This window comes from Anabas testudineus, chromosome 8 (genome assembly GCF_900324465.2).
Source record: "Anabas testudineus chromosome 8, fAnaTes1.2, whole genome shotgun sequence".
NCBI lineage: Eukaryota > Metazoa > Chordata > Actinopteri > Anabantiformes > Anabantidae > Anabas > Anabas testudineus.
In genome coordinates, this window is record NC_046617.1 from 12,618,803 (window position 1) to 12,741,038 (window position 122,236).

Here is a 122,236-nt window from a genome sequence, read left to right on the forward strand (position 1 = left end):
AATCCCAAATATTCCCAGATCTGAAAAACATGTATCATTGTCAGGTGTTCCAGGTGAGCAATAATGCTAGTAGCTCCTGGGAATTAATATGTGGGAATAAAAAGCATCTAGACAATGACTCTGTCTATACTTAGCCCACAATCCAAAGGCTCTTTCTGCGTCTGTAGATGTGGGTGGGAGGCACAGACTGTCAGTCATCAATGCTTCAGTGATCAAGGACAATCCTCGTCGTAAAACTGGACTTTTTTTTTTTTTAAGAAATCACCACCCTGCATTCATTATCACGTTGTCTGTAATGTGGGAGCGCGTGTGCGTACGCTGGTATTAGTGTGCGCGCAGCTAAAGCATCTCTTTGATTGTTTCACGTTGCGTGCGCTCACTTGAGAAGAGGCCACAAGGAAATGAAATTCCAACACCTTCTTCAAAAATAGGCTACAAGTTAGCATTCAGGCAAAGCAGGCGACCTTTTGTAAAGATTCACACGGGGTAGCAGTGTCAGCTGTGGCAAAGGACATGGTCAGACTGGAGGGACGTGGAAATCCATGAATCCATCCAGCTCGACGTCCATCTAACAAAACAGAAAAACTCCAAAAGATTTGTTTTTAACGTTTTCTTTTACATATATATTTATATATAAACCCATGTTAACTCTGTTGGCTTGCTGCAAATCCTTCAGACTGGATTCATCTACCCAAAAATAAATCCATAGTAATGAATAATTAATCAATATTTAGTATTTTTGATTATAGAAATCGTACGTGAGTTGAGGGGTTACTAAAACGCACAATAATGTGGTGACCATTTAATTTTATGGCATAAATATTGACCTGTATTTGTAGTTCTTTTGTGTATTTTACATTTTTTCCCTGTGAGCTCTCACTTAGATTAAATAGATAAGCTGCCTATAATTTAAAAACAAACAAATAAATGCTCTCCTATTTTCAACTGTGTGGAGAAATTTGAAAAAATCATTAAAAGGAAATAAAGGCACTTTTTTTTATTATTATTCTCACGAAGCAGGCAAAAAAAAAAAAAATGGAATAAGAAACGCTTTGTATATCAGAAAGTGGCAGCTATTTATTCGCCATCATAATAGGTTACAATCAGGCGGTTTCCCAAAAAGTCTTTTCAGGAAAACATTCGGTGGGAAAATGTGCTGTTAATGGCTGTGATGGGATGAATCGGCTCCACTGTAGCTACAAACATGCACCCAAGTATTAGTTAAAAAAAAAAATCAAATGACTAATATTTTTTTTGGCTGCGCGCATTCGCGATGGTCTCTACGTGGTCCTCATGCACCCATCGACTATCTCGCCTGGCTCCGTGCAACTATTTACACCCTAATCTAAATGTAGCGATTAAAGCCAGACCACAGCTATCCAAACAGCATGCCGAGCCATCCGATTAACTCATTGTCAAAAAATTTACTCCACACTAATTGCGCTGTTTCTTTTCACTAACTGCGCTACGACAAACCTCATGCAGCCGCGCTTTAAAAACGGTTGAAGAGGGCTCCTTTGCAGGGGTTTTTTTTTCTCTCTCTCTCTCTCTCCATTAAAGCGCATTTCGGCAGGAGGATCCACAACAACCGGAGCCGTTTTCTCTCCGTTCGCCCCCTTTTTTCTTTTTACGCGCAGCCTGGAACGACCCGGATCGTTTCGAGGCTCGTTTCACTTGTTTTCACAACTTTTCCTAATCATCGGGCACCGCTGGTCCGCATTTATCCAAAAACTAACCTCGATTATTTTAAAGATACAACATATAATTTCCCCCTCTCTGCAGTATTTCCCTTTGATTCACGCTTGACTCATGTGGCTTCAGGGCCAATAGGGGTCCGCCTTTGGGGCGCCTCGAAACCGCCTCTTCTTATCCCCTTTCATCATCTAACCCGGGACGCCTTGAAACCGCAGGGCCAGTTATTGCCATTTCTTTTTTTTTTTTCAGACAGCCCAATGCGGACTGGCCAACAGCCAATCAGAGACGTGTTTACACTCTGTGACTGACAATGCGCTGGCGCCGCGCCAGCCAATCAAAAGCGCGCATACAACGGTGGGCTTCATTTGTAAACATTTAGCATAATGTAGTAACCCGAGTCCATAGTAATAGAGAGAGAGAGAGAGAGTGTGTGTGTGTGTGTGTGTGTAGGGGGGGGGGGGGGGGGGTATTGGAATTACTGTCTTGTCTGTATGATTCAGTACAGAGTTTAAAGAAAGTGGCTTTGAAGCCGTTTGTCAAAAATCCTCCATCCGCTGCAAAGATTTAAAAACATATCAACGCAGGAATATTTCATGTGTGTGAGTGCCCTAAATTCACATTTTATTCTAAGAGGGTTACAGCCTGCATACACTTTTAGTTTAGATATATTTAAGTTTCTTACCTTTTCTAAAGTCTGTGCTACTGTGCATTTTTTTTTTTTTTTTTTTTCAGCTGTGTGGGTGGTATGTGCACATTTTTATATTGAAATGCGTTTGGAGTATTATCCAACTAATGTAAATCAGTCTGGGTTTAGTAGGCTATATAAACTGTAAACATTCAATCAATCCACCTTTTTTTTTATTTTTTTTTTACAGTATTTACTTTGTCGTGCACCCCACACCTGTCTTATCTACTGAGCATTCAGGCTGAGGCTTCACTGAGCTCCATTGTCAGTGATTTACATCACGTCCTGTTTTAAATCTGGCGCTTCTCGCTCTGTTTAGCTGTGCCAGTCACCGCGCCATTGGCCTGTGCTGCCGGCCAATCAGGGCCGCCCGTATCTCCGGGCGGGCGGCACAAGCTCATTACCATGCAGGTATCCGACCAATGGGAGGTCGTGTTTACCCTGCCCCGAGACGCGAGGTACGCAGTTGCACCGGGAGAGAAACCGCTGCTCGGAGATCCGAGCCGCGATCCAGCCAGGCCGGAAGCCCCAGTCCCACTGCTTCCATAGACTGAACCAGCAGGCTACTGCACAGCCTCACATGGAAATACTGTAGGATTTCACTCTAACCACATGGTTTATTTAAGATTTCGATTTTAAATGGGCGTCGCACTTGGCCTTGTACCTGCCCTCTCTGTGTTTTGTGATTTTATCATTTATTGTTATGCAAGGATTTAACATACCAGTAAGTAGTCATTTTATATACTACTTGAATTTATTTTATTGAATAAAACCTCTTAGGGCCCGTTTTCTCGCTTTCAAAGGGCAGAAGCAGTATTTAGTCCAGAAATGCTTTGTGACATGTTGTCTATTATAAACATTCAGTGCTGTAATTTTTAAAATAACAAAACTAAATGTGTCTTATTTAACCTGGGTGGAATAAATCGATATAAGCGTAATTAAATCTAATGAGCTAAAAATATAGTATTTTGAATTAGGTTGTTATTATTATTAATAATATTAATATTACAGTTGTGTTATAATTTTACTTTAAGGGCATTTAATTCTAATTAGATCAAATTAATGTTGGACGACTCATTTGCAAACGTTTTGTTTTTACCTATTTGCAGAAATGTGACAGGCTACGTATTTTTCTCATGTCCAAGATTTTAAAGGCGTTAATAAATTGTAGAAATATACATTACTGTTAACTTGGTTGGTAGGACGTAGACTCTTGCTGTGGTCCGGCTGTAAATGCCTAAACTCCAAGCGGAGAGCTGTCTCCAGTCGCCCCGGCCGAGGTGCACTCCCTGCCGGCCAGCTCAGCCACAGAGAGCCGCCTGTGTCGTCGCGCTGCATAATTTGATTTATTACGCGCGTTTCTGCTTTCGATTGGATTTTCTAAATGAAATTGACAGCTATTTAATGAATCTCATTAGCGTATCGCATCATCACAGCTATTTTTTTTAATTATGGCGAATATATTGGGGAGTAAATTCTCTTATTTAAGGGCAAAGTGGAAGAAAACAACCGTGGATAAACACGCTGCTGCAAATATATTCCTGTGAAGGTAGATTTCAACATTTTCACTTGCCACACTCATACATTGCGAATAATTTCATTTTAGTGATGTTAGTGGACATTTAGAGTCGGCTAAACACAACAGCATGGCGAGGGGAAGGTAATGGCTGACTGCAAAGCATTTTCTCAGTGTGGAGACAAAGGCAGTCCTCCTGACGGGCGGCCATTCACCTTGGATCTACATGCAGTCCCCAAACTGAATCCTATGCTATCATGCATGCTAATGCAGGGCTTCTTTTTTTTTTAACGTTTCAACATTAAGGGTCCACATTCATGCAAATATTAGCTCAAGAAGCCTCAGCTAAAAAAAATAAAAAATAAAAAAAACAGTCCCAGGGACCTCCTTATGGAAGGATTTTATTGTTGTTGATGAAGCACTGAATTGTAGGCTGGGCTGTGAGTGGCTAAACGGAGAGATGATATTGGGTGTTAAACAGCCTATATCACAGGTACATGCCTGCTTATTGTTAAATACTGCACTACTCATATTTTTATAATAATTAAATTTAGGTTAAAAATATGCTTTTATGTCGATGGGGACCTCTTGCATTCATTTCCAGAAAGCTTGTGGGATCCTCTAATTGAGAATTTCTGTTATAGAGACAGACCTGTACAGGATTGTGTCAATCAGTCATGTAGCATTTATTTATTTACAATTTCAAATGATAAAATCATGCAGCCTTCTGCTTTGCTTCATGTTTTAATTACCTCCAGCCATCAACGACGCACACAAATGGGCTGTTAACGTTTAGGTGATTGTTGTAAAGACAAAGAGGAATATATATATATATATATTTTGTGTGTTTGTTTTGTTTTTACAGTTAAATCACATTGTATTTTAATTTAGGGAAATGGTTTTATTTCATCTCGACCGAATAAGGATGTGTTTTTGTGGCACGACAGAGAAGGTAGCCAATAATGTATTTACTACTCCATTTGATTACCTGACCTGAAATAGGTCAAGGCAGATGAAGACAGTGAGAGTGCAGTTATTCACACGCACGAACGCACGCGCTCGCTCGCGGATGCGCGCGCACTTGCAGGCACACACACACACACACACACACACACACACACATACACACTCAAAAGGGGGAGGGGGTGTTCATGTTTGCAGGAGCTGATGCATCTCTTTAATGGAGCCCTGTTTTAATGATATTCTCACATTTTTAAATATCAGAGCTGCTGCTTTATGATTTCTCTCCAAACTTTACGCACGGACACTAGGCTGTGACTGAAGCTTCACTGTTTAGTCGATGCATGATGCATTTCTCAATTATTCATTTTATTATAAACTGGGTTATTGTGTCCAGATTATACAAAATAATAATAATAATAATATGTTTGGTGTTTATGCCATTTAATATCCTTTATATAAAATAAACCACTGTGGTGCAATATGTAAAAATAGTCTGAGGTGTAATGAGAGCTGGTTGGAGGTGATAGAGGGAGAGAAACGCCTGTATCAATCCGAGACAATAGGACGAGCAGGAGAAGGCATGCAGCGTCGTTCACCTTGAGATGCAGGCTGAAGACACTTCCTTCATATTAACACAACCAAACAGGACAACACTGTTCCTGCGAGGAAGAGCAACTCATGAGCTGTTTGGATTGTTGCAGAAATCACGTTTCAGTAATAGATGTATAGTCTATATGTCATGTTAATGCATGTTTTTTTTTGGGGTGGGGGGGGTAGGGGGGGGGTGACAGCTGCTGACGCGATACTTGAATTACTTGTTTGAATAAAACATCGTGTGAACAATATTAAAGAGAAAAGAATGCAGGCCTATGGGCACCAGTAGGCTGTGTGTCAGTCGTGTCCGTGCCTGTGGAATATGAAGTGCTTTTCTCCATATGATGCATATTAGGCCTATATCCCAGGCTGATCAATAGAGCTGAAGTTGAGCCTGGCTCAGTGGGCTTTTGGACGCCTTGCTGCTCGTTTGGATCTGCAGTGACTTGTTTTGCACCATCGGTTTTAGGTCGAAAACGGTGATTTCATCTTTATGGATAAGAAATCTTGGTATGACAGAAAGGTATTAGAGCCAAATCCAGTGGAGCGCTAGTAATGAATAGTTTTGCTCTCACAATTCTCTGGTAGCACTCTGCAATGTCAGTATTTAGCACAATGCAATTCTTAACCTTGCAAAAATACTCCGTGTTAATAATAAAACGTGCTCAGATTTATTTATTTAATTGTTTATTTTTCTTCTTTTGACAGAAAAGATGATCGGGGGCTACGTTTTTGGCTGGAGAAGCCTGCGCTCGACTGAATGCAACACATAGATCTAAAGGAAAGGATTATTATATGGGTTGCATTTGATTTTCCTGACCTGCCCTATCCGGATTTCGGATTACTAAACATTCTTCGGAATGGAAGGACGGGATTTCGCTGCTCCGGCGCACCTCCTATCAGAGCGGGGCGCCCTGGTGCACCGAGCCGCTTCGCGGATCGCTCCTTCGGGCCACAGCTCTGTACAGCACGCCGGTCACTTCCCGCCGGGGAAGTACTACCCCTCGCACATACCAATGGCTCCCCACTCAGGTTAGTCAAACATTTACGTGGGATTTGTCACACAACAAGGGCAACAACTGAAATGTTTCTGTGTTTTTTTTTTTTGCGCCTGTCCCAGCGCTGCTTGTTGTTGCTGCTGCCTGTGCGTTCAGCAGCGTGAAGAACAGGCTGTGGCCTCCGTCGTGCAAAGCTGATTATTTATTTTTTTGCACAGAACAGACGGCATATTCGGTTTTAAATAAACAGTTGCTCAGGTGTGGCTGTTGACAGAGTTTCACTATTCAAATATCAGCTAATAAATCAGATGAAACTCGATTTGCACAAGGCCTACAGTCGGGAATTTTGATTAAGCTGAATCAACATTTATAGCTTAAATATCTCAAAGGTAATAAAGGCATCTTAGTTAAACAAATAGCCATCTGATAAGTTAGGCAAATGCCATGGTATTTAAAATGGCATTTAAGATCTGTTTTAGTCTGCACGTAGGAAGTTAGACAGAGCGCACTGGCACTGGTCCCCCCCCCCCCCCCACTGGCTCTGGAGCTGAATCTGAAATGAGATGTTGTCACTTCACGTTAAATTTCACGTTAAATAAGTGTCACACCAATGCCATCACTTAGCCAAAAACCCAGGGCCGCAGCATGGAGCCCACCGAGCAGGATTGCACGGGTTACAGTGTGGAGGTTGCACGAAGCAGAACAATGCTGGAAAAAAAAAATAATCCTGCTATATTGGTCTTCCAAGTGTCGGGGTGCAAATGTGTTCACAGTGCATGCATCAGGTTTAACAAGGGACTTGAGTGTCTCCTGTGCTTCAAACGTGCTGGTTTACAAACACAAGTGCAAAGATTTGTGTCCAAAATGTGACAATTCGACATAAAGACAGCTGAACAGAACAATCTAGGCTGTAACAGTTGACACTATGAAAAGAAATACAACTCAGTCAAATGCAACCTGTCATAAAAAAATAACTTGTCTCTTAGTTTTATTATTTTACATTCTACTTTATGCGGCCGTTGAATTGATGAATTGATTTAATTAAATGTCTTCCTGTTAATATATTCAAAAACAGACTCGTGGACAGAATAACAGCGAGGACAGTGACCTGTATTGTGATGCTGTTCATTACAACATTTGTGCATTCAAATAAAGCAAAACACAGTCCCATCAGTGACATATTGATTGCACCGAAGCTTGTGATATTTTTTTCTTTTGAAAACATGTTAATGTGTCTTCTGAAGCCACACGTTTAGGTCACTGGACGTCAAGGGCTATTCAAGTTATTTTATGGATCCTACATGAGATAACACTCACCTATCTAATTCAGTGCTCACAGTGTAGGTAGCTGGATACAGTATTGGTGCTTTTTCCTCTCCGTCATTGCCTTTTATTCTCTTAATTGTTTGATTTTAAATGATCCTGTTGAACTGATCGAATCTATGCAGTATTGTGTTAGTCTAATCAAAGAGCCTCATGTGGTGTTTACAGAGATTCAGAATTTATTTGCAAAATCATGCTAAACACGAGGTATATTCAGTGATTCGGGAGGATTCAGGGACACCATTCACCATTCATCGCTCACCATTCATGTTTGCTTCTGGCAGCACACACACACACACACACACACAGTGCCTGCATCCATATGTTTTTTTTTTTCTTCTTCCTCTTCTTCTTCTTCTTCTTCCTTGAGATGTATTGTTGAGAGCATGAAGGCTAATGCTTGCTACAGGCACAGGTGCACCCCCCCCCATCCACCCACCACCACCCCCAAAACCAGATTTGGTGTTTCTTTTGTAGCCTTGTGCTGCACCAACACGAAGCGCTACTCTCTGAATGTCATCACTGTTCAATGAGCAGCACAGGTGGTTTATTGTTCTCCCCACTCTCCTCGGTGGGTGTGACTGGAGATAAGTCTATCTAATATTCTCGAGATTTGGGAAAATGAGTTATATTTCAGGTATTTGATTGAATTAACATGGAAATAATTTGACACAAATTCCCATAATTTCTAAATCCTCTCTAGGGTCTGTTAGTAATATTTTTGTTATTGCACTCTGCTGATGAACAATCTTTGATATATTATTCCAATAATGTTTGAAAATGTCGGGCATGTCATAATGCAAACAGATGGATGAAACATGAAGCATAATTCACCATTATTCGTGACATATATTTAAGATGATGATCCGTCAAAGCAGTAGATAATGCAAATTTGTAATCCATGTGACACGAGGATCTTTTTTTTTTTTATACCCTTTGAAAGCCATTTTCATTTATTAGGTTCACATTTAATAAAAGCAAAAAATTATAGATCCACTTGTTTTGCAATGTATTTATTTTTACATATTAATTTTTTTTTATTATCCAGATGAATACGGGCCAGTAGTGCTACGTAAGAGCAGACAAATGCTTGTAATGTGTCTGACCAAAAAGGCCCCAGACTGTTCATCATGACAGGGCAGGTCATTAGTGTCCCTTCAAGTGTCCTGTGTGCTAGCAGCATTAGCACAACCGAGCATGTTGTTTGCTGAGTGTGTTGGATCCCCTCCGTTTCTCTGTACTTTCCCCCCCAGAGACTAACTTGCACACTGGTTCACATGAATACTTTACAAAGAGCATGAATATTTCAGGGTTGATGTAAAAATGCATTCTGAGGCAGGTTTCTGATGTGGCTTCTTGAAAGGACTCCTCTGACTTTGCAGAGGTATTTATTGAGTGCTCCCCTCACCCTCACTGTTGAAAAGAGTGATGGCAGTTGCAACACCCTCTTTTGGCATTGTTCCTTGCTGCTTTGTACAATTTCAACACATTTCGGGAGGAAATTTCTATTTCTATTTCTTTTTTTTTTCTTTTTTCTCTTTTGCACAGATTGGTGAGTTTGGTTGCAATCAGGCAACAACAGATGTAAACACACACTCCTACCTTCATGTCCACTGAACCATGTTACTCAGCACTGGTAGAAATCCTGTCAATGTACATTTGCTTCTGTCCATCTTCACCTACTACAAGCCAGTCATTTGTAATGCATGTCAGGTGGTGGATTTATAGTTTGCACTTGCACTGTGTTCCGGGAATGTGACATTGGAGCAACTTGTCTCTCTGTGTGCTTGCTGTAACCGTGAGACACAGACCTGTAAACTCATCTAATGCGGTTTAATTCAGCCAGTTCATTTACGGGCACTTTGAAATAGTAATTTTATCTTTGCTGGCTCCGACATAAGCTTGGAGACAGTCTTCGCTTGGCTGCGAGGCCCGGATTCAGATGTTGGATGGTGTCAGAGCAGGAGACACAGTGGAGCTGTCTTTACTGCTGGCATTTATGGCTGTGGGCTCATCTTTCAGCCATATTGTTCTGATCAGCGTGCTCTGGCTGAGGTGTGGCTGTGTGAAAAGCAACAGGGGGTTCAGAGGCTGTCCGTGGTTTAACCGTGCTCTAAACACCCCATGTAACCAAAGGTCATATTTGTGTCATTTTGCTCACTAAGCCTCCCCTTCCTTTACATCTCCTCTGCCTCCCTTTCCATAAGCTGTCCCCTCTCTATCCTCTCCCATTTCTCAGTCTCTTTTCTTTCCAGCAGGAAGACCCTTGTGTCTGGGAAGCAGTGGTCTTCCTGCCACTTCTGTTTTAGCCACCCTCCCCTGCCCTGGGCCATTGTTGCAGACCCCAGCTTTGTGTGTGTTTTATGGCTGCTGTTAGAGATAAAAAACAGTCCCTTCCACCCCCTTTATTGTTTTCTGGTAGGATGTCCCTGTCATTCCCTTGGTTTTTATGTCCTAGCTGGATATCCAAGCAGCTTCCCCCTTCAAAGGTTAGCTGTTCTGTCTGCCTTCTCCCATTTTTTTTCCCAAAGGGGAATAAATAACTTTACTGAGACTTTTATTGAACGTCTCATTGCTGTAATATCCCATGGGTCTGTGGTTGTTGGGAAGACACTTCAAAGACAAACACAGGTGTTTGGTGGAGTTAGCAATGGGCTGGTTACAACCAGGGTCTTAGGAATAAACTTCAGTGGGTGGGTGAGGGTTGTTTAAAAGGAAGGTTTCTCCTTCTTGGCCTTGTAGCTCTTGTGTTCCATGTTTCGCATGCTCAAAGTCATTATTTAACTTTACACCACCTAGTCCCACAGGTGAAAGCCTATGCTGGTTCTTTCTCTCTAAATCAAACAATTTAGGGGTTTTAGCGAAAGAAATTCAAGCGGTGAGTCTGACCTGAGGGAAAGAAAACTGACATCTTGAATAGTATATATTAAATATTACATTACAGGGCTACTTGTATCTGGGAGCCGCTGTGGTGCAAATACAGTGACAGGACGTGGGTTTTAGGCCAAGTTCCACTTGAGTGCTGCCTTGTGTGCGCTCCCTCCCTCTTTTGCTGCGGCTCAGCAAAACAGAGCGAGAACTTTGGCCTGTTGTCGTGCTCGTTTGTGGGTTGTTGTGAGATGACACGGCTCGGGTGCGATGTCACAGGAGTCCCCCTGAATAGTAGAGGTGTTGCTTGGCATCATACACCTGGCTGAAATAGCACCTTGCCCGGTGCTGCCACCATCTGTCACCTTCCCCTGACACTCCCACTAGAAACCCATATGACTGGCAAGGGCAGTCAGCTGTGTTACACAGGTCTGATTACAAAGGTAACATGAGGTAACTTAAGGACAGATTTGATAGCAGAGTTTTAATCAGTGCTATTTATTGCATTTCTTGGACCATCAGCCATAACTCTTAGGGTGAGTGTGGCGAAAAAAAGCATTGTCCGGCTTTCCAAGAGGATTTTGTCTAGCAAGTGGCCAAGCTGCCACAGAAACGGGCTCTTCAAACACACCGCCACCCACACTACACCGTGTGGCATGGTGCCACTGAGCACTCGCCTGGAGCATGGGGCGTGTACACAGGCCAAACACAAAGGAGACCCACGGGTGAGAGCGATGGGTAGGGTAATACCTTCCTGTATCGGATTTCAGGGCATTGGATTTCAAAACCTTCCTGTCTATTTTTACATTCAACACCATGAAGTGAGAAGTTGCATTAAGAATTCAATAAGGGTTTGAAAGTTTGCTTCCCATGATGAGAATGCACACACCAAAAAATAAACAAAATAAAATAAATGAACAAAAAAAAAAACTGACGGACTGATATAAATTTGGATCTCTCCTTCCACCTCTCTCTGTCTTTCTCCCTCCTCCTCCCTTCTTTGTCTCAGTGTCAGGCTGATTCTCATAAGGCAGCCCCAGGCCCACCTCAGTGCATGGCCGTATTGCATGTGACAGCTGTTAGACATTATTAACGGCTCAAGCAGACAGTCCAGATCATCATTATTATTAATTTGTTCTATTTCAGTTTTATCATTGTAATTGTTTAGTGAAAAGAAAAAAACAGGGTTGTTGCCCTATTGTTAATAGCAGATTTGTTGTCAGTGACAATAATGCAAGCACGAGTGTGTGTGTGATTGTGTGTGTTCTGTTTGGGTGCATGTCAGAGTTTTTTTTTTTGTTTTTTTTTTCGTCCATGCAAGTGTGTGTCACGGGCTAAGTTCTTCAGACACCCCTCCCCATTAGAGCTGAGGCACCCTGTGGTTGGCTGTGAGGCCTAAACAGGTGCATTGTTAACCCTCTAACGTCTGAGTCTGTCCCTGCCCCGATCTGTTGCTAGTGCTCCTGGCAAGATTTCATGCTCATGATGCAGCTTGTTCAGCGCTCCCGCTTTGTTTCTGCATTCACTGCAACATGTGAACTAATGCTGTGTTCTTTCTCTGCACGTAAGAGGAGTTTTGTTTAAACTCTTCATCGCTTAGTCTCATTTAGACTTTAGTGCACAGGATGATGAGTTTCTGCCACAACACTAACGAGTTAATGTATGGAATTCGCTTTAAAAGGGGAAACAGTTCTGCAGTTGTTGCTGTGTGGCGCTTCCTTTCTGTTCCTGTCTGTTGAATATTATTGCATATTTTCTGTATTCAGAGCTTCCCTCTTTCAATTGGCAGACTGTGATGCACAAACGTAGATGTATTTGGTGGAGGGACAAGCCTAAGAGCAGATAAACTCAAATAATGGGCCACGATTTGGTGACTGTCAGCAGGAAACAGCGGGCGGTGGTGACACACAGTACCAAACAATGAGGTGTGCTGCTAAATATATGCAGAGATTTGCCATTAAATATACATGCAGTATGCCTCTCAAGGATGTGTCAGCCCTTTTGTGAGAAAACAAAGATTAGCATCAGGAATTCCATTTTAATAAGTCTCTTGGGACCATCCAACCAGCTGCCTAGTACTCAATCCAAAGGGGACTTGTTGCTGTCTCTCTCTTTTTGTCATTTTTCTTCTTCCCTTGCTCTCTCTCTCTCTCTCTCTCTCTCTCTCTATCTCTCTCGCTCTCTCACACTTAGATTTCCCATGCTCCTTCTGACATTGATTAGAACAAAAAATCAGTTGTTGCTTTTTTTTTTTTTTTTGGTCTAATAATCTGTTTTACACCACAAATTTTTTCATGTCTACATGGTTTTTCATGTCCGTGCGGTGTCTGCTCCTCCCTTCACCTCCTCCTTTTCTTGTACATTCATTGTACCCTGCGTTTCTCTCTTTGGCCCCCGCCTTATTTTGCTTTTTTTTTTTTTGTACCCTCTGTCTAGTGTGACCACTAGGCTACACTGCCTCCTCTTTCTGATATAGTGTGTGCCCTGAGGATCTGGGGCAAATGACTGGCTCCTCAGCAACAGATCTGTGTTTGTCTGCCGGTGCTGCATGCATTAGCTCTATGTGTTTGCCATGCACGGCCACTGACCTACCCTCTGGTGAACGGTGGGGGAGGGGACCGAGTGACTTTGTGTGTTTGCGCGACAAAGAGAGAAACAGACAGAGAGACAATGGGAAAGAGAACAGAGCGACAGCACGACTAGATGCACGCTGTCACATGCTGTCATGCACTCACTGGTGCATTGCATGCGGATGCGTATAAAGGCACGTGCACGTGCAGATACACAAACATTTCCACGTCATACACACACTCACACATCTAGCTTCCCAGGAGGCCATGGGGCCAGTGGGACAGAGCAAGCTTGAGAGTCTGGTTCGCCTGTTTATATCTAATTATAGAACCTGGACTATTTCTGCAACCACTGCTCCAGCATTTTTATAGTCTTACGAGGGGGAGAGAGAGACAGACAGAGAGAGAGCGGGAGAGGAGGGTGGTGGAGGGGTGGGGGGGTGAGAGTGCGGGAAAGAAACAAAGCTTTGACAGCCTTTTCTCACAATGGTGAACAGTTATCTCATCCCTTCAGCACTGCTACAGTCTGCAGGCTCTCAGTAAAGTACAGCAGGAGACAGAGGGGGAGGGGGAGCGTCTTATGTCGTAAGCCCTCTCATCCTCATGTAACATGAATGTGCAAATTTATGAGAAGCAAGCAATGACAAACAAGGCAATTTATTTTTCCCATTAGCTTCACTGAAACACTCGTGTGACAATAGCCCCAGTAAAAAGAGAAGCATTTCTTCACCCTTGCCCTTTTGGGGGGGGGGGAGGCTCTCACTTCTATGTGACAGATAGTGCTGTCCATCACAACAGTCAAAACAAACGTGAAGGTTGGGCTTAGCCTTGTGTAAAATGTATCTACTTTTAAAGTGAAAGGGCCAGTTCAGTAGTTAATCCTCAAGCTCGGTGGCTGCTATCCAGCTGAGTAGCTGCTGTTAGCCAGGGGAGCCTGGAGGGGGGCAAGCTGTCAGGGAGACACTTGGCTGCCTTTTGGCCTGCCTGGGGATGCCAGGTGAGAGTCAGATCAGAGCAGGGTTGGGCCTGTGGGTACCGGCCAGACAGGTTGCAGCCTCTTGCAGGTGCTTTCATAAAGAGCCCCCAAGGCCCAGTGCACAGCCTAGTGGATGAAACCTGAGCCAGGTGCTCCCCATCCCCCACCTCCGTACATAAGCCACTATTTAACAGAAATGTGTGATTACATAAACCCTACCAGCACCACCACCTACTCCAACTCCTTTTATTCTGAGACATGGCAAGTAAATTAATTGCCTGTGAGTATGTAACTTATATACCGAGATAAAGTTGCACTGTCTGGTTGAGGCGTAGCGTGACGGCTGCAATGATAGCTCCATTGTGTTGATGTTGAGGGGGGTAGTTAGCGGCACAGCCAGCGGGCCCTTGCTGGAGGGCTGGAGAGCCTCTGATTAATAGTAGGGAATGCTTTGAAGTGACACCCAAGTGCACGGGCTCACAGGCTAATAGCAATACCATCAGTAGAGGAGCGCTCTCTCTTCCTCAGTCTTCATTAGCTAACATTTTCCCAGCACTATCTCGGCACCCTCCCTTTGCACACCTTGCTTCATCTACAGGAACCTTTTCAGATGCTGCTCCGTTTTTCACGACTTCACTGTTAATTCTCTCATGGGATTTAAATTTTTTTTCTTAAAGGACAGGTGAAGTGTGGCATGGGATTGATGTGGGACGCAGTTAAGGGCTATTCTCAGGATGCATTTTGATCTCCCGTACTGACACACAGGCTACAACTGTGGGTGTGTCTTGCGTTTAGGACGACGAGGCAGGCAGGCAGGGTTGGGTCTGTCAGCTGTTGGAGTAAAGTAAACTATTAGCGGTGGGAGAAGGCAGTTTTTCCAGTGAAGAATTAGAAGCACTTCTAATTGCAGTGAGGTTGGGCTATGATTACATGCTGGCTAATGCACTGACAGACCTCTCACTTGGCTGGCTCTCAGAATGCTGCTGAAATGGCTGAATGCCTTTTGGTTATACAGCATAATGGGAGGGAGTGTGTGTGTGTGTGTATGTGTATGTTTGCTATGTGTGGGTGGCTGCCTGTGTGTATCTGTGATTAAACTTGCTTTTAAGAGTTGTTTTCTGTGCTTTTTGCATATTTAGTTTTTCGGTTACGCATTTTACTTGCATACGTGTGTGGGTTTGTGTGTGTTTTCTGTGTGATAACTGTGTTCCGCTTGTTTCTTGAGTGCCTGTCATTATTTGTAGTGGAGGCAACTTTTCTTTCCAAATCAAAACTCAGCTGGCGCAACTGTCTCCGAACAGTACGGAAGAAGTGTGCTTTTGTGTTTGTGTTGTGTTTGTGTGTCTGTGTGTGTGTGTGTGTGTGTGTGTGTGTGTGTGTGTGTGTGTGTATGCCCACGGGAAAGAGCAATCAAAGGAGCTGTGTGGTGAAGAGATTGTATAAAAGGAGTGAGAGAGGAAACAGAGTGGCAGGCAGCTGAGAGGGCAGCATGTGGGGGTGTACGGGGGGCTGATGCAGGTGCCTAATGCTACCTCAGCCCTGGGCGTTTTATATTCCATCCATCTCTCGATTCTCCACTTCTGCACGAGGCTGCTGGGGGATGTAGTAAATCCACCTGCTTCACTTACAACACTGATTAACCAGTATATCTGTGGCACTATTTAGAATAACAACACGTGCAGATGGATTAATTTGATCCTTAAACCTGTTGCATAAATAATAAGTTAGTTTTAAGAAGCTATATTCATTTTTTTTAATCTTTTATCTTATTCTTTTTTAATATTAAACTAACTTTTTTTCTTGTTGTTGGGTGTTCTGACACCCCCATTTGTGAGACGTTGTGGTTTACTGTTTTCCAGGCAAATGCTGTAAATCATATTGCATTCCCAACATATGAGATATGTCAGTTATGGGAGTGTATTTGCTGTTTCTTCATCAGGCTATTAGGTCCATCTCATCTGTCGTGGAACTAGATAGAAGGAATACAGACCCCATTGTGGTTTCTCAACGGGTCAGGAGGTCAGCGGGAAATTTCAGTACATTATCAGGATTTTTGTTGTGTTACATCTCTGATTACTTCCTGGGTTAGTAATGGGTCACAGATAAGCTGGCGTGTTTCAAATACTTCTCAAGGGACTACATTTGAGACCTACAGGAGGCACTTCCATTCCGAAGGTCAACTTGGGACCATCGCCTCTAAGAGATCATAAATGGACCTGAGCGTGCACGCAGGGATTTCTGAGTTGTTAGGAAGCAAAACAGGACTTGTTATTGGCTATGTTGGTGATGTGGAAAGTCTACTTTCCTGGCTAATGGGTGACAAGGCAGTAAAATATGAGGAGAGAAGTGGTCATCCTTGGTAACAGAACATTACCAGACCAGAGTCATCTGCACACATGGAAACTGGATGGATCAGTCTTTCTGGTATGATGGTAAATGGTGGTAAACTATGCAGCTGTGTGGGTAGGAGAAGATGTTTGGGCATTCTGGAACAAGTGATGGTGCTGTGGATGTCTGTTTTAAGCCATGAGCTTTATTTAAATCTATGAAGTTCGCAATGTACTTAAGCTGTTTTTTTTTTTGTTTTTTTTTTTTTGCTGTGTGTGCAAATGTGTGTATCCCCATTTGACAGATCTGCTTTCAGAAAGTGGAGCTGCCTTGAGGATCAATACTGACACACTGTCTGCACAAGCGCACACGCACGCGCACACACGCGCACACACACACACACACACACACACACTTACGTTCAGTGTCTCATCTGTCAGCTGACAGAGTTTTCTCCAGCTCCGTGGGTTTTCTTTCCAGCCAACCAGATGGTGAACATTCAGAATGAAAGCAGATCCTAAGTCCTTTTGGAGCTCCATCAATCCACCAGTCTCTGGGACTGTCCTGCGCGGAGCTCAAGTTTCTCAGCACTGACGGAGTCCTCTCAGCTCTCCAACCAGGCCACAATTGCTGCATTTGCTCCACAGCACACATGTCCAGTCTAACACAAATGATGTACACATACACAAACACAAACAAATTAGAGCTGTAAAAGGGTTTTTGACAGTTGTTCCCAGTGCTCACTCCTTTCGCTTCCCTCTAACTCAGCAGATAGGCTACTTCCAAACCCAGCAGGGTGCCTCTGTGCTCTGCTCTTCGACATCCTCGGCCTGTGTGTGGCACCCGACTGTGTGCATATAGCAAAGAGCTCATATCCCTCGTCTTCCTTCATCTGTCCGTCTCGCTTACCTGTAGTAGCAACTGTACCACCCGGCTCTCCTCTGCAAGTCTCCATCCTGTGTGTTTTTATGTGACAGAATGAGCAGGAGTTATTTCAGCACGCGTACTCGGACCCTTTAACAGCGCTGAATTTGAAGGCTGGCTTTGAAGACTGTGCCGCTCCTAGCTGTAAGTGATTTTATGAGACGTGCCGCTTTGCAGACCGCTGCGCCACAACCAGATTGGTTGAGGAGCAGTGAAGATGCCATTCCAGCACACACACACACACCATCTGGGAGAAAAAGGACAGGGGAAAGTGCACATTCTTGTGTACGTGTGCATGCACATATGTCGTATGTGTCGCACACGTGTGAAAGGAGAGGGCTGGTTTGTGCTGGTTGTGGAAAAAAAAAAGTTTGGCTTTTTGAGGGAGGGCTCATATTGCCTCTGCCTGGGTCTACTGATTTACGCGCTTGTGAAGGAAATCTCTCATTTGTCACTTTTCATCTCTTTTCTCTCTCTCTCTCTCGCTCTCAATGAAATTCAGATTTTGCCCAAATCTTGTTTCCAGAGAAGTAAACAAGAAGAGAGAATAGGGAACGAGAAAAGAAAAGCAGCAACAAGAAAGCCAGTTGATTTCAGTGACTGGTCAAAACACGTTAAACTAACAGCTTGTCAAAGTGGATATGTTGTATTAAATATTCATTGGTGTTGACGTGGCAGCATAATGCATTTTGTTTGTAGTAAGGATACATGTCATCAGGCAGTGTATACTTTCTGTCTGTGAATAATTCAAAAGAATTTACGTTATGGTCTCATTTCTGCTGGACTGTGGTTCGAAGTTTATTGTGGAAATAGAAGAAACAGCATCGGGTCCCAATCGTCTCTGCAACGCTGTCTGAACATTTCTGGCCATAGGGACACATGCACACAGGTTTACTGCTAATACCTGCTACCCAGTACACTACCACGCTGAGGTCACAGTCAGGTCAATTGCAGTCTGCAGCCTGAGTCTGTGCACAAGTGAACGTGCACTCATTGAGTGTTATTGTGTGCTACTGTGCACCTTACTCACTGAGGTGCTAGTTATAAATCTGCCTCACCCTTTCTGGGACCACTCAAAAGAGAAAGAGTGGCTGCAACTTCAACCTTTTTTTTCAAAGTAGGGGGAGGAGAGAGGACAGGAAGAGGGTAAAGGGTTAGAAAGAAAGAGAGATAAATGAGGGAGGGGACTTAATGAGAGCCTTGGCTCACATGATTATGGGACTGGCTGATAGAAATCAGGATCTTTCTCAAAGAAGTCAATTAACCCCCTCCCCATTCCCTAATTATGCATGCATTGCTCCACTGGCTCTTCACTGATAGGGCTGCCCAGCTCAGCTCAATCTGAAGACACATGCTGCTGAGTCTACAAGGGATTGTGCATGTGTTGTAAAGCATTTAGCCAACTTTTTTTCAGATCTTTTGACACTAAACTCACCGATCTCTTTTGCCACCTGACAAATTGGTACCTGGCAGAGCCAGAAGGGGGCTCCACCCATAGGAGCCCCGCGGTTATTACCGCATTATTGGCTACATAATGCCTGAACTATGTGGTCAGAGTAAATAAGCAGTGTTGTAGAATGTCAACACAACCAGGCGGCTCCTTCACAGCACTCGGTGTTGACATAACTGCTCTCTTATCCGAGGAGAGCAAAGCCCAGCCCCACAATGGAACACGGTGCCAGAACAAATACAATAAGGAGATAAAAACCACACTTTACAATACAAATACACACATACATTAACTGGGAGGGTCTGTGTCACTACACGTCAATGTTTATGCTATATCACACAAACAATGTATAACTGAGAATGCAGAATTATAAAGCAGTAGTGAAACCAATATGTGGCCCCAGCAAAATGGGGTGTTAAGGCCCTCAGTAATCTGGCTGAGGGGACATAGACTGTACAAGGCATACTGCTCAACCTAGCAGGGAATGAACCCGATCATCAGGTATCAAGCGCTGAATGAATGAGCAAGCGAATCAGCGGAGGTTGCAGCTGCAATTATCATTTGTGTTAGTTTGCTTCACAACAAGCAGAGGAAAAAAAGTAAAAGACCAGTGAGAGAGGGCACAGAAAGAAAGATGGCTGAGGGTTTTGCTTTTCCACTATTCCAACCTTTGTTTAAGTACCTGTGTCACATTTGCTATTTTTCTGTGTCAAAACATTTCACTAAGCCTTCTTCCCCTCATTGCCTCATATCACCCTAATAACTCTTCTTTATTTCCCTTCCTTGTCTCTCCCTGTCCCCCTCTGCCTCCTCCTTTCTCTCCATTATGGCCTTTGCCAGATCTAGACTCCAGCTTGGCTCACGCTGCTCTTGCGATAACCTGCTGAAATCTGTAGCTTCCCCGTTACGAGGACACCCAGTTGCGGTTTCTCTGAGCTTCTTCTCTTTTACTGTACAACACAGACAGATTTCCAAAATCATTGCACTGGTCTGGTTTGTCATATCGCTGACATGTTTTACGGCCAGCACAGCTAAACGTATATTAAAGAAAAATAGGAAAAGCCAACATGTGTACTCACAGGGACACTGTTCCTAGTTGGCTTAATGGTTATTCTGGGATGTAAGGTTTTTATGTGAGACCCCAAACACTGCCAGTAGAGCTATTAGGGATGTCCAGTTGGAAAATATATGGTTTTAATTTTGCTATGCTAACGTGTGTGTGTGTGTGTGTGTGTGTGCGCATATAGTGGTATTTTGGTGCATGTGTGTGTTTTAGGATATGTTATGATAAACAAAACAAGCAGCTGCAACACATCTGTTGCTGCAAGTCCCCCCAAACCCCCCCCCCCCCCCCCCCCCCCCCCCCCCCCACGCCTCTCTCTTCTTTTCTGCTGTTTTTTAATATGACCTGCAGAGAAATACAGTGTGCTGGGGGAGGGGATAACATGTGACTGTTTGCCAAACCCACCTGTCCAGAATCAAGATGATATCCCCTCCTCCATTTTCCTGGCTTGATTTTTGAATTGGGCCTTTTCTACATGGAGCTAACCAGCTGGAGTAAGGGAAGTAGGGAAGAGGCTTTTTTTTATGGCTGCCCTGCCCTGTGTTACACTTCATCTTCTCATGTTTGGGTGAAGATGACCTTCTCTCCTCTGTACAGATTGCAGGAAATGCTCCTGATTTTACTCATCTCTGCTCCGTGTGTGTGGCTGCAGATGTTAAGCAGGCCCAGGCAGCGGCATTCCATGAATGACCAGTGTCAGTGGTCGGGAGACATAATTCAACTTTAAAACTCGGTGGGTCGGATACATTTCAGAACTGAATTTACTGTGTCATTTGGCTGACCTTTTACGTTCTTGAAAATATAAGCTGCTACAGTGGGAAAAAAAAGTGATTATCTACATGGCCCAAGTTGACTGCTGTCCTTATGGCTAAGAGGGTTTGCAACAATAGAACTAAAAGAGACACACACATCTATTATACAGTGTGTTCTTTACAAGGTGATACTGTATATTGTTTGGCCTTGGCTACCAGGTGCTCCCCCCCTCTTGTCTGTAGGTTATCAGAACAAAATGCTTGCATTTGTCTTGGCCAGTGCTACAAGAATTAAACATTTCTCCTTTGTTCCCCTTGTGATCCAGTGGGAAATTATATTCAGGGTTGCAGAAAGACCCTGGACTGGTTGGCTAGCGTGGCCGCTCTCAACTCCGTTATCTGCACTGTTCTGTCTCTGTGCCTTTGACAGGCAACATCAGACGGAGAGAAGCCAGAGCAGGGAGCTGCCTTCTGTTTCTCTCATATACATCATTCCAGCATTTTATCATATTACAGGCCAATCTAAGAGAACTCAGAGAACAGCAGCAAAGCACTCTCTTACATCAAGCCCCTCATGTCCAGCATCACTCTCCATAACCTAAAGGAGGCGCAGGGTCACAGATGGAAGGCAGGAGAAAGGATGGGTGTACAGGGCAACAGGACATTTCAACAAGCCCTGGTTGCTAGTTGAATGTTGGGATGCTGATTTGTGTGCATTTTAGATGGAGGGAGGGGTGAATTTGTGACATTGTATAAAAAAAAACCTAGTCTTAAAAATGATGAACAAAAGAAAGTGTGAGGGAAATGTTGTTTTTGTTTTTTTTTAAATAAAAAATCAAGTCCCAAGGATGGCGGCAACTGAGAGAAGGGAGGACAGAAATATGGAGCTGAGCAGCAGGGGAAGAAAGAGAGAAAGTGATGGAGGGATGATGGAGAGGGTGTGAGGACGGAAAGGGAAAACTGAGAAGGGGTATGAGTGATGGGTCTTCAAGGAGCAAAGGGAGAAGAGGAGATGAAAGTACAAAAAAGGGGAAAAGACAGCAGGCAAAATCTGGCCCAATGAATCTGGCTGCTTGCAGATTTATGTGGTGTTGTGAGTATCATTATACATCAACAAGAGGAGATGGAGCGACTCAAGCAATGTGATGCCTCTGGGGTTGTGTGTGTTTATCTGTGTATGTATTGCACCATACTTTTATTCTCTCTCCTCGCACTGTTTCTCCAAAGCAAACTGAGTTCGATAGAACACACTCGCCTGTGGTGAGGTAACATCCACCCACATCCACACTGCTTTTTTTACGAAGCCTATCTATCCAGCACCGCTGGTTGAGAGAAGAGAGGTTTAGACCACCCAGGACTGAGTAGTCAAAAGAGCCGCTTTGATGTGGCACAAGCATATGTGCAGTGCACGGGTACAATCTCTGCTAAAACATACTCGCAAAACACAGTTTTTACTGCCTCCTGTGCGGCATCATTTCTCCTCGTCACTGGAGCGGTGGGATGCTCAAAAGGAGAGAGAGAGAGAGAGAAGGAGAGAAAGCGAAAGAGAGGCAGCGAAAGAGAGGCAGCCACCTCCTGTGCCAGGCAGTGCCAAGCTGAAATACTGGAGCCGTCTGGTCACCCTCAGGGAGGGGAAACCTGCCCGGTCTAACCACATCTCAATTAACCAATTAAGTTCAAAAGTTAACAGGGGACTAATTAAAGAGAATAATGCTGAGCACTTGCGTTAAGCTGCCTTTTTCCCACTACTAGTCATGTCTGTGTCCGTGACCTGGCTCGCTGAGCTTTGACTGCGTCGGCTGAAACACGGCACGCAAGCTGGCGTTAGTCACCCATCCATCCCCATGGCCAGAACATAAAACCAATGGATTTAGACAGATCAGTCATCAGCTGTAAAACAAACCAGATCCCGAACATTCCATGTGATGTTTCCAGTGGAACGGGAGAACCATGAAAATCCCATTTCGGGATCTGGAGATTGAGAGACCTGTGAGAGAATGTTCAAAAGTGCAGGGTAGTTTTTAGTCATATCTAATATGGCTATTTCCTGTTCGCCCACTTGTCTGTGGTCCTGCAGATGGGTTTTAATGGATACCAAATGGGAGGTTTAGTGTCTTGCTATTGGCCTGTTGGAGTTTCTTTTTAACACCATCATATCAAATGACTTGTGTTTGGGACTCAAGGCTACACTGCGCTCCTCTCGTTTACAATATGCCTTGGGCAGAAAGTGTTTGTAACTTAGCACTAAAAGTACAAATTTTATCCCTGTGTTCGGGGAAGGGGGGGTCTAGCTGCTACACTGGCTGCTGCCACCAATAAAAGATATGTGGGTTTATGACACAATTGTAGTGGGGCTGCTTTGAGCCCGGAGCCAAATGCAGTGTGTTCAGAATCAGGCTGACAGCAAGAGAGAGACACAGAGAGGTGAGAAATCTCTCTTTGACTCTGCTTGTTTTCCATTGGGGGTATCTTTGTGCTCTGATTTTTTTTTTTTTTTTTTTGGGGGGGGGGGGGGGGGGGGGGCTTTGTTTGAAGGCTGTGACAATTTGGGTTCCTGCATGGCTGATTAGCTGTGTGTCTGTGTTCCGGCATGTATGTGTGTCAATGAGGAAGAGGGTGAGAAAAATTTTGGATGTCAGGATGCAGTTTGAGGGGTGAAGGTCTCCCCTGTTATATGTGAGGCCCTGGGGGATTCCTCCTCCTTCCTCTCTTCCTCCTCCTCCCTTATTCAAACCCCCGTACACTCATCTCTTACTCTGTGCGATCCACAATGCTGGGAAGAAATGTGTCATTAACAGGGGAGACCAAAATAATGTTTATGGGCTCAAGCAGCACTGAAATCATTTTCCATATCAGTGCAACTGCATGGGTCCTGTGGGGGAGTAAATCTGATTTTCTCCTCCCTGTGCCAATGGGAAACATCATGGGAAAGAAAACAGATTGGATTGTAAGAGAGATGGCCTGACGCAGCTGTGGGCGGCTCTTTTTGTGTTTGTGTGTGTTGCTGTGTGTGTGTGTGTGTGTGTGTGTGTGTGTGTGTACAGTATATCATAACACAGAGACAACTGGAGAGAGGAAAAAAACAGAAAGCAAAATAAAAATGCAGATAGTTAGCATGCATGCGTGAATGAGAAAATGAGATGGATGAGCTCCACTATGGTAATCTCAATTTTATGCCTCAGGAATAAAGAGCTGAAATGCAAGAAATGGCCCTGAAACACTCTAATGTAACAATGGGTCAGTTAACAAGCACACTCACCAAAGTTTTGACAGATAACAAATGGTTCTCCTTGAGGAGTGTGTAGCTGCCCTGTATACAAAGAACAAAGTGCTTCTGGCCCTGCAAGCTCTCAGCAAAATGTCAAGCCATTATTGGCCATTCCATGAGAAACACTTGCATTTCATCTGAACAAAGAGACAAAAAGTGATTGCTTTAAGAGATAGTTTGGAGGGGATTTAATAAAGTAAAATGCTGATGGAAACAACAATGTGGTGCTTAGAGAGAAAACACTCAGTAATGACAAACCATGTCCAAGGAAAACTGCAAAAGCTCTGGAGTAATATGCACTTCCTGTTACATCACGGACATTTCGGTTCTCAGAGAAATTACAGAATGAACACAGTTTAGTGCTTTTGTTGTTGTGACACTGCTTTTCTTGTGTGTGCTATTAAGTCTTTTAATACTTTACTTTGTGTGTGCTATTAAATCGGTGTAGTGGGAGTAGGGAATGTGAATGTGCATGTGTGGGTGGGTGTAAAAGGAAGGTAATGGGCCTTGAGCTCATTTGTCCTGGCTTGGTCCTGCTGCTCTTTCAAATCTGTCCTCCCACCTCCCGGTTCCAGCCTGGAATTTCAGTTTGTTCTCCACAGATGAGGCCAGTGTCTCCCCAACACTACCGGACCTTCACACAGATCACAGCGTCCACGCCTGTACACGGGTTCGAGTTACAAGCCCAAAGTCCCAGCGACCACGTCTAGTTTTCTTTCAAGCTGATCAGCGGCTTGAATCCTCGTAGCCTCGTCCTCTACTGCTCAACCTTTTCACTCTTGCCAGAGTTTTGTCTTCCTCTGTAGCCTTCACCCAGACTGCTCAACCTGTCAGCCAGCTCTCAGTTTGACGGTCAGAGGTCTTATTGTGTCTTTAACAACACGTCCCGGCCCTGCCTCGACAAATAGCTGCACCTGTGCTATGTGTCCGGCTCTTTATTTACTGTGCCCAATAAAACGCTTTTTCAGCAGGAACTCGTGCAGACATTGCTATCTCTTCCCATCAGTCACCCCATGCACCGCTGCTGGCGCAGGATTGATGGGATTAGAGGTGAAGGCCCCCTTTGACAATGATAACCTTCTCTGAAAAAGGAGGCTTAATGAATGATTAATTGCAGTAAAACTGTGGTGGAACACCTCTTGAGGAAGCTTGCCAGCTGGTGGCACGCGCGATCGCTGCTCGGCCGGGTCAGGGGAGCTGATGTTTGGAGCTTGCTGCTTGAAATCAAGTGAGAAAAACGCATGAAGGGAAACATGGATGTATATTGGTTTGATATGTGTACATTTGTAGACATCACTCTACCATATCTAGAACAAAATATCCCTCAGATGCATTTTCTCATATCTGTTCTCTCTGCAGCATCACACCCCGTTTGGATCCATTGTTGTTTTCGGGCTTTCTGCCAAACTGGGACGAGCCAGTTGCACTAATTTGTTTAGGATTAGAATCTCTTATCCCTATCATGTTAACTTGTATGTTTTATAAACAGCTGGTTGAAGTGGGTGGGGTGCTCGATTTGCATAGCACTTCTGCAAAAAAAAAAAATTCCCAGAATCTCTTTCACCCTGCCATCACTTCAATCGCAAGCGAGTGGCTGACCACAAAGCCACTCTGCAAACACAGGCTGTCAGCTTCAGCGAGACGACCACCATACGCGCGCACAATCGCACGCGCGGAGGCCAACATATGCTCGGCAACACACACACACACACACACACACACACACACACACACCCACACGCTCTCTGCTGATCATTCGCCCTCAGAGTTTCTCACAGTTCCTGACACCCTTATCTACACTTCCAGTCTAAACTCTTGCCCCTCACCCCTCCTCTGGATGTCGCTCTGTAGTGCAGACAATCTTTTTCACTCTCTCCCTCCATCCATTCTTTCAATTGCTTTCTCCTGCTCCCTTCCCACTTCTCCCACCCCCGCACTGACCACATCCACTAAACTCACTCCACAGGCACGCAGTATGGAGAGTGTCGGAGGCGTGCGCTGCTGGCACATTCCCCCACCCCTGCACTCGGCCCGGCTCCAGGACTGAACCGCCTGCTTGCTCTCTCTCTCTCTCTCTCTCACTCACTCACTTCAGTGTGCTTTTGATCAGGCCAGCCTCCTACTGAAGTTGTAGAGTGGGCCCACTCTGTCAGCCCCACCATCCAGCCACCCACAAAACCAGCCCAAACAGATAAAGTCAGAGAGGGAGTTTGCACAGGGACAGGCAATCAAAATAAAAACAAACAAACAAACACACACACAAAAAAAAAAACGTCTTGCTACAGTTGTTTCTGAAGTGAGGAGGAATTTGGCTACCAGTTGCCTTAATGTTTTCAAGATGACTTTGACTGTTTGAAGGAAATCCCCCCACTTTAGTAGCCATTTGAAATTCCTTCTGTGTTTTATTGTGAGGAAGTAGGCGCTGGGTTAGTCAGCGGCCCTCCAGGGTAGTGTGTGCAGTCTGTCTGGGGCTGCTGATGTGTTCAGTTGCCCAATCCGGTCCCGTTTCCCCATGTTACCGGAGAGGGTCAAAAAACGCAGTTGTGTGTTTATGAGTGAATATGTCTGTGGAAAGTCTAGCTGACTTCTTCTTGGGTGTCTGAATTCCTGGGCAGAACATTGAATTGCATCGGTAGGAAAGTCTGATGAGAAAGACACTGAACGGGGAGTGGAAGTCTCTCACCAACAGACATCTTGTTCAATATGTTTTTACTTGGTAAGTAAACATTCAAATGTCTTTGCCGTTTCTGTCTTGAGCCTCTGCTCCTCCTATTTTAATATTATCCAAGTATTAAAGAGTCAGATCATTAAAGACTCACATAAACACCAAAACATTCTTAATGACTTGAATGGGAAAACTAGTCTTGTACTGCTGTGTCAATAGAAGGAACTACAACTAGCTATTGGTTTTAAAGCAGTCATTGGAATAAAAGGACAAAAAGGAAGAAGTGAATGTTTTATCAGAAGAGTATCAGAGCTGGAATCCTTCACGGTGCTCTGTGAAGAGCCACAGAGGCTGTCCGCCACATGGCACTGACCGCTGACTTAGCAAGCTCAACTGCCTTGTGTTGCCCTCTGTGATAGGACGTCTTATAAGGTAGTGGCAGTATGTGTGTGTTTCTTTCTGCTCACATTTCTTCTTCTTCTTCTTCTTCTTCTTCTTCTTCTTCTTCTTCTTCTTCTTCTTCTTCCTTCCCCTCCTCTCTGGTGCTCGCAGATCAGCGAGCTGTGGAGAACAGGTTGATGCAGTCACACCTGCAATTTTCTCTCTGTCTCTCTTCTCCTCTTGTCACCATCACTCTCATCTCTCGCTGTCTGTCTGGTGTCCTTGTCTAGACGACACGTCCATCCGTCCCTTCGGGCTGCCGTCTGCAGATAAGACGGAGAGCTGAAGACTACCTTGGCTCATTTTTCAAGAGCTGACGGGGAAATATGATGCACACTGAAATAACTGTACTTTATCTTCTCTTAGACAATAGGCATAGTTGTAGATGTACACTTGAAGGTGTGTGTGTGTCCTCAAGTACACCATGCGTGTGTATAGGTGTGTATTTCTCCAGGAGGAAATTTTGATCTGATTCCCAGCATCCAAAAGAACAACATGTTGTGGGTGGGTGCTTGTTGTCTTCTCAGCTTTTTTTTTTTTTTTTCTCATTGCTTGGCCCACACTTAGATAAATCCCTTTACATACTATTATTGTATAATTCCTTCTTAAGACACTAAACAACAACTTATCCTCGAGTTGGATTAATGAGTAGGGGTGCTCATCGGAGCAGATTAGTGACCCAAACGAGGCAAAGATAATGACACCTCTCGCTCTGGGTTTAACGAAGGTGTCTGTGTGTGTGTGTGTTTACAAGCTGAACAGTGATGGGTGGGTTTCAAGGTAGGTTGGTAGGGAAGTTGTTGCTCAGCAGCGCACTGACCAATTGCATCTGCACACTGCTGTTGTAATGGCTAGCATTCAGCCTCCTTGCCTTGAGTGCTGTTTCTCTTTTGTTCCCATGACAACTGGGCCTTCATTCTTCCTGCTCCGCCTCTCCGCCTGCTGCTCACTCCGTGCCGTCCACCGGGGGCCTCTGCTTGGGCCCACATTGCTGTATGTTCATGCATTTGTGTTGCTGTTGTTGTGCACATGCTGGACTTCTTCACCCCAACACCCCCACGCTGAAGCGAAACAGTAGCGCTGGCTAACGCCTCCAGAGGTTCTGCAATATTTGTGTGTGTGTTCGTTTGAACCCATTCGAACACAACTGTTTGAGTGAGGATGTCAGGGCGGGATGTTTAGTTGTCACAGAGGGAGGTGGGTTTCCCCATCCTAGTGCTCCCCTCTCCTTTAATTCTCTAATAGGATTAATCTCCATTGCTGTCAGGGATCGGCGCCAATTAGGATGCACATGACCCGATTTTTCCTAAGAGCCCATACAAGTGCACTGCTGGCACCGCTTAAGAACCAGAGAAATAAATAAACAATGTTTTTTTTTTTTGTTTTTTTCATAAAACACAGACTGAGAAAACACACAACTTTTCACAAGGAGTTGCCATAGCAGGGCAGGCTCCCTGGATCCATGTTACCATTTAATAAGCTGCTAAATAAACAGCAATGGTGAGTCCAACATTGATGCTGTCATGCCTCAGACCTTCACTTGTTGGGCATTGCTTTGATTGGCACCCTAGCTAAAACTGCCCCAGTGCCAGGGGAGACTTGCAGTACCTACTTTTATAACTTGCGTACTTTCTCACAGACACCTCGGATACATTAAGCTTTAAATGGGCTCAGAGATGGCATCATTTTGACACGGTGTGAATGTAGCTCATGTCCTTAGATTCAACAGCACTATGACAATACTCCAGCAAGTTGCCAGAGGAAAACTGAAATTTGTACAGTATCATGTACAGTATGTTTCTCAGCATGAGGCAAGTGGTAGACACAACACAGAGGGATGCTTCATTTACCATGAATGACAGGCTGTGGAATCAGCACACAACCAATTTTTACAGAGGTGTAGGCTGCTGCATTATTATTCTGCACAGTTCAGATTGGACCAGTGGTCAATGCCTCTCCCAGCTTAAACTTCAAAGATCCCCGTGCCAGCCATCGAGACATCCCCTTCTTGATGTATTGTCCCTCTCCTCTCCTTGTCTTTCTGGCAGAGGCTCTCTCCACTCTTGTTGTGTGAAGAGGGGCTTTGCAGCTTCTCTCTGTCACACTCTATGTCTCTCTCACTCTTTCTCCCTCTCTGGGGCGAGGCTGTTAATAATGCAGGAGGATTAGCTGATTTATGTGAGCCAGAGGCACTGAGGAAAGCTGGGGTTCCTGGAGGCGACAGGCAGAAAGAAGGGGCTGATGAGTGTGCAGTGTGGAGGGCGGTGCCATACAGGAGCCCTGGGTGTCTGGAGAATGGGGGCTAGATGTGTGCCTGGTGAGCACACTGGCCATAATCCACCTCAACTGCCCTCAACACCCACCCTGCACTCCACAGAGCTGTGCCAGCAGGGCTCTGCAGGGACAGGGGGGATAAGAAGGTGGAAGCAGAGAAAAAAAGAGTGGGGGTCAAAATTCTTCATGCTATTTCGAGTTGCAGTATTAAACGTGATCGTTAAAGGTTGCAGTTATTGTTTCTGCAGACACACACACACACACACACACAGAAAAATAGATGCAGAGTTGGTTTTTAGGTTGTTTTGGAGGTAGGGCTCTCTAAGGTTAGGGATTGTGGGGGATTTCCACCTGTCTGGGGATGTGGTATAAAGTGGCAGAGGTGTGTGTGTGTGTGTGTGTGTGTGTGTGTAAGAAAGCATATCGGCACCTATTTCTATATGTGTGTGTGTATGGCCTCCTTTGCATGCTTATGTGCTCTGACCTAAGTGCCATAGGCTAGAGCAGACTGATTGGTTTATCCCTGCTGTCTGCCCAGAGGACGTGCTCACTTAATGCATGGCTGATTAAAACTTCCACGCAATTGTGCTCAGACTCCCAGAGACGCGTTGATTCATGTTTGCTGATTCATGCTTAAAGGAAATTAAATCACACGGCGTTCCTTGTTTGATCAGCTTGTCATGAGGGACTGATAATGAATTTTTACGACGTCGCTCTCCCCTACATTTTCACTGCTAGCTCCATGTGCACAGTGTACGCCAATGTGTTTGTGCAAGTATGTGTGCTCTCATACAGGCATCTTCATACATATGCATGAAACTTCATGGTAGTGTGACTAGAGGGATATGAATGTGCAAAGAGCCGGGCACCCGGGCCCCTCACTCAAGTGCACTGGCGGGCGCATAATGGCAATGCAATTTAAGCAGTGGTTAATCAGTGTGTTTTCTCCAGCTTGCCCAGCAATGCATAATAGACAATCAGCCTCCAGTCACATGGGCGTTGCTACAAATGGTCAATTACTCATCACAGTCTTGTTAAACACACAGTTCAGCCAGCCAGGGACAGATTGCTCTGCTGGTGTCATCATTATGGTAAAGAACAAAGCAAAGTAATGCTAGGTGTCGGGAAGAGGGAGAAAAAGGGAGAGAGGAAGGGAAAGAGAAGATGATAATGGTTGGGACAAGCAATGCATATAGTGTATGTATGCTAGGCAGGATGGGACAGAGGAGAGAGAAAGAAGAAAGGAAAGGTCCACTGTGACAAAACAGAGGGAGAAAGGCAAAGAAATAAAATGCCAGAATGGAACCAAAGGAGAGTACAGGATTGTTGGAGTCATGTGGGGAGAAAGCAACAATGAAAGAAAGAGAGATGAAGAAGAGGTGAAATGGAGCAGAGCAATGAGAGCGATTGAGGGCATGAAAGTGAGAGATGGAGAGCATAAGATAATGGAGGGAGGGAGAGAAATTGAGAAAGGGACGCTGGGGAGCAGGAGCAAAAGTGTGTGAGAGCGAGAGGGAGAGAGCCTGAGAAAGTGTGTACTCAGCTGTGAGATGAGACCTCTGTGTGCCCATGGGGAGAGGCGGTGTGAGGGGAGAGAAGACAAGAGGAGAGGACTCTGCTGTCAGTGAGGGGGAGGAGAGTCTCACACTCTCTTCTTTCTCTCTCTCACTCACACACACACACACACACACACAAACACACACACTTGCACTCTCACTCACTCACCATCTTCCCAGGGTAGCATCAAACCGGCCCAGCTTAATGATTCCATCTAGAGGTCTTTTTCAGGCTAGGATGGGCTTCTATCCTCTTACAGCTACGTTTAAATATGATGCAGTGTTTCGGTCGTACTCATGACCAAAGTTTCCGCGCACTCATCTAATTCTAACCATGTTTTCTCTCCTTACCTTTCTTCCTTTGGGATTGCAGGCAGTGGACTGATGGGCAATTCCTCCGCCTCCTTCATGGGGACCTTTCTGGCCAGTAGTCTGGGTTCCCCTCCTTCCCACCCACCTCATCCCTCCCGGCCGTCCTCCTCGCCCTCCTCACCCTCCTTCCGGGGTGGACCCCATTCCAGCGCCTCGCAAATCTGGTTTCCCCATTCGCATGAAGGTATCTTAAATAACACATGTACACAAACACGCACATTCTCATGCCCCAATCGACCGCAACGTCTGGATGAGGCGACATTCATGTCTTGACAGGATTTGAGGACTGAGAACTTTGCAGGGTGTATTGTTTCCCCGATATTGTATATTTTTGGGCCGTTTTAAGTTTCCACCAAAGCACAACTTGTAATTGTGTAGCAAGAAGCAGGCTCCCACCCTTTTATTTGTGCACCAAAATAGTCCCAGGCCCAGCACGTTTGGGAGAGAGCACTGTGCCATGGTTTCTGGATGAGGACACAGGATCAAAAGTTCAGCCAAGGAATCTTGCGGTATTCCATTCATGTCAGCAGGCATGTCACTCAAAGCGCTCTGAAGCAGCACATGCAAAAATGGGCCTGTTTAAAAAAAGATAAATAAATAAATACATTTAAAAAAAGTTGCAGCAATTGCTTTCCGCTGGTGTTTCCATCACTGCTTAATTGGGTAGTTCCCACCCAAGCCTCAGCTTTACAAAACCCCGGCTGCACACATGTGCAGGCAATATAAACACACACCTCACATTTATATTTGGATTTAGCCACAAGGTCTGACAAGAATAAAAAAGGAGTTTAATCTGCTTGAGTATTTTGGGAAATCAAGTGCTAGATAAATGTCGGACCTATCCGGTACCACCAGCAGATATATTAATGCAAGGTCTGCTGTGACTTCACTTCTGTCACTTTCAGATTTACTTGCTCATGATCTTTTGCTAATTACAAGATGAACCTGAGTCTGTGAAGTTGACAGACTCTTGTTATTTCAGCCCTTTTCATATTTATTTATTTAATTTCTAACAATAGCCCAGCTGTTAGTCCATGGGGGGATGCTGAAGGAGGCTGTTTATTTGTGGTCACTGATCAGCGGTGCCCCCCAGTTGTGTGATGTGTCGCTGGGGCTGATTCTGTGCATTGCAGCTGAGATGCTGTCTGTTTGCCCGAGTGTGTTAAGCCATTGGATGCCTCCCAGCCACTTTTTTCCCCTCCCCCTCCGCACTCTCATGTCTTGACCACCAGGGAAGTCAGGGTACAGCTGCTACAGCGGGGAGAGTAGGTGAAACTCTGCACTTCTTCAAATAAACATGGAGAACAGATGAGGTATCAGCTCGAGCATCAGTCCAGTCACACACACGTTCCCTGTAAACTAATTTTGTGAGCATCATTGTTTCTTTCACCATTTAGTTTCAGGGTTTCATTGTCAAAGATTTTCTTCTCGTGGAAAAGTAGAATAATATTAATAAGAGTGATGATGATAATGCCAAACCTAATAAAAGTAATGGAGGTGATTATGACTGGGATTATTACTCAGTTGCCAATGGAGGCCATTATCTCTATTGCAGTTTAATTGCATATAACGCACTAAGAGCATGATTGAATCCAGACTGTTCATCAACCACATTCAGCTGTTCCCTCCTCAAGATAATTGTATATTGTCTTTTTCCTGTTTTGCATAAAAAGCAAGTCATCAAAATGAGCGGCACAATTACCCAGAGTCTCGCCTCCTCTCTCCGGGTGTCAGCAGAACCCCACCAGCAGCAGAGCAGGATCTGACTTCTGCATGTGCGTGTGGGTGCATTAGTGTGTCACTTGTAACCTTTAAGATATTCAATGGAGTATTTTGTGTATGTGTGTGTGTGTGTGTGTTTGTGTGTGTATCTGTTTTTTTAAGTGGTTGCTTGCCTGCAAATCCTAGTGCAAAAACTCAAATCTGTATTCAAAGGTTATGATCTTCATGTCTCAGGTATATAGCTGTCACAGGGAAGAATTTTTTTATTTTTTATTATTCATTTTCCACAGATCGCAGACCTAAAGTCTACAATGCAATAAGCAGCAGATAGTAATGATCTAATTAGTCACTTGCTTACCAGTCACTTAGTGAGGAAAAACTCTGACTGTGAGTGTGTGGAGTGGGATATATATAAAAGCACATTTACCACCTGCTTTTTAATTTCATCTTATTCTATTTTTCATTTTCTATTAGATATGTCAATTAAGAACAAATTCTTCTTTTTTTATATACAGTAACCATTACATTTTTTAAAAAGCATTATAGACAATTCTGAGTGTTTGTAGACAAAGGTTAAAATGTGGCACAAATAAGAAATGTCTGGATGTGTAGACTGAATTTGCACCACAACTAACTTAGTTTATACAATCTGAAATGTAGCCTATTGTGAGACCTTTGTGATGCTCCGTTAGAGAGAAACAAACCGAAAACTGTAAAACTCCTTCATAGAGATGATGTAATAAAATATTTGGCAAAGAGGTTTGTTTGCTCGGTTAGCTTTGTTCCCATTGTTGACTGTAACGTCATGAAAATGCCATTTGATTGGCGTAAATGTCTCTATTGCAGACACTCTTGAACAAATTGTCATTTTATGCTCATGCAGTTCGTTTTTTAACAGGACCTTAAAATGTCTATGGCCGCACATGTATTGTTTGACTGGCTGCAATAAAACCCCTATGAATGGAAAGCTAGTCATGCATACAAACCACATATCTAGCACATACAAGAACATGTTAAGAAAACCAATAAATACCATTAACACAGAACAGAGGGAGCCTGTGAATGTAGTATGGAAAAGTATTATGTTGACTTTTACTTAAAGATTTATTGTGTTTGGAAACCCTTGTACAGTATACTGTATTACACATGCAGAAATATCTTTATGAGGTGACAGTACCAATAACTTAACTATTATTATTCATGAGTTGTGGAGGTTGCCTGGATTAAAAGTGTTTTTCTTTTTTGTTTGGTTGATTGGCAAATACAGTAGCGGCCATTGTGTGAAACCACACATGGGATTGTCTGTTGTTGTAGACTCAAGACATAGAAATAAAGAGAGAAGAGTGGAAGTCGATGTTAAAAAAACCAAACAGATGCAGTGTAGTGACTGTTTTAATAAATGTAATGATGACAGATGTTTTTCACTACACCTGGTACAATAGATTAGGCCCACAGAACTTTTGAAAGATTTATTTTTCCGCACCGTTCCAAACTGTATGAATAAACCAAACTGAATCAACTGCTGTAAAAAATTATGGACCAAAAAATAAAATAAAAATCTGCGGGCTTCTCGCAGGCCTCGGGCCAGCTGGCTCAGCTCCAAATGACTTCTTACATTATGCCAAAAACAATCACACTCTCATATCTCTGTCCACACATATAAACGCACATGCATGCGCACACACACAATTGCCTGCGCACACCTGTCTAATCCACTTCTGTTTGATACGCCTTTCCAAGCCTATCTTCAGTTGTCCATCTTTCCTTCTGTGAGCAGTTGCTAGCTTTTCCTTTTGTGGGATTTAAGCTGCATCCCCCCACCTCTCCTCTCTTCCATACTCACGCCTCTTTCATTTTCTCTCTCGTGCCAGCCTGCATCCCTTCCTTTCAATTAGTCAAACCTGAAGAGATCTACCACAGTCCTGCCCCTCCTCCGGCAAACATTTCTTGTCTCCTCTCCTCTTCTCCACCCTTTCTGTGTCTTGATGGTTCTGTCACTTTTTCTCAATTAGTGGACCTGACAGGCTACTCAGCCTGCTCCTCCTCTTCTCTTGGTCTTCCTCTGCCATGCTCTCTCTGTCCTTCTATTTCTCTATCTCTGAAATTGCAGCTATTTCCCTGGAGACAATATACAATTCACCCATTATGTTATTTTCCCTTTTAGCAAAAGTGAAGAAACCCTTATCCATAATTGTATGGGCTAGTGTCTTCAGAGGACTGGATAGGAGTGGAGTAGATTGGTAATGAAACACTGTCGCCTCCCTCTAAAGGCCAATTTATGCTTCCGTGTTAAATTTATGCCATAGGTATGCTGTGGTCTGACGGGTAACTCGCCAGAAATGCAGCCTGCAACAACTGTTATTGGTGCATTTGGTAGCATTGCATTTCCTCCTCCGTATTTCATACATACCATCCACTCCGACGTCTCTCTTTCTAATTGCTGTTCAACATCTATTAGTTCCTGCCATTGTTTAAAGTACACCAACTCAACAGAGTGGCACATAAACCCCACTACCATCTAGGTGGTGTAATTTCCGAGTGACGCAGGCACACCAGTGCACAAATCGTCAATGGCCACAAGATACAATGCAGAAGCGTAAATCTATCTTAATTCGTCAAGCTTAATTCTCATCTGCCTGTAGGTGCTGTTCTATATCCAGCCCCTCCTTCTTTGTCCACCCTGTCAGCCTGCTTCTCTCAACCCACCGTGCTGTGAGAAATACCCTCAGAACTTCTGGAAATCCCTCCCTGGGATGCAAATCTGTTTGTTCTGCCTCTCGCCCCTGCTCCGCGCGTGGAAAGGAGGGCATACGCTGTGAACTCCCCTCTGTCATTCACTTGCCGATGCTGACTTGTTTATGTGTGTGCGAGTGTGCGGAGGGAGCAAAAGAGAGCAAGGCTGCTGTGCAGTCAGCAGACTGCACTAAGACCTTGCTCACATCGCCTGCAGCAGCAGCAGAAGCAGCAGCTTCCCTTGTCCTGGCCAGATTAATGGCTGAATGGGCTCTGCCGTGCCCAGCAGTCCCCCTCTTGCCGCCCCAGTGGAGTGCATGCTGAAACTGAGCGGGCTGGCATTATCGGGCACAGCCAGACCACGCTGTGAAAAGGGATTACGACGTCAGTCGTCACACTCACAAACAACATGCTGCCACAAAAAAAAAAAAAAAAAAAAATCCCTCTCCCAGCTTGGATAAAGACTGCCAAAAATCAGAGGAAAATGTCTTGCTTAAACAAAGAATCCCTCTCCTTCCTGTGTAGATGAATTGGCATAAATGTGTGTGCTTATTAATCATGACAGCAAAGAACGAAAGAGAGACAATGGAGGAAAGAGGGGAAAGAGAGGTAGAAAAATTGGAAAAAGACAGAAACAGAAAGAAAAAGTGAGGGTATGTAATTATCACCCCATTGCCCTCCCCAGAAAGCAGCACCTCCTGTGTTATTGCAGGCTGTTTGCCCTCTCTGTGCATTTCATTAATTAAAATGGGAGGATGCGGAGGCCGCTCTGAGACGAGGTCATTAAGCCCACCACAACACTCCTCCCTCCCCAGAGCCAGCTCACAGCACCGGCCCATTGTTCCACCGGCAGAAAGTGAGACATTTAACACTCTGAGCTGCTGTAAAAACTACGGTGCTGCGCGCACACACACACACACACACACACACGGCCAATGAACTAATGAACTGCATCTGCGCTTTCCGGGATCAGGTCGCATGCTTGCCAACACAAATACGTCTGTCTTTCATTTAGCTTGTAGAGCCATGTTTTCCTCTCCCCCCCCACCCTCCTTCACTCCATCTGTGAATTGTGTTTGAAAGTCAGACTGGAAAGTAAGACAGGTGCAAAAGCAGGGAAAAAGTAGACGTGAAGCACCTGGACTTCTGCAGATGACTTGGGGGTCACTGAGGTGCTTGTACTGTATGTACAGCTGATGGACAGGAGATAACCTGTCTGTCCTGATCACATGGATTAGAAAAGAGACACACACACACACAAAATCAAGCTAGATGTGTTCTGGTTGTTCTCTCCCTTTTTTCTTCCTCTATCTAGCTCCTTTACTCCCTGAAACTTACAGTTATGGTTTTCTTTTTCCATGGGGATGGCACAGGTTTATTCACAGCCATGGTTGTTTCTTTCATTCTCCCATTACATAATATGCTCAGCAGAGTGTTTTCACTGTACATGTACAGCACTACTGTTGGTGAAGAATTTCATCATACGTCTTTTTCTGTTTTTTTTTTAATCAAGTCTCCTTGCAGTAACTTAAAAAAACACAATACAGGTATAATGATACTTAGGTTAATTCAATTCACATTGATTTGTTTAGATGTCATAGTTACACAATTGCGTGTGGGTTGTCATAGTGATGCTGTTTCTTTGTCCTTATTGAGATGGGCTTTCATCTCCATCCATGTTTTCTCTCTCTTCTACCTTCAAAGTCCTTTGTGCTTTTGAATGTCCCAATGCAAAATTAGTTTTTTGTTTTGGTTGTGGCGTGAATTTCCTCCAGAAAGGCCTGATGCAATAAGCCCAGGTGTACTGGCTTACAGGCCCAACATCCAAGTAACCTTTTACCCCTGATGTAGGTCAGTGAAAATCAGCTACCCAGCACTTGCTTCACTGTAAACAGAAGCTTAAAATCCATCCTTATCACTCCATTCAGATGGCTAGAGGTGCCACTGCCAGTTCCGAGAGAGATAAATAAAGAGCCATATGTTTCAAAAACTAATTCCAAATATTACAGCAATCCCCAAGCTTGTCTTGTATTGTTTGTATTCTAAACTCAGGCGGGAAAGGCAAACATGACAGGCACAGCCAGTACTTATTTGCGTATGAACACCACCAGCTGCATTGGACCTGAAGGATTATAGTGGGTTAGTCTGGATAACGGCATCTTGGTGTTTATTGCCCTGTCTTATCAATTCTCTCCTTCTCTGTCTCTGCTATCCATCCCAGCAGCTCCAGGGTATCCTCGATTCTCAGGGAGTCTGGCCCACACTTTCCTTCCCATGAGCCACTTAGATCACCATGCCAACAGCGGAGTTCTCTACGGGCAGCACCGTTTCTATGACACCCAAAAAGGTGAGGCATGAGATGATTAAAATTTAATCAGACAGAATAAGACATTTAAATCCAATTTAAACAACATAGTATGGTGTAATGTGATGTGGGATACTGATATAAGGATGCCTAGGGACACTATCATGAGCGCTGAATAATCTAATTCTGTCATTGCCTTTTCCTTTCTTGACTAATGCATTTGTCCTTACCGGCCTACCTTCCTTCCTTTCTTAGAGAACTTCTATCTTCGAGGTCTCCCATCCCAGCCTCCTCTAATCTCAGCTAATCACAGTCTGCCGCCGATGTCCAGGGCAGGTTCAGGCCACTCTCAGGTTTCCTGCAGCAGAGACAGAGATGCAGGAGTAGGGACAGGTCTACATAAAGGTCTTAAAGAGGGTTCTGTTGAAAGGGGAGTGGTACCTGTCAAGGACAAAGAGAGATCCAGTAGCAAACAGGAGGCAAAGGAGAGGCAGCAACAGCACCACAGTCACCAGCCAACCCAGCCCACACACCACCACCATTCCCACCCCCATCAGCAGCACCCTCACTATTCACAACACCCACAGCCCCTGGAGGAGGTTAACAGTCGGGCCCTGGAGAGGCACAAGGCATCTCTCACGATGGAGTATAGCAAGGAACATCCTCAGAGTATGGGCAAGTCCCTCAGTGCCTGCTTGCACAATGGCAAGATGCAAAATGGAGATGCAGGAGCAGGAGCAGGGGCTAAGGCATCCCTGTCCAGCTGTGGGGGGGAAGGAACAGCCCTCGGGGCTATAGTGGGTGGGAGCAGCCAGGGTAGGCATATTGGGTCCAGCGGCAGTAGTCGCTGCACAAAAGAGGGGGTAAGTGGGGAGATGAGGATCAGTGAACAACCTTCTGACTGCCTGGAAAGGGGTCAGGCACCACTGCACCACTCTCTGCCATACTCTGTGCCACCACCCTTACATATGGGCTCTGCTGGTGGAGGGGCACACCCCCACCCACATCCTCATGCTCACCCCCATCCACATCCTCATCCAGGGGGCTTCACTTGTCTTCAACTTCATCCCAGCCATCCACACCACCCACATCATTCCCATCATACACACCACCACCCAGATTTCTTCTGCCCGCCCCCTTCTGCTCCTCTAGGAAACCCAGCCTCACATGACAGGGTGCCAGCCAATGTGGGACGAGAACCTAAAGTCACAGGGCCCACGTTTGTGCCATCTGTGGCAGACCTGGGGGACAAATCTAGTGGCCCATTCCAGCCTGGCAACCCTGACTGCCAAGGTGTGGGCAGTGGAGGGGGAGGCAGTAATGCTAAGGACAAGGTATTAGAAAAGAATGAAGGCAGTGTGCACCATGGTAATTGGCACAGAAAACAACAACAACAACAACAACAACAGCAACAGCAGCATGCATACAGAAAGACAGAGAAGGCTCCAGACTGGATGCAGTCCCACCACACACACCTTCAGCCTTCACAGCTCCCTCCACCTCCCCAACAGCAACAGCCTCAGCCTCAACATCCCCAACAACAACACCAGGTTGTACAATCACGCAGTGCTGAGTGTATCAACAGTGCTGTGGACATGGATGTGTTCAGAGCCTCACTACCCCAGGGGCCCAAGACCAGTCACTCTGTCCCTCATTCTGTCAATAGCTCTCCTTACAGAGACTGTTCCCATTCAGGGCCCCCACCTAACTCCTCTCCACTTGGAAGTAAAAGCATGGGTCAACATAGTGGTCCTGGAGGTAGCTGCTCCTTACAGCGAGATGGCCAAAAAGTAGCCAGGATACGCCACCAGCAACATGGCCGACCTGGCCCAGATGCTCCTTCACCTGCTGAGTTGAACCAGGGAACTAGCCAGGAACTGAAAAGAAAAATGGACATGTCTCCTTATGGTTACAACAACAGCAGTGGGCAACACCACCACCAGCAGCCCTCTGTGCCACCCTGGGCTATGAGGCCTCCCCACCACATGTCACAACCTGAAGAGGAGCAGAGGAAGTCCTACATGGAGTTGGGCAGCACTGGTGGGCAACACTCCCAGCAGCAGCAACAGCAACCGCCGGGAATGAGCCTACCTCCTCAACAGCCTCCTCCTGTCCCTCCCCTTAGTCAGCAGCAGCCACAACAGCAACTTGAGCCCCAGGGTCCAACTCAAGGAGAGAGCAGTGCCATGAAAAGCTTACTGAAGTACAGCAACCAGCAACAGCCACTGCTCCTCTCCCAGAAAAGCCCTTTTGGGGGGCTGGGAAACCTCAAATCTGGTCCTGCTGGCGGGAGTTGTGCCCTGCAGGGCAACAAACAGACTCTACCTTCCAGGAAAGGCCCAGCCAATGACAATGAGCGCCCTGATTACAGTGGGCGAAGCCGAGATATGGGGGAAACGGGTCATGGGGAAAGTGAGGTGCGGCAGCCGCCAGTGGGAATTGCAGTGGCAGTAGCCAGACAAAGGGAGCCACCTTGTCGTTCAGCAGACAGTCATCCCAACAACCGGCAGGGCAGAGTGCATCCTTCTGTTAAAGGTAAGCAATCTAGGTCACTGCCTTATGAGTGAGATGCAGAAAGACAGAGAGACTTTTTTTTTCTGCTGTGACCTTTCAAAAAACAAAAGAACAAAACAAAAAAAAGTCAAAAACAAAATTACACCACACATCGTCTTTTTGTTTGACTTAAAGAAAAGTTTGGAAAATTCACATTATTTCTTGAATTCGGAGATGTACATTTAGAGTAAATGACAAAAATAGCAAATAATAGCAATAGCAATTTACATTAAGTCAAAATGAGTTTTGCTTTTTTATTGTTTTATTATTATAGCAGTCTTCATCTGTCATCACCTATATGTATGTTTTAATATCGTCTTGGAAGTTTTGCTGCATTTATGTTAAATATAACAACCTGTTTAATCTGCAACATTTACATTTCTTGTTGTCCATGTCCTCATTTGTCATGAATTTTGAAAACAGAGAAAAGCAGTGATGATATGCACTTTTGATTTGGTGCCATCAAAATCTACTTTGTGGTATCTGAACTGAAAGTCCTAGAGACTGATTTAATTTTTGGAGAACAAATAAAGGTATGACTATAGAAAGGTATATGAGATGATATATATCACTATCACTATATGACACATAATATGTAGAGTGGAGCATACTAATAACAGCATAGTCAGTGGTTTAAATCTCTTGTGATTCCTAATAGTGTTTGAGAAATGGTGAGAGACTTGGGACTATGTCCTTGCCGGGAGACAATGATGAAAACTAATGGTTATGGTAATGTTTGTCTCATAGGGACACCCCGCCCCATGTATTCTTCAGATCCCACAACCGATGATGAGAGGAAGAGGATGAGTGGGGAGCAGATAGGTCTGACCTGCTTGGACAGGGAGAGAGATGCATATATCAGGTCAGTAACTGCGTGATGATATACAGTGATATACAATACGTATTGCTAGAAACCTTCAGGACAGTGGCCTTCATTCGTCATCACTTATTTTTGTGTCAACTGGATGTCAGGGATAATAAGGAAAGGGTGGAGTTCGCAAGGATCCACCCCTCCAACAGCTGTCATGGAGACCTCGCCTCTCATCTCATGGTTCCAGGTGGGACTTCGCTCCAGTCTGGTCAGTTAGGAAATCCTACTGCTCATTCTGCTCACCATCACTGGATGCCAAGAACTGGAAGCCCATCTCTCTGGATGACAGGACACTCCTATGGTAAAAGAATAATAATCATTCACTTGGTTTTTTTTGTTATAATAGTGCCGCAAACATTGAGTTTCCTTTCATGCCTCTGTGAATAAGCATCGTCTTGGATATATTATTATGGTGAAGTCAGATTTCAGCGCTAGGTCTGCTAGGAACTGATTTTACAATTTAGTGATTATGATCAGTTGGGCTGGTATATTTTGTTGCCGTTTCTTTTTTACATAGGCTATCACAGCTACTGTTTCTAAAGCAATATCCTCTCTATAAAGCAGGTATAGGCCATACAGCCCTGCACCAGAATCTGCCCCCAGGTTTTTCTGCAGCCATGCCAGGTCCTTTGCAACCAGTCTTGCCTCTGCCTCAGGACCCATCTGCCCAGCTGGTGGTCCTGCCCACTGAGCCTCCTGCCACCCATCACCTGGGTACGTATGGGGTCAGGACAGTCACAAAATATCAATATTCATATAAACACAGGCTAACATTAAAAGAGCTGTTGGTAATCATAATGATCCTGTGAAAACTGTTCACAAACTTCCCTTTATTCACACCCAAACACCAAAACTGAAACATTTCCTGCACCACCACCTGCTCTACCCAGTAGGAATACTGCTGCGACCCACAACACACACACACACACGTACATGTGTACCACGAGATGAACTGGGAACGTGAGAGAAAGATCTGATCTTAAAAGTCATTGTAGACACATATTCAGTGAACAGGCTGTGAAAGTTAATTAGCTCACCATCTCCAATAGTATGTTTCCTTCTGTGCTCTACAGGAGTTTTTAGCTGAGAAAGGAAGTGCATCCCCAAAAGCTTTCCCACAGGAAACATATGCGTATCCAAGTTTATGTCTCTGAACAAGGATTTCTGATGTCTAAGCAAATGGGGGTGGAGGGAGCGTCAATGTGGACATAACTGTTCATAAATTCAGTATTTTAGTTCCTATAGTTTGGGCTTACTGCTTCCCAAGCAGGACTACTATTCCTAGCACATCACTGATATCATGTTGTACATGCTGTCCACCCAGAAACATGGGAACTAAGCATCCTGCTGGGCTCTATCACGGACCCCCTTCTGTGGTTTGTCCGGGCAGGTGGGCGGAAAGGCCACATTGAAAGCTCCAGTGAGACAAACACGCATTTCCAGTCCAGTTGTTTGACCTCTAATCAACCTATGACCACCGTCATCTGTTCATGTTTCATTATTGTCATGACTTTTTTTTTTTTTTTTTACAGCATTCCAGCAAATTCTCAAGGCAGTTCTTAAAAGACAGCTTTTCTGTTCAGAGCAGGGGAGAGTGTGGGATTATTGGTGCCTGGGGAGATGTTGTTCTGTGAAGTCAAAAATCTATTTTTTATTTTTATTTTTTTAAGATTTGGCTATGTTGTTGCAGTAAAATGTGAATACAGTGAATTTTAAATGATTTATAATGGTTTTGTGTTTTGAAATTGTTGCGTGGGAAGTAGATAATGAGAGATATAGATAAAACAGTGTGTAACACACTGAAACACAGCAAAGTCTTCTGCCGTATGAATCCAAAGAAAAAGGCTGTTCAAGTATGGATGTGTGTGCACACATCTTTTTGTTCTGAGATAGCCCCTTTGTCACACTCCTCCTCCATTTTCTCATTAGATGTGATGGAGCAGCAAGGGCTATGGCCCCCTGTGTATGGCGGCCGGGGCCCACCCTCCCACATGCAACATCCTGCTGTGTACTCTCGTTCCCAGTTTCTACGGCAACAGGAGCTATACGCTCTCCAGCAGCATCAACAGCTTCAGCATCAACATCAGCACCAGAGCTACCAGTCACAACAGCCACAACCACAGTCTCAACCTCAGCAGGAGCAACAGCAGCAGCAGCAGCAGCAGCATCATAGAGCCACGCATGGCATAGACATGCAACATCAAGCCACTCACAATGCGCAGGTGATTATAAGTCGAAATATGCTAGAAATTTTTATTTTAAGATTTTAAGGTGAAGACAGTTCAACACATATTGGCATACAGTATGTCATACAAAAAAAGTCTCAAGCAGAGTAAGTGAGTCATGAGTCAGCTGAAATCCTCACCTGACCTGGCATCCGCTGCTGTTCTCACTGGGATGGAGTGAATCTCTGAATATAAGCTGTGAAGCAAGCAGCTATTTCTGTCGGTGCTAGATTGCGAAAAAAAATTGGTTATTACATTGCTAACATACAAATTAACTTAGTTGAGATTTTCAGGATTTGTTATAAATGCCAGTAAATGCAAAATGAAAATAATGTGGATGTATTTTTATGCTATAGATGCAGAAGAGGCCAAATGAGCCCTCAGTTGAACTCGAGGAACTCATTACAGAACCCAGAACGTCTAAACCTGCCAAGCCCTACTCTTACCACCCACCTCACAGGAACACCTCTCCGCCTGGGGCATGCGCTGCTCACCTGTCTCCTTGTTGCCAGTCACCCTCACTGCGGCCACTTCCCAAAAGCACTCCTTCAACACCCTGCCCTGCCCCCAGCCCGGCTGCAGCAGCCCCTCACTCACCTGCAATCAGCCCTTCCTCACCTCAGATGCCCAAGGGGGCTGAATCCCAGGACAAGAGGGTGGAGGGACAGCCCCCACAGGATTACCCAGAGTCTCTGGAGCCTGGTAAGCATAAGCAAAAACATCCATATGCAGACAAATGTATAGATATGCACATCAGTGTCCTCTGCTTGGCTCAAGTACGAGAGAATCGCTAAGGTCAGATGAAAAACTGATGGCAAACAGCAATCAGGCTAATATGCTGCTGGTTAAAGATGTGAAGGACACTGAATTCTAGGATGAAGTAGCACCTTGAAGACTATACTCAGTGGTTACTGGGTCTAATTAATAGCCACTATTGGTAATGGTTCTCTTTTCTTTTAGTGTTGTGGTAATACGGTACGTGTGGGTGGTTGTGTTGGCAAGCCCTTGACGGACTGAACAGCTCAAAACTGCAGAAAATGGCTGCTGGCTGAGCTGGGGCTTTCCAGACCCGTTACCTCAGTAATGACTGAGAAACACCTCAATAGCAGCCCTCGCCTCTCCTCCATCCCTACAGGCACTGCACTCTTTTCATCATCATTAATGTCTAACTAATGGCCGCCACACGCCAGAGGAATTGTGTCAGGCGTTCAGATAAACCAAAAACGCGGCCCACTTCATATAACACACTCGTACAAGCTTGCTGATCCTCTGCTCTTCTTACTGCCTGGCCATTAACACACAGTTTCACTTTATTTCCTTTTTCCAGTTTTTCATCCCCTGTGACCGCAACAGTCGTGAGGCAGTTAGGTTTAGAGTGGGCCTTATGTATCAAGATTTTAGATTTGAAATAAAATTTCTAAATGTCTTTCCTCGAGAAATAAATGGGTTGTATATCATAAAATGTCACAAAATTACATAATAAAACATTTTTATGAGAGTTTTATTCAATTCTGTTTAGTAAAGATTGACAATTGATGATTCTATTATGTGCATTTCTTTCTCTCTGCAGACTTGCCTCCTGGATACACCTACCCTGCTATTACCATAGGCTACAGGAGTGGCCCCTCCCCCCAGGATGTGCAGCTGGCAGAACCAGCTGACCTGGAAGCAGTACAAGTAGAGCCTGCTCCACAGTCTCTTTCCAGCCTGGGGGAGGAGCTAGACTGCCAAGCAATGGTCAGGCCCCTCCCAGAGTCAATCTCACCCGAGGAAGTGGAGCAGGAAGGGGAAGTAGTGGCTGACAGAGTTCTTGAACACAGGGAGGAGGTGGAAGTTTCAGTAGTAACAGCTGCCAACTATGTGCCTGGAGAGGAAGAGGTGGAAGAGCAGGGGCCCGCTGAGGAAGAGGTGCTGGTTTGCCCCCCAGCCGAGAGCCCAGTGTGTGAGGCTGCTTCCTGTCCGGTCCCTATTTCCACAGAGAAGCCTGAAAGGCCAAATGCTGTCATCACCTTGGAAGAGGATGATGAGGTGGTGGGTGAGGCGAGCCAGGTGGAGCCTGCTCAAAAGGTCAACATGACTGGAGAGCAGAAGGCAGCGCTGCCAACCATCATCGAGCTTGACCCTGCTTCCCCTGGAGCCCCTGAGCCACAGTCCACAGACCCTGAGGGAGCAAAGGACAGTGATCAGCAGCAGATCACTACCGATGATGCTTCGGTGGATTTTGTATGTCTTTCCCCTGGCTCAGCCTCCACCCCCAGCTCAAGCCAGACAACTGTTGCTGTGTCCCAAAAACCTCTCGTGCCCTGCTACTGGAGCCTGGAGCTGCTGATTGCTGCTGCTTTCTGCACAGATGTACCGCCATTTCCCCTGTTCCCTTTTAGCAACCCACCAGTTTCCCCATCCCCACCCAACTCCCTCCAGGGTATGGAGCTTCTGAGTGAGCTGGCAGATCTGGAGCTTCAACAGCAAACGCGCACCTGTGGGAAAAACCAGGGTGAGGGACACTGGGTCCTCCATTACTCATACACATTAACATACACACATAACACACACTCATATCTGCAGAATGCACTTCTGCCTCATAGTTTACCCTCTTTTTCCTCTGCGTCCACCGAGGAAAAACTCCCACTCCCCCCTCAGGCCTAGCCTCCGTCAGTCCGTGTTCCCTCCCAGATACACCTCTCTTCCTGCTGGTCTCAAGAGCCTCTGGTGGATTCTAACACATCCCCAGAGAAGCTGTCTGCATGCCTGCTTGCTGTTCCTCTTCTTTGGTGTGTTAAAGGCACTTTTATTTCCTAAAAGGCTGTTCTAACGATGCAGAAGCCTCAGGAGAGGGAGACGAAGCAGGAGGACAGGGCTGAACTACTAGATAGAAGTGTATACCTCCCTCTTCCACTCCGTCTCTCTCTCCCTCTCTCCCTACCAGCTTTCCTTAGGGAGCTGTCTCTCCATCCTGCTGCTGATTGATCCACATGTGTGCACAAACTCTCTCTCTCTCTCTCTCTCTCACACACACACACACACACACAATTGCAAATACAGTACGCTTTAACAAAAAGTGGAAAAAAAAGACACACCAATTGGCTTCCGTTTCTCCCAAACATAACATGATACTGAAAGTTGGTGTGTGTGTGTGTAATCACAAAAGCAGTCGATGTTTTCAGCACCCTGGAGCATTGCCTGGCTAATTAGACCCCATTGTTTTAAAGTGCCTTTAAAAGCTTCCTTGTTTTTCAAAGCGCCATGTGTTTTTGTTTTTTTTATTCATGCAAAAGGATGTTTTGTGTTTACCACAACATCCTAATGCATTTAACTGCTCCCAAAAGATGCTTCTATAAAAAGGGTATCGTCAACTGATTTCAGAGTCAGTGATGTTGTCTCTGTGATACAATACTGTTGACAGCTCAGGGAAGTGACACATGTCGTTTCAGAGTCACAACAATAGTCTTTACCAAAACAAGTGCTACAAAAAGTGAGAAGAATCTGTTTTTTTGTTTTTTTTTAATTCATGCAAAGGCATAACACAAAATGTCACACTTCTTGGTCTACGCGACCAGCTTGCAGCCCATCCTATTCGGCCTGTAGCTCTGTCCTTTAATGAAAGGTAGACCAGTCAATGCCATAGGCCGACAGTGCTATAGAGGAAACTTTGGCCCAGATGGCCATGACATAGCATCTGCTTAGTGCACTTTCATATGACCTCTAAACATGTTTGTACTTTCTCATACTATCCTCAAGTGACCAATATCTTTAATCCTCACAATGTATGTGCTACGTCATTAGAATTCTGCTGAAATTAAAAAAAATAACATGTGCAAGTCCACCAAGAATGGTCATAAATGAATGAAAATTTTTGTCTTTTGTTTGCCAACAGATGAGGAGTTCTTAATGTTTGGCCTCCATAGCCTTGCTACCCTGGCCACAGCCCGAGCACTGGAAATGGGCTCTGAGGAAGGCAGAAGTGTCGGTTCAGGGAGACACCTTCCAGCTCGCAAGGTCCTCAATCTACGTAGGAAATGCAGCTGGACACCACGCAATGAACCAGTATGTCTACAATTGGTGTGCCTGAGTTAGCACTTCCTAAAGGTCCCAAAAAATGCGTTTCTCTTGAATTGTCTAAGGTTGTTATTCATTTAAAAAATAACCGCTAATGCTGTATACTTCAGGTGTGCCCAGCCAAAGGTAGCATGGAAACCATGGATGGTCCTGAACTTGCAATGCGTGTGAAATTGGCTGAGCTACAGCGTCGCTACAAAGAGAAGCAAAAGGAGCTGGCCAAACTTCAGAGGAAACACGATAATCAGTGAGTATGACCTCATCACCTTTTACTTGAAGCTCATCTCCTCTTAGTAAAAAATTTGACATGTTGCTTCGGAGTGTGTTCCTTTCTCCGTCCTGCTACAGCCTTGGTGTAGGATCTTAAGAGTTCCTCTCTGTCTGCTTGTGTGTTTACATCTGCGTGTGCAAACAGGAAGGAGGAAACACCTCGCAGCCCAGCACGACGAGGGCCAGGACGGCCAAGAAAGCGTAAACCCACCCTAACCACAGGTCCAGTGTCCTCATTTGATGGCCAAAGAAAAGTCAAGTGAGTAACACTCAGCCCATCTCCGCTCAGTGGCGCTGGTCCAGTCTTGCCTGATAAGCCCCTCAGTATCACTAGCATACAGGGACTGCCTCTCATTGGCATAAACAGGAAATGGGAGAACACAGCTGAACCATTCAAGGAAGTTCACTTGAACCCTATCTAATCAACACTGGCGTTAATTGTGTAAAAGCAAAAATGGTGTCAGTTGTATGTGTTTGCAGGGCCAGAACATTTTATATGTGGACTACACATACCTACAAAACTGCACATAGCTCTCATTAGGTTTCAGACCAGCTAATCTTAAACCTCAAAGGTATTATTGTAGTGCATGTTGAGCCTAGCTGGGCCGGGTTCAGGGGAGCTGGTGGCTGACTGGAAGGGGATGACAGGCAGAGGATGTAATTAGAGTACTGTGAATTCTCCTGTAATCTGTCCCAGAAGCAGGAATGTGACACACCACTGCCATTACAGCCCCACAGGGTGACCAGGGGTCAAAAGGATAACATGACGGTCAGACAGTCCAGGCAATCAGAGATAAGCTGACATTTAGAGCTTTTCATGCAGCATTTGAGTATATGAAAAAAGAGCAACAGATAAAAAAATTGAGAGGTTATGAATGAAGGAAGGAAATTGAAGGATATGCAAAAAAACAAGGACCCTACTTTGTTTGGTGGTGAGGAAATTGATAAACCAAAAGGGCCTAGGGGAGAAAGGTTCGCTGTTAGGCTTCAATTAGCTTTTTCCTCAGGATTGGGGTCTTGAAGCACTAAATGTCACCTCACAGCATTGGTCTCCATACTCTTTTTCCATCTTTTCTCACTGCGGTTTCTGGGCAACGGTCCACGTTTCCAGCAGCCCCTCTGCAATGTCACCTCCACTCTCCTTCCACCCGTGTTCCCTTGCCCCCTCACCAGGCCAGCACTGATCGGAGTGTGGATGCTGATGCTGGATGACAGTGACAACCAAATGAAAGGGTAAAGGGCCAGGGCCCTGCAGGGTAGTGTAGTGCTGGGAGGGTGGGGGCCAACAATGGGCTGGTTTGGTGTTGTATATGCCACAGCACAGTAAACTGAAGCCTGTCTCCAAGCACCCAGAGTGTACTTCCTTTTGTTTCTATGGATGTCTGTGTACAATGTACCAGGGGATGACGTGATACTTCTGATAAGGGAATAGCCAAGCTGTTTGTGGTGTGTTTAGACCCATTTTATATTACATGGCAGGTTGTAGTGTTTGTAGTGTTTGAGAGAAACATTGAAGTCTCACTGCCAGTGCATTAGGTATCTATACAATTCGGTAAGCATGCACATATCTGCTTATGAGCGTTTATGCATAAATAGTCTGTGCCTGTTATTTAGATAACGCACTGGAATCCTTTGTGGTGCAGCTCTGATTGGGTGGAAAGTCTGGAGAGAACTACTATAACCAGCAAACGCTGCTAATCAATTCTGTTTAATTAGTCACTGTATGCTGAGCCCCCCACAGAGGGGAGGGACTCTGTCAAATTGTGTTTGTCAGCAGTGGAAGGCAAGCTGGGGTGGGATCTGCCTCACAGGGACAACTCGCACTTCACTGCCACCTCTGTCACTCGTCTTTCAGGCAGTGGGCAGACAGTCCATCTTCCTGACAATCACCTTCATTCTTCTCAGGTTCTGTTGTAGATTCACACTGACACACTCTGATTATAAGATATGCAAACAATTAAAACCTACACACAGTACATCGTTTGTATTCAGGTGCCGTGTTCCTATGTTGAATACACAAACAAAAATAACACATTTGATTGCAAACCGTGTGTTTTTACAGAGCTGCATGCGGTACAGCATTCAAACAAAGAACTACCATGATTTATGAATATTCTTTTTTTTTTTTTTATCTATGTCACATTTAACATTGCTCATTCTGTAAATTTCCTGGGCTGCATGCACACTAGAAGAGGGGAAGTTGATCTTTTGTTTGAGCATGGGCTGGCTCATGTCGGTGTGGTCTATGGGCAGGCGTCCAGAGGGAAATTCAAGGGCATTTGGAGTGGCTGGCCTATGATGCTGCTCAGTGTAGGGGAAAGAGTGTGTCACAGTAATATGACAATGCAGGTGGAGAGCTATGATATTCACTGAGAACAATAGCGCTGCATACAAATGCAACACCGTCTAACCATTCACTGTAACCTTTCAAAGCTATACAGTGCTTCAGAGGCTGCAAAGACACTCCCTAGACAAAGTGTTAAGGTTTCTTATGGTACACTGCCCTAAAACAATCCCTGATTCAATATTTCAAATATGTGGTTCAGACACTGGGCTCGCCTTGTCCTTTTTTGTCATCCTGTTCATCAGAACAGAAAGGAGAGTTATTAGATCCCACAGAGAGGTGACTCAGCTCTGTTTTCCCCCATGATGTCCTACCCCCTCTTTTTTTGTTCAAACCACCATTCTTTTCTAATGAATGCTTCTCTCTTGTTTGACTGGCAGGTCGATGGGGGCGGGGCTTGCCTTGTCGCCTGAGGACCTAGGAGGGGGCGGAGACAGCCAGAGAAGGAAGAAGAGGCTGTCCAGCCGAAGCTTTGAGCAACTCAGCAGCACACAGGTCAGGGTCCCCTTGTTCTCTTCCCTTTTGTCCTCTATGCAACTAAAAATGAAAGAGGCCACTCTTTGTTTCTTTGCCTTTGATATATTCCTTTGTTGCACACTATTTATAATTAGGTACTACCCCCTGGAGTCAAATCCTCTGCTCTCCATATTAATATATTATTCTTTGGGGCTTCTATGATTTCTTTTTCTTCTCTGTGTGAGAGTCCTTTTCCTCTGACATTCTAATGCTTTTATAGCTGCTGTGAACTAGTACTGTAACTGGCTCTCACTGGCCTCCACATCTCTCTCTTCTGTAGCAAATAAAAGTGCAGGGCTGCAGGAAAAGCAGTTTTCACAACACCATCAGCTCCAAACTGACTGCTGACGTGGCTCGGTTCAAGCTGAAGACACAGGCTAAAAAGAATCTCTCCATGACCAGCTCCAGAGACAAGGATGTTTCACCCTGCAACTCCAACCCAAAGCACAGATATAAAAATCAGGTCACAAGCAAGGTTGAATCCCGGCGAGAGTCTGGGGGACAAAGTGACACAGGTAGATACTGGCGGTCACAGTACTGATTGTGCCTCGTGTTGCTTGTTTCAATTAGCACAGTGTTTAAACTACTTTCACAAACTTTCTTAGGAGCCAGCGTGGACAGTTGGACTGGATTGTTGCGACATGGACATAAAAAGGAATCTACCACACTGGCACAGAGTTCCTCCTGTTCAAGCCAGCCCAGAGCAAGAGTTCCTCGTGGCCGGAGAGGGGAAATAATGGAGGAGGGAGAGAGCTCCCCTGCCGACAGTTACTCTTCTGATCAAGGTCAGGCATTGAATACCAAGAGTTCATTATAAGAAATACGTGCAAGGTAATGGGTAATAAAAAGTAGTAAACATTCCTGGCCTTAACACTTCAACCTGCTCTGTATGATTTTTTTTTGTTGATGCTGTTACCTTCTGGCATCTCTCCTTTAGGCTGTATTCACAAAGACGTTTGTCTGAACGTTAAAATTATGCAAGGGGCTGGTTTGGTGGAGATGCGTAGTTTCATGTACCATTAAGACAGTGAAATACAATCTGGGAAATCCAGTTGGAGACAGATTTATGTTTTTTAAAAAAAAGCCCATTAGATGTCAGAACCCAACACAGTGGTTTGTAATATTAACAGACAAGGTTGTGCAACTCTTTATTATTATGCCAGTGGCAGCTTTTTAGCAATATTGAGGTAAACATTGCTAGTGTGGCATGTCCATTACACAGTATTTCACCTCAAATGCATGTTGGCCAACACAGAACCTTGCTGAATGATGTCACATTTTGTCATAGAAAAAGTTTAACTAGATCCAACAATGTTATGCAGTACTGGCGGACCAGTGGTGCCAGTCTGTAAACACACTTCTCCATTAAAATGAATGAGAAAGGCTGTTTAAACATGGCCTTAATGCCACAAGAACATACAAGTGAGGGGAATTGGGGTTTTCTAATTGGCTAGCTATTAAAGTGTGTTGCCTGAATGATGGAACACCACCTGTCAAAGAGGTCTTTGTGGCTGTTGCTTGCTTAACATACACACAATTACATGATTAATCAGTGAAGTGCATGAAGCATATTTAAATTTTTCTTTACCTCTAAACAGAAAACCTTTTAATCAGGTATCCTCCTAGAAGGTTTGATACCACCTTAAGTAGTTTTTTTTGGTTAATTTGTGATCAAGTTACAATAACAAATAAGGTTAATGAAAAAATGTTGATGAATGTCTTTGACCAAACACGGGTGTGCTTGCACATTTGACACTATGTGGATTGACCTTGTTAGCTGGTCTGGGCTAGATGTGCAGTCACAGCTGTGGACACTTGCCTGTGAGTGACTTTGACATAACCAGAGACTAGCAGACTGGGCCAAAGAGCTGCTTGAGAAAATGCAGTGACAAATACACACAAACTCACTCCGGCATGCCCCAGCACACTAACTCTGTAGCATGTGTGTTCACACCAGGAAATACCACTGAGGCAAAGCACTTCATACATCATTTCTATGAACAGTTAAACTATTTACTTCAATGCTAATGAAGTGCCTGTGAAATGATGAAGAGGAACTTAGAGAACTTCACTGGTTAGTAATAACTTAAAAAGATGGATGTGATGAGCCAAGCGAGTTCATAAAACCCACCTAATAGTAGCATCTTTATTGTCTGTTCTTCTCTTAGAAGAAGAAGAGGAAGGCAGTTATGACACTGATGAAGGTCAAAATTACAGAGTCCAACGCCTCAGAGACACCACTTCTAGCTCCTCCCTGACAGGTCCAAGTCCATCATCTGTTGTAAAACTCGAGGCCAATCAGAAAGCCAGGAACAAAAAACAGAGACAGGAACTGTATGGTAAGGCCCTTTGAAATTGATTCATATGGTTAACAAAGCTGCAACGTATCTTCCTGGCATATCTCCTGACCCATTAGTCTCAGTATGTTTCTCTAATTGAACCACACAGGCACCCAGAATCTGTCTGGAGCAGAGGGAGAGGTCAAAATAAGAAAGAAACCTCCCTCTCGGATGAGCTTGGCCACTTCAGCTAAAAACCACCGGGAAAATCACTGGCCTCAAGCGGTTAGACAGCCATGTGCATCACGGTCTAAGGAGCCTCGATGGGGTAGCCTTGGGACCAGAGGTAGCCGCTACCGGAGGAGCATGGGACTGGCTACCTTCCCAACGACCAGTGAAAGGCTAAACAAGGCGACCCGCAAGAGCACCGTGTTGAGAGGATCGATCAATAAGGTTGGAAGAAACTATCTGTATAGAAATGTTGGCATACTGACTAAAAAAACACAAACGCAGTAATCTTGCTTACATTTTCTAGAGTATGGATATGATACTACAACTGGCAATACAAAAATTATTTATAAAACAAATATTGGGTTTGTAGATAAAAATAAATAAATAAATAAAAAAGACATCAATTATTAATGCATTAATATTTTTTGATCCATTGTATGCAACGACTTTCCAACTATGCCTGCATCCCACTTCACTTGCTGGGACTATAGCCAGAAAGTGCTTCTAAAGATATGTCACACTCTCACATTTCATCTCCATCTTGGCAACTTTTACAGAGGAGAAGCTGTTGGTCAGGTGGGACCCCATCTTCACAAAGCATAGAGGGCAGCAGAGGCCGAAGGAACAAGGAACAGCAGGTACCAGAACTCAAAAAGCACTCAAATCATCACTTATGGAACTGCTAAACACGCATCCAATCTTACAAAATGTCAGTTTTCATACATTATATTAACAATTTGGCAATGTGTTACTTCTCACCCTGAGGACAGTTACTGTAGAATTATTAAAAGTATTTAGCACATTGCATATATAGACCAACCTGCTGAGTAATCTTAGGGGAGAGGATGAGATGTGGGAGTGGGGAATGGCTCACACCTTCTGCTGTGACACAGTGAAAAAGAATTTAGTAAAATGGCTACTGATAGGAGGCAGGGGCACTGTGAAGTGCTTACTGGCTACATTGAGTAGCAAGCTAAACCACCTCTTATTTCTTATATCACACGTGCTATCTCCATGTTTATTTTTAATGCAAGCACTTCGTCCATTAATTTTTCTGGCCAATCCTGCTACATTCTACAGCCAAAGGGACGAGCAGTGAGCCGGCTGTTAGAGAGCTTTGCAGCTGATGAGGGCTTTCAGATGGATGGTAGCAGCTTTTCAGAAGAAGAGGAGGACAGCAGCTGTTCATACAACAACAAATGCCCCGAACGTAAGAGATAACACTGGATTCCCTATGACACCATCTCAAGCAGTAGATTGTTGAAATATTAATTATGACATTTGCATTTCCTTTTGCAGTTCCCAAATGTGTGCTGACCAAAGAACTTTTAACTGATGGATTGAAGGTGCTGATCTCCAAGGAGGATGAGCTGCTCTATGCTGCCAGGGTCCATACTCTGGAGCTCCCAGACATGTAAGCATAATATGCAATGGTTCAAATAATCAGTCAAGAAAAAAAAAGAAAGGGGGGGTTATCACTAATATCAACATTTTGCTCATGTTTCATGTTCTTCTTTAGATAACAAACCTCACATTACCCCATTCAATAGCTCTGTCAATACAACTCCTCTGGCTCAAGCAGCAAAGAGATGCTAGAATAAAGCAAAGTGGGAATAACCTATGACATGGGAGCCAGGCACACATCTGAAAATAGCCTAATCCTTTTCTCTCTCTGCTGTGCTTTTCGCCTAGCTTTAGCATTGTTATCGACGGTGAAAGAGGAAACCGCCCAAGAATCTATTCCCTGGAACAACTGTTACAGGAAGCTGTAAGTTCACCCCACTGTACTAAAACACTCTGTTAATGGAAACGCTATCACTCATTAGGTCTTCTGGCTCACTCGACGTTTCTATTTTTCTTAAATGTTTGCACTCTCTTTGCATTCCTCCATTGCCTTCCAGCCTTTTCTGCTGTCCCGCCAGTCCCTTCACTTTCTTTATTTCAACCCCCCTTGACTGTCTCTCAGGGTCTCTGAGGCTCTCTAAACCTCTTGAATATGAACAGATGGGAGACACGATCTTTATGTTTATGCGTGAGTGTCTGTAAATGTCTGTTGAACCCAGCTCTGTGTGTGGGTGGGATAATCCCACTAACACCTGGATCCATTCATGTTTTTGAGTTTAAATGGGAGAGGACGTTAATGTTCCATTCCTGCTGCTGCCAAAGTAACATAGTTGTTTAAAGGCTCAGATGGACAAAGACAGCATATGAAGAGATGTTGGCTAGTGTAAGCCTGTGGGGCTTCCAGCTGTTATAACACATACAGCATCTATTTCACAATGAAATAGTTCCCCGTCCCTCTTTTGTTTTTAATGTATCCGAGGTGGTTGATTTCATTCCTAGACCCAAAGATTATTAGGATTTGTAATTCTCACTCATGTTTCATGTTAACATACAATTACACTTTACCCAAGTCATTCATATAATTAGACATAATTATACATTATAGAAACCTTAGCACATTCTTGGCTGTTATTCATTTGCATTTAGGTAACCTATACTTTGAATTCAGAATCATGTGTTGGTGTTTACTCCAGAAGGTGATTTTTGCCTAGTTTTTTTTGACTGAGATGAAATTGGTCTTTATACTTTATATACTTTATACATTATTAACAATTGGATCACCTAATGCAAAACTGTCATAACAATGTCTCCTCCAATGTTGGAAATAAGTTAACACTATTGCCAAACAGCAATTATTTGCGCACTGTCCAAAGATCACTATCCTGAAGGAACGGGGCAGAGTTAAACTGGCATGATTGCAAAAAATGCAAGGGATAGAGCTGTTGTTATGTTTTAGGTGTCGCTGGGGAGAAATGCTGATCCCCCACATTACCTGGTCTGCTTTCATGCTAGTAATTTGCTTTGTTACAAGCATATGGTAAATGTAAATGCTAACAGAAAATGCAATTTCTTAATGAACAGTTGCGTTAAGCTCAAACAGTTCAACATGATTGTTGTTGGTTGTTCTGTGTTCATAAACTTGTGTGGACCATGTTTGGGGCCCAACTCTGCCAGTGGTTCTTCACTGAGCACTTCTGCCAATTATAGAGTTATTTGAAAAGATAGCAGATGGTTCTATTTATACTTTGTGGTGGAAGTATGGAATTATATTTCTTGCCTTTTAAATTTGTTCATAAGTAATTTATTTGACTCCTGATAACAATGCTTTAATTTTCACCAAGCCCGTTCTCCCTTACCCATGCACACAACCACCCACCCACCCACATCTACACCTCATCAGTCAAAGGGTCTCTCTCCATGGCAACAGTAAATGAAAGCAACCTGAAAGAGACCCCAGTGAGTGGCGGATGCTGGGGGTGCCTGCATTGTTGGAGGGAGGATCTGGCAACCTGCAGTCACAAGCCCTCTATTCAGGCCCTCTTTAGTATTACTCAGCAAGTCAGGATTTACTGCATCATGGCTTCCGTTCTTTTCAGCCCTGACTGGCACATTGGCATGAGATAAGTGCCGCTTGGAAACGTGGCACAGTGGCTGCTCATGCACAATGCCCCATTGCTCACACACTGTATGTGTGTGAGTGTGTGTCATGCATGCATGATTGTATGTGTGTATGTGCCTGTGTTTAGCCTGTAATCAATCTTAATTATATTTTGATCTGGCTTTGAGGTCCTGGATATACGTCCTGAGTCGGAGGCTATGCTCAGTGAAGGAACAAGGGTGTGTGCTTACTGGAGCGAGCGCTCGCGCTGTTTATACCCAGGCTATGTGCACAGAGGTGAGGCATCAATGTTTCCCTTTCCTTTTTGCTGTGTATCTAATATATTCAACTATATAGATATAACTTTATACGCATAATTACTTTTTAGCAGACCTAAAGAAATAAGGAAGTAAAATTTTGGCTCTTGCAGGTGGTTCATCTGATGAAGGAAAGCAAGGAGGAGTCATGGTAGAATTTGATGATGGAGACCGAGGGAAGATTTCCCTCCCAAACATCCGCCTCCTGCCTCCAGGATACCAGGTTCACTGTGGGTGTCTCCTCCTTGTGTAGCTGGGAATGTGTCCTTTCATATTGCAGTGTGTTGTTTACGTGTAACCAAATGCTAATAATATTTAACCCCCTGTCCTTCAGGTAGGGAGCCATCGCCTGCCCTGCTGGTACCCAGCGGGACAACAGCCAAGAGAAACTCCTGTCTGGAGCAGCCCCCCATAAGTGAGAGACTCCCTGACAGGCTCAACACTACTAATACTGTGGCCAATAGCCAAACTCTAATGATTCACAAAAGAAGACCAGGTAATATTTATTCCCTGAAAATCATGTATTTATTTTCACCTTAAATTATTTTGAAGCTTTACATTACAAATGAATATATATATATATATATAAAGAAAGCTGCACAGTATCAGATATTTTGCCTGCTGGTTTGAACAAACTATGTAACACTATTATATGAGTTGAGCTGAGTTGAGTCAACGCACACACTGTCATTACTGAGCAGCAGCAGATTTACAACAGGAAATTGTGGGGACACTGTGTTGAACTGTTGAAGCTGTGCCTTAGATTGCTCAGTGTATGGCATGTACAAGTGAAATACAATTATACTTCATTTATTGAGTATTCTAAAACATTTTACACATGTTCTCATCATTCTAGGGAGACCAAAAGGCTCTGGGAAAAATCAAAAGCAGCAGCAGCAGCAACAGGCTGCCAAAAATCCTTCATCTTTACTAGATTGGCCTACACTAGCCAACACCAGGAAGAGGACGTCTGACAATCTATTTCAGCCCAATGGGGCATCAAGGAAGGTCTTGAGAGGGAAGGAGGATAACCTGTTCCCCTTACCTCAGACCCAACTACTGGCCTCCATCCCAGCCAAGGGCCTTTTCAGCAGCAGCTCATTTGAGGTGGACTCCTTCAGCAGCATTGCAAATGGCTATTCCTCTTTCTGTACTCAGTCTACAGGGCCTGGGCCAGGTTTATCTCTAGGCTCAAGAAGTGGACTGTATAGCCAAAAACACAGGCCAGAGGAGCTGGTTGTGCCAAGAAGCAGGAAGTCTGGACAAGAGTTCTTGGTTAAGTTAGATCATGAAGGAGTTACTTCACCTAAAACAAAGAACAGCAAGGCTCTGCTGTTGAGAGGTGGCTGTTCCAGTGTGAGTGGTATCCCCAGGACAGAGCCTTACTCTCACCCAGTCCTGCTGGTTAAAGACAACAAAAAGGGCAATGCATCTAGGGTAGAACTTCTCCCGAAAGGCAACGCATCTGAACGAAAGTCGTCCCCTTCTCTTCATCTGGGAGAATATGGTGACTTGGGCTTTAGTTCCCATCGAGAGTGTCACAGCTCCTACTCTGATTTGGATGATGAAGAGGCAGAAGAGGAGGAAGAGAGGAGAAGAGCTGTATTGAGTGCAGCCTCAGGAGGACTAAGGACAGCTGGCAGCTTCCTCTCTCAACTCTCTGTGTCTTCCTCCTCTTCTGGTTCTTCCAGCTCCTCATCCTCAGGCTCTCTCTCCAGTTCCAGCCTGTGTTCCTCTGACAATGAATCATCGTACAGCTCAGAGGATGAGGACACATCAACGCTAATGCTGCAGAGTTGTCTGTCTTCCCACAGGGGGCTCCTGCAACCCTCTGAACCCTCCACTTCGTCAAGGCCACACCAGCACACTTTCATGGGCAAAGCTGTTGCTGTGTCCAGTGCAAAAGGAGGTCCCCCAAACCAGGTCTCCAACAACAAGTCTTTAAAAAGGAAAGAATGCACCAGCTCCACCTCTAAGCCATCTAAGGAATTAACGAAGAAACCTAGGATGGTTCCAGATGACACCTCATTTATTCCAAGACCCAAGATGTCGACATTCCTTGCAGGACGACAATGGAGATGGTCAGGAAACCCTACACAGGTAAGTCCATATGAATTGCACCTTAATGTAGTAAAGTCTCCTGTTCTCAATATCAGTTTAGTTAATGCAGAAAATTATTTTACTAGATGTCAAGAAGCTAATAATAATCATCAGCATTATCTGGTTTTCCACAGAGGCGAGGTCTAAAGGGCAAGGCCAAGAAGCTTTTCTATAAAGCCATTGTACGAGGAAAGGACACAGTAAGAGTGGGAGATTGTGCTGTGTTCCTCTCAGCTGGACGCCCTAACCTTCCATACGTAGGTCGAATTGAGAACTTCTGGGAATCCTGGACCTGCAGCATGGTGGTGAAAGTCAAGTGGTTCTACCACCCTGAGGAGACCAAGCTAGGCAAGAGGCATCGCGATGGCAAGGTAAATCATGACGTAATTGTTTGTTGTAGCATATAGAATTTGTGAAATAACTCGTTATAATTTTTTGTTAGTTTATAAATGATTGTGCAACTAACCCTGTTGCTTTCCCCTTTATCCAGCATGCCTTATACCAGTCGTGTCATGAGGATGAGAATGATGTCCAGACAATCTCTCATAAGTGTCAGGTGGTGAGCAGGGAGGAGTATGAGTGTCTGACTCGTAATCAGAAGCCAAACAGTACCTCCTCAGACCTCTATTACCTGGCTGGGACCTATGATCCCACCACTGGTCAGCTGGTCACCACTGAAGGAGTTTCCATCTTGTGCTGAACTTCCATGGAGGACACTACTGAAAGGACTCCTGTGGAAGAAGGATAGAAGTCCATGAATTTACCTACAAAACCATCCAGCCTTGGAAGACAAGTGTTCCCTGTGTATCCCTTAAGGACCTATGGACTAAAAGTGAGCACCAAAGCAGGGATGTCTGAGGTTGCACTGGAGTCTATTGGCATCCAACCTGCAAAAGTGAAGGATGACGTCCATAACTGGTTGATGCTCTTAAGACTAACGGTAGAAAATCTGGGTCTAGTTGGGCATCACAAAATTCAATCAGTGGCATTTTGATCAACTAACTAATATTTTGTGAGTGTGTTTTTTTTTTTATAGATTCCATGTGATTAATACATTCATAACTGGTTTTAGGCCTCATGCGTCCAGCTCCTATCATATCCCACCAAAGGAGAGCTGAGAGTGCATTGGACTGTGCAAAGTACCATGAGGCTGAATAGTCTCTGGGGACCAATTCTATAAAGGTAGCCTTACCTGAGGGAATGAAAATGAAAGTTAGGGGCACTCCCTATACCTTTTCATTCCAGGGAAGTTGAAACATGTAAACAATGTAAAGTTGATGTCTGTAAATATTTTGAATTTTTCCCAATCAAGCCATACACTTCAGTACCTCTCACCTGTCTTAACCTTTCAGGTGTACATTGTACAGTTCAATTATTGTATTGCTGTCTGTTGTCTATATGTATATAAAAGCTATTTTATATAGGAGTTTATTGTATATATGAGACGTATCTTTCCATGTTTGCAATTGATTTATTTTTATATGGCTGTAGAATACATTACGTCCCTTTTCCTTTGCTTTGGGAAGTCAAGATGGAGATTAGTTAGTGTTGCACTGCATATGCCCTGCTGACACAGACAGAGACAGACAGAGCACAGACAAAGGTAGAAGGATTTAGTCTATAACAGGAACAGACTCACTTTCTGAGAGAGAGGAGAATTCCTGTTTTAAAAGAAATGGTCAAGTGGCTTTTTGTACTAGTGTTCTCTTACTTTGCATTTTTGTTTAGTCTAGTTCTTTTAACTTTATTTATGTATTTCTAAGTTGGTCATCATCACAATGCAGATCTCACCGGACTGCAATCACGGGTCAAATATGATTTAAGAGTAATGATATAACATTATGACACAATATTTGTGTGTGATGAGTGTTCTGGCATCACTATAATAATGTCCACACAAATCAATTAAAAACAAGACTGGGTCTTTAATTAAAATGTGTTAAGTGTGCATTGCACTCATTAATGCATGGTTTAGCACATTATGGCCTACAAAATACCAAAGTGTCTTTAATATCTTTATTTTCTTTATTTAAATTTAACACATGTCAAGCACCTGTATTGAATTCAAATCAGAAATCACTGGTAACTTATAGATTGCTTGTCCTCCACAATGTGCATATGTTTGGTTTTGCATTGTGACAATGGTTTTTTTGCACATGTACCTGCGGTTTTCTTTAGTGCAAACATATGCAGCACAAGGCCACCTACGAGTGTGTGAAGGTCAAGGTACTGACAAAGTAAGATGTTGAGTACTGACAATTTGTTGGAATTAGTCTATTTCAGTTTCATCAGCCATCTGTGTCTATTTTGTACAGTACACGCACATACTCAATGCTAACTGTGAAGGACAATCAGATTCACAAAAGCAATGGACATAGAGTAGGTTCACTCAATCTGAAAATTACTTAAGTTTATTTAATTTGTGCCAAGTACATTTTGTCTATTTTTGTCTTGTTTGATATGCAATTCTGAGTATTCTTTGTTCACAAAGTTTTATTTTGTTCGCCAACATTTTATTTATTGTCAATGTTACTGTTTGTTCATGCCAAGAGCGCTTTATGAAAATGTGACATTGTTTTTCCTGGTATGATGTCACATTTGCATTTCTTAAATAAAATTGGTCTTGTAGGGGCCATCTAGTGAAAAGAAATAAAGCAACACTGGATTCTTCTCATCTGCAAACTTCTGTGAATTAATTCTGTTTTTGGCTGTGTTCCCTTCATCTTACTAGACCTGCCATTCTACCGCACTTGCCATTTCCCATCAACGCATTTATGCAACATCTATTTTACACTTCAGAGATTCCCCTTGGAATCTGGAGTAGATAGAATAGCGTTATAACGATAATGATAAAGATGCTGCCTTTAAAAAAAATGACATTTTGTCAGCCACATTTTAAGCATAATCCAATCCAACTGCATTTGATAGGTCGAATAGATTTAATACATTTTTGATTTTGCTTAAGAAAATGAAATAATGTGCATAAGTTCACCCAGTAATACAAATGGAGGCAAATAGTTTAGACAGAGCACTTCAGTTGTACGTGTTATCAGATGAGCGCTATCATTTGATCACCAGAAGTCAGGTTAACAAGTCAGTAAGGAATCCTTATGACTAGCTCACACTCCACTGGTTAAACTACCTATACCATGGCAGCTCTTGCCTTGTTGTGCATACTGTATATCACACTTTTCATGTTTTCCCCTTTAAATTTTAAGGCTACTTGAATTTTTGTGCACCATCAAGCGGAAAGCTCTTGTTCTGCCAAATTCTTTTATTTGTTAGAGTAAATTCTTTGATGTAAGATTCTCTGGCTGAACAAAGTTTATGTGAGCTTTGAGTTGCTTAGTAAATAGAGATAGATCTGTCATAGCATCAGATAAAGCCTACTGGGTTTAACTGGAAAGCTCTGTAAATATAATGTTGACTGATTCGAAGATAGATGTGAATTTCCATGAAAAGTACATTTGCCTATTTTCTTTTAAAATAAATTGGTAGTTTGGTGATGTATCTGTGGGATGGTAGGAAACCATAAGACAGGTGCAAATCTAAATTACCATTTTGTCTAACGCTAATAAATCATAAATCTGTCAGCAATGAGTGTGATAAAGGTTTCCGAGATTCTGTAGATGTGCAATTTCTCTATCTATCCTGGGATTTTTACACTTAATTTGTTGCATAACATCAAGATTTTTATAGAGCATATATAAATAAATATCATAAAACTGTAGGAATTCATTCAACTTAAATGTCTGCTGATCAAAATAAAAGCATTTATATATACAGTTTTCAAATCTCCTGAATGAAAGATAGATGTAAAGGTTGGCGCTCTCTAGTGGAACACAAAGCATGCTACATCATGCAAATAAATTTGCAGACTCATTTTTTTTTTTCTAATTTTCACTCAAAGTGAAAAGAATGTAATATTTAATGACTTATAGTAATGCACAAAATGCCAGCAGCAATATGTGCCCTTCTCCTTTCAGTGCCTGGGGCAGCAGGTATATTCCTCTGCCCAACCACAACATCCATAATCTGCAATACATTAGAATACATGTTCATCAAATGTGACAAAGCCAGCCTCTGTAATTTGAATCAGTGAAAAAAACCACTGGCGAAGCTTGAAGGAGACACAATATGGGTCAGAGACCTTTCTCGGTAGACCCAGGGGTCTTTTTGTCGTGCATGGTGCCAGCCGGGAAACCCTCCCCCTAATAACCAGACAGGGTCTAATGGGCACATCAGTCATCTCCAACGTCAGCCCAGTGAACACAAACAGTCCTGTTTACTGCCGCAATCTTTTGTGTTGACTAGGACCACTGCCCCATGTCCGAGCTGTGGCCCTTCCTGCATCAGCAGCATGGGGGCAGGAGGGCCTCTCCTCACCGCTGGAGCTGAGAACAGGGTTAAGAGTGGGTCTGTGGGGGCGTTTAAGTTATTATGTGTTGTGGGGGGGGGTTTTGCTTCATTACCCCTATATGCTTAGAGATACAGAATCAAGATAAGACTCACTTGGGATCTAATAAGGACAATTTAGTCTGCAGTTCAGATATTTTTGACAAATTAAACACTCTTAATGAAGCCCTCCAAACATAATGTATCTGTGGGAAAGACAAGGTGAAAAGCAAGTCAATGCACCGGTACTGTCCACTGCTTTTCTCACATGGGCCAGATTTTATAGGCTATAACTTGGCTTATCTCTGTTACTTCTTAAGTCTGCCTGCTTTACATTTCAGTGCCAGTCTGGTTCAGCTCGCTCAGCATCCAGACTGTGTTACTCAGTGTCAACAGAGGAATGCTTTCCTGCACAAATATCTACACCTCATAAATGTCTCGCCCTCTGCTTGACCCTGTCTGGCCTCTGACTGTGAAGAGGTTGAACAGGGGACAGAGAGACTGGTGTGTGATTGGATCTGTGTGTGTAGCAGAAGGGTTGAGGTGAGGTTTTGGGTCTTAACAAGGTGCCGGCAGAAGAGAACAGTACAAACATATCACTGAGACGTTGACTGCTCCTTCTTTAAGGGCACTAAAACCCTGATCATTTCTTCCTGAGTGTATCAATTATAGAACAGTTGCAGCTGCTTTAGAATAACTCTAATCCAACTGAATGCAGCAATAACACAGAAGCTTTTAAGCAATTCCGTACTCCTTTACAGAGTAAAGTAAAAAGTGCAGCATCAGCATGAAAAACATAGAATGCCTTTGATGTCCAAATATGTATTTTTACAAATACTGAAGAGGAGGACCTTCAGACTAGAGAAACATGTGCAGTTTAGATTAAAAAATTTTAATGCAAGAAGAAAAAAAAAAATTAGTGGTAAACAGAATCAAAACTGAGTCTTTAGACACATTTAACTCCATGAAATGTCCAAAAGTGAAAAGTGTGCACATTCTAGCATGCATACTGGCAGGCTTTCAGAGGAGCACTGGATGCTCAACCACTTGCTGTTTTTCATATACCTACATTTCTTCAAAGGGATATGCTGGACTAATGTAAACTCCAGCAGACACAAGTCAACACACAGTTGACTAACTACAGTATGCTGTGTGTTGTTTGCCGTGGCCCAGATCCAGCCATGCCACCCCTAATCCATTTCTCTGTTGCTCATTATTAGTGGCTTGTTAAGATTCTGTATCAGATATGCTAAAAGAGCTTTTCACAGTATTACGTGGGATTACTGTTGCTCCTCGCTGCATATGTTGCTCACAAACTCTATAATATCGCCACCCTGTTTACATGGCATTGACTAAATAGCAAATGGTTGTCTCATTATTAAGGTTTTCCCTCTTTTTGTTTGCACCATAAATTGTCCTTTCCTTCTATATCTAAGAATCATTCCTCTGCAACTCTTTACATTTCTTCATCTATTCTGTGATACGGGAAAATGAAGCAACAACAGGCCAAGAAAGGAAAAACCTGCATGATTCCAAACTATTTCCAAAACACTGCTCACTCATATTATATTTACCCAGCTTTGTAGTAAAATGCTACATAATCAGGTGGTGCTATTCGTAAACATTTATCTGAATTCAAAGGGGCTCTTTTTTTCTAGTGCACATGATCTAACTGTGCAAAAACAAAAGATGAGGATATTTAGAAGGGTCAGAAAAGTTGTCATGAAAGGAGGTTCGGCACCAATTTGTACTATCCCATTTGTTGTTGCAGAACAGCTAGGAACTCAGTGATAGTTGTAGTAGAAGTAGCTGCAGCTGAAATTAAATCAAATTAAACATGCAATTGATAATTAACCCCCTAGCATTCAGGATACCAACCTGATTGGTATCTGATTGGTATCCAGTATAATTCTTATGTTGACTGTTGGAAGTCATCCCATCATAATAACAATATATAGGTCAGGTATTGTATGGGAACTAAGGCTGGAATAGAGCATTACTGTTTTGTTCTTTCACAATATGCCCCTACCCCCCTTTCCACATCTCTCTGTGTAGTGCTGTTTGTGCAATCCTGTGTCGACAACCCCTCTGTCTAGTTCTCTGGGGTGTTTACCGCCTTTCACGGTAGCAGGGAATCAGCTCCCACCATCCCATCTCTGTTTACATTGCTCTTCTCCTCTATTTACTCTGCGCTCCAGCACCCTGGCGCAAAGCACTCCAAACAGCTGTTCCATTATGGAGAGAGCAGGAGCTCCAACCACACAGCTCTGTCACACAGCTCTCTCTCACAGCCCTCCACGGTCACTGCTATGATGACTGCCTAGCGCTGCTGGCACGTCTGCCATTGTTGCCATAAAGCTCAGTCTACTTCAACGCCAGTGAGACTTCTGGGCACAGAGTCAGAGCAGGGCAACTGTCAGAGATTGTCTTCAAACCACAAGACAAATTTGCCAAGTTCAGCTTTTGATTAAGTGTTTACACATGGGCTGCAGTTCTGTGGTGATTTAAACGACCAGCAATCATATCCAGATGATCTAGATCTCAACTGGCACAAATATCTTTACAATTCAAGAGGGCTTTTATAGTGTGTCATTACAAAACATACTGCATTTTCATCATTTAGTCACATTCTCTGTTAGTACCCTATATATCCTGCTCCCATATGACATCAGCCATAGGGACAGTTATCCACAGAGCAGGATGATCCTTCCTCTGAGACAATTTTCCTGGCTTGCTGTCGGGTAAAAGGAAGACTATTGTCTAACTGACTGCCTTAGGGTGATACTATACAATGAATCTGCAGTGAATTATTTTTACTCTTCGTATGTTCTTTTTCCTGCCTGTGTGCACAGCTGGTGCTGAGTCAGGAGACAGAAAACTTGGGAGAAAGGCCACCAAGCATCCCCAGGTTCCCTGTAGACCACTGCAGGGCCTCGTGGCTTCAGAGACGAGAGACACTCCATTTATCACAGTACAATAGCTACTGCCCAGGGCCAATGGAATTAGGTTTGCCTGGGTCTACATAGGCCTTCACATATATATTGCTACTATGTGAATTAGTGTAAATGTCTCTTCATTTCATTTTGTGATAATGTATGCACATGACATACAAGTCCTGCTCAATATTTAATGATTGATGTCAGCAATATAGTGAGCTGAATATTTAAAGTACAAATACAACACAATAACATACAGTATACAGAGATTCTGACTTCAATGACGACCAAATGACCATTTCATGCTGCTATAGTAGCAAATCCACAAACACCATAAAAACCAGTGCACCACTGATCAAAGGTCCGCTGCCTCTCACCACATGTACTTTTGATTTAATTTGTATGCTTTTGATCAAATGATGCGGGTTACATATTTCTAAAATAATCACATCAACATCCTTCACTCCTGCTTCCCTTCAAGTTTTTGAATGCACACCAACGCTGATATTTGAGCAGAATCCTTTTTCTGGGATACCAAATAAGAGAATAAAATTGTTGTAAATTTGGTTAACAGGTTCTATTGTATGTGCGACGGAAAAAAAAAAAAAACTAAGACGAGAAATTAGAAAATAACAGAAAAACCCCCACTATCATGGGATGCAGGTGGTCAGAACAACTGATTTATTGTTGCACATTCACTGCAGACCTCTTGGGGTGTTGAAGAAGACACATGCGTGCAGCAGTTTATGATGCTGCACACAAAGGACCCTCTTCCCTTACCTAGCGGTAGCTCTGTAGTAGCCTCAGTCATGATGAAAATGGATATCAGCATGTATAAGGGTAATGAGTGGTGAGCCTGTTAAAGAGCGAGACGCACAGAAAGCGCAAGAGAGACAGAGCAGAAACTCATCCGTGTATGCTTGTGTGTATGCGTATAAAAGTGCCAGTCATAGGAGGATATAAAAGAATTTTTCCCAGCTGCCAGACCCCCAGTGCTGTTTGCCAGAGCCCTTAAACATATCCACGTCCTTCACTGGATGGCTCTCGTCTCCTCGTTTATATCTAGCACTTTAAAAATATACAATCTGCTTAGATACAAGGCAGTCATAAGCTCCGTGACTGACACTTGGACATCTTATCAACATGAGTTGAAACCCCTGGGCAACTAAACCAGGCTTTGATCAGACATTTTGGAGACATCTCTCATTTTCTTCAAACAAATCCATTGGGGTTGGTGTGCTAAATTTGAAACTAACTCAAAGCACCAAATGTACCTTGTGATGCAGGAAACAGAGGCAACAGTCACATGCAGTCTGCTTAATAAAGAGGTGCTTAAAAAAAAAAAAAAAAAAAAGAGGAGAAAATCTGCATGTGTGAGCAAGGAACAGAAGAAAAGTCAAAGAGAGGTAAGGACAAAAAAGGTGAAATAAAATGTTGTCATAGAGAGGGAAGAGCACAGCGTGCACGGGCCACGCTATGAGATCAACTGACAAACATCTCTTCAACCTTGACAGAGGCAAATCAGCATCCATCCCCCGACTGGCCTGCGACAGTTGTTATGTATGGAGACCCAATTTCACATTATATCTTCTCTTGAATTTTAGCCCGCTTACTTGTCGGTGGGAGAGAAACAGAAAGTGAGTGAATGAAAGGAAGAGATAGAAAAGTCGGGCTCGCGGCCTGCTGCTGAACAGCAGGGGACAAAGTGAAAGAAAAGGAGAAAGAAAAAGATGTAGACAAGAAAGAAAATGAAACCTAAATGGACCAATTCAGCTGGCAGAGCCACACAGAGAATTCACCTGAGGGCAGTCTCATGCCCTGTTTGTGTCTCCATGGAGACAGGCCACCTGAGTGTGCGCTTCTGTAAAGACTGACAGTCGTCCAGCGAGCTGGTCCTGCTATTGATTTCAACACTATTTTTTGACCAGATCACAAAAGCTGGCCTGTGGTCAGGTCCTCTGCTGCGAACCATGCCGGTGTGGATGACTGCACAGAACTACTCCGTCTTCGTGTCGATGTTTGCATTTAATACTTTATTTTTCAGTTGATCATTGATATTTTGGGAATAAAGGGACATTTCATATGCAATTTATTCCTTTATTGAATATATACTGTATGTATATATTTTAAAGACCTCAGCCAACTTTGGTAAGAGCTTGATAAAATCTTGTAGTCAGGTGATTTGAGATATAAATACATCCACAGCACGATGCATATCCGTTTTGTATCCTGCATCGTTTCAACTATGAGGCAGTTGTCCTTAATGACAAGGCTTTTCTATCATCTGTCCCACTCAGCTCCACTTCCCTTTTCTATCTTGACCATAGGAACCAGATTAGAGGCTCAAGACGGCCTTTATCTAAGGTCTATTGGACACTGTCAGCTAATAGGCACCACTCTTGCACACAGCACATTATGAAGGTTTTGGTGATCAGTGCAGCTGTTGCTGGCACATCTTTGATTTACTGCAGCTAAAAGAGGTCTTAATGACTATAGAGGCAGGCAGCTCTTAACTCTTTGATGTGCACTGGATAATGTAATATGATCAGGTAGCCCCCTGAGAAAGTTGCATGTACATTCATGCACTAGCATTTGCAGTCACAGTACACCTTCTAAAAGCCCCTTAATAAGAGAGCCAAGCTCTTACTGCTGTATAGTAGACTTAAAACAACATATGGGTTTGACTTGTGCCAGTAGTCATGGTTCTTGACATGCTTGTAAGGTCTATGCATGAACATACAAACACACACGCAAACACGCATCCACACACAGTTGCTTGCTGACAGGTGGTGCAAGCTCAAGGAAATACAAGCTTACCCAGCACAAACAGCCCCAGTAGGCTTAGCACTTCAGCAAAGACCAATTGGAGTACTTATGCAGGAGCTAGCACTATTCGGACCATGCAACATCCATCTCCAGGGTCAAAGGGCACAAAATTCTGTTTGCACAGTGAAGACACCAATATCCTCTCTTTTGCAGCATGTCCGACATCACAGTCAAAGACACAAACAAAAAAACAAAAAAAAAAACATGCACACTCACAATTTTACACAGATTTTTATGTCTACACACATATGGAAGAGAAATAACACCCAGATATTTCTAAGCAGTAATCATTCGCATAACAACTGAGATTTTCTGCCAAGCTACTGTTTTGAACCCTAACATAAACCTCCAGCTCAGGCCCCATTAACCCATCTAGGAATGATAGCTAAATTGTCCGCTAGCTTTCCGAGGCCAGCCAGGATGTAATGATCAAAAACAGATGGAATAATCAACAAAAATGCTCTCGATTCTGGAGGATGTGTCCCAAAAGCACATGAATTACATTGAACCAGGCACTGGGACTGTGAATGATGTTGGGCTACCAGCACCAGCCAAGTCACTCTCTCCCAAAGCCAAGTGAGAGGATGCCAGGCACTTCCTGCTGTAAACAATCTACCCACAGACGGAGAAAGAGGGGAGGAAACCCCTGAATGACAAACAACAGGAGATGGAGGGAAGACCCAGTTGCTCAATGAAAATTTCTGCAGCGAACAAATGTGCTCAATTTGTCAGACAAGCTACTGTAGTCTGTTGGAGAGGAATGTGTGTGAGCTGGGACAAATGGCATCCCTCTCTGTAGATGAACACATAGCAAGTGCTGAGCGCTTACAGAGACAGGCATTGTATATACAGCTTGGCTGAGTTCACACTGTAAGGCTTTCTTCTCCTTTCTTTATCGCTCTCTCCCCCACACACACATACTGTAGCCCCCTTTTTGTTCAACTGCTGTCTTCTAGCCAGTTTCAATAGTACCAATTCTGACCTCATGTCACCGCGAGTACACATCATTGTTGACTTTGATCCCAATTTGTAATCAGGTAAAAAAATTAATATTTTAATTTACGTACAAATGATGTTCCCAAAGGTTCTGTACACACACAGTTTTGGATGTTTCCCCCGTTTTAAAACCTCTGGTTATTGTACCAACAATCCCACTGACAGATCTTGCTGGGATGCTAAACAAACATGCTCTTCTGACCCACTTAAAGCAAACTGAGACTACCTGAAGCTTTTAAATCGGCACAGGAGGAGTACAGTGCACAGACTATTGCTGGCTCAAAGTACTTATTCACTTGTGGGTAAATCACTCTCTTATGCAGTTTCTCCATGTGGGATAAAGTAAAATGTAAGAGAGGAGCACGACAATGTGACGTATGTCTGACTCTTGCAGAATGACATTGCTTCTATAACGCTTCGAGCAAACAAACATGGATGCATGAAATGCATTTTACGTGCGTTTGCACATAAATTACTATGTGTGCATGCACAGGCACAAAGAAATCATATAGTGAATATTAGCTCATGCAAGCTCACATCCACCTAGACATTAATTCACACACAAGCACACTTTCCAGACAGACATACCTGTCATTGTAATTCACATGATCATTCCCTTTATATAAAAGAGACAGGGAATTGTCAGAATGGCAGAAGCTGAGGCCTCATATTAGCCCTGCTGTCAGAGCCACTGACCAAAGGATGACATTAACATGAGCGCTCCTGACGCTTAAAGCTTACCCTGTCTGCATCGAAACAAGAGCCCAGTCTGCACACACGGACAAACAGTGTCCACCAATCTACAGTTTAATCATTGAGGAACTGCTTTTATCGCTTACCTATTTAAAAGCTGCTTTCTTTGAAAGTTGAGGTATCTTTGTCAATAATATATTGCACTGACAGCGATGTAGCCTCCAATTAAGTTAAACCTCCTACTCTCTCTGCATGACCAGTTTCCTGTCTTCACTCCCTGGAGAATGAGGAAGGGGGGGTGAGCGGTTTAACAAGTTTGGCTCACTCTAAAAACAAATGACAGCCCACAAAACAAATGTGGCATTACAACTGAGTATTAAAAGGCTTGACATTTACCAAGGCTCATTTATATGGCTGCCCATACTTAGCTCATTGGCAGCCCTCATTACACTGGATAGAGCAGGAGTGAGAAGGCTGGAGATACGCTGGGTTGGGGCAGGGCGAACACAGTGGGGTGAGCCGTTAACGGCCTGTGGGAGGATCGTCCTGTAGATGAATGAACACCTGGATTAATGGGGTCAGTAAGCACCAAGATGCTGAGGAAGAAGAATCCTAGCCAGGGCAGCCATTTTATATTTTACCTTTACTGCATGTCTCATGGACCGTTTTCCTCTGCTGGTTTTAGAGGGGGCAGCAGTCCCCATGGGGGCCAAAGAGAGCAAAGAAAGGACATGTTGGTACCCATGTGTGTATATAGGACATGAGCAGTGGGGGTGCTGGTTATACAGTTATGATTTTATGAACCCTTTGCCACTTCAAGGACACAACTGTAAATGAAAAACTGCCATGGCTTCATCCTGTATTACAATAATGTATTTTGTTAAATATGTGTATTTACAAAAACTAAACTCACCCAAACTGGTTAACACACCTTTTAGGTGGCATTTCATTGTATAGAGATTTCTTCCTCATCCACAGAGGTATTTTTAAGGGCTAAAGGGTCATATAATTTGTCAGATTATTTAAAATAAGTTGCATCTTTTGGGAATTAGTTAGGCTCAATTGGCTAGCAGACAACCTTGACTCCTCTGAATGTGCTTTACAATGCAAGCTATATACAGACGGTGCTGGCCCTTTAAATGGAGCTCTGAGTGCTTGGCAGGCTAATAGATGCACTCTAAAGGTGCTAATGGATGGCAACCTGAAAAATGGTCTTATCTGAAAAGGTCCAGGACAGTTATAAATGAAATAATCGTGCTGGGCACATTAATCCATGTTCATGCCCTAGGGGGAGACCTCAGCTCACCATTTGATCTGTGTGCGAGTGCGTGTATACAGAATGTGTATGTGTGTGCAAATGTGTGTCTCTGTGTTAGTTTGCAAGTAACCCACCCTTTCCATTCATTTTTTCCCCCCTTTTTCCCTCCTTCAATCATTTTCTTTTAGAGCCAACAGTAAAGGTTTTAAGATTGTTTCTGACTTGCTTTCAACCAGGAACTCCAGCAGGGGACATGGAACAGAAATAGTGCAACGAGGGAGAATGATACAAAGAATGCCAGAGAGGGAGAGAAATTAAGTCACAATGTGCAATTTGGTAAGACCACTGGACCACTATAGTTTAAATGGCATACAGTTATTGCTCTTAAGATTTCTCAAGAGTGTCAGGCAACTCACACTTGCAATAGAGTGGGGACGTGCGAAGAACCCATCATCAGAGCCACATGCCACACCAGTGACAGCAAATCCTTACAACAGTTTTTTTCATCAACAACTACAAAACCTTTTTTTTTTTTTTGAGTACTATCACTGATAGTGTAACATTATATCTGGGACACAGGCAGCGGACACACATGAAAAACTAAACTTTAATGGATCAAATTTAAACAACAACTTATCACACTCACAAAATTCCTCAGGTGACCTTACACTGATAGATGAACGGCTTGACTAAGATTCATTTTTTTCCACATACAACCTCCAAAATCAATTTACACTGCGTCATGAATTGCTTCAGTTTTTGCTTTGTGCTCAAAAATCTGTTAAGATACTTGATGGAATGAGTGACATTCAACTCTTGAAATCTTACTCGTTTCAGTGTAACCCGGTGAATCGTAATCCAAATTGGTGAGAAAAAGCTAACTAGTGACAATTCAAAGTCAACACTGACACCTACTGGACTTGATTCAATTGTACCACCAAAGTGCCATTACCCTTCACACGCATCGGTTGATATAATCACTTAACCTTAGTTTGCAATTAAATAATTTATCTCTGTCAAAATTACAAAGACAACTGAGTTGTTATATTTGTATCCAAAGTCAAACATCATTCATATGGGGATTCATGATGCCTATCAGTAATAATTGTGATCTCACTATTGAATTGCGTTTTTTGGAGCCCTCTGAGATGACAATAGCACACAATTTGTAAAGCTTTGTTTGCTATTCATTCTGGTTAGATTTCTAAAGTCACATAATGTTCAAATAAAGGGCTATTCTGTCAAATTAGCACAGCAAAGTAAGGAACTTAAAGTCACACCTTAAAAAAGCACAACCGATGCAGCTTAATTTAACTTTTATTCTTATTATTTTTTTATTTTAGAATAGACTCTTTGCTTGCCAAATAGTCATATGTTTCTAGTTCCAAGCAATTCTTCTTGAAACAAGCTACAGTTTCAAGGACCAAAACCAATAAGAAGTGATGACAATGGCTGTTAAAACAAATATTTCAAAGTAACACATCACTATCTGACAATAATATCAAAACCTCAGTTCTCATTATGGGATATACAGTATAGATCTTTTTAAACAACAATATACAACTATATTAATATTAATCACACCTCTGCCTGTAACAGCATAACACTATGTGTGTGCCAGTGCAATGCAATGCTGCCATCCAGTGATCACATGGTGAAAACACATGGAAAGTAATGGTGTATTTCTGAATGGCAAACCAACCAATGCCTCTTCAAGGTTGAATATGAAATTCTAATTGCAAGCTATTCCGAATTTATTCTTGGTGTATATTACTTTTTGTAATGTTAAAAATTGTTAGAAATAAGATTTTTATGATTATTGCTTCAAATACTAAAAATACTAAACAAATGAAATTCACAGTAGACTTAGACTTTGATACTGTACTGCTTGAGTATGTCAAGACTTTAACCATTCTGTCAGACTTTGTTTTGTTATCCCCATCAATGGGTGTAAGTGTCAGATTGATGGTTTTGGAATGTTATAGACTTTGTAGGATACAAAAACCAACTTTAATTTCCAAAAAGTGTGGGATGAAGGAGTTTCTGGAGCTATTGACCAGCTGACTTCTGGTTCTACTCAAATTGTCTCTGAGTTTCTCATCCTTTTTGAAAATGTACCATTATTTAGCTACAACACATGACATATATGTTATAGCTTAATAATGTTATGTATGTTTGTGCTACACAAACAGCTTCTGCTTGACTTTAGACTACTCTCAACCTTTGCCCTTAGATTAACATTGGAGCATTAACCCTCTATGGTAGACTGAGATCCCTATACTAATCCCATTTAACTGTCAAAGCTAATTGATGAGAGCAGACAAAGTAGAAATAATAGTCTAAGAATATTGCTTTAATTTAAAGTTTGAATCGCACACTTTTGTGGATGTGCTATGTACACTATAAAGTTCTCCCTGAGAGGGGAATTAGCCTCAACATTTGCAGGAACCTTAGTGAAAGAGGGCGGTAATGCTCTTATAAAGGTTGATCTTGGCGTGCACTGTGACAAAGGTCACAAGCCATGGAGTTTCATTCTCTATTATCAATTGACTTACTGAATAGGGGAATGAGAGAATAGTCTAGAAGGATTAGTAATCATGTGGTTGAGAAAGAACAAAGGTGAAAGTGAAGAAAATGCAAATGGTCAATGTCTGTGCAGTCAAATGTGTGCTATTCAAATTCTTCTGAGCTCACAGACTTTACAAATGTAAATAGCTCTGAAAACTTTAAGCAAATATAATGTTGTTCTCTGGACCTGCTTGGACCAAACTGGGGTAATAACATTCATAAAGAAACTTTTGTACTGCTTCAGGAGTTGAGATCAATCTACTAAATCAGTCAGTCATGCAAATTAAACCTGGTGCAATACAATGAAACGTTTTCACCTTTACATCGAGTCTCTTACGAGCAGACTGCTTATTCATACGAAAAGCTCAGTTAATCACAGGCAAAATCCGTTTGAAAATGGACTGAGGATAACAAGAAGCAGTGGGGAGCAACCAAAAGCACCTTTACTCTCTGGACTTTTTCCAGTTAGGCTGTGGCTCACGGGCAGATCAAAGCTAGGATAATCCAAGGGCTGGATGATGTAGCTACTAGTGTATGGACCTAAATATGAAGGTAAGATCCAACAGTATGTCACACTGATAAATGTGTGTGTTACAGCGAAGCAAGACAAGGGTAGAGGTGAGATGAGTGTAAGAGGAAGATAGAATAGAGAAAAAGAAGCTGCGTTGAGTGTGTACCAGAGAAGAAGAGGGAGGAGGGGAGGTCTGTGGTTGGCGCACTGTTGTGTGACGTCAGCGGCTTGTTGGATTGAGGTGCTGTGTCCTGCTGATTTTAATCCTAACTCATTAAGGAACAGAGAGCAAGTGCCGGCACAAGCTCACTGGGAAAAGGGAGAAAGTGACAAGGGAACGAAGAAACACTTCAACCAAGGGAGATAAGTGGAGCTGATTAATGAGCTGAGAGACAAAAGAAGGCAGAATACAAACATTTTATTTTTGCTTTTTAGGCTCATGCCTGTTTTTACCCTTTCCCTTGCTTGTCCTATACGTCTTTACTCTCAATCTTAACGTGTGGCTTGTTCAAGCATGCCCACAAACGGAATCAACAGGGCCCTGAAGCTGCAGTTTGGCCTCATCAACTATGAGAACCGCTACTTGACGGCCGAGGGCTTTGGCTTCAAGGTGAACGCCTCAGGCACCAGCATGAAGAAGAAACAAATCTGGACCTTAGAACAGGACGAGCAAGATGGCCAGGTAGTTTTCCTCCGCAGCCACTTAGGACGCTATCTGGGCTCTGACAAAGATGGGAAGATCACATGTGCATCAGAGAAGCCCGAACCTGACTGCCGTTTCCTGATTGTAGCCCAGTCTGATGGTCGCTGGGCACTGCAGTCAGAGCCTTATCTGCGTTACTTTGGGGGCTCAGCTGACTACCTATCCTGCTTTGCCCAAGTCATTGGGGAACAAGAGCTGTGGGCTGTCCATTTGGCTTTACACCCACAGGCCAGCCTGCTCAGTGTGGCACGTAAGCGCTATGCCCATCTGTCTGCTTCTGATGGAGAAATCTCAGTGGACAGCAACATTCCCTGGGGAGTGGACTCCTTGGTCACCTTGGTTTACCTCGAGGGCAAGTACAGCCTCAAGACCTGTGACAACCGTTTCCTCAGCAATGACGGCAAATTGGTGAAGGAGAACACAAACAACACTTGCTTCACTCTAGAGCTGAAATCAGGCAAGCTGACCTTTAAGGACTGCGATGGAAAATATCTGACCCCAGTGGGACCCACAGGAACACTGCGTTCTGGTCGATGTTCTAAGCCGGGAAAAGATGAGCTATTTGATCTGGAAGAGAGTCACCCACAAGTAGTTTTTCAAGCTGCTAATAAAAGATTTGTCTCAGTCAAGCAAGGTAATTGGCACGTAACGTTGTCTTGAGAGAGAGAACAACATTAGTATATATAACATACATTCACAATGTGCAGACATACGGTTATCTGGATTTGTTTAATTTAATGTGTAAAATGACATTACAGTATCCAAAAATGAATCAAAACGTGTAACGTTGACCAGCTAATCAGACAAAGGCCTTCCTTTTGTGTCTAGATGCAGAATGGTTGACGGCTACACACTAGAATTAAACGTGTTAATGGGCTTTGTCATTTCCACTGTGTATCCAATGAAGATTAAGCAGTGTCCAAGTGACTCCAGGGCAGCCCTATGTCCCATGGGTGTCAATTAACATCAATGGGCTTTTCAGCTACTCACTCCTTGCAGTCATCCGTCGAGTGATGTTCCTCACATGTTAATCTATAGTCAGCCAGACTGGCAATGCAGAGACATTGTTACTGATCTGTCAGGCTTTACCAGACAGGTCAGTAACAAGGTCTGTTTTGTGCCTTTATAATGTGTGCTTCTCTGTTCTGTATAATGGTCTGAGCTAATAACGTGGACGGCAATTAAAACAACTAACAGTTATTACAAGCCTCATTTTAGAACGTCTTTACAGCTCTAGTTGTAAACAAGCTATATTATGCACATCCAACACCAGAACTGAAACCAACTAAATTTACATTTAGTCATTTAGCAGACGCTTTTATCCAAAGCGACTTACAAATCGGTACAGTATCAGTAACTATAGAGGGAAGGTGCAAAATATTAATCTGAAATTAATAATTTCATCAATATCAATATCATTAACAACCTGGTACACCATTGGTCTTAATATAGGGCAACTATATACTGAATTACAGTGTTTAGCCATGTGGCAGCACCATGTCTTATAAGGAACAAGGCAATGAAAGCTGCTTAGTGGGCCCTGTGGTGCAGATTTGCATTTCACCACTCAGGGAATTACAGCAAGCAAATGAACAGAGAGGGTGGAGGGGTGACTGTCGGGGATTAGGGTTGTAACGAGCTTAAGAGAAAGGTTAAGAGATATTTCTGTGCCATCTATGTTGTATTACAGACACTGTTCACTTATGTTTGTATGTGTATTCCCCACCAACTGACTTCATCACCACATCATGCATGAGGAAGGATGCATATACAAATAAACTGGCTTCAAGTGAACTCCCTGAACACCCAAGTTTAGAAAACTTAGGTGTACTACAATTCTAAGCAAATTTTAGATGTTATTGTTAATGGTATTACGTTTAATTGCACAATTGCTTTTGTGCACAAAATGGACAAAGAGCTGATCACACGAAATATGCTTAAGAGAAAATTTTCACAAATTTGCAGATAACTGCAAAGCAGAATAATAGTAGAATACTCAAAAACCATTTTTTTAAATTATAAAATATTCAAACTTACACACTTCTAATGTTAAATAGATTCAAATAATAACACGTGCTATTAATCATTGTGTAATTAATGTAAATATGTAATTTTCATACCAGAAGCATTTTATTTATTTGACGCAGACGCATTGAATAAGTGATTGTAGGCAGCACACTATATTATTCAATGGATGTAATTAAATGTGGAGCTACTTTTACTCACACTAGTCTCTTTGCCATATACTCTCTCAGACAGAGGATGCCTAATTTCTACTGAAGAAAACAAATGATCATGGCTGTCTTTTCTTCCCTTATTACCAGGAGTGAGTATTTCAGCCAATCAGGATGTCGAAACAGACATGGAGACCTTCCAGATGGAGATTGATAAGGAAAACAAAAAGGCTACATTCAGAACCAACGGTGGATCCTACTGGACTCTAGTGACTCATGGAGAGATCCAGTCCACCGCCACAGAAGTGTAAGTAAGCTCGTACAGCTTTAAAAATAAGTGCTTTCTTGTACTTGATCATTTGTCTAACCTAAACCTCTCAACCCCTGAACCAGAGAGGTCAACACTATGTTTGACATTGAATGGAGAGAACACAGGGTGGCAGTGAAGGCAAGCAATGGAAAGTATGTGTGTACAAAGAAGAACGGTCAGCTCTCAGCGGTCAGTGATTCAGTAGGTAAGAGCTTTCAGACAAGCTGCTACAGGTTCACTGCTCAGAGTTTGGTTGTAAAAGCCACCACAGGTACAGCTTTTTTGATGCAACAGTATCTTTTCTTCATAACAGCTGATGATGAATTATTCTTGATGAAACTCATCAACCGCCCTATGCTGATCCTCCGTGGAGAGAATGGTTTTGTCTGTCACCACAAGAACTCCAACACTCTGGATGCAAATCGATCCGTCTATGACATTTTCTCATTGATCTTCAATGATGGAGCATACAACATAAAAAGTCAGTGTTTTCATGACTGTGCAGCATATGAAATTTCTGCAAAGCAATCAATATTATGCATCTGGCATTTTGTAGATAATGGATCTACGGCAGCCATTGTGTGCTTAAAGTACTGTATATTCTAACAAAACATATTTCTGCAGGTGTGAATGGAAAGTTCTGGTACATCTCTAGCAGTGGCCTAGTGTGCTCAGATGGAGAAAAGCCAGAAGAATTTTTCCTTGAATTCCTGGAACATGGACGCATCGCCATCAAGGGCTCCAATGGCAAGTATCTTCGCGGTGACCAGGGAGGCACCCTTATGGGTGACGGTTCATCTGTCGATGCATCTTCTCTCTGGGAGTATTGATCCCTTCAATCTAAATTCACATACTTTGTGACAATTTGTTATTTTGCAAATATGGCATAAGAAAGTTGCCGTCCAACCTTCTTTCAAACATATTGTGTCCACTATAGGTACAGTGACAACCAAATATATTTGATGGCACCGCACTGATCCGTTACTAAAATACTTGCTACCTAACTCAGTTTGCTGTTGACTTTAACACATCTTGTGCTTTTTCTATTTAGGAAATACACATATACGTATCCACACTGTTATCTCAATACACAAAGAATGGCTGGTACCAGTCGTAACACTCCCAGAAAAAAAATACAGCATCAGCAAAGGGATGGGATAATATACACTGTACTGTATCAGTTGCCTCTACAATGTAAATCCAAAGAGCACTTAGGTCGCCATCACTACTGACACAGTGGTACAACTGTGTAACATTTACTGAATAGCAATACAGAGCTCAGACATGATGAGGAACAAAGCAGATCAATAAAAATGCCATACTGTATATCCACATCAGCAAGAAACCAAAGGAGGATCACAATATTTGATGGACTACAAATCCTTTTTAATCTACCAGGTGTGAACTCAGAAAGTGCTTCTCTGGTGTTCTGCCTAGGGGCCTTAAACCACACTGCACTCTATAGCCCTTTATATTATGTTCTCATGTTCAGAGTTGGTGGTACGATTGGAAAATGTGATGGATTTTGTTAACAGACGTTTTGATTGAGTAAGATTATTTACTTGGATACCTTTAAGTGGAATCAGACACAGGCAATTTAAATAATGGCATCCTATAAAACGTGATGCAGAACCAAATGGGTTTGAATACAGATGTTTGTTTGTTTTCTGTATGTTTACCTGTACTTGAAAGAAAAGTTCATTTATGAAATGAGAGCTATGTGCACTCACTGTGTCCAGTGGTTGTTGAACCAACTTACTTAAACCGACATGAATCTTTTCATCTAAATATGAATAAGACAGCAAAAACTGTAACTCAGTTGAATACTGAGGTAACCTACCTTATATAAAATGTGATCAGTAGCCTCTAGGTGACCCTCAGCCCATTTTATAGGTGACACTTTTATACTTCGACACATGACACACAATATATTTATATATATGCTCCTGACTTATCAAGTTGCTACAGGCTGCCCAGACTTTATGGAACAGATGTTGGTGTGCACTACGGAGGACAACCTGAACCTGTACACAGTTTATCCTGTAGATTTTGTCTCAGTTAACTCCCAGAAAGAAATAAAATCTGCAGTAGTTTGAGTGTGATGTCCAAACCTGTGGTTTTGTAATGAGTGCAATTTGCAAATAATAGAGGACCATTTTAGAAAGCAAGATCTAAAAGGCTTGGTCAGCTATGCATCCTGTATTCGCTCTATAGAGAGCGCCTGGACATGTTTTAGAATGAATTTAAGATATAGCATTGTTTCTTGTTTTACCATCTTTGTTTATTGATGATGATGATGATGATGATTTTTGAAAATGTTAAACAATAAAAGCTTGAGAATATCTTTGAAGATTTTGTGTGTGAGATTTGTGATTAAGTAGCCAACAAGTCTACAATTTTTGGATGACTGAAAAACCTTTTAGTTTAGACAAAGATTTCTGCCAAATTATTTTGACCTTAATGTGCAGAAGTGAGAAAAATCCCTGAAAACATACAACCTACTGTATGTATGACTAAAATTTCAAAGAACAATGAAGAGAACAAAGAATAAATTACAATACTCAAAATCATGGTCCACGATTATCCCAATTTTGAAATGACTCACGAAAGCATGGAAGTAGTTTAAATGGATTTCCGACATTGCTTTCATTATTTACACCTGTGCTTTTCCTATTGTGTGTGAAAAGGCCTGTTGTTGTTGTTAGGGCTCCACAATATGACAGCAAACTCAAAGCATAAAAATTAAAGGGAGCCATATTAGACAAAGCAGTGCTATTAATGACTGGTGATATTCAATCTATTTGTGTTTGTTCCAGCATCCTGAAATATTGCATAGTGGTTCGCTTGGAGACATAAATGGAACTGACACAGGATACTGTTGATGTAGAAAAGGCCTCAGTGACTGGTTAGAAAAACATAACACACTACTCCACCAGTCAATACCTATTGGGCTGATGGAGTTTGATTTCCCACAAAAAGCACGCAGTCCCTTCTTTTTAGCATTCACTGATGAATAAATCCTGACCAGTGTGACTTACAGCGATTTCCCCGCTCACTTCACTGGGTGGCAGTGTGCACCTATGGATCATGCTCTATTACAGTAATTGTCAACAATAAGTGGTGTGAAAATGCCATTCACTACTGCAATCATAACAAACATAAGCACCTGCAATCCATCAAATGGAAATCAACCTCCTGACATATGTTAAATATGTAAACAAGTCCATGTCAGTCGCTTGCAGAACACAATATATATCTACATAAGACAAAAAAAGCATGATTTTACAGCAGGTTAAGGAAGTCGTTTTCTGTTCTCAAACTAGATATTGTAGTTTCAAGCTGCTTGTTGTGAAATTGTGCCCAACACATTTCACACTGACACTACTTGTTTAAGTATAATTACACAGGCAAAATGTGCCTTTGAGAAGGGATTCATTAATGTCCTGCTCACTAACCCGGATCATTATACACAACTCACTGAACTGGAGATGTTTTAACAGATTAGCTTTCTATTTGACAGTCTTTGCTCTTGGCAAAGTATATTCAGTATATTCAGTGAACAATGGCTGCTTTAGGAAGGAGAGAGCCAGGGATTTTATTATGTGCAAACAAAGTCGACCTATCAAAATATATCACATGCTTTAATTACAAGTAACCAATATCTGACCCAAGTTTTCTCTTCTGTTTGTCAGAGCGCCTACAGAAAACTGTAGTGCTGTGACTAGACTAGACTAGACTAGAGGTCAGTACAGTATGTATTGCAAGATTTGCCTGCAGCCAGTGTTGTTTTGGACAACCACAACTAAAGCAAACCAAAATGTCAAATTGTGCAAGGCAGTCTGATGCGGGACTTTTTTTTTCCCCATCTGCAACACCATGTCGAAAACTGAAACATTAGAGAGGAATCATGTTCTTATTTTCCAACTGAAAGGCAAGTGCTCGTTTTCAACAGATGGCGACACTAAGCTTTTATGCAAATCAGATTTGAAAGAAGTTCAGCCAACTCCTTGGATCAGCCACAGAAATCTAGTGACACACATGCAATAAACAAATACACTTATGACATGTAGTGAAGTCTGTGGACAGGCCTCAGTGAAGATGCACTGTGGAACTGGGTAGTTTCATGTGGCCAAAGACCAAAAAACTAGGCATCAGCTCTGATTCATGATTTAACAAAATCTTACCTGAATTAATCCAGTATTTAAAAATAATACTCTACCTACACTACTCAGACCTGTTCTCTGTAACACTGTCAGACTTGTGATGGACAGATAAAATATCAAAATCAATGCAGCTGAATCATAGAAATCTTATAACTGGTAATGTGTATTCTGCAGCGTCCTCCACACCTGGCTGCAAAAACATCCTTTTCAACATCCTGTCATCAGCAAAGGTCAGATTGGTTTTACGCCAGATTACCAAACAACAAACACATCTTGACTCCTCATATCCCCCAGATACCACGGGTCAGGTACTGACAATAAATGAGTTCTGTTCGCAGAGCCAAACACAACAATGCATTTCAACAACAGCTACATTATCTTCATATATTTTATATCAAAAGAGGGTCTTTGGATTCTACCGATATGATTAATATAAATTATTATACACATATACTGTACACATCTACTGCAACCTAAACCACTGAGATACTGAATTAAACCAATTTTACAATATATTGTAGTTAGTTAGTTGTAGATGTTGGAGGGATACACTGATAAAACAAGTGAAAATGGGACAAAAGCACACAACTTTACATTTCAAGTGCATCCACAATGTCCAAAGGAGCACGGCTGATTAATTATGAATCAGAGCGATATAATGTTGTTTATACCTCAATGTCAATGAGCATAGCTCCACAGAGAGCAAAGTTAAGGACATGAAAAGATGCAGAGACATTCTTCAAAATTGTGCTGGAAGTTGTAATCATCATGAATGACCAGAAACTGAGAAAGACACAGTTTGAGTGACAGGGTCATTGAGACAGGGTGACAAAGAGAACCCAGAGTCAGTTCTGCCACGAACAAAAGGTTCAGACAGGCAGACACACTCTGAGACCAAGTTTCACACGAGACAGAAAACTGATCAGGAGAAAGTGCTGGTTTCACAACCAGGGAGCAGTTCAATTTAGTTCCTACCGTTTGCTGCTGCGGCACAATGCTCTCACGTCTTCACGCTGTCTTTCACAGTTTGGATTTATTGTGGCCGAGTCCATTTCACCTGCAGTCTTCTAATGAGTCTGCAAAAAGACAATAGATTTAGTGATTTACTAAATGTATAACCACATAATTTGTTTTTATTGATTATTGTCTGTAAAGCTTCAGTGATCCAAGGTCAACTAAGGGAAAAAGCCACTTGTGGAGAACTAAATGTCTGCAGAAGCAAAGAACAATCCCGGCAAGACAAACAACAAGCACGTTCGCTTGTTTTGAATGTACTGTTTTATATTGCAGCTTTGACACTCTATTTTCTATCAAAGATAAGCAAAGCTGTTTACATTAAGAGTAAAATGTTTCTCTCTGCACAATAAGATGCAGCATTTCTTACTTCTTAAAAAGACTCCATGATTACCTGACCCTCAACAACTCTGAAATAATGTGGCATTTCATTACTACTTCCCACTTAAGATGGCATTCAATTCATTCTAATCAAAAGGTGCGATGAAGATTCAAGGCTTTTTCTTTTGAGTTTAGTAGATGAATTGCCTACAAAACAGTCATTTTTGCATTTTTCACTTGAATAAATAAAAACAATATAGAATATGAGCTGAAATCAGCTATATTATTCCAAAAGCTTCATCCTATTTCATTGATGACAACACTGCTCTAATACCCACTCAGTCATCAGGATGGATGTCCCAAAGACAGAATCTGTATGTCACGGAGAGGTCGACCGCCTCACAAAACTGATGCATTAGTCTTTGTGAGGACATGAACGACTGACATTGGTAGCCTCTCTCGTTCGGGTTCGTCTGTGTACTCTGATCCAAACACAGAAATGCAATTAATTCTACTTCAGTGCAGGTTTTATTAATTGCAGCGTTTTTGAATTTATTGAAATCACTGATGTCAAAATATAAAAGGACACTTTCTCACAGCAAGAATGGAAAATAGTTTAGTTTTGCCTTACTTTTGTTTATCTTTTTTATCATCAGAAGACTTGTGGGACGGCTATATAAGACCTTATTTTTGAGATATCTGTATTGTTCATCAATGATGCAGCACACAACAGTACATTGCAGCAGCTAATTGTGAAGATGCATCTCTTTGCAACAATGGCTATGAATCCTGTTGAGATGAGAAGTCTGTCAGCGCATAACAGTGACACATCATGTAGCGGTCCATCCATCAGTTTAATCCCACACTGAGTTGCACAATAAATTGTATTAGACGGCACCGGTAGTAGTTATGTGTATACCATAAAAAAACTGGCAACTTAGTGTATGTCCTCTTGTAACTTTGGTCTTTCTAAGCTGTGTGGCACTCTATGCAGTGCAGTCAAGTAAAATTATAATGTGATGTGAAGCTGATATGTCAAAACAAAGGGCCGATTGACTATTAAAAGTCTTGAAATTTCTTCTGCTCCTCCTTTAATTTGTTTGACTTCACACCACCATGTCACATGAATATTACTGTCCAGATATTTCTGCAGACTTGAACAACACAGTGACCAAAGAGTTACAGCTATATTTTTTAGTATGAATGTGAAAGTCTAGTGCAGTGTAAAAAAAAAGGACTTAGTTGAAGATTGATTTACCATCGAGACAACAACACACATAAAGCTACACAGGAATGACTTCAAAATATCCTGAAGTTGTGACCATGTCAGAGTCCAGGCCTCAGTCCAATCGAGAATTTGTGGCAAGACTTGAAAATTGCTTCTCACTCACGGTCCCCATGCAACTTGACAGAGCTTGGTCAGATTTATAGGAAGAATCCAGGCTGTAATAGTTGCCGAAGGTGCCTTCTAGCCCACAAATTGACTTGAAACAAGTGAGTAATACAAATAAATAATAAAGGCACATTGGTGCCTTTATTCTATATTTGCACTTTCTACAATTGCAAAGACTTTTGTTTGCATTGTTTGCAACTCCACATTTCCAAAGAACAGAAAAAAAAATGTTGATCACATGGTCACGGTATAATTGTAAAATACACCTACCTTTGAGAATGATGATAAAGTTCTGTTTGTTTAACGTCAAATCACTAAACATTTGCTCAGCTTACACTACTTTCCAAAGCAGATGGCTGCCAGCGAGACAACAGGCCTACACTTACTTTTCTTTTTTTTATTTAAAAGGCAATTGGCTAAGCTGCCCCACCTACAGAGCTCCTCCGGCATGACAGGTGGCGAATTAAACGTTTGACTGTTTGCTTGCGTGTATGTTTATTTGTTTGATTAATAGTTTGTGTAAACAAAATGATGCTTTTTAGTCCAGATTTAGTCGTGACAAAGCAGAGGGACGAGCCTCTCTGGTCACAGAAGCAGCCACTGTTAATGATGAAAATATAACAGTAAAGTAGTCAAGTCAGCGCCAGACAGTCTGACTGAACTGTGTCCGGATGTTGATTGTATGTCATCAAAAAGCACACAAACAACAGGGGTCGCCGGTCAGAGATTTATTTTGGAAGCCAGCACCAGAAGTGGAGCGTTTGTCTTACGCGCACAACTTGACACCGTGAATCCAGGAGCGCTACAGCCGCTGTTAGACATAAAAATCCTACCTGTCAACATGTAGCCCAAACTGACGCGGTTTCCCCCTGAAAGTAATCTGCAGACTATTTTCTGTTCTCAGTGTCCAATCTCAACTTGGCACATATATATATTTTTTTTTTCACCGCTGCATCCATGGAGAACCAGCACTTCGCAGGGAAGGATCCAGCTGGAGAGCTTTTACGCATCGCACATCTTGGAGCGTCGACACGGATGACAGTGTAGACAAATATACAATTTGCACAGGATATAGTGATTGCGTCCTGCGCAACGTGTAAAATGAGGTACGGACTGGTGGTACTTTCTGCAGGGTTTACGGGTTTGCTCAGTTTTAGCCTCCTCGCTGTGGCAATTGGGACTGATTACTGGTACATAATCGATGTAAATAAACCCAACTGCACGGGTTCAGACGACCTGAGTTCACATTCGGGACTGTGGAGAATAAATGAAGGTAGGCTTCTGTTTGTCAACTCATTATATCACGGTCTGTATTTATGAATTATTCAGATAACATTGTTTTCATACTATACTGTACTGAAATATCCAGTGTGAGCTGCAGCCTGTAATAAAATCAGGCGCAACCTTCATTTATCCAGAGCAACTTTTACGCCGGGAACCCTTTTAATTTGTTGCATAAACACTGCTGTGCGTAAAAGGCGCTGAAGGTTCAGTCCTAATGTTTACTTGGAATGAACTTGCAACATTAGAAACGACTCAGGCGTGTTCTGACAGGTATCGATTGTTTATTTATGACGTTGACAATAAACACAAATCGTCCTACCGTGAGTTAAATATGATGCTGTTGACATAAATCACATGCTCACACATTGCTGTGGTCTCCGTGTTGTCTAGATTTTTTTTTTTTCCTCATCAATCCACTGTTGGGGCGGAGGTGCAATAACTGCTTGCAGGGACTTTTGTGCCACTGATGCCCAGAACATGTGACATCCCAGTGCCTTTAGCTTTGAGAAATAAATGTGACAAAGGGTTATATCCTCAATAATTAACTCCTTAATTAGATCCTTTACATTTCTCTTCTCATTCACTGAGTACAATCAGCCGCACCATATGCAAATGCGCACATCCATAATCTAGATTAACTGTTTTAATGTCTTTATTTTTAAGTAAGAAATGGATTGCAATTGTAAGCCATAACATCTGTATCAGCCCGGGCAAGCAGCTGCAGGCGAACACGCACCGGGGGCTGCAGAAAGAAAGGATGCGGTGTTATCTGCTGTATTTTCAGCTTGTTGGCTGCACAGCTTGAGGTGTCGGAGGTGTCCAATTTCTTGCCGGTGGCTTCCACAGTTCACAGTTTAGTGCCAGGTAATGAGACAACGCAGGGTTTGAAGCTCCTCTTGCAGCGCACACCTGTGACACTGGCAATGTGCGACCTGCACTGACACAAACCCATGGTGCAAAATTGTGTCACATGGATAGGCTGTGCCGTTAATTGGTTTCATCAATCGCACTGCGTTATGTTTCTATGTGCTATATGTTATATAAAACTACCCTAAGTGAGAATGTAGCTGTGATTTTTGGAGAGCTGTACAGCTCTGTCCACAAGTCCTGTCATGTGTAACCTTTTCGCTTGACATTTCCAGGACCGAACAGGAGTTCAGTCATCCCCTCTTTCACAGCAAATACCTCCAGCCTGTCAGAGGCAGAAAGGCACCTTCTTGGTGAGTTGTTTTGTTTTTCAGCTGACATAAGATATGACAACTAAATGAATATAAAATGTGAGTCCACATAGTCAGAATTGGCAAGAGAAATAGAGAGGTCTGGGTGGCCCCCAGAAAGACATTGCAATGGTAGGGTATGCTGTGGGACAATCACATCCAGAGGAAGGCCACTGAGCAAACATGGACACGTTCCTGCCCCACTGTTATTGGAAATGACAACCAATTGCTTTCTGCTTTGTAGAAATCAATCTAAAGATCTCAGCTGCTATCGCAAATCATTAGTCAGTAATGTAAAACCACAGCACAGTCCTTTAAAATCTAGGAATTATTTAGTGACAGCATGTGGCCATGTGTGTTTGCAGGCTTGCACAGGGTGGTGGTCATCTTATTGCCCCTCAGCCTGATCCTGCTGGTGTTCGGTTGGATCTTTGGACTTGTCAGTTCATTGGCCTGTAGCCCCAACTTGCTGCTTGGATCAGCGCTCTACGTTCTCTTCTGCAGTAAGTCCTCACAGAATTGCTATTGTTTTCAGTGATTATGCTCTGAGCCCGTAGCGGCAGCATGTGCTCTCTGTGTAGGCTGGTCAGAATGAAAGCCTTCGCTTGGTTTTTTAAGATGCACGGTGTAAGAAAGCGTGTGTGGGTAGCACATTGTATGCATGCAAGTATACACAAAGCTGCTCTCATCCATTTCTGGCTAAAGGCAACTGGTAGAACCTAATTTTACCCTTTCTAGTCATTAGTAATGTATTTGTGCAGGGTAATGGCCAATGAAAAAACATTGATTAGTGGTGTGCAAATATTTTTTTCTTCCAGTTAACTCAAGAAAATTGCTATAGGTCAAATTTCCAGCTTCATATTAAATGTCTCTGTGCAGACGTTAAAAATCCCATTTGACGTAATTGAGTTAGGTAATGATCTTTTTGTTCATGCTGTTAGCAGAGTGGGTGGAGATGGGGACGAAAATAACCAAATATGTAGCAAAGCAAGTTGTATGATAATACTTCGCAGCTTTTGTGTCTTTATACAATACTATTTGTCAGATTTTGTGAGTAGACACTGCATGACTGACCCAAGACACAGAGGTGCAATTATCTTAATCCTGTGAGACGTGGTCACGCTTGTTTCACGGGATTAGGATGTAATCTATACAGTAAAAGGGCCTGATCGGCAGGTCCATTAAGGGTCAGGCTAAGATATGATCCAAATGGGATTCCCATATAATTATCTTACCTATGGTGACCTTTTCCTAACACTACCATGTCTTAATCATACTTTGCAGTAATCATTTATTGAGAACATTTTTTCTTAGCACTTGCCAGTCTGATTTGCATTAAATAAATCATAACTGCAAGCCGGTTCCTGGAGAGCTTGAACTTGTTGTAGACATCAAACCATGACGCTTTCTCCATATGGAAATGGACATGATTAACAGTATTGATTACAGCATGTGGAGTGATTGCTGATCGGGATGAAGTGGCACACAATTGCAGAAGAGCTCGCACTTGATTGCAATCATCCGTGTGCTCTTTTCTTGTATTTCTCTGTCACTGACGAAATTTAATTTCCTTTTTGTGGAAATTGAGTGTGATCAAAAGGACAGCCCATTAGATAAACTGTGGTCTATTACACAGAGTGCTGTCCAGATTGTCAAATCATAAATAAAAATCTTTCAAGAGTGTAATCAATAACGGCGCCCCTAAAACCTGACGTATGCTTTTGCATTTATCAAATGCACAAAAATCAGCTCAAAGATAAAACTGAGCAGAAACATTCTGAGTTTGGTCTCTGCAGTCACGAGACCTGATCGGCAGAGGGTCCTTAAACGTCAGCATAAGGAACACTTCCATCAGCAATACAGTAATAAAAAGTTGATTTGTTTCTTCCTTCACCATCAACAATGTGTCTGAACTCAAAGAGGAATGAGCTTGAAAGAAGTCTTTGTCACAGAAGTGGAAGGTCTTATTAAAAACTGCTGACAAATCTTGCAGACACATCCAGCGTCATGTGTCAAACAGTAGAGACCAAATATCCTGTCCACGCCTCGAAACCAAAACACCTGCAAATGCTGTGCTCTTGCATTTTCAAATGCATCTCTGAAAATAGATAAGCTGATAAAAAGGGGTAACACCTATTTAAACATATCGTCTCGTATATATTTTTATTTCACGATTACTACATCAGCAACCTGTTCCCTAGTGTGACATGTTAGTACGAGACCTGGATAAGGTACAATCCGATCATCTTATCAGGTTGAATCATTCATTAATAGAAAACCGTCGAGGACCAGAATATTGGAAATTTAATCAGAATGTTTCTCAAGATAAGGAACATCGTAGAAAGACTGAAATGTTTATCAAAGATTTTCTTTTTTGTATGCAATACCAGCACAGTGAACCCTTTGAATTCAAATGTTGAAATTAAGAGAACAGTGATAGGCAGAAATTGCTGCTGAATAAAATAATCTATTTTTTTATGTATTTGTTAAATAGCATAGAAAAGAAAGAAAGGGTACATAATAAATTAGTAGAAAAGCACTTGTACTAAAGTTATTTTAATAAAAAACTCTTCCCGAGCTTCAATCACAGGAAGAATCTTAACAAATTGTAATTGTAATATTCCATATAATGTTATTATTTTGGATTAAATGTGTTGTTTCTTCTTTCTCTATTGTTTTGTACTCCGTGTGTCTGGTTGTGATTCATTTGGAAGGTTATACTTGCATATATTCATTGTAGCAAAAAAAACTATACAAACAGCTGATACAGCATATGCCTTAACAAAGCATTTGTGAGCGTATCAAGGCTACCTTGGCTGTCCCGTGTCCTTTGGGAGTGTTGGTTTTGCACAGAAAAAGAAAAATGAGGCTACGTGCAGAAGTAAGGCCAGTAGCAGCTTTTGATCAAAAGTGTTGAAAAGCCTTGACGATAAAACGCGTAGATCTCGTCTGCCCGACATACGACTGGTGACATAAATGATAGACGATCTCAACATCAACATTATTGTAACCTCCTTGGGTGTTGCCATGGTTTCTGTTTATGCTATACAAAAGCAGTTCACAAGAAAGCCAGGCTTCATTAGGCTCTAATAAGTCCCTTAGCAGATATCCTCCAGATGAGAGATGTAGATAAGCACAAAGTACACAAGCAAGTGTAGAATAATGGTGCTGGGGTTGCAGCCATTGTCCAAGCATACGCGTCAAAAAGCTTAGTGAAAAGTTTCTACATGCTCAGTTTTGACTGAGCATGTAGACGGAGATTGTTTTTTTTTTTTTTAAACAAGCATTCTTTATTCCACTGAAATGTTTAAAAGGGTATTGCTTTTTCTAAATAATCATAACAGATGTTCAAAGCGTGAAACCGGTGCAGTAAACGCTCAGCCCTCACTCACATAAAGTGCAGTGGAGGTTCACAAGACATACAGTAGCTATTAACTACAATACATTGAGTGCAAAGCAGTCTTTGTTCACGAGCACTTGAACAGAGATCACACAGTTCAGTGTGATTCGCAATGATGACAATTTAACAAGTTTAAGAAAAAGGATTTGCTTGCCTATTGTGAAAGAGAAGGCTGCAGAACCTGCAGTGCCTTCTTTCTTGATTTCTTTCTCTCTCTCTGAACATGCAGTACATTCAATTATACATTGTGTGTTGTTCTTATCAGCCCACCTCTGAGGTAATTGGGCGAGACAGTTCACCTGTCTCTTTCACAACACAAGAAATCAAAAACAGCACACAGCAGAAGATTCCTACTTACACAACAGGGTCCTCCCGGAGAGTAAATGATCAGGTTAAATTTAGAAGCACCTCGTTGGAATAATTTGCATCACCAGCGGAGCCTAGAATCACAGTGTAGGAGAGCCCACAGACAAAAAAGGATGGGTGTCATTACAACATGAGACAACAGGGCTTGGTGCTGAAAATGATTTCTTCCCTGTCCAACAAATGATTAATCATGATTAAGGCCCTCACTTGATGGAAGTACAAAAAAAAAAAGAAACGTTTAAATCTGTGTTTCTGTGCACGAACAGGTCTTTTCACCCTGTCTGGGGTCAGCATCTACATCACATACTCCAACCAGGCCATGGAGGAGTTCCAGCGAATAGTGTCCCCAGAGAACCTCGCCTTCGTGGACGTGTCGTTCGGATGGTCCTTAGCCACAGCCTGGCTCTCTTACAGTCTGGAAGTGGTCACTGGTCTGCTGCTCATGCTAGCTGCCAGAATAACTCAAATGAAGGGACATTATGACTCTGGTGTAGCCATCGCTATGTTATAGATTGATGGTGCCCGAGTGAAACTAAAACTCCACAGGTTAGATGCTGCTTTGTAGCTTTTGATTTATTTATTTTTTTGTACTAAAAAAGAAACAAAAAAACAATGTACGCTGGTATTGTAGTTTAACAAGGCTGAAGATGACACAGTGTAATGCAATTAAACGTACTTTATGTAACTGTGACCACAGACACAAAGTGGATGCTATCGAACATGTGTGCCTTCATTGTTTTCTCTTGCTTGTTGTCTGTCACTTCTCAATATCCATTGTCCCAGCAAACAGTGAAATTATAAATATGTTCACTCAAACAGAAAAAACCGCACTCCAAGCATTCAGAATAATTAATACAGAGAAAACAGTATTTCTGACAGTTTTAGATTTTAACGCATGTTGCAAAGGGCTTATCGGCTGGAGGATGACTGCGGCACCCTCTCTGCTCTGACATTTTATACTGTATTTAAAAATAGATCACACATCTGTGGTTCAAGGTATTTCATTCTAGTGAAAACTATTCTGCAGCAGAAAATCAGGCAATGGAGCTACGCAGACTTCAACGCGCAGTCAGAAGTGGTATAGTTCCTAGTATTTCATAATAGCGCAGCTGCTGCATTGCCGTTGAAGTAGTTTGCACTCCATAGCACTCCATAGAAAGCCGTTAGCATTTAGTCATCAAGCATCGTGACTTCTAGAGAAACAACTGCAATGTTAGTTTGGATCTCCAGCTCACAAACTTCTGCATCCATCCTAATGGTAAATGCAGTGTCAGGGCTGATAATTGCAATCTTGGGGCTTCTGCAAGCTGCTGAACTGTGTAGAACATGTGCATGCATTGCTGCCTGCTTTGCATTAGTTATTAGCTCGATATTGTAATATTCTGTCTGTGTTGTCCAAAATGAGACTTAATACATCATCAAGGTAAAAAAGACCACTGTAAAAGTGCAACCTTTAGCATGTAATGCTGTGAAATGTATTGTTTTGTTCTCCTCTTACAGTTGTAACAAACCGTGCTTATACTTTCTTAGCTAAAGTGCTTCTAAACTGTGACAGAAGAGCAATGAAACATCAGCACAACTCTAATGTGAATAAATACTGCAGCTGAAAAGTAGCACATCAAATTTTCAAATGTCACACAAACGTTGTTGTCACGGTTTACTAATGATTTCTGTGTTGTGGCATAATGCCATCATCTAAAACATCAAGAAGCTACTGTATGATCACTAATGTTAACATATGTGCATTAAAACATTTGCTTGTGTTTCCAAATAACGTTTGTACTAAGAATACATATGTCAAATAAAAGAAAACTAATAAGCAGTAATAAGAGTAATAATAGTGGGGAAAAGGTAAAACAATTTGCTAAATGCTAAATTACTCAACAACAGTTTTGTTTTCGACACTGATATCCATGGTGACCATTCATAAGAATATCAGTAAGTCAAGTAAGGTTTACAAGTAAGACCCTTGATAAATCAATGTTATGTTGCTTTTCTTTGTGTATTGTTCACATTGGTAGAATACACCGGCAGTGTGTCTTTGGATTGCTGTGACCGCCTGCCTGCCTTTGAATACAAATGAATCACACCAGGAGTCAGGCCAGATGAAAAGCAGTTGTGTAAAGAATTTCGACAGAAGAACTCAGCAGTGTCTGACTAATGTCTTAACAGTTCTCTTCAGACGTTACACACATCCCAGCCGTTGGAGATGTGAAACATGGGAGATTTGACTCAAACCTGACTTCCTAATACATGAGTGCATCACTGCCTATTATGTGGAGGGTTTCAGTGACAGCAAGGCAATGTAAACGAGACAGGCTCCAAATCCTCCTGAACATATAGTGCATATTTCTTCTTGGAAAAGCATTAATGAGACATAACACTGAATCCACCTGATCATGTTGATGCATAGTACCCTGATAACCTTTGTCCACAAAAAGAGCATTCAATATGGTCAATTGTTGTGAGCAAATACGTTCAAATGAGCATTTAAACAAACTTGCAAAGAAAACTCCACAGGGTTCTCATTAAACTTTAGTCATCCACCAAGCCTGGCAGCCTCCGGCATCCACTGACTTTTCAACTTGATGTTTTTAATCTCAATATGCATGCATAGATTTTTTTTTTTTTTTTTTTTAAACTATAATCCAGGACATAAAATCGTAAATTTTTAGCCTTCCTCCATAATATGTTTTTCTAATGACTGAAGTAGGAGTAGAAGTCCTAGTCCCTTCAAAAAGCGCTGTGACAGTTAAAAGTATTCTGAAGCCGAGTTGACTGCACATAGGACATAAAAACAGGACGTGTTTAGCCTCTGAGCAATTTTGATAATGACTGAAGAAAGCTTTTTCAGTGGTAGGCCGACTTTATTTGTGTGTGTGTTCACAATCAACTCTGTCACAGCTGAATGATCTACAGTACATCACATGAGTGTTCCTGACAGTTTTACAGGAATTTTTTCAACTAATAACTACCAAGAAACGGACGCACTTATTCATCAGGGCTGAGCCATAGCAATTCAGGACATGCTTTTATATTATTAAAAACAAAATTAACAACAAAAAAGAAGAACCTGTGAGAAAGAGTGGTTCAACTTAAAAGGCAAAACATTTATCATGGCGGTCAGACGACACAAGCTAAGTGGAGAAACGATTAGTTCTGCTACATATGGTAACGCTTAAGAGTTGCAGGCATAAACGTGTTGCACTAATGTTTTCACACAGTACTTCTAATTTTTGACCCCAAGATATAGACCTGCCCTAAACACGCGTTTAAATTACACTGCTCAGCGCTTTAATAGGAAAATCAGTACAAAAGTCTTTACTAGGGGCGCCCATGGCAGAGATAGATGGAGTAGCATTAAAACGTGTGCTTATGTTTGCCTAAATGTACTTAGCAACATGATTTAATGTGTCTCGGCCAGTGAATCAAAATCCAAACCGTGAAACATTGTGTCTGCTCAGCTGTTTGTTTGGTTGTTTCCTGCCCAGCAATCCTCTCTGTGATGGTACAGAGAGCAGAGAGCTATAAAAGTAGGACCAAAGCACAGTGGCTCAGTCCTGCAGCCCTCCTTCTTATATATTAGGCCTGCTGAAATCCCATTAAACTTTTATGGAACATAATAATTCAATCCTCTCTGGCAGGAGAACACCAGAGCTGCTGCTGAGCCATTACTCTTTGGTTTGTGTCCTTGTCCTTGACGGAGTGCAGTAATTTTGACTTGGGCAACCTCTAGGTTCTCAGTTAGAAGAATTTATTGAAGAAAGGCATCCTGTCTTTATCAGAATGACTTTTCCTCTTTTAAAATTTCTCTCCAGGCAGCTGTTTCTTTTTTTTTTTATTCCTAAAATATTTAGAAATCAAGTCTCTAAATCAAGTCAAGATTGAAGCATTAGTTCTACTCAGCTTAACAAAGTCTACATACAATACAATCATAGCTATTTCCCCAGTGGATATTTGTTGCCATTTAGGGATTTATTACATTTCCTCACATTCAGTGTCCGGAGCTCGTGAACTTAATAAGACAATAATGTGAATATATGTCCAATAAATGGCCGTAACGTGTTATGCTCTCTTGATGCAAATGCTGATGTGAATTGTCAAACATCAGCTAAACGACACTACAGTACAGTAGTAGTACGGTACAGTGCGTTGTACGTCTAGTCACTGCCATGAGCGCCACTTCTCTCACTTCTATCCTGGTAATAAAGAAGCCACTCACTCAAATCTCACGGAAAAGTGAATGTATCACTGCCTCAAGGGCAACAATCTTAACCATTGAATATGACACAGTGCCGACATTGTTCAGAAGGATTTTGCCCTTGTGAAGAACCACGTTGCAGTACGGGATGAATTTCCTTAAATTATAGATTCACAACAGCAGAATGACAGAGGTTCATACTGTCAACAATTTTAATAGAGAAGACGACACCAAACATTACACTGTATTGAAAGCTACTATTAAAGCTGAAATGTCAGATTATTACACTGCTGTGCCTACAATCTTTTGTTTCACAAAAAAAAAAGTTATATATTTTGACCTATTGACATTTACATGTCTACTTAGATACAAGAAAGAAGAGTTGTTTGTATATGTATAACCCTGAACCAAAATGGTAAAGCCTGCAATTAAAATGTAAAAGGATCACAGTAATTGGGCCACTCTGTTGAGTGTGCTCAAATATTTAGGTATGCTGTATAACCCCTAAATGTATTTATAGTATTTTCTCATTGGAAATAAGGTTAGAGTGGGTTGATGGAGTGGGTTCATGTGGTTGATTCTGCTCATTTTCTCCCACCTTCTCCTTTCAACAGGATTACAAGGCTCCAGGTGATTAATTCTCCAACTCATTGATCTCCACATTCTGATTCAAGCCATCTTTCCTCCCTGTAGTGTTGGCAGCTTAAATCTTTAACCTATTTGAACACTTCACAGCGTCGCATTGCTTCATTCCAGCCCCACATTTAACATCAGCCCCGTGCGTGCTGCTAGTGTCTCAGGATTGAGTGGTCTCATAAACAGAGGAGGGACACACTCCCTGCAGAAACGTGAATAAGATCTGTTTTCTCTTACCTGGGAACCACTTGAAAAGTTAATTAGACCTGCCCCGTGCTCAGTGTGCACATCCGCAGTGGAATCATTCTGGCAACCGAAGGTCTCATTTGTTACATCTGATGAGCACGGACACACAAAGACTAAGAGCGGAAATGGCGAGGAGGATAAACTTGGTCCACATAGTCAAAAGTATGAGGAAGATTGCATTCTCTCCTTTTTTTTACCCAATAAAATTCTAAAGCAATAAAAATCCCATAATGTCAGACAGACCTTGGTAATTTCACATAGATTCCATATTTCTTTAACAGGCCTATAACTCAGTAACTAAATGAAAATCCTATAATAAAATAAAGTGAATGTTAAATTCTTCATTTTCAGCAGGTTTCGAGGAATGTTTCTACCTCACTGCATCCACACAGTGAGCCATTAATTATTGTACTGTCATGTCCGGGTGAAATGATTACCAATTCTGCCTTCTCCAACCACACAGTATAACTAAGTGTTTATGAAAGTGCATTATCGTAATGGTAAGAAAGGATAACACTTGGTAGGTACTTGTACTTTACTAGAGTTATTGTCTTATTCCTTTACTCAACTACAATTGAGGAGTTTTTACTCCACACAAACATTAAATGATGATGCCTTTTTATGGATTAACCATCTGTCAGTGCATGAATTGGTTAAAAACAGCTCCACAAACCAGCTGTTGTTGTTGTTGTCCATCAAATCACTAAGAACGATGTTTGTCTTTATTTGTCTTTGCTGTGTTTTCACCTTTGAAAGCTTTTTTTTTTTTTTTTTTGCCTTTGTGGGAAAATTGTAAAGTGAATTGAAAATAAATATTTTCTCTCTCAGAAATCAGGTTTTCTCTCTTTGAATGGGTACATGAATTAAACTTTACAAGGTCTGAACCTTTTAGATTTCTGCAGAGACATTATTTGCACTTGTCATCTGGATCCTATCTCCCTAATCCCAATTCATCATTTCTATTACTACTATTGGTATGCTATTTTGCATTGTACACTGGGTTTATTCTGTCTTGATGTTTTTGGTTTTATTTTTGGTTAAATCTTAACTGCTGTGGCACCTTAATTTCCCCATCTGAGAATTATTGGAGTACCTTACTTTACTTTAATTTAATTTAATGTATGAGGTACATGTGGAATAAATCCCGACTAGACTTTATTCATGGCATAGAGTATTGAGCTTTTAAAATGCATTGTTATCTTAGTGTAGAGTGCTTCCTTTGTAGACTTTGAAGTGGTATTTTTACTTGCATTTCGATATCTTTTGAGCAAGCACTTGTATATTTACTGACTTTGTGTACTTCTATTTGCATAAATTCCATTACGAAGTATTGGGAAAGTATTTCAGATGTAACAGGTGAGTAGAGGGAGTCTGTAATGAATCGGGAGGATCATATGTTTCCTCTCTTTGAAAAGAATGGTCCCACTTCCTGTTGATAAAAGCTGCACAAATCTGTGCTCAGCCACAGCCCAAGAGAAAGGAAAGTGGAGCGAGGCAAAGGAGAGCGTCGTACAAATGGAATTATTTATTTCCCCACCTTTAACACCCTTTCTCTGCCACTTTCTCTTTCTCTTTTACGGAGTTCGTTTCAGTGGACATAGACAAATTGTTCCTGCCACAGCTAAATATATTCTTATCTCCACAGCGCAGCTTCCTTCATACTGCTACCAAATTGCCTACAACCACAGTCCATGTGAGGCTAATAAGGTTAAATGAAGCCAACAAATAATGCAAACGGGGTATGAAGTGAAATGTCAGTCCAAAACAGGCTTCATGTCCCCTGCTGCCTGGAAATATGCAGGGTGGGTGCAGCAGCTGTTATGGCGTCATGCCCTCCAGACCCAGGATAACTCAATAAACCACGACACACATGGCCTCTAATTTGATTTAAGACACCACCTGAATCCTGCGTGTTTTGCCTAAGCCTACATAAACTTACAAACCCCAAATTGATTGTTGGTGAAGTTTTTTGTTTGTTTGTTTGTTTGTTTTTCTTTTTTCTTATGGGGCAGAAGCTTCTCTTGGTCAGTGTGGAGAAATTATTGGAAGCAACCAAAATAATACCGCCATCAGACCACAGTGGATGCTGTGAAAGACAATGAGGAGTTTGCAAAGCTGAGCAAATTTGAAAGGATAATGCAGCTTTTTTTTTCTCAGATTTTCCAGCTGGAGATTTTTGGCACACACTTCTTGTAGAATTACAAAATGTTGCCTTTGTTAAATATCACATCTGAGTCCACATGCACCACTTTTTTCTGGCTGTTTGTAATTACAACAATGACATATTGTGACTTTATCAAGTTTTGTCTGTTTACATATCCTGCAGTGTTGGCTCTCTTTTTTGCGTTCCACCAGTGTGTGTGAGGAAACTACCAAATTATGTTGCGGTGAGATGCTCTGCTGCATTCATTCACCTACAAACAAACACATTAACAGCTAACATAGTGGTAAATGCTCTAAACAGGAGCTTAACTGAGGTTTGTCTCAAGCAATTAATCATCCACATTGACACACAATGCAGGCAAGAATCAAATTGATCCAACTGTCTTCTGCAGTTACAAGTGGTGTAGAGGTATTCCCATTATCCACTAGGTGTCAGCATTCTCCCAGGCTACTTCTGCTCACGCTGTACAGGCTAATATGTACAGCCATCACACGAAAAGGTTATCTTTGATCACCCAATATACATCATCATTGTGCACTCGCAGACTGGGGTGCAACAATGTTTAGCCACTGTTGAACAGCAGAATTACTAAAAAGTACTATAATAATTGTGATTACTGTGTGTTAGGTTGCCTGTATACAGTGCCTGAAGTTATTTTTAAGCTTTTTTTCCCATCAGAAATCTAAATTGTATATTTACCATACTAAGCGAGAGCAGTCACACTGAAGGCATGATGTTATTTTTGCAGGAAAGGTTCCACGTGAGACAGAGTTGTTTATTTTGCAGGCCGAGCACACTCTGTACAGTATTGTTAACGCATCTGTGACAAGCTATTGTCTGCTTTTGTCTGTGTGCCAGTCATAAAACTACTGTTTGCCAAGATTAGGTGGCAAGCATGTGTCATGTAAGGAAATCCAAAGGATACTGTGCTTTCAGTAAGGCTGGGCAAGGAGTTGGCACTGTTCCCTCTTCTATTGTATTGTTACAGTAGGATCTGATATCCTGTCCTGTAGTTGCTGAAATTAGTTCCCACCAGTGAAGTCTGTGCAACAGTTCACATCTGTCAATAAGAACTCTATACAGAAATAATGTCTGCTTCCTTACATTGTGCATGTGCAGAAGAAAGTCACTGCAGCCAAAGGGCCAAACAGATGCAGATTTTATCTATACTTTTTTCCAACACATGCTTCCTCTCATTTTCCCTGTAGTCATTTTTCATTTTCCTGCTGAAAATTGGAGATTTATCATGAAATGTATCACATCTATATAGAAATCTTTTGTCCTAAACTTCACATTTCTCCTGAAATCTTTCTGCAAAAGCTTTTGCCAAAACAAAACAAAAAAAAAAAAAAACTTGAGTGGGTCCTTTCATGTGGACAGTGTCAACATGTATATCACGTAGGAGGAAAATTCCTTTGTTTAGTGTTTGGAATGGCTTTTTGACCAATTCGGGATCTCTTCGTGTGGAGGAAGAACAAAGGCCCACATTATGGTCTTTTTGCTGTGTGTGAGTGGTTGAACATCTCCCTCTCAAAGCTACTCTGAGTCATATACTTACAGTACCTGGTAAACAAATAAACAATCATGCAGTGTTTCCAACAATGGAGCTCATTTTCATTACACCGCTAACATTTGCTAACTGTTATGTCTGCCAAGTCCTAAGTCTGGATGCATTGCCACGAGTTTGGTTAAGGTGAGATATGTTTGTTCATTCTTGTAGACATGGTAATGCTGCCAAAATAAACCATGGGATGCCATTGTGGCTATGTACCCTTTACCACCGTAATCTGCTTGTTCCATCCATTTCCATCCATTTGTGTTTTTAACAAAGGGGGACTTAACGCCATAGATCGTGTCGTACTGCACGCTCCTGGGGAATGACGCAAAAGTCAGGCCAAGATGGGAAGAGTTAAAATGAGCTCATTGTTGGTGTTCCTGACATCCCTCTGTGCACTCCACACACACTCGACCTCCATGCACCCAACCTCCCCGCTCCCACTTACTCCACTACCCTCCAATGAAAACATTGACAGCTGGGCTTTGGGTTATATCAGATGATCACTGGCTTAATTGAAACTAATTTCAAGCTACGGCCAGGTGTTAGAATAAAGAATACTGAATGCCAAAACATATAAAGGTTTTTTCATATCCTGTTTCCACGCATCTGTCCAGTTTTTCCCTCCCTTATTGTTTCTCTTTTCTTTCTCTGATCCATTCTGTCTGCCTCTTCTAGGAAGCACAGTGAGTTTTACACAAATTTAACAATTTCCTTATTCATGGAGCAATATTCCTTGGCACTAAAATGTAGAGCAGGCTGTTTTTAATGTGCTGCAGCCTGTCTACTAATGAAAGGCTTTAAGAACAGAGGTTACTGGTTCAAGGTTACCACAGGTAATCTGCACACAACTATCACACCCTTCCAGACTGTGGGATCTTGTATAAGGTTAATGTTTAACCAGATGACTTTCTGTTAAATTTATCCTGAGAGGATGGGAACTTGTCAGGTTGAACACTAGACCTGTTGTTCTAGTTGGGTTACTAGGAAAGAGGAAACTGTTGAACTAATCATTTATATTGTGTCACTGACAAAATTCCACATTACAGTTCCTTATTAGGCAGGTGGCCATGATTCATATGAAATTCAAAATGTTAAATGAGTTATGTAAACTGCCGCCATGACTTGAATTAAACAGAAGTGTGGTTGCTAAAATGTCCTTTTAAGGTATATTCCACAATACAGGACTTTTTCTGAAGAAATCTTAAAGATTGTATTCCTGTTAGGCCATGCTGAGCCCAGTCAAGAATGTCGTGTTTAGCACTATAAAAAGTTTTCAGCCCCTTTAGGAATTTTCATCTTTTTTCACAACACTGAATCGTGGTTGATTAAAATAAAACAATTTATGTGATAAAATTGACAAAAAAGTCTAGTTCGTGTCGAAATTAAAACTGATCCCTACAAAGTAACATAAATTAATGAAAAGTATAAAACTAAATCTAAGTGACATCAGTCAAAGCATTATAGGGGAGTGGCAAAAAGAAAACAAGCTCATGAGACCAAATTTGAACTACTGACCGTTAGACTAGGTGACATTATTTGGGCAGCATGCTGATTCACAAGTAATTAGACCTTCCAGATACAGGTCTATTTATACCACAATCCTTGAAACATGTTGATTATACTGTTGTGTTCATTTATGAAATAAAAATGCCACCTCCATGGTGTTACATGCAGTTGCTGAAACAGGATGGGAGTGGTAAGAATTAAACATATATTGTCTTATGAGTGACAAATACTGAATGTAGTCTATCGTTTGTTTTGGTCCTCATCCATCTAAAATTAATTAAACTGCATTGCCTTTAACACCAAATAATGATGTGTATTTTCAGAACAACCACATCTAATTGAAAGTGATAATTTATTGCATTATTGCTTAGAAGAACTATTACAAGACACATTTCTCAAAAATGGAGTTGCCAGATAGCAGTTCATGACAGAGCAATAATGCAACCAATTTGTCCAGACTTGTTAGGCAACTCTGGTGAAACTAACTAAACTGACTAAATATAGTTATTATAAAACGCTCATGACAAATATTAACAACCAAAATAAATCATAGGCAACTTTCAATGAACCTCTTCTGTCATTACGTAGAATGGGGGGGTTACAAGCAAACACTTGGCTTATAAGGAGGTTGACTGATCTACTTGGATTCCCCTTCATGCTTGTGAAATTATACTGCTCCTACTACAACTATCATAGTTTTGCACCTGGTTTAGCTTGATTTCTTACTTTGTTCATATTTAGCATTTCTTCTCCTCTGCCTGGATCTGCAGTTCTGCTTCCAGTTACCTACCTGACACACAAGAGCACACACTCACACCCAGCCTCCCGGTCATTTTTGTATGTGCTCTTCTCTGTTTAGTTAAATTTGTGGACTTTGCTTTTGTGTTATCCTCTTTGCACTGTTTGCTTTTCAGACTGATTTGCCTGACTGTTTTGATGCTGGCTGGGACACAAACTCAGATCGCGACTCGGCAACTTATGCCACCCAAATTTGAGCAGAAGCTGGGAACTACAATGAAAGTTTAAATTCTAACCATTTTCCGTTAACCTAAAAACTGCGTCTTCATTGTGGACTGTCGAAAGTAATTTCACACAAATCTAGATATGTAGTAACCTGACCACACACATATATGCGCAAATATCTGTTTTACTTTCCTCCCACATGATGTAGGAAATGTTTGTCTTTTGATCCTTATTGAAAAATTCCACAACCTACTCTCTGAGGTTGACAATCAAGTCTGTCTCCACCTGGAGGGGATTTTGCACAACAGATTACCTAATGTGGAACATGTAGTGGAACTGTGTGTGCGTACAGACCGTAAATGAGATATTGCTGCATAGCTACTTGTATATGTGGTGTTACTGAAAGTATGCAGCACATTTAAACATTCAAACACGTATCACATATGTAACACAGCACATATTTAAAAGACACATAAGCATAGCATCTACCTACAGTGCGACTATACTTACTTCACTATCTACTGGAGTTAGTGGAAAACGTCAAGTTCTTTATTTAGGCCATTGTAGATCCATAAGTTTGCAATGTCATTCTTAATTTGTTCTTTGCATTTTTGGATGAGCACGAACAATGCAAAACAGAAGCGTTTCTGGTGTCCCTCACAACCACTGGTGCTTTTAGAGGGAAAAATATGCCCACATCCATGGGTGGGATGAAGAATAAAAAGTCCAATTCCAGGCACATAAGTGGGTGTTTAAAAATAAAATGATACCAGGGAAACATGACCAAATGTTTTCTTCATTGTCTGTACACGAAAAACATTTAAATGCAAAACACGATTTAACAGCCCACAAGAATAGCATCTACCTACAGCGCTACTATACTTACTTTACCATCTACTGCAGTTAGTGGAAAAGGTCAAGTTCTTTATCTAGGCCAATGTAGATCTCATATATCTAATGATACTTAAGCTGCCTCCAACTCTGATGTCCAAACTTATGGCATCTGTCACACGGAGTAGAGTTACTCAGAATAATAGCTCAGTTTTGCTTTTTAACCAGTTTAATTTGGACAGTATATTTATTTGTAACAGCTTTCCTTTTTTTCAGACAGGGAAACAAATGTTTCTCTAGTGCAAAGGCTCTGGCATCAGTTTCTCTGACCCAGTAAAACCTTTGAGCCCATAAAATGAAATCTAAATGATTAGATAAGTGGATAATTGATTTGCCATTTAATGATCCACACGTCTGACTTCATGGTTCTTTCTGCAGGCTAACTATAGCACAGGTTTTCAGCACTATTGTAAAAAGAGCACTGAGGTTGATTTATTCAAGCTGGAGGTTTTCACTGAGCCAAACTTTGACGCTTGCCTGCCAGGTTTGTGTGTATCTGCTTGTGTGCATTTGTCTGTTTTTCTGTGCAGACATGTATCTGCTTGATATTATCTGTGCTCATTTGACTGGAAATGCTCGAATGACTGTGTGGGGGTTGCTGTGTGAACACAGGACTTAATCTGGCATTGCAGCTAATCTGGTCTGGTCAGGGTCAGCTGCTGTGGTCTTCAAAAGCCTGCCTCTCTGACCACCGGACCTATTTGCTCAGCAAACAAGGGCATTGTATGCCATGTCACCTGATGGCCACAGTGACAGCGTGATCCACCTTTCCTGTAAAGAGTGGAATAACAGATCCATATCCTGCATCACAAAGAGCCCTGGAGGGTTTGGCAGGGAGTATGACTTTCTTTTCTTTTGCTTGTGTTTAGCCAGTTTTTCTTCTTTGTCTTTTCTTTTAGTCCAGCCGCACAAAATGTCTGCCTGTCTGGTTCTCATGCTCTGTCTCACTGTGTCTTTCATTCTCTCTTTTGTCTTTCTCTTTAGCAAGATGCTTTTCATGACTGTCCCTATTCTATGACTGCGGTGACTGGAAGTGCCATAGTGTTTGTCGGTCATTGACTTCATAGGTGTCCATGAGCGGCGCCTGTTTCCTGATTCAGAGCATCCAACAGTCACTCCAACAAATGGTCTGTGTTCCACATACTTCAGCACACTCACCTTTTGTGGCTTGAGGTACATTTTTAAAAAGAGTTATTGTAAAGAAAACTGAAAGCCAGTGTCTGCTTTCAGTGTGTTCAGTGTTTGAAAGCAGACACTGGCCTGCTGAGCTACTGAGGAAGTTGTTGTGTGTCACAAAATTCATCACCTTATCCTACAATGAAGTAAGACTTTGTCGACTCAAGCAAATGAATTTCAAGGGAACTGATAACGTTAGCAGCTTCTCTGTAAGACCAACAGCCCTCCCAGTTACAAAGAAAACTGACACAAACCAAACTGACCACTTGGTTCCATGTAAGATGTGAGTTATCGTTTTTCAGCTGTAACCAGTGTACACGTGCAGAGTTTGCACACAAACACTTTTCCCTCACAGATACTGTATGCACCATAGTGCACCATGAGTTGCATGGGGTGAAGATACTGCCAGTCGTCTTCTATTTGGAGGAGCCCATGTGGACAATCTTCATCTAAAGTGAAATGTGTTGTTCCCGAATGACAAATGAGTGTGTTTGTAACAAATTTGCAACCAATTAGCTGCACTTCATTACAAGTGAAATACAGTACCTCACGATAGCATCTAATGTGCTGCAGCTGTCTTTGTGTATTCTGCTCTGTCTGTATCTGACCTCATACTCATAGCTAATGGAAAATCTTATGACTTAAGACCGTTTCCCACATGCACCTTAAACAACCGTTCAACTGTGGCTGTTTTCTGTTTGTGTATAATGTGGAAACAGAAGAGTTACTCTTGATTACAGGACATTTCTGCAATTTGCTCATTGCATGTATCATCCTGCATTCCCTAGTTTCCCAAATTTCGCAAGCTGTTTCTCAAGTTTATTCGTTCTTTGGGAATGGCTATGTCATATGGGGATACACTCAATATGAGAGCATGGAAAAACGCCATTTACTAACTATAATGTGCGAAGCATGCTTTGTGGGAAAGCAACCTATCTACACTCATAGATATGGACTGGTTAGCTCCCACATGGGAGACAAATGTGTCCTGACATCCTGACTCAAATCTGTCCAAGTAGAAGAAGAAGATGGCCCTTGGCAGTTTTCAAATATCCACTGAGAACTGCACCACACGAACGATAAAGTCCAAACACCTCCGAATATATAAATCAAAAGAAATTTGTGCCATGAGAACAGACATGCAAATAATTGGTTGTGTTTCTGCATGTGTGCAGTCCAGATGTGGTGTTCGCAGCTGTACTGTATAATTGACATTTGTTTATGCAGAGACAAAATAAGAGCCTGCTGACCTCAGGGCACCATTTGTTAAACATTAACATGTTGAAGCTTTTTTTTTTTCATTCAATCTACCTATTACTGTGTTTCTTAAAAGGGTGTTGGTGACACGTATGTATTTGTAGGTGTTTAAACTTGATTTAAAGTAATTGCTAAGACATACCTACTGGGAAAGTTTCAGATATTAAAACTAATGAATGGCAGGAAACTGCTGCACACAGGAGCTTACATGCAATGTGCAGTGGTGTGTAATGAGGCATTTCCCTGTATCATATCTGAATTACTGGAATAAATGGAGATTTGAATGGTGCCCGTGATATTTGGCTTCCAAATAAGGCTATCCATTTGATTTCCAGGAAGGCCACATCAGGCAAAGCAGTAACCTGCAGTCATTCCAAGTCATTCAAATTTAAAAATGTAATTAGAAAAGAAATATGTTTTTTAAGCATGTCATAACTTTTTATCTGTGCATGGTGTCTTTGGGTGAGCTCCAAATGGTTTTGTTATGTCGCCTGTAGTTTATGGGAAGCTCATGCTTTCTGGTTATCTGATGTGTTAAGAAAAACTCTTAGTTTTGCATTAGACTCTTCCAGGAAGCAAGGAGATAGCTGCTTTGACACAGCTCACCTGAGTCAGATTAGCATAGAGATATGAGGTTTGCATCTTTGATGTCCAAAGCCTCAAGTGTTTCACTCTCACTTCCCACAATTTGCAGTGCGAGTGTGAGTTTATCTTGCTGTATCTCTCTCTCTCTCTCTCTCTCTTTTCTCTCTCTCTCTCTCTCCATCTCTTCTGTTCTGTGCTTCTTTCACCGCACACACCGGATGAAGCAGTAGTATATTTGAAAATGACGTACAAAGGTGATCATCTCGCTTGCTTCATGTAAAATGAATAAAGGAGCCATTGTAGCGTACTCATACTGTTGTATGGAGTTTGTGCTTTAACACTGGCCTGAGTGCATCATGCAGTACATACCTGCTCCTCCATTGTTTAGATATAACTTGAATCATAATATGTATGGGGGTGTAGGATAAGATCAGAAATGATGAGAGAAATTAGACTTATTAGATTAATTAATGTATTTTTTCATATGTTTCACTGTTTGATGGTCCATGTGTAGCAATTTAGTCAGTCATGGAAAGAACCTGTTTAATCACAAAAATCTATAATTAGCTACTTAGCACCAGTCATTGGTTCCTATATACATTCAACCTTAAAATACCACCACAGTGAAATGCTGTGACTTTTACAGTAATCATGAAAAGTCATACTCACTTTGCCCACCCAACAATAATGGCAATGGAATAACTCAATCTGACTGGATGCTGCCTTTAATTATCTGACTAAGTATGACACTGGTTCATTTGTGGCTTTTAGATATAAAGTTTAGAGGAAACTGGCAAAGGTGGGCCTTGAGTTTTGTCATCCCTGAAGCTGAAACACAGGGGTCTCACTGGTGTCACTTCCTATCACTGATGTGGGTAAATGGAGGGGGGGGGGGGGTTTCTGCTATTTCTGCTTGATGTCATACACAATGAAAGAGAGAGAGGAACATGGGGGAAGTTTCTTTGTCTTTCAAAAGTATTGTTTTATTGGAACTAGCTATATCTTTCAAGAATAAGGTTTGCTTCATTTTTCAACAAAGTGAGTTGAAATCTCGTAAAAGCTTCTCCCGTGGCCTGCACACACACACACACACACATTCCCGGTGAATGATTCACATGCTGGCTGAATTTACATGTTCTGACTGCTAGTTCTTTCCAAATCCGTTTTTCTCTTGGGTTGAGCAACTAATTATTTAAATTTAAGCCTTACATAAATTTCACAGTTTAGTTATTGGTTGTAAATTATGCGCAGCCAGTAAAACTGTGTGTCTCTTTTCCATCCTGGAAGGAAGGCTGAGGTTTTTTGTTTTGTTTTTTTAATAAATGTAACACATGTGAGTACTTTGGTATGTGATGATGTGTTTCTGTGTTCACCACTTCCAATCACAGATGTGTCAATAACCTGGATGGGTTTTAGAGTAAAGTAAAACTGACGTGGGCAGATACCCAACAGACTGTGTGGGGGGGGAAGCTGGTGGGTGCTGCCTTTCCCACACATAGATGGTGTAAGTTTTGAGAATGTGAATGAATACCAAAAAAGAGACCCAGAGACAAGGGTTAAGAGGAGTGCAGCTGTTTGCATAAAATGTGGTCACATTTGCTCAAGGCACACAGGTTGTGACCAACATCTGAAGGGTTTCCTGATACACCACAGTATGAGTCACACTTCTCAGAGACCACAATCAATTCCTTGAATTGTTACTAAGAGAGCAACTCAACACCCCTCCCTCCTTCATCTCCTCCCATTCTTCTATCTATGGTAGTCATTTTCTCATTCACACGAAGTGTGTCAGGCGAGCAGTTCTGATAGTAGCTGACCCCCTCATGTCACAAAGAAAGGTTTCATTGCTGTTTTCTGCCATATCTAAGTCACACATCAACTCACTCATCTTCCCATCTGTCTAATACCTGTAGCTAGTGTATGTGTGTATTTCTCTGTAACTTATATCATTCTTTCCCCACTGGCTTACCATCAAATATCAGAATTATATAAAATATATAATTATTTTCAGAATTATAAAATCAGAATTAATTGCTCCTTTCCCTTACATTTATCTAACAAACTAGGGTTTTATAATTTATAATTATTCTTTTTATGTTCAACTTGCATATCAGGTCATTAAACAGCACACAATATGCCCTCATGAACTACAGTGTAAATATTAGTTTACAGTGAGGTCAATAGCATCATATAAAGAAATACAGCTTCTTGGAAAAAAAAATCACGAAACACTACACCTTTCACTTCACCGTGTTGTGATGCACAGAAGCTCTATTTCCAGTTAATTACAGCCACATCAATACAGAGTGACCATTGCAGAATACTAAAGCAGTCTTCCATGACATCAACTAGAAAATAAAAAGAAAATATCCACTCCCTCTCTCTGCATGTGGGTTCAAAATGTTCCAAAACTACACAAATCTAAATCTCACAACTGCACTTGGGACACGTCATGTTGTCACTGATAATACAATTGACAGAAAAATACAAAATTTACAGCTCTCTCTGGTGCAGCTGGGTTTCAAAGTGATCCGTTCACTGCTGGTTGGCGAGATATCAAATCAACATTTTCTTAACATCTGTGCCTGTGAAATTAGTCTCACACTCTATTCCATACGTAATGCACATGCACAGGGCTATTTCAGCCCTTCCTCTGGTATGTAAATTGGGCAAGTGTATTTGTACTTGGGGGCATTTTGCAAGCGCATTTTTGGGCCAGTATCTACAGCAAAAACTTGATGTGGCAATCTTTTTTTTTCCTGTTTTGACCAATGTTGCAAATATTACATTGGTTCCAGTATTTCTGTAGTTGCACTTCCCACATGGACATTCACTATGACCTCAGTTTATCTTTATCTTAAGGAACATATCCGTGTATAACGATGGACAAACAATAAACTTTTTTACTATTTTAGATATCATGTATCCAGGCAGGAAATGTGTCAATGAGTGTGTGGATTATGGGAATAGTGAACCATCCCATTTTACAGTCACTGTGACTTTCGTGACTCAACCTGCTGCAACAGAGTCTAATAATCCAATAATTGTTCAAAGGTTTTATGATCTATCTTACTGTGCCGCTTAAAACCTGTACCTCAGATTGTTATAATCATTCCAATCAATTTATTCAATCATGTCGCCAATTACAAACACAGTCCAATTAGTCGCCTTCATAATAGAGCCCTCGGGGAGCAATGTGTCGAGTATACCTCACACTCAGTCCGTGCCATTGTAGTGTATACACTACGAAAAGTGGCTTTGTTTGTCTAAGAAGAAGGAAGGATATGTACTTTATTCTTGTGACACACTGGTAAAACAGCTGGAACAACCACCAACACCACAATGCAAACCAGAAGCAACAAGAGGAAATCTGCTACACTCTGATGATTAGTATAATCTGATTAGTAAAGAACCATGCTCACAAACTAAAGTGGAATGTAAAGGGTGCAGAAAATAATAGTTGGAAGATTGTTTCGAATAAAAAGGGGGGTGATGTGGCACAGGCCATGTGTTAAAGTTTCCGCTGCTTCAGAATCTCCATGTACTGGATTAAACATATGAGTCAGTCCAGTGAAAATGAGTTAGCTTGTGTTTGCAGTGTCCTCCACTGAACTGTGAGCTCATTTTTCTGAACCTCAGCATCCCAATCGTTGACATAGAAATCCTCAAAGAGCTAAAATCCAGCACATATTAAGTTCCATCCATACTATTTAATTTTGTCTCGCTTAGTTATGAAGCAATATTTTGCACCTTGTTCAGATGTGACTCATATGAGTCATGTAGTTTTATAAGAGGAGTCACACATTCACACCTGAACTTTAACTGCGCATTAACTCAATGTGCAGCACACTGCTTAAAGTGTAGTCACACATTCTGCTGCTCTGCTAGCGCTCAGCCTTTAATGCTGTAAACAAATAAATACTTCTTTTCTACAGGGTTTTACTTAACGCGAGGCTCGCTTTCAACATCACAACAGACTCAAAAGCTTCAGAATTGTTTAAAAGGAATCCCTCTCGCAGTTCGCGTAAATCTTTCAGCAGCACACTCCCATTGCCAATAAACCACAAAGTCTGTGTTTGACTGGTATCTGGAGAATTTACAGTGCACTGGAGAAAACACAAATCCAGCAATCATTTGAAAACCTCTGGCCAAGGCGTGTTGCTTGGTTTTTCTTTTTTAAGTCATAGAAGAACCCACACTGACAAGGCGAATCAAATCCCACAGTTTGTGTTCATGTTTGGGACACACCAATACTTTGCTATTAGCACAATGGAAAAGAACTATGGTAACTATGATGATCATGGTCCAAATGAGCAGAGTGACAATAAGATCTCATGCTTAATGTCAAGCAGGTTGTAATATAATGATGCACATAACATTCCTGTTTCCCTCATCACATTTTACAATTCCATTTTTAAGTGCTGCTGACTGGGCGTTCGTAGTGGATTTGCAGCAGCACAATTCTTAATTAACCCTTGCCACAGCGATGCACACAAATCCCAATTACTTGACCCAGCAGCCATCAGTGTTGAAAGCAGCTGACGTCAAACACCTCCTTTCAAAGCTTAATTGGAAACTCAACCTCTTCACCCTGGCAGTGTGTGTCACAGCGGATAAAACACAATAACACACAGGATATGCAGTGTACACTGTACTGTTGTATAATTCATATAAAACCTCAAATAAAGCTTCAAGTACTAATATTCTCCATCTGCTCTATTGTCTTGATTTTATATTTTTGTGAATTTCTCAATGTTGAATAAACTTTTCTTGGTAATGGACCACATCAGGATCTAAGCATGTTCATTGTAGGGTTTTGCCATCATAAAACAGAAGTTTATTTTTTCTTCTTCAGGCCATTAAAATTGTAATAGTTGCCTTTATTATGATGGCAGTGGCACTTGAAGTAAGGGTTTTCTGTGTTGTGAAAGTCAGTGCTCTGCAGAACGTACTTTAGAGTTGGTGTGTGGCTGTAGCAGCCCTGCTGGGATGCAGCACGTCCAGTGAACAGAAGTAGATTGTTCCCTGCTCCCTGTGCTGCATTTCCATGGAATTGGACTGAGCTGTTTCTGGAGCGCACTCTGTGCCATGTGGTTTCCTGTAACGTGAGAGATTTCAGTGTCTTCAGCGGACATCTCCATAGCAGCCGCTTAATTTTACTTTTGTACTTTCATGTTCTGACAGGAAAAACAGAACACAGGTTGGCTACACTTTTCCCTGTAGTAAGGTGGCCTTTCCAAAAAGAATTAACAATAAAACACTAGTACCTGATTTTACTGTTCCTTTTAATTTGAAACCCCAGGGGTTACAGTATTTGTTGTGTACTCTCTGACCGACAACTTTTATTGGGACATGACTTCCTCCGTGTTTCCATGTTTTGTTTTTTTTGTGCAAGAATGTTAGTTGAAAGAATAAACACTGAAACACATTGTACAATTTAAAGTGAAGTAAACTCAGAAGTCTGATAAACTATATGTGTATAAACTAGTATTTTCTAGATAAGTACTTTGACTCTTATACTTTTGTACTTTATTTTGAATGGAGTACATAGGCATAAGTAGACCTTTGTTTTGTTTGCATGTTTGTTTGTTTTATCCTGAGACTACAGTCTTTTCTTGATGCATCACACTGCTCCTCGAGGGCATGCAAGTTCATTTCTGTCACTCGATGACCTCTATTACAGGAAAGCCATGTGCACGCCACCTGAGTGAGCTCTGGTTTCAGCCATTGTTCTCTTATCGTAACGTAGTTAGCCAATGTATGTGCACACTTGCGTACATTCTGTTCACTGTAAATACTATGCAGAAGTCATGTTCACACATACAGACTTCTTTCTCTCTTTTACACGCATGTACACTATTACACTGTTACTATTGAGTAAGTGGTTTGATGTATTGGGTGTCACAACCGGCTGTCACATTATCACACAGCTTCCAGTAAAGCTCCTGTTGCTGGTTTGTGAGCTACTCGTAATCCAAATATGTGGCTTTGGAACTTTTTCCTCTCTTTTTTGTTCAAGTAACTGAATTTCAGCATTTCATCATGTTGCATGCCCTACACAGGACAATTACAACCTTGGCCTGCTGAGAGTAAAGTCAGTTTAAGGAACAGTAGAAACAAAATGAACACTGGGAGTCATCAGGACTGTGGTAACCTCATCTCTGCTTGAAGGTGGCAGCTTCAGGCTTCATCAGATTGACCAAACTGTGTGTGCACGAGGAACAATCAGACAATAATTCTGATTCCACTGCATTAATTCTGATGCTTCATAAGTGCAGTGCTCCTTTAACCTGATTAAGTAGGTGCATATTTTGCATGGCAAAAATGCCACCTTTACTCTACCCCACTCTTACACTTCAAGTAATGTTTTATTAACCATACAATTTTTTTGTGAAGCACATGTCAGATAGTTTTACTTATCATTCACCTGATAAGAACCTGGTTATGCAAGAAGTGAAAGGTTCACACATCATCTAATACAGAATGAACTTTATACCCAAACATGAGATTCACAGCTAATGTTGTTGACTTTATCATAGGTAGATAGTGGTTCCATGGAGAGAGTTACAAGTATGACCGTCTGCATGCATTTAAGTACGAAAGAGCTTCCAAGTTTTTATTTAGATGGATTTGTAGTTCGCCCCTGTTCTTTGGAAAATGCTTAATCTTTTTTTTTTTTTTCTGCTGACTGATGAAGGCCAGGGTAGGTGCAGCTGTTAAATGGAAACGGAAACACAGAAGAAATGAAAAAGAGAGGCGTTAATCTGAAATACAATAGAAAATAATACTAAAAATAATACTAAATAATTATCTTTCATCTATCAATAGCACAAAGAAAGTGCTTTAACAACCAAATGAATTGTGTTTTGCAATACTCTTAGTCATTTAACAAAGAAGTAAATATGAGAAGAAACTTGCATCTGACTTAGATGTCACTGCTGCCATGTCTGTTTCTCTGTGAGTTTGTTTATTTGTTTGTTTGTTAACCTCCCCATTAGCTATAGCAGATCCCCATTACATGAGCGTGTTTGGGGATCAGTGACGTTGACGGTTGTCCCTGTACCATCTTTGTATTCGTCTTTGAGCGTCACCATTTGGAATTGAAAGAACAACAACTTTATTCAATATGGACATTTTTTATTTACTGTATGTTAAATGACTATGTTGTTCTGAGAAATGGGTATATCTAGGTAATATTTGGTCAAAACCGCATGAGTATAAATTTGGAACAGAAACACCAAAAGCTAGGGTTATTTGGAGACAAGGTCATTTCTGTGTAATAACCATGACACAGAGCGGTGAAATGCAAAATGATGTGTTTTTCTATTTTGGTTCACAGTAATGTGACATTAAACTAACACCATGAGAACGATGAAATGCTACATGAGAGCAATGAAGTGAAGAAATGGAAACAGATAGGCAAGGCTTTTTGGGGTATTTCGAATACTGGTGGTGTTCTTTATTTTAGTGCAAAGCATCTCATCTCAATTGTGCACAACAATGTAAGTCAGTGGCAGAGAGGAAAGATTGGTATTTTAATAAATACAAAAACCCAGTCCTGGTTCTGTATTAAATATGTTATCTGCATAATTCCTCATGTAGTTGTGTAGTGTATTTGTCTCGTGAAATAACAGTAAAGCATGCCTACATGTCATGGATCAGTGCTTTTAATGAGTTTAAAAACGAGGCATATCTCAACAAACTGATTAAATACTTCAATACAGCAGGTGTCAAATGTGACCAAGAACATAGTGTCCATGCTTTTATCTGTTCATCTGTTATGTGCATCTATACAGCATCTATAAAAAGTCAGAGGAAATTTCTGAGGAACTGCTGGTCCCACCCCCATGTAACGATTGCGTGTCCTCCAGCTGTTACTTTCTGTTTTATACTGTACACCACAGACAAACAGACAGCTGGCGGTGTGTAACGTTCTCCTTTAGGGCAGTGTGGGCTGTGTATAAAAGCAGTCATTATCGCTTTAGACACCATGAGATCTCACATTGTTAGATGTGCGTGGTTAAATTAATACCCAAGAAAAAATACAGGAAATTCCTAGAATAATGAAGGAAGTATTTGAGTACTTCTGGGGAAAAAGTATTTGGCTCCTCTTGTAAAGCTGCATGGCTTCATAAGAAGAGGAAGTAGCTCTAGCTTTGTATGTGTAAGACGCAAAATTGTTTTTGGTTCTGGCTTTGCCACTGGGCTATCTTGGGGGAGACACAGTGTTGTGTGTGTGTGTGTGTGATTCACAAGAATGAAGCCAAAACCTGACTTCCCCTTTTGTTAACATTTAAGACGTACTATTATCAACACAAATCGCATTTGTAATTAATGTGCGCAGCGCACGCCTTGAAGGTTATTATTACATATCTACGCACAGTACACAGGGTACAGGTCACATACAAACACTGCTTTATTTGGTTTCCATGGTGATGACAGCTTGTGCTCCGCAATGAATGGGGAAAGTATCAGCGTCACAGCATGTCGCATGTGACAATCGACCTCACAACTGAGAGCAAGTTTCCACACGTAACAGATACTCACCCTGTTCCGTTTAAAGATGCATGTTTTTATTTATAGAGTTGATAGAGACAGAGCAAACCATCCCTGCCGCACAGATTACATGTATTGAGCTGTGTTTAGTGTGCCACACAAACTGTTCTTTGTTTGCAAGTGTTTCCCACTCGACTGAGATGAGCAGGAAGTGAGTCAGGGTATCACCAGGGCAGCGCACAGCAACAAGCCTGTCAAGCGTATTGCCATATTTTTTCCGTTGTTTGACTCATGATTACATTTTTTCGTACAGCTTGTAAAACCATGTCATGTGAAGGTGCCGTGTTGGAACTAATGAAGGCTGTGTTTGCACATTGTATTGGAGTAGGTTATGGTGTACAGCAACCATCCACCAGAAATACATCCTCTCACTCTGGACCTGCCTACTGCTACAGTACAGCCTACATTTTTGCAGTAGTGACTCAGAGGGTGTTTCCCGGCATCGCAGACGGACTGTTAGGGATTTCTTCTCAGCTGACATTGTTTACATTCAATGCCTGCTTAACAATTACAATCACTCCAGATATAAACTGGTTTCTGGAAATGCAGACAGTTAGAAGAAACGAATGGAAAACTATTTATGGTTTACCTGAAGCCGCAGCCTTTCAGTAACCTCATGACGGAACTGGCAAACGTGTTTTGTTTTGCACCTGTGTGCGCTCGCGTAATTAATGGTTTGCACCACTCTAAATCTATAATGCGTTGAATCTTGCTATCAGCTGCACACTATTGTTAGCTCACTGTGTAGGTGTGTGGAACCACTAGTACATGGCCTAATTGTAGTTCCTGTGTGAGTCAAAGTAGCATTTTTACTACAAAAATGACAAATTGAGTAACATGGATCACACTACCAAGGAAATCTTAAATTTCTAAGTGGCTTGTTGGTACTTGTATGGCTGGTTTCCAGTAAAACTGTAGGCAGGTTTACACTACAACAGGAGCTACAGTAGGAGTAACCCTAATGACTCAAAGGATTTCTATATGATTCCATTCTCAATTGGCAACTTATATAAAAGCACCAAATTACTACCTCTGGAAATAGTCTTTAATCCATAACAGTTGTATTATGGGATTTATGTTAAGGGACAAACAGCAGTTTAAAAAACCTTTTGCAGTGTGTTTGGGACTTTTGGAAAACTGTCTGCCAGGCATGTTGAGAATGGGAGTCATAGTGCTTCACTTAGAATGAAGGTCTATTTTGGTAGTGAATACTCATATTTCTACTTCTTCTGTGTTTTTTTCCCCTCTGCCTTGGAAACCCCCCCTCCCCTTCTTAAGCAAAGCAGTTCAGGTTCAAGACGGCTTGTGCAGACCTGCTAAAGTGGCTGTAGATTGAGATGCAGAGATGGGAGTGCAGATTTACAGCATTATAATCAGGCAGAGGTGTAGAACACAAGGGAGTGGATTGTTAACAGTAAATCTGAAGGCCTAGAGGAGGAACAGGAAGAGCGTGGCTGCAGTGACTCACAGCTTCTCCTTGGTTGGCTCTCATATGTGGCATTCGGAGCTTGCTGAAAATAACTCCATGACAACCAGAAGTTGTGGAATTGTAAATAGACACAGAGATTGGAAAAACGAGCGGGAATCTGGCATTCGCTGTTTCTCCAACGCAGGCTCAAGAGCTCCAATAGAGCTGTCAGCTCACTGTATATACACACATGCTGAGGTCAAAGGGAGCAAATAGGGACAAATGACAAATCCTAAACCTTTTGCACCATTTAGATGTGAGTGAGTTCAGAGATGTAAGAGTTATTTTAGTTATAACCCAAACATAAAATGATAAATGATGACAATAGTTCAGTGTATTGTACATTGAACACCTGTTCACTTTACTTTCACTTGTAAACAAAACCTCAGTCTAATTCAAGTAAGTTGTGAGTAATAAGTTCATAACTTAACCTGATAAGAAATACGGTGTTTCAGTTTGTTCACCATGTGATTTACAGTAAAGAGGTCAGTGAGTTTTACCTTCCCCATTTATTGTAAAATCAATATTTAGAAAAAGTTGGAAAAGTCACCAGACAACATATCAGTAGTTTCCTGGGGAACTATCATTTTAAACCAGTAATTCCCCTCCTTCAGGAACTAGCAGCTCAAGTCGCAGGTTACGCAACAGGTGTGTGTATGTGTATATATATCCCCAGTTGTGTGTGTGTGTTTATATACAGATCTATCAGAGGAGAAAAGGAAAGTATACACGTGCCTTAAGTGAGACTGAAATCACTGTGGACAGTCAAAACTCTTTCATGAAACATTTGGTGAAATTATTTGTGACATCATTTCTGCTGATTAGCTCTATATGATGCTAATGCTAAACTTACAGTAGACGTTCCGTTCATCTGAAATGTAGTATTTAATATATTTATATTTATATATTTATTTTCTCTCTCCGTTCAAGTGAGAACTTTGCAGACTGTCATGCAACACAACACAGCTGAACACAATTCAGCAGCCACAATTGAGGGGGTTGTGCATGTTTGTTTATCGTCGCACTGTCTGAACTTACTGGAACTTTGCCAACTCGAACAATGTGCTCTGAAAAAGGTTTGTCAGCTTTTTAACTTAGCTAAATTAACTTAGACAGCTCAGTAGCCATCTAATCGCCCACCGCAGGTTGTTTAGACTTCTATCTCAGGACCATGTAGGAGTTTAATGATTGTGATTTACATTATACCGGTGGTCATGCACCTGTCAATTAAGGATTTCTAATGTTTATAGGTGCATGTACTGTAGATCAGGAACATTATATAACTTGCAACAAAATATAGTGGCTACTTGCAAAAAAAAAAAAAAAGAGAGAGAGAAAGGGAGGGAAGAGAGCGAGAGAGAGACTGCTCACATCTATGTAAATTACATGATGTGATATCTAGAACCAAAGGTAACTGGAAATATTTTGAATAAAAAAGGATGATGTAATTATGCAAAATCACATGTCCATTAACTATTGCTTGACCTATGAATACTCATGAATACAGTCAAAGTTCAGCCTATGGTCATTTATTCATCCTGGAAATATGTCTTACATCACATAACATTTAAGAGAACTTATGAAGAACCCATAGTTAGTTCATACAATAATAATAACAATAGTTTAAAAAGATTTAAATATGATTTAGAAAGTGAAATGCTAATTCCAGTGCCAGTTTCAAGAAATCCCAATTGGACTCATAAGTGTGTCCCTCACACTAATTCTGGTTTATAATGATGTTTTTCAAGATAAAGTCACTTCTGTAAGCTAGTTACACCAGAAAAGACACACTTTTCACAAGTAGAGTATAATGTTTGTGTTGTAATGGCTTCTCTGTAATGGAGTCGGGAGGAAAATCCCACATCCCACTTGCAATTACATGTAAGAGCCTGATGTGAATGGAATTTCCCTGTCAGCAGATTGTCACTTCATGGTCTGGATAAATTTATTGCAAAATAAAAGCTACAATATGCACTTTTCACACTTTGTGTTTGGTAGAGATTATGCTCTCCAGCTTATCTTAATGTGTCAATGTGCTGTGCAAGCCTCCTGTGGTGTGGTGTAAAGGTTTTTACAGCGATGCACCTTCTTGCACCTTGTGCATCATACACGTCCTGTATTGATGCACATATGTATGTGGCACCACAGATTTTTATCTGCGTAAGTATGGTTTTAGCAGAGCATCGGTATTCAGTGCCCTTTGGAGAGCAGTCTCTTGCAGCTTTAATAGGATATGTCTCTAGTCTGGCCAGAAAGGTGTTACATGATAACATTGTCATTCAATGCTATTGTGAGAGAATGAAACACTCAACACATTTCATGTTCAAAAGGTTACTCAATTCACATAATGTATCCTCTTTTTTACACAACAGTAAATACGTCAAGTTTAAAAAGAAAAAAAGCACACTTCCCCCGCGATAAGTACAAAGTTTTGTGTCATTTGTGTGGCAGGTTTGATTACAACTATGGAACACATACATACGGGCACTTCCTCAGAAAACCCAGATGTGGGAGCTGTTATGGTTTCAGATTAGCTTAGACATAGCGTTTGGCTGGGGGCGTAGCTGTGATGACGAGTTTGTAGTTTGTGTAAGCAGTGCTCTGACACTTCACGCTTGTTCTCTAGAATCACATGATCACTGACTACCAAAGAATTTCTCCTGAGAGCGACACTGAGCCAGCATGCTTTTAATAGTCCTCCACTGAAGGGCAGACTGGTTTCAGCTGTCTATCATGCCTTGGAGGTGTTGCAGTCTTTCATGCCTGATTGCCTTTGAGAGGGTTTTAAACATTCTCAATAAGTGCCTGATAAGGTGATACAGTACGTTCCAAAACACAGATAAGACATAATTTACCTTTCACACAGAGGAAGATGCCTAGTGAAGACAATGACTTCAAACACTTATCTTTATAATAATTTATTTATGCTTCACTATCACTTCTACACTTCTTTCCCATGTGTATTGTGAATACAGGGAGTTCTAGGTAACTGTAAATATATATATATATATATATATATATATGTATATGTATATGTGTGTGTGTGTGTGTGTGTGTGTGTGTGTGTGTGTGTGTGTGTGTGTGTGTGTGTGTGTGTATGTGTATTCCTCTATAAAAAAGAATTGACACAGAAAAATGACTCATCATTCGTAGTTGTTTCTACATTTCTTCTTTGGAATATTTTGTATTTCTTCTTTCTGACTTATACAAAGAGAGCATCTGACAGTGTATTTTAAAAGACTGTGTATTACGTATCAATACACACAGAGCACAGATCACCTCAGAGACCCTTTATCTCTCTCAAACCTCTGCCCTCTGAGCCCCCGTTGCAGGAGAGGAAACCATAAAGTGCTGTGGAAGCAGGTAGAGCAGGAGCCATTTCCCGTAATTATAATGGACACGGCGGTTAATGCAGATTCCCGTTCATCCGTCATTTTAGCAGTTTGCAGTAAAATTGCCAAAAAAATAAATAAATTCCCAGCTGTAGTTACTCTTAATGTAACTGTATGTGCACGCTGAAAACGTGACGGATGAGTACTTCCACAGGGGTCACCGTAAAGAAGCTACGTCTGGGAATGAAACTGATTGACAAGCTACTGAGAATTATTCTTTTTTCACATGTTTAGCCACAGACCTCACTGTTGGATGAGCGAACTAAAGAGGAATTGTAAATCTTTTACATTGCTTCTTTTTTTGTGGCTTTGTTAAAATCCAGTTTGCGGTAAAATTTGCTTACTTGTGCACTTGTTATTGATTTGTTTTACAGTGTATGAACTATGCATGAAAAGACATACTAATTTTGTCTACTATCTACTAATATCATAAGAGGCCGTGTACACTAGGTGATCCTACTGTGTGACTTTTTTTTTTTTAATGACATCTGAAATGTGTCATCAAGGCAAAATTAATTAAGGCATGACATATTAATAGAACTGATCTTTTCTTAAATCTGAGAAAAGAAGACGTTTTTAGATTTAAAGGTCGCACTCGACCCACATATACAGATGAAATCAGGCAGCTTTTACAAAGGAAAGGCGGCCATGGAACACAGGATGTGTTGTTCTATAAATAATCTTAACAACAATTCAGGCTCAACTAGAAAGGTGATGCAATTCATTATCCAGCTTCCATGTTAGAGGCTTTGTCTGCTTGCACTTGCAGGTATTCACATCAGACATGACGTTGTTATGTTACGTGTATACTTTTTGTAATAACATATCCACACAAGTTATATGGGTCAAAGCTTGATGTAGGCTAGAAAAGGCAGGCGTTACCCAGCGTTAATAAACACCAATCCAATCCAGTTCTAGTGCACAAAGGTCAAACTGTCTTGCAGAAAGTGTTTTTTGGCTGTGAAGGAGAATAAACTTCCTTTGCTATTCACAAATACTAGATCATAAAATAACAATCTTTACAGTTCCAGGCCGCCAACAGAGTTCAAGCAGTGAACAAGTCGTCCATCACAGTGCGCAACACAGACGACTGTTTTCACAACCTGCCCCAGTATTCAGCAGGACTTTTCGGATAGTTTGTTGTCATAGGGTGGTGCCGTTCCAATTGGCCATAGTTCTGTCCACGGGAAGACCTCTGAGCTGACTTCTCAGCACGAAGTGGCTTAACGACGCAGCTCAAACAGGCATTTTTAATCCCAGGCCAGATGAATTATTATTCGAAGAGGAATTAGAGCATTTAAATGCATGTTTTAAACTTGAAAATCATATAGGCTTTTAGCAGTGGAGGCCTAGAATAAAATACAAACCCTAAATCCCTAAACCACTATAAGAACAAGTTGTTCCAAAAAGTTGGCAGCACACACCTGATTACTGGATAAGGTGCATATGCAACAGTAAATAGAACAGGCCTTTGAATTCGGCTGTTGACATATTTTTACCTGAGAGTGTATTTGTGTAAAGGGCAGGTCCCATTTCTGAGAACGTGTACACTTGTAATAACCATTCATGTTATAATGAGACTGCTGCATCATCGTGTACGGTTTGTGCATGTGAGAGCATGTTAAGATCTACAAAGAATCAAATGAGTCACACAGGTCTGCCACTTCTAGTCGTCTACTTTCTAGAAGCCTCAATTGTTATTTTAGACAGTTCTCTTGTATTTTCTCCGAAGCAGCTGATCAGCTTCTCTGTGAGGGGAACAAAACTTTGTATGCGCTAGAGTTTCTGAACTATATCTAAGTGTCTTCTAAGGAAACTAATCTTGAAAATAGTAACCTGGAAACTGATTACATTGAGCATGATA

General features: G+C 41.9%; 3 protein-coding genes across 11 annotated transcripts; all 3 read left to right on the forward strand.

Annotated features, from left to right (window-relative positions):
- The first annotated feature begins 2,861 nt into the window (after positions 1–2,861).
- LOC113152282 (BAH and coiled-coil domain-containing protein 1) lies at positions 2,862–61,919 on the forward strand. 8 transcript variants are annotated; one of them, XM_026345452.1, is made up of 29 exons: positions 2,862–2,971; positions 6,162–6,485; positions 31,283–31,465; positions 37,958–38,083; positions 38,297–40,576; positions 41,342–41,456; positions 41,567–41,766; positions 42,027–42,179; positions 43,395–43,687; positions 44,047–44,392; positions 45,261–46,184; positions 47,565–47,734; positions 47,857–47,993; positions 48,162–48,275; positions 50,741–50,855; positions 51,157–51,391; positions 51,482–51,661; positions 53,045–53,215; positions 53,325–53,608; positions 53,944–54,024; positions 54,467–54,596; positions 54,686–54,800; positions 55,079–55,154; positions 57,017–57,125; positions 57,259–57,375; positions 57,480–57,641; positions 58,002–59,245; positions 59,380–59,616; positions 59,736–61,919. In XM_026345452.1, exons 2-29 carry the CDS (start codon positions 6,314–6,316, stop codon positions 59,943–59,945), a joined length of 8,679 nt encoding a protein of 2,892 aa, XP_026201237.1. In that variant the 5' UTR covers positions 2,862–2,971; positions 6,162–6,313; the 3' UTR covers positions 59,946–61,919. The 8 variants fall into 8 exon arrangements, with proteins under 8 accessions (XP_026201237.1, XP_026201228.1, XP_026201269.1 ...); XM_026345443.1 differs by having other exon boundaries at positions 2,871–3,104; XM_026345484.1 differs by having other exon boundaries at positions 2,871–3,104; positions 42,030–42,179.
- A 14,023-nt stretch (positions 61,920–75,942) lies between these two features.
- Positions 75,943–79,445, forward strand: fscn2a (fascin actin-bundling protein 2a, retinal). Of its 2 annotated transcripts, XM_026345517.1 has the most exons (5): positions 75,943–76,765; positions 78,456–78,612; positions 78,699–78,820; positions 78,929–79,096; positions 79,240–79,445. In XM_026345517.1, exons 1-5 carry the CDS (start codon positions 75,943–75,945, stop codon positions 79,443–79,445), a joined length of 1,476 nt encoding a protein of 491 aa, XP_026201302.1. The 2 variants fall into 2 exon arrangements, with proteins under 2 accessions (XP_026201302.1, XP_026201293.1); XM_026345508.1 differs by having other exon boundaries at positions 78,699–79,096.
- Positions 79,446–86,320: 6,875 nt separating this feature from the next.
- Positions 86,321–93,553, forward strand: LOC113160088 (transmembrane protein 235). The gene is made up of 4 exons (XM_026357148.1): positions 86,321–86,779; positions 87,933–88,010; positions 88,373–88,510; positions 92,040–93,553. The coding sequence occupies exons 1-4, from the start codon at positions 86,608–86,610 to the stop codon at positions 92,282–92,284; spliced, it is 633 nt and encodes a 210-aa protein (XP_026212933.1). The 5' UTR covers positions 86,321–86,607; the 3' UTR covers positions 92,285–93,553.
- Positions 93,554–122,236: the final 28,683 nt, after the last annotated feature.

Excerpts from the sequence above, each read along its gene's own strand:
- LOC113152282 (XM_026345452.1), top strand. The coding sequence starts at position 6,314 with ATGGAAGGACGGGATTTCGCTGCTCCGGCGCACCTCCTATCAGAGCGG. Across the intron at positions 31,466-37,957 it reads GTTTCCCCATTCGCATGAAG|CAGCTCCAGGGTATCCTCGA; the intron begins GTATCTTAAATA and ends TATCCATCCCAG. Across the intron at positions 50,856-51,156 it reads AGCAACTCAGCAGCACACAG|CAAATAAAAGTGCAGGGCTG; the intron begins GTCAGGGTCCCC and ends TCTCTTCTGTAG.
- fscn2a (XM_026345508.1), top strand. The coding sequence starts at position 75,943 with ATGCCCACAAACGGAATCAACAGGGCCCTGAAGCTGCAGTTTGGCCTC. Across the intron at positions 76,766-78,455 it reads ATTTGTCTCAGTCAAGCAAG|GAGTGAGTATTTCAGCCAAT; the intron begins GTAATTGGCACG and ends CCTTATTACCAG. Across the intron at positions 79,097-79,239 it reads TGGAGCATACAACATAAAAA|GTGTGAATGGAAAGTTCTGG; the intron begins GTCAGTGTTTTC and ends ATATTTCTGCAG.
- LOC113160088 (XM_026357148.1), top strand. The coding sequence starts at position 86,608 with ATGAGGTACGGACTGGTGGTACTTTCTGCAGGGTTTACGGGTTTGCTC. Across the intron at positions 88,011-88,372 it reads GGCAGAAAGGCACCTTCTTG|GCTTGCACAGGGTGGTGGTC; the intron begins GTGAGTTGTTTT and ends GTGTGTTTGCAG. Across the intron at positions 88,511-92,039 it reads GCTCTACGTTCTCTTCTGCA|GTCTTTTCACCCTGTCTGGG; the intron begins GTAAGTCCTCAC and ends GTGCACGAACAG.